The sequence below is a fragment of the Eretmochelys imbricata genome, chromosome 18 (genome assembly GCF_965152235.1).
Source record: "Eretmochelys imbricata isolate rEreImb1 chromosome 18, rEreImb1.hap1, whole genome shotgun sequence".
Classification (NCBI taxonomy): domain Eukaryota; kingdom Metazoa; phylum Chordata; order Testudines; family Cheloniidae; genus Eretmochelys; species Eretmochelys imbricata.
This window is the reverse complement of record NC_135589.1, coordinates 8977253-9118518: the sequence shown is the minus strand read 5'-3', so window position 1 is coordinate 9118518 and position 141266 is coordinate 8977253. Positions and strand designations below refer to the sequence as shown.

At 45.4% G+C, this 141266-nt stretch overlaps 3 protein-coding genes across 4 annotated transcripts; 1 reads left to right on the top strand and 2 right to left on the bottom strand.

Annotated features, from left to right (window-relative positions):
• Positions 1 to 862: 862 nt before the first annotated feature.
• OTUD3 (OTU deubiquitinase 3) lies at positions 863 to 16692 on the bottom strand. The gene is made up of 8 exons (XM_077837260.1): positions 16424 to 16692; positions 14408 to 14556; positions 12964 to 13076; positions 8793 to 8915; positions 7868 to 7993; positions 7020 to 7116; positions 5973 to 6160; positions 863 to 4903 (listed from the first exon to the last, which is right to left on the bottom strand). The coding sequence occupies exons 1-8, from the start codon at positions 16642 to 16644 to the stop codon at positions 4727 to 4729; spliced, it is 1194 nt and encodes a 397-aa protein (XP_077693386.1). The 5' UTR covers positions 16645 to 16692; the 3' UTR covers positions 863 to 4726.
• Positions 16693 to 31706: 15014 nt separating this feature from the next.
• On the top strand, positions 31707 to 115238 carry TMCO4 (transmembrane and coiled-coil domains 4). 2 transcript variants are annotated; one of them, XM_077837255.1, is made up of 14 exons: positions 31707 to 31829; positions 41118 to 41302; positions 43303 to 43477; positions 48802 to 48829; positions 52340 to 52472; positions 63384 to 63481; positions 64541 to 64684; positions 65205 to 65324; positions 69645 to 69809; positions 70952 to 71088; positions 75703 to 75787; positions 81830 to 81947; positions 84713 to 84830; positions 113439 to 115238. In XM_077837255.1, the coding sequence occupies exons 2-14, from the start codon at positions 41124 to 41126 to the stop codon at positions 113898 to 113900; spliced, it is 1962 nt and encodes a 653-aa protein (XP_077693381.1). In that variant the 5' UTR covers positions 31707 to 31829; positions 41118 to 41123; the 3' UTR covers positions 113901 to 115238. The 2 variants fall into 2 exon arrangements, with proteins under 2 accessions (XP_077693381.1, XP_077693382.1); XM_077837256.1 differs by lacking the exon at positions 31707 to 31829 and having other exon boundaries at positions 41126 to 41202.
• Positions 115239 to 119877: 4639 nt separating this feature from the next.
• Positions 119878 to 134641, bottom strand: HTR6 (5-hydroxytryptamine receptor 6). Its single transcript, XM_077837612.1, has 3 exons — positions 133916 to 134641; positions 121218 to 121376; positions 119878 to 120303 (listed from the first exon to the last, which is right to left on the bottom strand). Exons 1-3 carry the CDS (start codon positions 134639 to 134641, stop codon positions 119878 to 119880), a joined length of 1311 nt encoding a protein of 436 aa, XP_077693738.1.
• Between the last annotated feature and the right edge of the window lie 6625 nt (positions 134642 to 141266).

The following is a 141266-nucleotide window of genomic DNA, read 5'->3' as shown; positions in this document are numbered from 1 at the left end:
GCTTTTACCAGCTGGGATTCATCTATAGGGCATAAATCACTTCCCCATACACATCATCTTGGAAATTGGGGATAACTCAGGGTCCATCAATCTCACTACTGCTCAGAGGAGCTGGGTCTTGCCTGGTGCACTTCCCTGCTGCATATGCACCTTCAAAATTATTAACATCAGGGAAGAGTCATTTTGAGCTTCAGCTAGCTGTCTTAAGGCAGGCCTGCCTACAATCACTGGTAATTGGTTAGTGGTGTCTTCACTGAATGAAGTAATGTAACTCATGGATTGGCTTGTAAACCATGATCGTTAGTGGTAGTCTTTGAGCAGGTCTGGTGCGGATGTAGGAAGATCTTGGATGTTTACCACAGATAATTTCCTGGATATACAGTGTAAGAGTAACTTGGTTTAAGGTTAGCACCTAGAAATGCTTAGAATTTTCAAACCACCTAGATTTTAGTGGGTAGTTTAAGCCACAAAGGTGGTAACCCTAGAACTAAGTCACCATGGGAGAGTGTACACAATCAGTGCCCTGCTTTAGCTTTTCTGCTGAAGGGTTGTTAATTTGGCCCTCTTCACAGCACAATATCATTGTGTAAAGGGGTGGCAAAATGGAGCTAACCAGCTCTGAATGGAGTTGATGCTGCACAGTTCATGCTTGCCTCACATTGGGCTGGTCCCTTAGCATGTCTGGGCCGCTGTTCCTCCTCTATAAAATGGAGATTCCATTGCCCTACCACACTGGGTGTTGAGGATAAATACATTGAACACTGAAACACTCCCACACTACAGTAATGGGGACCAGATAAGAACCAGATTGCTTGGGTGTGTTGGCTAGTACATTCTTACTCAACAAAACGAAGTAAGCCAGTTTTTAGTAATCTGAAAATGTTGCCTTTAATCTGTACGAGCAATATACAAAAATCCATTCTCCTAGTTCATGGCACGTCTTTGCAGCTTCTATTGCACCAAGTATTAAATTAAAAGAGACAGACATTTGGTTTGACGGGGCAGGAGCCCCACAGAGCACTCTGAAGTAGGAAGGGAGAGAAGAGAAGATCCCTACTCAGTTTCAACAGAATCCAAGGGAAATTAGGGACATCTGGAGCATTACTATGGATGCAAATGCTACAGGTCATGTGACTCTTCTAATAGTCGGGCACTGCAGATGAGGTAAGACCATTGGTAAGTCAACAGATGAATTGAATGCCCTCCAGGGAGGGTTAAGGTATCACCAGAAAGGAACTAGAATTAGTGCACATTTAAAGATAGGGGAAGCCCTCCCTGCCACTTACTCAGACCCAAGCCTGCTTTTGTTACCATGTGCAACCTCCAGCCAAGTGTTTTAATTACAATGCCATTTAACTGCTATGGGGGTATTTTCTCTTTACGTTTACTGGAGGAAGGTATTGGACTGGTAGCATTAAAGAACAATTGACCACATGCTCAACCTGCATAGTTTGGCAATAATTGCTTGTCTACACTTAGTGCTGTAGTGCATAATGAAGATAGGAGAGTTTCCCCATTGGCATAGGTACTCCACTTCCCCAAGAGGCAGTAGCTATGTTGATGGGAGAAGCCCATAGCATGGTCTACAGTGGGGGTTAGGTCAGTATAACTAGCAACAGTTATACAAACATAGGCTTGGTTTACATTACCAATTTAACTCCATTAAAGTCAGTGGAGTTATGCAAGTTTCCACCTGCTGAGCTAACCCTCTATCCAAACAGGTATATCACAAGGAGCAGCGGCAGTAAAAGCTTCTGACAATGTTTGCTGAACTTCTCTTGAAGGAGCACCTCTCAGACTTCAAAGGAATCAATATTCATTCAGTCTCAGGCCTCAAAGTGCCCATGATGATAGTACCTTTCTAGCAGGACTCAAACGTATTCATTTCACCTAAGCCACTAAACTACCATTGGTAAAGCTGTATCTGCATCCAGAGAGATCTAGAGTTTGAAGTCTCCATATACCACTGCCTATCCTGAGCTATTTAAGTCCCATTCTAGCATTAAGCCCAATGAGTTTTGTACTAAGTAGCCACCTTGATAAAACCAGAGGATTCTCAAGCAGCAGGCTTCTTGGGATGGAGATGGTGTCTGCTACATGGGTGGGAACTGACCCTAATGTAAAATGGCAAGGGAAAAAATTGCTGAGCTCATCACCCCACTGCAAAGACACCCAATGTAGCACAGTTAGCTCCATACCAAAGAGCTCGACAATAAAAGCTGTACGGGAATGAATTGGACTCATTCTCTGCTCATTTTCCTGATGATCTTCTCCCTGTAAAGGCTATTCACAGCCTGCCACCTAGAGGACAACTGCCAAATCTCGTTTAGCCAACCGGCACAAAAGGAAGTTCCTGGAGGAACAAAGTACAGGGAACTCCCTCTGTCAGAGATGTTCTAGATTTTAAAGGGAGGAGAATTTCCATCAGCCAGACCAGAGAGTCTGTATCACAGAGGGCAGGAGAGTTTGGGACCCTCAAATACTGCAGGCTGGATTTCTTGGCACAGCTTGCTGGAGTGAAGTTGAGTGCTTTAACAAGACAATCGGCCCAGTGCAGCTTGTTTAATTCATTTACACTTACAAATGAAAGCATTTTCTATTGCATATTCCGTTTCAGGTACCATAGTTAAGTATCTGAATGTATGATCACTCTTCCCCTCCCACTAAAGATCTGATAGCACTGCATGAAAAAGCCAGCCCAGTGAATCTCTTCAAGAACAAGGTTGGAATTGCAGGGTCAATGATGGAGGAAGCTTCTGTGCTTATGGTAGAAGCTATATTTCTTTCCGAACAACTTCCTCCCTACTCCTCATCCAGAATCGGATGGACAAAACAATCCTCTAATCAGCTCTGACTCAAGAAAAAGCTACATGATTCACAAAGAATATCAAGAATCCAAATCCTAGTTATACAGCTGACGAACCAGCATTGTCACTTCAGCTCAGACATTTGTCTAGTCACTTACAGAAGCAGGCTCTCCTCCCTATATCAAAACATAGTGGGGCTAAGCAAGGAGGCAACCTCTTAGTGACCTGTAGATACAACCTTGCTAAAGCATTTTCCCCACTGCTGTAAATACCTTTTATTTGCTGCTGATTAAGTGACATGCCCTTTGTCAGATTCACTTTTTAGCTCTCCCGGGCCCCCACCTCACTAGCAATCGGAGCAGCAAAGTGCAAAGTTGCTAGGTGTTCGTAATCACTTCTGGAGTCTTGTGGCCTAGTTGGAACAATGACTTCCAAAACTTGGACTGATCTGCCAGTAATGTACCTCCTGACCGGTTAGATGCAGCGTCACATCTCTCTAAGCAGAAGGGCTACTTTTCATTATATTTACTACCACCAAGTGGCTTTTTAAACTCTAAGGTCAGAGTTCACAGTTTTACTCTTCTACTGCAACCTTTAATATTGCTGGCATGCCAAATAGAGCACCATTTCTTCTAGTGCTTCAAATGTTAATATACAGTAAGAGGAAACCAAGAACCACTTAAGAGATTTGGCAATTAAGCTAAAAGGACACGTGTATCTTTCACGTCTATACATGTTCTAGTACCAATGTACGATGATTAAGACATCTAGGATCACTTTTCAAAGCTCATCTCAGTCAAATATTCTGCTTAGACTTTATTCTGAGTAAGGGGCTTCCCCCCCCCACATCCCTCACTTTTTAAACTTAACTCTTGATGCAGGTCCAAACACTTAAGTGATGTCCAATGCTCCAACCCATCAAATTAAGAACTATGGAGTTTGGCCCTATTTTGGACTCTAGTGCTGAATGCTCAGGCGCAAGGTCGAGGATGGTCCAAACACCAGCACATCTTTGTTACTATACAATAGCAATCTTACACCTGCTTATGGTAAAAGATTATCTTCTTAAACCTCACCAGTTTGGGTGAATCCACTCAGCAATGTAGGGAATACATTGGCATCCCCCTGCTATTATTGGAGCAGCATTGTCAGAAGGGGAACTCAGTTGCCAGCAGATCAGAGCATCTCCAGACTTAAGAGTTCACCCTCTCTGTGCAAAAAACACAAGCATAGACCCAACCATCCCCATCTCCCTGCATTTTCCCATCTCCTCTAATAGTTAGCAGCATTTAGCATCTGGCTTAGTGCAAAAAAAGCAAGAGCAGCTCTATCTGGACTATAACTTGCTATCAAGTTACAAGTGGAGAGGGAAAGATATCTAACATGTCTGGTATAGCATTTGGCTGATTTAGCTTTGAAAGGGATTTGGGAATTTTGTCCTAATCTATTTTAATTTAAATAGAGAAAGAAAAGTTCCTGAGTTGGAAGCAGTTAAAATGTTCCTGCACAGTAACTTAAAATAACAGCTCTTCCATGCTTGAGCTTTGTAAAATGTAGTCAGTTAACTTAAGTAATATTGTGAGATCTCCAAGCAAAATTCACACAAGGTGTGTTGGGTGATGGATCAAGGTTGAATAGACTCTGTTTCAGGAATAGTAAAAACAAGTGTCGGCATTTTCACTTTGCTTAACCTTGATTGCCCAGCTCTCACAAGCTTGGCTGATGCTCTTTAGTGTTACTGAAGAGTTGTTCTTCCCACAGCTGGAGAACCAAAGAGAACCCCACGGAAACATTGTTTAAAAATAGAGGGGTGTTGGGGAATCTGCTTTGAAGATGGCTTTGTCTGAAAGCTCAGTGCCCTTCCTATCAGTCTTATTTGCCATTCACATATTCCATCAAAGAACCCACAATACTATCAGTCATATGTTCAGAGCTGCAAGGGTCTTCACCAGGGTGACTTGCGTATCCGAGTCTGTCTCACTCCTGTTGTTGTCTGCATTGTTACTCCTGTTGGCCAGGACTTTCTGCCGGTGCCTTTCTTCCTGCCTCTTCTTCTTCTCTAGCCGCTGCTGCTCCTTCCTTTGTTTATTGGATACCTTAAAAGGGAAGAGTCCAACAATAAATACACTTTCAAACACCCATAGGTAGGGCCCTACCAAATTCATAGTCCATTTTGGTCAATTTCACAGACATAGGATTTTTAAAATCATAAAGGTCATGATTTCAGCTATTTACATCTGAAATGTCACAGTGTTGTAGTTGTAGGGGTCCTGACCCAAAAAGGAGTTGTGGGGAGGTCACAAGGCTATTTTAGAGGGGGTTGTGGTATTACGACCCTGACTTCTGCGCTGCCGCCTGCAGAGCAGGGCCCTGAGCCAGCAGCCGCCGCTCTCCGGCCGCCCAGCTCTGCAGGCAGCAGCGCAGAAGTCAGGGTGGCAACATCAGACCGGGCCACCCTTACTCTGTGCTGCTGCTGGCAATGGCTCTGCCTTCAGAGCCGCGTTCCCGGCCAGCAGCCGCCGCTCTCTGGCTGCCCAGCTCCGAAGGCAGTGCAGAAGGGTGGCAATATTGCACCCCCCCTAAAATAACCTTGTGACACCCCCCACCTGCAACTCCCCTTTGGGTCAGGACCCCCAATTTGAGAAACACTGGTCTCCCCCATGCAATCTGCATAGTATAGGGTAAAAGCACACAAGATCGGATTTCATGGAGGGAGACCAGATTTCATGGTCCATGATGCATTTTTCATGGCTGTGAATTTGGTAGGATCCTACCCATAGGCCCTATTCAAGACAGAGGAATATGCTGTTCTATAGCACAGGGAGGAAAACAGGATGATATTAAAGCACAAGGCTACAAACCAGAGGCCTGAATGTACACACATAGGCACTCTCCCAGGACTTTAGCATCTTCTCATTTGAGAAACAAGAGGCCACATGTTAGTGTAACATTCTTGTTCCCCTTTGTCAGAAGAGCATGGCCTGACACAGATCAGATCCCAGCAGTACAGCTAACAAGTTCAGGGAGTGCATTTCTTGCAGCAATACAGTAAGTTTGTATACATGGGCAAAATGTTTCCAGGATTAAACCTTAATCAAGTTCACCAGAATGTCACAGTTCCACTGAACCTGCAGCTGACCTGCTCCCAGCCCTCCAGATAGATACCTTTGGGAAATGTTTTTTGTTGGTTTGATTCTCTTCATCTGGACTAGCCTGTGTCTCGTTGTTTTTTGTTCCATCCTGATGCAACCCCTGATTTCCAAATATTCTGGTGCCACTTCCATTCTCCTTCCACAAGGCTGAGCTCTGTGACTTCTGACCTTTGGCCTGGGTCTCACATTCCTCTTTAGAATCTATCAAGGGAAGAGATTTCACTCAGACACTAATACAATCCATCTCTTGGTTACAGAATGTCACTGGGTTCCCAGTGGCCTTTCTGCAAGGCTTTAATTTAAGAAAGTGGCATATACTGCTTAAACCACTTAGCTAGTTATGGGGCTGCTCATGGTAACCAATTTATGGAGCCCACACTTTTTTTTTTTTGGGAAACCTCAAATTTCACACCCGTTGCATGGTTCAAAAGAGGACCATATATATATATACACACACACAAGAATGTACTTGATCCTTGTTGCCTTTTAGTAGTATGCTTTTATTAACTTTGTGGTGAAAATTTGCTCAGGACCTAAAAGTCTCAGGTGAAGGGACACCAGAGGCCTGAGTGCAATAGCAGGTTTAGAATAGATTAGAATCAATGAGATCAATTAGTAAACACTGAAAATCCATTTATCTGAGGGACTGAATAGCATCAGTAATCTGAAGTGGAGCCTTGTAACTGTTATGTCATCAGCACAAACCCAGCGCAGGTTGGTTGAGACTAGCTGCTCAGTGTCCTGGATGAAATCAGTTGGTGGGCTCACTCAAGTTTCTAGCATAGTCACTGAAACCAGCTTCATAGATGGCCCCACCCTGGAAGCCTCAGCTGAGTCACCAAGCATTGATCAGAGTAGAAGTTTAATCTTATCCCCTCACAGGTGATCCTTTCAAGCTGGGGCTGAGGCACCCTGGTGGGACATGCGAGGAGAAGCTTGCACTGCTACTGCCAGTGCTACGCATCTCATGTGGATAAGGAGAAAACCTTTGTCTCCAGTGCCCTCCTGCCAGCATTTCTCAGAAACACAAGAGTATTTAAAAAATCCTCCATTTACTTACAGATTCTTTTCACTTCATTCACTTGGAGAATGCCAAATATTGCAGAGTCAATATCGTAGTTCTTCACTTCCAGAATCTGGACGATTAAATCAACATCCTAGCCGCAAATAGAGATATTAATATGTGGGATAGATTTGAACCCCTCAGACCTGTTAAACAATTATCTACACGTTCTAGCTAAAAGCAAATCTTGGTTGGGAAATTCTTATAAATTTACACCGTTCTAGTTTTCAGTAGGGCAGAGTAAGTGACAAATCTGATTTAAACTCAGCGGCCGAATCCAAAAACTCTGATTGCACAGTCAAGCAGACGAGTGCTGATGTGCTAAGGTATAGCCCGCATGATCTAAGCACTTCAGAGTACTGGAGAGTCCCTGTTCTGTCTGTATGTACCCCAGCACTATGGAGCCCAATTCTTGGTCTGCCCCTAGGAGCTACTACAATACAGATAATAATCTACAGGGACAGTACGGCTACTAATTACAGCTATTTAACAACGATGGCCAAAGTGACTAGGGATTTTGGGTGCCCACTTTACAATACCTTAAAGGGCCTGAATTTCAGCGAATGGGTTCTCGGCACTCTCTGAAAATCTGGCACCTTCAAGGGGCCTCAAGCTGAACACCCAAAAAAAAAATCCGGTCATTCCTGAAATACTTCACCTGTAGCTAATATATGGGTAGCATGACGCATGTCTCTTGAAAGTCCTGACCAGCGATTTGCAGCTCTGGTGCTGAAACTGCTCAGCAGCACCAGCCCATGACCCATTTGCAGGTCACCTTTGATGTAATAAGAGGCGCCCTCCATTGAGTGCATCACTCAGAAATGAAGATTAGACAAAATACTGACCGAACACCCAGTTGCATTACAGACTTTTTGTACAGCATCTTCCACTTCATCCTCTAACTCCTCTTCAGATTCGGCCTTCTGTGGCCTGATTTTCTCCCTCTTATTAGATTCATTTTTACACAGCATCTGCAATGACAAGGAAACCATGAAAAGTACCAGCATGGGTCCAATCAGGGTCCCCTAGCATATGAAGATATGGTCATTTCAAGACATGACAAAAGGAAATCTAACGCTAACCATTGAACTTGGCTAGAGAATTAAATACCTTTGCCTGGAATGTCCTTTATTAAAACAAACAAACAAACAAACACACACCCCACAAACTGGATAATTTTCCATTGTCATTTCCACTGTTGCCCGAGCCTTGCATTACACGGTGAAAAGCTTCTGATGCTGTAGGATTATGTATAGCAAGCAGACTTCAAGTACTTACCCTCACCTAGAAGGTGCATGTTGTAAAACTGCATACACAGTGACTCCGGGACAACACACTCTAACCCTCCATAGCTAATGAGGGACAGAGATGGCTCTAGGGTAAGGCTGTTTCACCTTCATCTCCCCCCGGTTTTTTACATTGGAGGTGCACGCACATCACGTGTTTACACGATTCAAGGACATTTGGGCACTCTGCACTGATCAGAGCCAGGACTAGAATTCAGTAGCATCCCAGTCCTGTAAATGTAGACACTTTCTCCAACAGCCTGCTAAGTGGACATCACCAACTGTAACAACTGGGGGACATTTTTTACACCCCAATGCTCAACACCAACACCGTCAATGAGAGGGTGCCGCATGCACGCGCGCACACCATCGAAGACGATCACTTCTGACATAGTCAATCAAATCGAGCAGGCAGATACCGGAGACCCAGACTCTAGTTTGATGCCCACACCAGACCAGAGGAGATTGTTCTGTCATCACCCACCTCTGTTTGAAGATGTGCGGGGGCTTCAGAGTTGTCATTTATTCTCCGCACGCTATCATAGTGCTCGCCATACCGATAGGCGATGTGCAGTTCCCTTGCGTTGCTTTTATCCGTGCCTCGAATCTGAGGAAGATGGAGAGATTCCCAAAGAGGCCTTGAATTTGAATCAACTTTACATTCTGAAGAGCATTTGATTTTTTTTTCCTTTCAATCAAGCAGTGCTCAAGACCAATACAAAACATTGACCTAGGAAACTACCTAGATAGCTAAGACCTTTAACTAAGGAACATTTAGGCAGTAGTCCAGATGTACTTAAAATAATATCTATAATATGCAAGCTCTAGTACTAGGAAGCCATATCAGCTGCTTGATTCTTACGACTTTAGAAATGCAGTGCTGGTCAATTTTTGCTCTTTACTACTACAGCAGGCCTAGAAATTAAAGAAAACTAAAGTTTTCATTTGTGCCAGCCAAAGCTTAGCAATATCTGTAGAAAAGACACCAAGCCTGGGAATTAGCTGCTTCTAGGGATGTAACAGCTGCTAGAATAACTCAAGCTCTAAATATAGGAAGGCACCCTGATATTTTAAGTTACTTAAACTTTTTTACATAAGAGGTTTAAGATCCCAACTCTGAAATGGAATGCAGAGAATTAAATCCATTTTCATAACCAAATATTTATAAGTCAGCTCCTCCTTTACTTACTTGCCAAACCAGATGACCAATACCCAAAGCAGCACGAAGAACGCTCGCTCCTCCATGTTTCTGAAAGCAACTAAGGGTATGTCTACACTACAAAATTATGTCGATTTTAGAGAAGTCGATTTTTAGAAACAGATTATACAGTCAATTGCGTATGTCCACACTAAGCGCATTAAGTCGGCGAAGTGCATCCTCACTACAGTGGCTGGCATCAACTTACAGAGCAGTGCACTGTGGGTAGCTATCCCACAGTTCTCGCAGTCTCCACCACCCATTGGAATTCTGGGTTAAGCTCCCAATGCCTGATGGGGCAAAAACATTATCGCGGGTAGTTTCGGGTACATGTCGTCAGGCCCCCCTCCCATCCTCCCTCTGTGAGGGCAATGGCAGACAATCGTTTCACGCCTTTTTTCCTGGGTTACCCATGCAGACGCCATACCACAGCAAGCATGGAGCCCGCTCAGCTCACTGTACGTCTCCTGGGTGCTGCTGGCAGACACGGTACTGCATTGCTATACAGCAGCAACTCCTTGCCTTCGCAGCAGACAGTGTAGTAGGACCGACAACATTGTACGTCTCCTGGGTGCTCCTGGCAGACCTTGGTGAGGTCGAGCAGGGGCACCTGGACAGACATGGCTATCCTCCTCTTAGAGCACCGAATGGGAGCCAGATACTCCAGGTCATTCTCTTCTTTAAGTTTCATCTCATGGAGACTCAGTCCTGCCTGGAATATCATGTGAGCTGGAGGCTTCTGCCTCAGCCTGCTCTCCCAGCTGGTAGCACCGTGCGGTCACGCCTACCCCTTGCTCCCATGGCTCATGAAGCCTGGACAGTAGTAAGGAGCAGTTCAACTATAGGCTGAGCAAGTGCAGAATCGTGGTAGAATGCGCCTTTGGACATTTAAAAGCTCACTGGCGCTGTTTGCTGAGTAGGTCAGACCTCAGCGCAACCAACATTCCCATTGTTATTGCTGCTTGCTGTGTGCTCCATAATATCTGTGAGAGTAAGGGGGAGACGTTTATGGCGGTTAAGGTGCTAATTTGTACTGGAAATAGACCTTGTTAGGGAGAGCACCTTAAACCAAAGGAGAATGGCAATGGCATCATTAGGCACAAAGCAAACCCTGTAACTCCATGTGTAATATGCATCTCAAAAAGCATTTTTTCCAAATAAATCAAGAGGGCTGATCCAAACCCCAACGGTGTCAATGGAAAGATGTCCAGTGACTTCACTAGGCTTTAGAGCAGACCAAAAATGATTGAGAAATAAGTAGAGTGGGAGGTGTTGAATACTTGCTCTACCAGGATTTTCTCAGGTTGGTTGCTTTGTGCTTAAGATGTCTCTCTTACAAGTCAACCCCCATCTGTTCTATTGCTGAGACCAAGGGCTCAAGAGAAGCATATAAAATAATCTCTCTGAGGCACAATGGCAGTTGTAGGGAGAGATCTACACAGCTGCCCCAATATACTTGTTCTGTGGTAGGGGACTTCCATCACTGGGGCTGTCAACTAGCACCTTTCATCAGCACTACATTCAGTCACACAAGACAAGGAATCTCATCATAACCCCTGTAGTGAGGGCACTGAAAATGGTCACTGAATGAGGGAACACTCAGGCAGTAATTGTTGAGGTGATACATGATGTACTGATAAGAGTGAGCACATCAACTTGCACAACCAGCTCAAAACAATAACCTGAGTAACCTCTCCATGAGCTCCTGCATAGTGGTTGCCTCTACATGCTCTGAGAAGCCAAGTACAATAGAACCTCAGAGTTACAAACATCTCGGGAACAGAGGTTGTTCCTAACTCTGAACAAAACATTATGGTTCTTTCAAAAGTTTACAACTGAATATTGACTTAACACAGCTTTGAGACTTTATTATGCAGAAGAACAATGCTGCTTTTTTTTTTTTTTGGTATTTTACATTTAACACAGCGCTGTACTGTGTTTGTTTTATTTGGTCTCTCCTGCTGCATGATTGTGTACTTCCGGTTACAAATGAGGGGTATGGTTGACTGGTCAGCTCATAACTCTGAGGTTCTACCACAGCTGAGCATTATTCTTGCTGGATTCGTAACTAGCTAATTTAGCATAATAGTAGAATGCTTTTTCTTTAGTATATGTGGGTTAGCTACCTAACTTATATTGGGTCATCGAAACTCTCTAAATGCACCTTTCTACTTCTGAAATCCATCCAACAGTTTACTTTACAGCATGCTGGAGTGCATTTAAAATGCCAATTAGACCTTCCAATTTATAACTTCTCTGACTCTGCAGTAGACCTAATCTATGCATTTTGTTGTACTATTTGTAAAGGAGGGCTACTCCTTTACCTCCACCTCACTAAAGCACAGACATACAGATGAATGATCCAGGACTGAAGATCCACACTCACATGCTGCTCCTCTGAATACAGAGGGGGAAGGTTCAGTATGGATTCATTCACTATGAGAATCCATACAGATAGCTCATTCTTCTGTCATCTCAGACTTTGCCAACCTCCCAAGGGAACTGTTTAACAGATATGCTTGTTGTTGTATTACAGAGGATTGAGGCAAGCTAACAAAGAGCTCTCTCAAACATCTCAGTCCCTGCATAGTCCACGTTCTTATGCTGGTGACATTTACCTGAATGTCATTCAAAATACCACTAGCAAACACACCGTACATGGTAGATCCTAACAATTCACTGATTTCAGTAAAACAGCAATGTAAAGCAGCAGTAGCTTTCAAAGCAGTTCAGTAGTAGTTAAATAGGACACAAATCTTAGGAAATACATAGAGAATTCACACAGGGGATCAACCCAACTGATTTCTGCACATCCCAGAAGTTCTACATCCATGTAGCTAAACCAATACTGCTTTGGCCAGTGCTAATTTGTCCTGCAGAGTTACTGCAAGAAGTTTATGGTTCTATCCACTCCATGTCACCCACAAAAACACTAACTCAGTCTGCACTTACCCAAAACACCAACTAATGGAGCTTCACACACAACAGGCATCAAAGGGCCTTGCCACAACACCAACTCCTACATTAGGTTGACAGCCTTACCACACTTATTTTCTAACTCCTAAAGCATGTCAGCACCAAGAACCTTCCCCAACCTTAACTCAATCTAATATCAAAACACATTCTACACATATGCCTAATCCTCAGGTGATGTAAGTCTCACTCAATGGAGATGTCAGTTTACACAAGACTATCTGGCCTGACATGCTTAAGTTTCAGATGTTCAATCGCTATTTATTGGCCAAAATTAGAGTGTCTTATCCCGCTCCTCCTTGCTTACATTTTGGGAGAAACTTTGCAGGAGGGAGGAGGGAAGCAAAGAGCCACTCAGCATCATTCCAAAACCCAGCCAAGAGTAATTTGAAAAAGAAACATCAGACATCAGCAAATTTAACACCATCTGTATTAGTCAGCATGAAGCCAGGCCAAAGTAGGAAAGTTCAGCGTTGATTCTTACCTGCCACAGAGGGGCATTGAGCTGATGAATAACCACATTCATTTGATTGTTCCTTGCAAATGCCACAATAGCATCATTGCCAGCAAATGTACCAGGCTTCGCCAAATTGGCAACTAAAAAAAAATAATTCAAAATGGATGCAGAAAAGGTTAGAGATTTGAATTTGACACCTACAGAAACACTGGTGGCGAAAGAGAACCACACCTCAGCAACAAGCCTGACAGACAAATGTGATTATTTATGTTGGAATTTGGCCATAACAAAGATCAGGAGGGTCTTTAATCACCATAGAAAATGCTTCTACCACAACAGTCTTCCCTAACACACGTGAGGTTGTCAGCTCAGCAGTAACTCAGAAAGAAGCATGCCATGTAATGAGTCACTAAAAACCGTTTCCTGTATCACCTGTGTGTTAGGGCTTGTCTACACAACTCGCTGGATCAGCGGGCAGCGTTCGATCCAGCAGGGGTCGATTTAGACGTGGTAAATCAACCACTGAGCGCTCTCCCATCAACTCCGGTACTCCACCAGAATGAGATGCACAAGTGCAATCGACAGGAGAGCGTCACCTGTTGACTTACCACAGCGAAGACACCGTGGTACGTAGATCTAAGTACGTCGACTTCAGCTACGCTATTCACATAGCTGAGGTTGTATATCTTAAATCGGCCCCGAGCAGTAGTGTAGGCAAGCCCTTACTTAAGGGTTTCTCCAGGCTCGTATAGCAAAGTCTAAATAAGGCTCTGTTTTTGCTCTTACGTAGAGTTAGCATTATATAATGTTATACAGCAAGGCTTCCACTTAATCTGAAGTCATACTAAAACCAAGCAGTTTAGGGTGAGATTTTCAAAGGAACCCAAAGAGTTGGGCACTCACTCACTGAAATTCAATGGGAGTTGGGTACCTAACTCACTTACAGTGGGTCTACATTGCAGCTGCATGGTGAAATTCCCAACTCGGGTAGACATAGGTGTGCTAGCTCTGATCAAGCAAGCACCTTAAAAATAGCAGTGTGGCGATGAAAGCACAAGCAGCGGCTTGGGCTAGCTGCCTGAGTACAACCCAGTCCAAGATCCTAGGTACATATGTGGGCAGCTAACCTAAGCCACCACCCAGGCCACTGCAGCCACACATACATCTACCCAACCTGGGAATTACACCTCAGTGCTACAGTGTAGATATACCCTTAGGCTTCTTTGCCTCTCCAAACTGCTCCCGTATTTGTCCACATACCAAGACCAATTAGCAGCTCGCCTTCCTGGCTGGCCTCCCACCCTCCCCTAAAGCCTTGTTGGTGGAAAACTCTTGTGTCTACAAATTGCATCTGAAGAATAAATAGCTACTCTAAGGTAGCTTTGGGTTGGGAAAATGGAAGGGCGAGAGGTTTAGCTAAGGGATTATTTACACAATAACTCCTTCTGCCAGGATCCTACAGTTTCCATACCATGTCTCTCAAAGGGAACATCATCCTCCACAAAAGGTTCAAAATCTTCCCTCTGCTTTATCATGTAATCCACTGTTTCCTGGCGGTATTTGAGGTGGTTTCTGGAGTGCCCCTCAAGCTGGTCACCAAGGGCCCGGAACAAACAGTTGCTGTAGAAAGACAACACTTCAGAATAGTCTGTTTGCCATGTATTTAACATTGGTGAAAGGTATCTGATTAATGCTGAAATCTGTGATTTACATATAGGAACAGTGCAGTCATGGCAGCAGGAAAGTAAGCTTCCCTGCACGTCATGCCTGTAGTGAGATGAGCACAACCTCCATGTTCACTCAGCATCTCTACTGAAACTGTAAGTGTTTACCTACTAGCAGCAAGAGTGTACTGCTTTTACTGAATTAGTCACCTATCCGCTAAGAACAAGATAGAAAACCACTGACTCATGGGCCAACAACTGTCCTTGAAATCAGGGGGATTTGGGCACCTAATTCCTTTAAATCGCTTCAAAAATCCCAGCCAAGACAAAGGATGGGATGCTACAAAGAGCAAGTTATTGAATAGCGACACTTTCCACACAGTCAACTATTCTGTTATCCCTTAATGCAGTAGTCACCCCCTACCCAAAGGGTTAACTATAGGTATATTTTAAAGAATTGGGATGTTCTCTAACATGATGATCTCTTCAAGGGGTTGGGTCATTCAACCTGCCCTCCTCAATCAAGTATATATAGTGACATTGTGTCTTTAGCATATATATGTATAAGTTACAAAAACTGGATTATTTATCAGGTGAGAGAGCATTCAACTGCTATTCAAAATACAGGTAACAAGACTGATGGGAACATATCAGAGATTAAAAAGTTAATGAGACACCTAACAGCCACAGGCCAATGTAAAATATGAGGGTCAGTCCACCATTGAGAACCTAATCTCCAGCTGCTGGAACAGAAAATGGGACCGAGATTCCCAACACTGTTATGTCCTGCGACCCTGGTTCAGGGGCCTCCATCTTCCAGATCTGCCTTTAGCCAATAAAAACCTGATAAATTTGAAGGCTGCCCTCCCCAGACAAAGGACTCCTGTAGACGCTAGAAGGAACGCACGCTCTCCCAACCTCTACCCCTGTGCTTCTGATTTTTGAGGTGTCTCCACACTTGTACCTCTGCCTCAGCTTGGATTCTGGGGGGTCTCTCCCCTTTCGATCAACTCCATTCCTTGCCTCTGCTGCAGCTCAAAGCTTTCTAAAAAAAACTCAAAAAACTGTAAAGTGAAACTGATAAGATTCTTGCCAGTTTCACAGTTGCAATACTGTCCTCTCCTCTTGTCATCAAGTGGATAGACTACTACCTCCTAGTTCTACAAGGCAGCCTACAGGTGCCCTCACTTAGTCCTCAGCCCCTATATGTGCTGCATTAACACTTCCTACAAGGCGACAGAATTGAAGCAAGCCCAAGTAATTTTCAGTATTGTTTTTGGAGAGTACATGAACCACTAGGTTCATGTTAAAACAAGGCAGCGTCCTTGTGGCACCTTAGAGACTAACAAATTTATTTGGGCATAAGCTGTCGTGGGCTAAAACCAACTTAATCAGATGCAAACTTATGCCCAAATAAATCTGTTAGTCCCTAAGATGCCACACGGTCTCCTCGTTGTTTTTGCTGATACGGACTAACAGGGCGACCCCTCTGAAACCTAGGTCCGTGCTGAGGCACATGGGCGGCGCGAGTGCTGTGAACCTGGATCAGGGAAGCCAGCGCGTGTGGTGCAGAGGAGCTGGAGGGTGGGGTCAGGCTGCCAGGGATGGGTGAGGGGTGGGGGGGCTGGTACCTGGGTCAAGGGCCGTGTGCCCAGGACAACAGGAGCCGACGGCCTGGGCTGCACCCCAGGGCAGCGTGCCCAGCGCAGGCGGGCACAGCTGGGTGCCCGGGCAGGGGGCGTGGCGCAGCGGAGAGCACGGGGGGGGGCGTAGTGCGCGAGGGGGCCCGGCAGGGGGGCGTGGCCTCGCCTCCGCGCGCTCACCCGTCGCCCGGCACCTCGCGCAGCTTGAGGCCCAGCGCCTGCAGCTGGTTGCCGAAGCTAACGAACTCCTGGGCCGCGCCGCCGCCGCCCTCCGGGGGGGCCCGGTTCCTGCGCTCCTTGGCCAGCGCCCGGCGGGCCGCCCGCTCGTCCCGCTTCCGCTCCATCTCCGCCTTCTTGCCCCCGCCGCCGGGCCGCGCCTTGGCCGCCTGCCTGCGGGACATGACCCGGCTGCTGCCCCAAGCCCCCAACGCTACACCGGCGGCTGTGCGGCCTGCGCCGGAACCCCGCCTCCCTGGCCGGCTTCGTCCCGCCTCTGTCACGTGACGGCCTTTCTACCGCTAGGACCATAGAGCGTGCCCAAGACGGGCCAGAGCGGCTCCTACTCAACCGTGGTCAATGGGGTCCGCCATCTTCAGGAGGCTGACCCGGGAGAGAGGACAGGAGGCTGAGTTTGGGGGAAAGGAAGAGGCTGAGCCTGGTGCAGAGGAGTGGAGGGGGGAAACTAGGGAAAGGGATGCTAAGCCTCAGAGATCAAGGGGGGCCTGAGCCTGAGCCTTGGGGGTAGGAGGTGCAGAAGCTGAGCCTGGGGGAATGTGGGGAGGGAAGTGGGAGAGGAGGGCTGAACTTGGGAAAGGAGGAAGGGAAATGTGAGCCTGGGTCTGGGGAGAAGGGGAGACTGAGCCTGATTGGTGTGACAAGAGTGGAAGGAAGAAATTGTGCAGAGAGGAAGGGGTGGGGGATGCTGAGCCTGATTGGGGTGGGTGGGAAGGGGAATGGAAAGCAAAATAATTTAATATCATTATTCATTAATTCTTTATCTTCTTGAAGGAAAGAATTTCAAATCCACTCACTTCTTTCACTCTTAGACGCTACTGGGCCTCTTTTAACAGGAGTCCATCTGCCTGGCCAGACTGTAGATAAGGGCTCTTGATGCAAGCCTTTGTCCACTGCACCTCCCTTTGCTGCTCTAGATATCCATAGTTGCTACCTGCTTTGATACCTTTTCTCAGGTGGGTGTTGGAGTTCTTCCCTTCCTGATCTCCTTTTGCAGCTATGATCATATAGCATGAATCACTTTGGAGACCTGGCTATCAGCCTCTACTTCATCCCTAAAATATTGCCACAAAGGATAGTTTGATAGAATAACAGATTAATGAAATCCATGTGAGAGAGAGACTTGAATGCAAACTGTCCATGAGATGGCAGCAGAATAACACAGTTTGTGGTGTGATCCCGTGCTACTGGTGCTGGGAACATAGGGCTGTTAAGAGTTAGATCCAGGGTGTGAGATGAGAGTTGTGGATTAGCTGAGTTGGTATGGAGGTAAATACAAAGTCCCACATTAAGAATTTCATTTCTACCAGTAAAATGCTGTTTATCATCATCATGCTCAATGAGCGGCTTGTTTCAATGGGCTGTGAATCAGGCCCTTAATGCATCATCAGCATCAGCTTTACTTAATAACAATGGAACACCGCATTTTAGGACCAGCTTTTTCAGGTAGCTATTTTACACCTGAACAACTCACAAAACATGTGCACAAGTTGGCTAAGTATGAAATTGTACCTTGAAAATCCCTTCTTATATGTTTTACAAATATTAACTAAACTTCACAGTACCTATAGGGCATGAGTATTTATTAAGCACACAGAGTTAGCATCATTTTGGTGGCATTCATTTTGATATACATTGCCCAGTCAACATTAAAAAAATCTAGCTGGAACTCTCATGTGCAATTTAGTTGCAATACCCAGAGTGCATACGAGAGTATGAGGCCATGGACTTGGAAACCTAACAGTCCAATTCAACATTTTCCTGTGTCCATGAGCCAGTTGGTATTAATGATTTTTTTCTAGTTAGTTTTTTTTTTGTTATCTGCACAGCTGAGCCTGGGGAAGCACAGCTATGGCAGGAAAGCATCCTTCTTCCCTTTCCTAGTGAATAAGCAGATACTCACTGTTGTATTAATTTAGATATAATATATGAGCCAAAGGTGTTAAACAAGGTCCAGAGTCTGAGCTACAGAGACCCCCACCTGCTTAATATAGTGGCAAACATAGTATAAAATTCAGACCAAACACTATGAATTTATTGATTGAAACACACAAAAGGAAAACAATCAACACAAGGTAAAGAGCACTGATGCTGAAATTGATTGTGCGAAACAAACTTAATCAAAACCTATCCAAGTCCTTTTTGGAAATAGTGGATATTGGTTAAAGTCTCTTATTCTATCAAACAGTCCTTCTTGGTGCAGGAGGAAGGATTAATTCTGTTGTTCAATTCTGAATTGAAAATAAGTCACTTTTGTGCTTTAGACAAAAAAGACAGACACAAAAGGGAGAGAAGCGATAGGATAGTAAAGATGGGGAAAATATTGCTTTTGTGATGTTCTCAGGATACAAAGCAGCTGATCAGTCTTGGATGGATGCTTTGGGCTGGCAGTTGGCATGACAGCTCTTAATTTGGACTCCGACTCACCTCCCTGGTCAGGGACATCATCTTGTTGGTCTGGTCAGGTCCCTCTCATTCGCTGATCCTTCTCAGGCTGGGCAGACCTGGATGGCCCATCTCATCTCACAATGCTCGTGCCATGCATTACAGTTGATTTCAAGATCAGGTGAAAACTTGAGAGAAAGAGAGAGACAGGACAGTAGGAAAATGGAGGGCAGAAAGGAGCACTTGAGGGAGGGCAAGAGAGAGAAGGATCTCACAGGTATCACGTGGGGGTCGTCACTGATGCAGTGATGAAGATCAAGTGTCCCCATCCAAGGTCTGGTGTCACGGCAACAATCTTTCCACCACAGCCATGCTGATGGTAAGAGTTCTTGTTGTGTTCTCCCCCAGAGTCTCTTTTAAAGGGCCAAACAGGTGATGGGTGGAATAATCCATTCTCACTTTATTTTTTCCAGCAAGTAGACCTATTTTCCAACACACCAGTTTGGTTCCTTGATTTCCAATCCTCCTCTGTGCCTCTTGTTTACCAGTCATCATCTTAACACAGTCCTTGAGTGGTATAATTTGACCCTTTCTGTTTAAATTAATTCAGTCTTTCTGCTTCCACCTTTTCTTAAACAGTTTTCTATAACAAATCATTGTGACAATTCATGACCCTTTACCCATTTTTCACTAGTTGAGCTTACAGTTAGGATAAATGTGTAGGCCCAGTTATCAGAATATCAACAAAGTGCAGCCTCCTGTCCTACTAATGAGGCCTCCCCCTAAGAGTTTTTTGTTTTGTTATCAATTTCCACCCCACGCATACACTTTGGAGGGCCCTGCTCTGAGCCAATGTCCTCCCAGCAAACAAACCTGCATTCTTGTGATCCCACCAACCTTTAGCTTCCATAGATCTGCTCCCCATACTAGCGGCTGACACCATAGACCTCTAGTGACAAGCACCCTATTATTCTGCCCATTTGTGAAGCCTTGCTGCTCCCCAATGTGCTATGTGGGTCGCTGTTGTCTGCCTGGACCCTTAGATGTCTTATTCCTCACAGATCCACAGAAACCTATGCAAGTGTTCCCCCTTCAGGGAGGCTCAAGAGGGGAGGTTCAGCAGCAAAAGTCCTTTGAGTGAAAGATGGGAGGCTGGATTTTATTAACTCATGGTCATTGTCCATTATGATCCTTGCCTGAGAGATCATTCTTATAAGCCTTACCCATGCTCTAAAACTTCCTCCCAAAATTAGCCAGAAATATGAGAACAATGATTGTGTCTCTTGCCAGAATCCCGAAGGTCACAGAGGGTGGATTTCTCTGTTTCCCTAGAAAGCTATAACTACAAGAAGCTTCCTCAGCTAGAAAACTAGCTGTCTATTCTGGAAGAGGGTTTGATAAAGAAAGCCTTCTGTAGTTTGACATCTAACTCTCCATGGATCATCTTGAACTGCACCACAAAATTCAAACAGAGTACAGTATATGAAAGCAGAGGCTTTTTATGCATCTCTAGAGCTTTTACAATCCCTGTTAGGAACTGTGGGCAACAAAGGCATGATTTTTGATAGACAATTTCCCTTATCATGCTGTAACATTCTCAGTGGAGTTCCCCAGGCAGTATTGATGGCTGCTGTGCAGCCTTGAATGCTGTAGAAAAGGTCAAGGAGATGATAAAAACACAAGGACAAAAGGAGGAGGCCAAGCCACAGCTCAATCCCGAAGATTCTCCTGCTTAGGAGGCCAGAGAGAAACTTCTTACTCTTTTATTCTATTTAGTTCCTGATGAATATTCATTTACATCAAGCTCTCCAGCTCCTCTCTTCTCTTTCTTGCTTCCTTTCCTTTCTTTGTCTAATTCCCTCTCCTTCTCTTTCCACTCCTCTCCTTTGTTTCTGTCCCTTTAACCATGCTTCCACCCCTCAGATAATGCTCCACTTTGCCAGTCTCCGGGGGCCTGATCTGGAGCTCGCTGAAGTCAAGAGGACTCCCATTGCCTTCACTGGGCTTTGGATCAGGCCCACAAAGCCCTCCTTCATTCTCCTCTCCCAACTCTCTTCTAGAAGTGGGCAAAATTTTTCAGACAAAACTTTTGCAGAAAAACGCAGATTCCGGTCAACCAAAACATTTCACAAATTTGTGTTGAAATGAGAAAAAAAATCAGAAATGTCAAAAGAACCATGTCAACATTATCAAATTAAACATTTTTTTGAGCTAGATTCACAAGGGAATTTGGCATCAATCACAAAAACACAGGAGATGGAGATGCTCCTGGTAACCTCTAGCCTAGGGAATACGGTACTCGCCAGGGACATGGGAAACCTTAGAAGGACCCCACCACCTTGTTTTCCTTTTTCTCTGGTTGTTGTGAATGTGGTTTCTCATTTCCTTTGCTTTTATTAAAAATGCCCAAACCAAAATTTTTCTGACTGATCTGATTCAGTGAAAATTACATACACACCCCCACCAAAGAATGGGTTGGGTTTGAACTGAACAATAGTATTTATTTTTCAGAATTGGCTGTGAACCAAACAATCATTTATTCACACAGCTCTGTCCCCTTCTCCCGCTTCTCTCCATTCCTTTCTCAACCCCTTTTTGCTCACTCTATCTCAGAGATAAATGGCCGCCAGGTTTGGGGAGCTTGATTTCTTTATGCTTGGTTGAAAAAATATTGCCTCCATTCTCATCCAATCGACAGAACTTCTGACCCTGTACTCTAGCTCCCTACAGCCCTGGGTACTGACCCAGCTCAGCAAGCATTACTTTACAGGAAAGTATGATGGCATTCTGCAGAAATAGCCCCAATACAATTTACATGATATCCGTGATATTGCAAGGTCTAGGGCTATTATTGTACAATAGTGTGATGTAAGTGGTGAGTTCAACTCCTGGTATGGTACTTGAAAGCATGATCTTTTGGCCACAGGTAAGACAAAATAATGGGCTGGGTGATGTGAAGTATGAAAGGCAGGAGGGACCCCTCATCTGTTATCTGTTTACCATCGTGAAATAGAGTGATCAGGATGTCTTTCACTCTGCTAAGAGCAAACAGCACTCCCACTGCACTCCGACCATAAAATATGCTTCCCACCTTGTCTGTGACAGCTGGTTCAAAGAACATCTGGCCATACACTACTAATGCAATCATGTGCTGTCCCTACATCAATAACTCATGTTCAATTTATTTATCACCCCTGGACTCTGCACTTTATTTATTGCCCTGTTTTCTTATTAGAACTATGATGACCTTAGCAGGATTTGCCTGATATTTTCAGGACTGCTGCATTCCAGATGAATTGACAGCTGATTAATTTCTAGTTCCCTTTGTCTACGAAGTTGATTGAAGTGACATTGTGTGATGGACCCCCAGGAAACGCTCAGAATGGTAAAAAAAGACATTGAGGCAGAAAAAGTGAGTCAATTCCCTTGGAATGAGCATTACAAATGTGCTGCATAAGCTCAGCCATGTATTCCTGCCCCAGAGCAGGACTGACGGGACAAGCTAAGGTTGCCACTAGTAACTGTGTGTCACAGGGTAACTGGTCCCTGTGAGTAAAACTGGGCCTAGCTCCCCTATGTCAGAGAAAATGAGCCAAATCCAGCCAGTTAAAGGGGCCTGGGCTACACCTGTGCCTATAAAGGACTGCCAGAGGGCAGGAAATACTAGAAGTGGGAAGCTGCCAGGAACAAGGGCACCAGAAACCCCTGCGAGGGGTGACCTTGAAGCCTGAGTGAAAAGGAATGAGTTAAAAAACTGGTTTCTGTTACTTTATTTGCCTGTGTTAAGAGACTAAACCTTTTTAAAGAAGACAGGGCATGATAGCGAGTGTTTGGAAACTAGGGAGAAGCCCTGCAACACTGTGTCTATGTGGATTTTCAGGCCTTGTCTAGCAAGTTGAATGAGTCTGATAGAGTGTGGTTTTATTTCTATGCTGATCTCCATCATCAGTACCCTCTTTTTCTTTGTCAGTGTAACAGATTCCTTGGCTTTTAAGGGTAGCCTAAAGGTCCAGCCATAACAACAAACAAGACCTGGGACTGTCTGGGATCCAATACATGGGGTGTCTCACCATAGCCTCAGTAATGCATGGCCTAGTTTCACCACTCCCAGCTCTCCACCAATAGGATCAAAGGGGTCTGTCCCATGCTTCTGGAGGCTTTGTGAGATTATTATTGTTTGGGATCCCACAAATCATGATGGTATCTCCAGTAGCCTAGGAGAAAGAAGAAAAGAATTGTGCTGTACTTTCTTCTCACTTACTCTGCTGAAAATCAGGAGTAACTCCATCGAAGTCAGTAGAGTTACACCAGTGTAAAATTGGTGTATGGGAAAAGAGAATCAGTTCTAATGTCTCTGTCTATAAAGATCTTTCTTTCCTCTTTTTTCCTGTGTTCTACATTGTATGTTGCATTAAAAGTCTGAAGGTGACTTTATATTCACTGAAGCTTGCTGCTTTATTCATAATTACTTTGGGTGACAGGCAACACGTCAAGGCTCTCTGCATTTGAACTGACTTTACAAACTGACTTTTGATCAGCATTTCCGGGGTGGCAGATGGAAGGTGCTTACGTGCTCCTGGTAGCCATTTTACACTAAGGCTGCTGCCTAAGGCAGAAAATAAATGGTGGGGCATATTGAGGAATCAACACCACTGCTATTTACTCTCTTCACTCGAAAAAAAATCTTTTTTCAGAACATATGTTTCCAAGATCTGGGGAACATGTTAGGCCTGAGGAAAGGTGTGATCATTCCCCTATCCCAATGTTAGAACATCTGAAATGTATCCTGAACAGTAGAAGCAGCTCAGGGGACTATGAATAGGGCCCTACCAAATTCACAGTCCATTTTGGTCAGTTTCATGGTCATAGGATTTTAAAAATTGTAAATTTCATGATTTCAGATATTTAAATTTGAAATGTCATGGTGTTGTAACTGTAGGGGTCCTGACCCAAAAATGGGGTGGGAGGGTGTCACAAGGTTATTGTAGGGGGGTCGCGGTATTGCCACCTTTATTTCTGTGCTGCTACCTTCGGAGCTGGGCCCTTGACCTGAAGCCTTCACTCTCCGACCGCCCAGTTCTGAAGGCAGCAGTGCAGACGTAAGGGTGACATGGTATGGTATTGCCACCCTTACTTCTGTGCTTCTGCTGGCGGGGTGCTGCCTTCAGAGCTGGGTGCCTGGCAAGCAGCTGCTGCTCTCCAGCCACGCAGCGCAGAAGTAAGGGTGGCAATACTGTGACCCCTTTTGATTTAGATTGATTATTGAGCCTCACTGCTGTTGGTTTTTTCCTATCTCATTCTTTGTATTGTGTCATAGGGATACCCAGGGCTTTACACTAGATGAGCAGTGCCAAAGAAAGAGTAGGTCCCTGCCAGAGAGCTCACAACGGGTTAGGATACAATCAAATGTCATGCAAATTCAGTGTTTAGATGAGGACAGAAGGGGGCTTGGCAAACATTCATCTTTCCATGTATTCGCTTTCTATAAATATACTCAAGGTGATAACATATTCCGAATAGTCATGCTTTTCATTTCTATAGTACCTTTCATCTGAGGATCTAGACAAAGAGTTTCTGGGAGGCATGTCTAGTACATGTTCTTTATCCCAGTTTTATACATGGAGAAACTCAGACATAGAGAACTGAAGCAACTAACCAAGACCAACCAGCAAGTCAGTATAAGATGTGGAAGTAGAACCTACTTCTCCTGACTTCCAGGCCCATGGACTATCCACAAGACTGCACTACATAATATCACTAATAATGCCATCAAGCTAATAACACAATTCGATCAACTCTGTCTCAGTCCAACAAAGTGGCATTTGAGAACTCATTGAAATTGCTTTTAAAAAAAACAAGTACTGCTTTTATGATTATAGTTGTTCTATTGCCATAGTCTGACCACCATAGCAGGACTGGTTTGTCATTTCAATTTTACTAATGCCACAAGGTCTGCTTCTTGGAGACGAATTGCTTAGTGATGTTATCAGGCATTATAAAATATCTTAGCCGTTAAGTTACTGATTAACACAGGTTCCTGCCTTATAAAAACGTCATTGTCAGAGAGTCACTATTCAAACACACGTAACAGGAATAAAACACTGTATAAAGAGAGCCACAGAATCAGCAAACACTTTAACTGAGCAAAGCAAAACTGCACCAAGATCTCGCTCCATGGAGGGATCAATTGACAAGCTACACATTGAAAATGAATCAAGTTCTCCTGGACCATCAGCTGCAGACACAGACAGACTGGGGTCCAATAAGGAAGAAGCTGCAGACAAGGATTGTCCAGGCTCCTCTTCACCATCAGCCACAGAACTGAACAATCCAGATGCCTCTAAACGAACAGCTTCAGAAATGAACTGTCCAAACTCAATTAAGCCTCCAGAAACAGTAATGGACTCTCCAGACTCCTGTAAAGTATTAGTTTCAGAAATGGACCACCAACGTTCATCCAAAGCATTAATTGCAGATATGGACTGCCTAATCTGCTTCAACAGGTACAACATCTACAGGAGTCCTAAGCTCCTGGCTTGCCAACATGCCTTCTGTGAAGTCTGCCTCAAGCTCATCCTTCAGAACGAGGACAATACCTGGATGATCACCTGCCCTCTGTGCAGAAAACCCACTGTTGTGTTTGGAGGGCTTATCCGCACCCTTCTTGATAAAGAAGATATCATAGGCTGTTTGGAAAGCCCTTGTCCAAATGCTGAGATACACGTCTCTCCTGAACAGCTACATGACACCGGTGGTACTCAATCCAGCTGTGCCACTATCTTTGAAAACCAGGACATTCCCAGTATCAATCAAACAGCTGTCCAAAGACTTGTGTTGCTCTTGCTGCTCATGGTGATCCTAATCATCCTCGTCCTCCCATTTGTGTACACTGGACTGATTAAATGGGTCCTCTGTCTTGTGCTTATGTTGGGGTTGATCATGTCTTTGGTGCTTTGCTGCAACCCTAATTTCAATTGCAGCCCTCAATCCACAAGAAAGAGAGCGATGTCATAGCCATTGCCTGAAAAGACTGGTGGGTATTATAGAGACAGCAGACTGTAGTTCTTTGTAAGTTGCCAAATGGGAAACCATGGCTGGTCATTACAATGTAGATCTTTAGCAACCACTGTTCTTAGAATAAATTCAAAACACATCCTTAAAGTATCCCAGTAAGGAGTAGCCACAACACACAATATTGCTTAATTTTATTATCTGACCTAGTGAAACATTTGTATTTAATATTTTTGATATGGGAGATACAATTAATAAGGATTTTCCTTGTTTGGGTTTTGTTTGTTCTGGCATATTGCATTTTGACTTGTACTGCAGAATGTTTATTATATGAAATGCTTATCAGGTGGCTTCCTGGGAAGACCAGTATAACATCTGCCAGTGTGTTTGTAGATACTCTTCTTAGCTTGTGTATATTTGTTCTTGGTAAAAAGTCCTGGGATAAAGTTAAAAACAACCATAAAGACAATGCTCTCGGTGGGCACATTGAGTCTGTTTTTTAAGTAGGGTTTCTGGTATGTAGAATTTCTCAATAGCCTTAATGGAGACTCTCCTGTGTTCTTTACCAAGCAAATGGTTCCACTTACTTGAACAAAGAACACTAACCTGAATATGAATTTCTCACTGTTCAGTCTCATACCTGCCCCACCTCTGCTCTTGTCCTCTTCACATAAAGCCTAGAGCACTGGTTCTCAAAGCCGGTACGCTGCTTGTTCAGGGAAAGCCCCTGGGGGGCCGGACCAGTTTGTTTACCTCCCGTGTCCACAGGTTCGGCCAATCGTGGCTCCCACTGGCCGCGGTTCGCCGCTCCAGGCCAATGGGGGCTGCGGAAAGGGCGGCCAGCATGTCCCTTGGCCCACGCCGCTTCCCACAGCCCCCATTGGCCTGGAGCGGCGAACCATGGCCAGTGGGAGCTGCAATCGGCCGAACCTGCGGACGTGGCAAGTAAACAAACCAGTCTGGCCTGCCAGGGGCTTTCCCTAAACAAGCGGCGGACCAGCTTTGAGAACCACTGGCCTAGAGTATGACATCATACTCTGAGATGTGTGGTTCCTTATGCCGGGATCAAAGAGAAGGAACTTGTTAATCACTAAAACACACCTTGTGGTATTTCTGTATGCAATGTGTCCATTAAAGTTTAATAACATTAATTGCTCTTTGACTTCTGTGTCTCAAGAGGTTTCACACATAAATTCGCTGTCAGAACACTTCAGAGCTCTCTTCCTGAAGAGAACTAGAGCTGATAAAGCACCTAAGAAATGTAGTGAAATAAGAATCAGCAATTAAAGATGAGAGATTATGGGCTACCTCTATTGGTGCGGTGCAAACAGTAATTGAGTTGATATGAAGAAAAGACCGTATAACCTAACTAAAATCAATGGTCAGTATTAAACTGGGGGAACTAAAGTTTTCACTAACCAGTTATATTTTTGGGAAGACTTCCACTGATGTCAGTGGGCTTTGGATCAGGCCTCTGGTAACTATTAATATTTGTTCAGGTCAAAACACTATGAAGGGAAACTGCAGTACTCTCGCTGCGAATGTCTGACTGATGGACAGACAGATTAGAGAGACAAACTGACTAAAATAGATGATGCCCTTCTAAAGGCATCACCCTTGGCAGTACTAGTCTTCTCTGGGATAAGACAGAAATCTTTCTTCTGGCTTAAACTCTTTGATGAGCATAAGATCTCTGGGTCTTCCGCTATATTTGGGCACTACTGTAATATTAATAATCCCAAAAAGAATGGTGGTGTCCACTGAGACTAAAAAACACAGCTGCAGATTTGTGTCCCGAGTGTTAACTATTTCCATAGATGCTAAAAATCCATTTAGTGGGAATAGAAATAGAAACCTTTCTTATGCTTTGAAGGTTAGAAAGAGGGTTGGATAGTAAGAGACTGACAACCCTGGAGAATGTTGTTCTTTATGGATCCACAGAACATAATCACAGGCAGAGGCAGTATAGGTTTCCCTCCCACTGCCTTGTGTCAGTATACTTCAAGCCTGACTTCAAGGGCCTAGAGATCTATGGGATAAGGGGTAGTTCAGCTTAGATGTCTCTTCAGTCCTTGAGAAGACTGCTGACATGGAGAAGAAAGTGCAAATAATTGAACACTGAAAAAAGTGTGGTAAAAGCAGAATGATTAGTAGTGGTGTCCAGCCTCTGAAAAGGAAGGGAAAGGTGATAGATACCAGGAGGCATGGGCATTTATGTAGCACTTTTCATATTCAGTGCTTACAAACCCTGAGTAATCCTTACAACGTACGCATGAGATAGACAAATAAATATGATCATCCCTGACTTTACCGGCAGGAAATTGAGGAAGTGAAGTTAAAATTGCCTTCCATAAACCACAAAATGAGTCAGTGTCACAGAAAGAAGTAGGTCAAGAGAATACCCAGATTCTAGTACTGAACTCTGTCAATAGGCAGTTATACCTTTGGGATGCATCACACGTACCTTTGGCATATGGCCAAGTAGGGCAATAGTGACCAACCAGGACCAGTCAAGACCACTTGGTTGGGTGGGTTCATTGAACAACATGAGTTTTAATAAAGCCAAATGCAAGATCTTGCATCTAGGAACAAAGATGATGGGGAACTGTACCCTGGAATGCAGTGACACTGAAAAAGACTTGGGGATTATGGTAGATAACCAGCTGAACATGTGCTCCCACTATGATGCCAAGTAGGAGTGGGGAGGAGGGATAATCTCTGAATATTGCATTAGTAAGACTACTACTGGAATACTGAGTCCAGTTCTCGTGTCCACACACCAAAAAGAAGGTTGAAAAAAAACAAGAGCTACAAGAATGTTTTGTGGTCTGGAAAAAATGCCCTGCAATGAAAGACTTAAGAAGCTGTAACTATTTAATTTATCCAAATGAAGATTAAGGAATGACTTGATCATGATCAAGTACCGCTGATCAGAAATTTTCCAGCAAAACTACCAATTCACTGAGGCACACTAATTCATCGACTCTATTACAGATTCAACAAAACTTTTCTTGAAACAGGGTACGCAGTCTACAGCAGAGAGAGCCACTCAGGGCTGGGAGCTCCAGCTGAATAGCAGTGGTGGAAATGTCAATTTTACATATTTCCTTTTGGGAACACATTTCCCTCATTCTGAAATGAAATTTTAGGGGGGAATTTCCAGTTTGCTGAGAAATTTCAATACATTTACTTTCATTCTGAGTAAGAACAAACAGAGATTGCAAAAATGTCAAAACGTCTTGCGAACCAAAGCCCCTGAGTTGGCCCGTTCTATCTACAAGAGTCTACAGGGGAAAGAGATTTCTGAAAGTAGCTGGCTCTTTAATCTAGCAGAAAAATGCACCATGAGATATAATGGTTGAAAGCTGAAACTAGAAATATTCAGACTCAAAATTGTGTGCATATTTTTAAGTGAAGGCAATTACTCATTAGAACAACTTACCTAGGGATGTAGTAGATTCTCCATCACTTGAAATCTTTAAATCAAGACTGAATATCTTTTTAAAAGAGATGCTCTAGCTCAATGAAGCTACGGTTTTGATGCAAAAATTACTCGGTTACTAGAAATTACTAGGTTTCAGAGTAACAGCCGTGTTAGTCTGTATTCGCAAAAAGAAAAGGAGTACTTGTGGCACCTCAGAGACTAACCAATTTATTTGAGCATGAGCTTTCGTGAGCTACAGCTCACTTCATCGGATGCATACCGTGGAAACTGCAGAAGACATTATATACACACAGAGACCATGAAACAATACCTCCTCCCACCCCACTATCCTGCTTGTAATAGCTTATCTAAAGTGATCAAGTTGGGCCATTTCCAGCACAAATCCAGGTTTTCTCACCCTCCGCCCCCCCACAAACAACCGATAATCAAGGTGGGCCATTTCCTGCATAAATCCAGGTTCTCTCACTCCCTCACCCCCCTCCAAAAAACACACACACAAACTCACTCTCCTGCTGGTAATAGCTTATCCAAAGTGACCACTCTCCCTACAATGTGCATGATAATCAAGGTGGGCCATTTCCAGCACAAATCCAGGTTTTCTCACCTCCCCACCCCCATACACACACAAACTCACTCTCCTGCTGGTTATAGAATTATAACATTCATAAACCAGTCGGAGAACAATCTCTTTGGTCACGCAATCACAGACATGAAGGTCGCTATCTTACAACAAAAAAACTTCAAATCCAGACTCCAGCGAGAAACTGCTGAATTGGAATTCATTTGCAAATTGGATACTATTAATTTAGGCTTAAATAGAGACTGGGAGTGGCTAAGTCATTATGCAAGGTAGCCTATTTCCCCTTGTTTTTTCCTACCCGTCCCCCCACAGACATTCTGGTTAAACTTGGATTTAAACTTGGAGAGTGGTCAGTTTGGATGAGCTATTGCCAGCAGGAGAGTGAGTTTGTGTGTGTGTGTGTGTTCACCGGGGGTGGAAAAAGCGTGGATTTGTGCTGGACATGGCCCACCTTGATTACTATGCACATTGTGGGGAGAGTGGTCACTTTGGATGAGCTATTACCAGCAGGAGAGTGAGTTTGTGTGTGTATGGGGGTGGGGGGGTGAGAAAACCTGGATTTGTGCTGGAAATGGCCCACCTTGATTATCATACACATTGTGGTCTCTTTGGATGGGCTATTACCAGCAGGAGAGTGAGTTTGGGGGGGGGGGGCGGAGGGTGAGAAAACCTGGATTTGTGCTGGAAATGGCCCAACTTGATGATCACTTTAGATAAGCTATTACCAGCAGGATAGTGGGGTGGGAGGAGGTATTGTTTCATGGTCTCTGTGTGTATATAATGTCTTCTGCAGTTTCCACGGTATGCATCTGATGAAGTGAGCTGTAGCTCACGAAAGCTCATGCTCAAATAAATTGGTTAGTCTCTAAGGTGCCACAAGTACTCCTTTTCTTTTTTAGAAATTACTACTGACCTGTGTTATGCAGGATCACTACTGTCCCTTCTGGTCTTGAAATCTATTCATCTAAAATTAGAAAGTGTATGCCCCTTGTAGCCTCAAAATCTCTCTCACAGTAAACTGTTATTAAATTTACTGTTCATAATATTTTGCTGCCCTAGGAATGTATCTGTTCTATTTACATGCCAGAGCAGATTTCATTTCACTGCTTCCTCCAGGCGATCTCTCTGCCGCTGCCCCCCACTCTCGCAAAACAACCCTGGCCTTTCCCGTAGCCCTGGTGCAATGGCTCTGGTAGGGCAGCCAAAAGGCAAAGTTGCGGCAGGCCAGTACCCTTCTCTGGGGGACTCATTGTCAGTGGTTCTGCTCCATAGCTCCTGAAAGTGATTTAGGATCCTTCTACTGTGCTTGCGCGATCAGCCTTTGAAACGCAAGTCTACAGAGGACCCGTAGGGCAGGTGACACCTGAAGCTGCGTGAAATGTGCTTAGCAAAGGCCAGGTTTGGCCTCCTTCCGGAGAGCAGCTCAGGCTGGCCGGGAGGATCCTGGCCCAGCTACGTTACCGCTGGGGGGGCACTGAGGTTTCCGGCTCCACATGTACCTGAAACGGAGGGTCCGGCTAGGAGCCCCCTGTTCTAGGCTCTGCAGCGATGGAGCGTTGTGTTGTGATCTCAGACTACTACGACGGTGTTTAATGGGCCCGGCCCGGCCTGGAGCGAGCGCCCCCGACGGCGGCCCGGCCACACGGCCGAGGGGAGCTCAGAGTCCAGCCGGCGCTCCCCTCTCCCGTCACGCACTTTGCGTAGCCCTTCCGCTCCCCCGCGCTGGCTACGTGAGGCAGCCGCCGCATTCGCCGTTTGGCCATAGCTCCCCCTACGCGAGCTGCGTAACTCGGGCCTTCTCGGCGTCCCTGAGCCTCGGGGTGGGATTGAGCACCGGGCCCGCCTGAGGAGACGGGAGAGCAGGGAGGCGACGGCATCTTAGCACGGTGCCGCCCCCTTCCTCCCTGACGGTTTGCGGGCGGAGACGCACGGTAGGACAAGGGACGGATTGTTTCTGCCTGGACATGTGTTGAGGGGTCCCCCCAGACCGGGGCCCAGGGGGAGCCCCCCGCACTGGGGTCCCAGCCTGGGGGCTCCCCTCCCGAGGGAAGCGGATCAGGGCGGGGAGTTGCCCTCTCCCGCCCCACCCCCACCCGCGGGGCTCAGGTTCGGTCAGGGTTTCGCTGCAGCCGCGGCCCCGACTCACCCCCTTGGAGGAGTGGGGATGCTGGAGCCCGCCCCCGCGTCTGAGCCCTTTGGGGAACCGTGCACTCTGCTGCCCCCCGATAGTCACCCCAGGGGGCGACAGGGGAGCTGCTGCTGTCGGGAGCAGAGCTGCAGGAGCCTGGGCGGGGAGTGTAAAACGTTTTTGGAAAGCGGGGGGAGAGGGCCGGGGGGGCAGCGAAACCCTGTCCGAACCTGAGCCCCGCGGGTGGGGGTGGGGCGGGAGAGGGCAACTCTCACCCCCAGCCTTGCACCCGTTCAGGGGGTGAGAATAGGTCACACTATATCATAGAATCATAGAATATCAGGGTTGGAAGGGACCCCTGAAGGTCATCTAGTCCAACCCCCTGCTCGAAGCAGGACCAATTCCCAGTTAAATCATCCCAGCCAGGGCTTTGTCAAGCCTGACCTTAAAAACCTCTAAGGAAGGAGATTCTACCACCTCCCTAGGTAACGCATTCCAGTGCTTCACCACCCTCTTAGTGAAAAAGTTTTTCCTAATATCCAATCTAAACCTCCCCCACTGCAACTTGAGACCATTACTCCTCGTTCTGTCATCGGCTACCATTGAGAACAGTCTAGAGCCATCCTCTTTGGAACCCCCTTTCAGGTAGTTGAAAGCAGCTATCAAATCCCCCCTCATTCTTCTCTTCTGCAGGCTAAACAATCCCAGCTCCCTCAGCCTCTCCTCATAAGTCATGTGTTCTAGACCCCTAATCATTTTTGTTGCCCTTCGCTGGACTCTCTCCAATTTATCCACATCATTCTTGTCCCACGGTACGGCTCGACATTTAACCATCTTCATGGTTTACGAAGAAGTGCTTTCTCCCCTAGAGTCTGCTGAAACACTGCCGCTGCCCGTCACTCTGTCTGGCTCCCTTTGCTACCTTCCCGTTGACACCTCAGAGCAGAACTGTGCAGAGCTTGGTCTCTGCTCCCATCTGATCCTACTCTCCGTTCCTTCTGCCCATGCCTCATACTTAAGCTCTCCCTTTCTATTCATCTGTTAGTGCTTCCCTCCCTGGCCTCCTGTGGCAGGCATCTACTCCTTTTTACCTCCCTCCGCAAAGTAGGTTTCCTTCATGTCAATTTCCTCCCAAGGGAAATGCTGTGTGTTTTGTTTTGTTTTTGAATATTTTTCTTTATTTTCTAACATCTTATGGAAAACAATAGTTCCACTTATTTTACTCAAATAAAAAGCTCTCACAGAACTACACAGGAAACACTATCACATATTCATGGATTAATTTATATCCAATTTAGGATCGCATATGGGTCCCCTATCCTCTTAAATGTCTCTGGTTGATCCCTGAAAGTGAAATTCACTCCTGCGCAGAGGAGCAGCACAAAGCTGAAGATAGATAAATTCAGACTTGGAATAAGGCATACATCTTTAACAGAGAGGGTAATTAATTATTGGAACAATTTACCATGGGATGCGTTACCTAGGGAGGTGGTGGAATCTCCTTCCTTAGAAGTTTTTAAGGTCAGGCTTGACAAAGCCCTGGCTGGGATGATTTAATTGGGGATCGGTCCTGCTTTGAGCAGGGGGTTGGACTAGATGACCTCCTGAGGTCCCTTCCATCCCTGATGTTCTATGATTCTGTATAGTAGATTTTCCATCATTGAAATTTTTAAATCAAGATTAGCCATCTTTCTAAAAACTTGATCTAGCTTGAATAGTCAGTTATAGGCTTGAAACAGAGTTCAGTGGGTGAAGTACTCTGGTCTGAGCTATGCATGAGGTCAGACTAGATGATCATAATGGTCCTTTCTGACCTTAAAATCTATGTAAGGTCTATGCACCATGTAAATTCCACTTGATGCCTATTCTGAGGGTTTAAATTAGATGTAAGTGTTCATTGGCCTTTTGCTGGCCCTTTGTGCACTCCGAATGCAAAAAAAGGCCTGATCTAGAGATCAGTGAGCTTTGGATTAGGTCCCAATAAAATAATGCCAATACTGTCAACCCCAAGTGGTAAGATTTTGTGAGTCAGGCTGCAAAAATCATGAGTTTGTCTTTAAAATTATGAGTTTTTTAATAAAATATACTTTGGATTGTTTTTATTTGCCTCTTGGTTTTTCGAACCTTTAAGGCTTCTTAGGTGTGGGCAGAGTGAAGGGGGAGTACAATGAGATGCGAACGGAGACAACAGGAGCTGAGTTGTACAGAGCCTTGAAGGTGGCTTGTTGGGGAAGGCAGTGGAGGGGCGTAATCACTGTCAGGTCTTTAGGTTGCTTTGTGTTTTTAAGCTTTTCTCCGCAACCATGAGTGCTAGCAAAAACTTTTTTTTTTTTTAAAGAAAGCTGAGATTTTCCAGGTACTGTCCTGATTCCAGTACTGTGTGGTTTACATTAAGTATACAGCTCTGCAGTGGAATTCTACATTATATTTGTATGTTTTGTGTCAATGTATAATCCATTCTGAAAAGTAAATATGTTCGTTGTGTGATTGTGCGTAGGTGGACCTAGATTCTGCAGGCACATAAACGATGTGTGACTTTACTTATACGAGTAATCCAGTGGAAGTTAATGAGAGAACTCGTGCATAAAGCTGATTATGTTCATAAATGTTTTCAAGATTATGGCCTTAACTGGCTTTTAGAGAGGAAGGATGGTCTAGTGGTTAAGGCACTGACTTGCAAGATCCAGGTTCAATTCCCTGTTCTGCCACAGGCTTCCTGTGAGACCTTGGGCAAATCACTTAGCCTCTCTCTACCTCAGTTTACAGATGAAGATCATGACACTTCCCTACCATGTAGGGGTGTTGTGAGGATAACAAATACATTAAAAAGGTTGTGAGGAACTTTGAGATCTACTGATGAAATATAAGAGTTAGGTGGTGGTATAGCAAATGACAATCTTCCTCTGGATAAGGTGTTTTTAATGTTGCATTGCATTTTTCTGTCAGCATCTGAAATAACTCTTGTGATTGCTATTTTAAAAGCTGTATAAATTAGAGTTTCCAAAATACCCATTTGAAGTTCCTTTAATTAATTTGCCCAAACGGCATTTACAGGAATAATAAGGCATTTGTGTGAATTATAAAAACATCCACAGTTACATTAGATAGGATTAAAAAATATAAGGGATACAACCTGCATGCTTGAAAGGATAAAGCAATCACTAACTGCCTGAGGTTACAAAGACATTTCCCTTAATGGCAGTTTATTCTATAATTGCCCATTTCTGAGGTTTTTTCACTTTCCTCTGAAGCATCCAGGACTGCTGGAAAGAGGATAGAGGACTAAAAGGTCTGTTGGTCTTATACAGTGTGTCAGTCTTTGCATTTCCACATATCCGGATAATAGCTGAGCGATAGAAATCGACAGTAGTGCTTTTGTTTTATCATTGGAAAAGGCATAATTATTCTCTGATCAAAAACATCCATTAACCTTATAGTGCCTTTCTTCCTAAAGACTAGATCAGGGAAACCTAAATAAAATCTCCCTCATTCTATTGACATCAGCAGAGCTCTCTTATGGCCACGTTTCAGGACAGCATCCCAATTTAAGAAAGTGCTCAATCCCATTGAAGTTTACACCATTTTAAAGCTACAAATGTACTTAAATAGTTTCCTAAATAGAAAGAGGCTTTCACGCATGCTAAAGTGCTTTTCTGGATTGGGGCCCATGTGATTAAAGATAACTTACATGAATAAGGTTTTGCAGAATCAAGCCCAATGCTAGGCAATCTGGAAGTATTATTTAATGGTCATGAAGAAGAATATATTATCGGGTTGTAATTTTGTATGTTAAATAATCTGCTCTCCTGCTTTGCACTGAATCCATCATATGGTCACATTTCGCTCTGTGTGTCTAATATTGTTTAGTGTATGTCTATTATATCCTAATCTTGCAATTGGATCCATATGGGCAGATCTTTCCTGCCACATAGACCACACTGATTTCAGTGAGTCTCCACGTGGTCAGAAAGTCTGCCCAGGCCAACCCAGTTGCAGGCCTTGAGCCTTATATGCAAACTGGTTGGAATTTCCTCCGTGATCTATACAGCTCTGAACGTGCTGTCAGCTCTTAACAAATAACTCTGTGAGAGATAATACAGAGCCCCTCAGTGCTACTCAGGTATTGTTGTGTGATGCAAGACAGTCTATCCCTCCAGCACCTGAAGTCCTGCAGCTTACCTTCTAATCATTCCTGCTCTTTTTGTCCTTGGGGAATGAGACTCAGAAACTAAAAATTAATTTGTGTCTTCCTTTGCACCAATGCAACCCCACTGTGTCAATGAGATGACTCAGGTGCATTTGAGGGTTCCAAGGATTTAACCCATTCTGCTGGTTGGCAGTTCCAAGTATCTATATTTTATCATAGGCGCAAATGTGAAGCTAGTATGCCTATGTTTGCTTTTCCACCAGTAGGGAACACTCAAGTATTTTACAGCTGTGGATCTTTAATGTAGGATTATTATTTTACTTTTTAAATAAGATTGCTGAAGTCATTATATAAAATACAGCACCGTTCAAGACAACAAAGGGCACTTTATGTGAAAAGCTGGTGATAAAAATTTCTTTCAAGTGACAGCTCAGATTATGGAAATGCTTTGGACTGCTGGATTACCTTGCTTGAAACAGGGACACCTACTTCAGTGAAACAAGCTGAATATAATCCTCAGGATCTGAGCCTGGCTATGGGACCAATTTACTCTTGTTGGAGTCAGTGGCATAATACCCAGGCCAAAATTTTCAAACTTAGCACCAAACTAAGTGGCCTGATTTTCAGAGGTGTTGCGCTCCTGCAGTTCCCATTGATAGAGCCCTGCGTGGATACAAAATTTGTATCCACATCCGATCTGTGATCTGCAAACATGGTCTACGGATATCTACAGATTTGCAGGGCTCTACCCATTGATTTCAATAGCAGCAGGATGTGACTGTTTATCAGGTAGGACAATATGTTGAATTTGACTAAACCAGATGTTGTTATTCCTGACACTGCACTTCAGAAAATCCAGCTGTTTCTAGGTACCTGTACATACTTAGATACCTAACTGTAGGGACCCAAGTTCGAAAGTTATTGCCCATAATATCACCTCAAAGCTCTGATTTGTGGATGGGAGAACACAAAGAATAGGGCTTCTTAGAACCTTAATAACTTTTTCGGAAACTCCCAACTTTTTTTTTAAGGATCTGTTTGTTGAGTTTTATGGAATAAGGTTACAGACAAAGAAGCTATTGTTGTGTCATTTCTACAGTTGGTTGTATTGGTTACACTAGCAGAAAATAAAGATTAGATTGTGCAGGTGACTGTACTACATGCTAGAGTCAAGAATGAGGTAGGTCATAAAAAGATTGAAAACAATGTGCAGAAACTTCCTGGACTAACAGGGGCTCCCCATGTGAAGGAGGGGAGAATGACTTCTAGTAATTGAGGGAGTACACGGAACTTTGTTCAGAATGGGAGCATTCATGTCCCTGGAATGTATATTCAGTCAAAAAATTAGCAGACACAGTATATCTGGAATTAAATGTAAAGGTGAAAACACCTACTGGGCAATCCCAGTTTCTGAAGATGGCATTTCTCCCAGGATACTGTCTCTAGGCCAGGGGCGGGCCTGAGGCCCACATCGGGATTCCGAAATTATATGGAGGGCTGGTTAGAGGAGGCTGTGCCTCCACAAACAGCCAGGCGTGGCTCGGCCCCCGCCCCCTAGCCGACCCCCACTGCTTCTCTCCCCCTGACGGCAGTGAGCTGAGGCTGTGGGGGAGAGGGGACAGCAAGGGAGGGGCTGGGAGCTAGCCTCCCGGGCCAGGAGCTCAGGGTCTGGGCAGGAGGGTCCCGCGGGCCGGATGTGGCCCATGGGCCATAGTTTGCCCATCTCTGCTCTAGACCCTGCTCAGCTGTTCCATTTTTGGTGTCAGCTTATGAATGGTAGGTACCCTATAAATGTTACTCCCCACACCCTTCTAGTGGCTGGCAGAGAGAAGGAGCGTTTTGTCTCTTCAGAGACACCTGGATGCTATCTCCTCCCCCTGGAATCTGTCATTCTTAGGGTTTCCTGCAATACCAAGCATCATAGTATCCTAAGAGCCGCTCAGGACAGTTAGATCTGTTTTAAATTCTCCAGAAGTTGCTAGTTTGGGTCCTTTTGCTGGCCAAGGAAATCTTCTCTCTCGCTGGGAGCAAGTGGATTTTTTCAGTCATGTGTCTGTTATAATAATATGCTCACATCTGCAAGTCTGTAGGGCTGATAACAGAAGTGCCAAGCTATGGTTTGCAAGAACTGCTGGCACTTGAAATACGAGATTTCATGGCAACAATTTATTCAATAAGTTGGAGTCAGGATAACACTTTAGGGGGATCAGACTCTAGCTAATGCTGTAAAATAAATTTCTTTACCCAAAAGTAGAGCTTTGTGATTAGCCACAAGATACGAAGTGTGCAGCTTTTGCTAAGCCTTGCACTAAATGGCGTGAGTGCAGTGGAGATCTGCAGGTCACATGTCCACATTTGAAAGACATGGCCAAACACATGGCCTGTCGTACAGATGACAAGCTGTCTGAACTGATACATCAGCAGCATACGAGGAAAAGGACGTGAGTCAGTGAGACAAATAGGGACTCTTTTGTCATTTGAGATGTCATAGAAAACTGTTAGCGAGCAGGGAAGGTCTAGCTCCCTTCTTTAGAGTTACAGCTTAACCTAGCAAGTGCTGACTCGTTGCCAACCCAAACGTCACATGTCCAAGATGGAACTTCACCCAAGGCCAGCAATGGAGCTGAGGAGTCCGCTCAATCCCTTGGGAAGCATGTTTCAGCACCTGCCCTTCTCAGTCCATACAGCGAATTAGGGCAGTTTTATTATTTTGTTCTTTCATGGACTTTGGGTTCCCGAGTTGTGTTGTTTTCATGGGAACACACTGAGATACCTCAGACCTGCATGGTCAAGTCACAGAACCGGGAGATGCATATGTGAGGGGCCTCTGTTCCCAGAAAGACGGGTGCATGAGTCATGCCGATTACCAGCTCTTGAAGAGAGCGATGGATTTTCATGGAATTTAAACAGTAGCAATTGCATAGGATAGAACTTGAACTTGCATATTTCTAAAATAACTTCAAGGCAATTCTGAATCAGGAGGAGCCCTCTTCCCCCTTTGCAGACAAACCCAGGCTGCCTTGGGATACTGATTGATGAATGATTATTTTTAAACAGAGAGTTTAAGGTCCGAAGGGACCATCAGATCATCTAGTCAGACCAGTCTATCACAGGCCTCTAATACTACCCAGCCACCCACACTCTAAACCCAACATCTGGAATAAGACCAAAGTACTACAGCCCTCAAGAGACTAAGCTGTGGTGTGCCACAGGCAGAGAATAGGATGAACCGAGGTGCACCATTACCTGAGGCCCCTGCAGTGGCAGAGAATCAATTAGGTGAGATGTACCGATATGGTCCTAGCAAATGACCCCCACAGTCCCTGCCCTGGGGGAAAATTTCTTCCCAACCCCACCCGTTGTGATCGGTCCCGTTCTGCACTCCTTTATGAGAAATTGTCATATGGATGCTGTCTGTGCACATCTGCCCCCTCTGAAATTCCTGGTCTGATTAATGCCAGCCACAGCAGCCTGCCTTAAAGCTTGCTCTGGCCCACTTAGATCCTCACCTAATGCCTGATAAAGTCAATGGGAGTCTCTCGTTGACTCCAGTGAACTTCGAATCAGGCCTTTCATGCCTTGCCCAGCACACACAATGTGATGCACACCTAGAGGTAACATTTTTCACACCTTGATTGGCACACCTAGCCGCAGGTAGCACCCGGCTAGCAATTTAAGCGCATGCCTAACTTTAACCATGTGAGCGGTCCCAGGCAGGAATACAACTTTCTTGCCAAATCAGGGCCCTAATGCCTTGTTTGGTGGTTTAAAAGCCTATTTGCCTATATGAACCCACCCTTTTACCATTGTGAAATGCCCTAAATGTTTGAAAATCTACACCACTCTGATTTCCTTTGTTCTGGTTACTACCAAAATTATTAGCCTCTTTTCTCTAGCAGCATAGATGTGCCTAAAGCATTACGGTAGCAAAGTTGCATATATCAAAACAGAACAAAAGTTCCTGCTACCACAAATCTTACAAACGCTGATCCTAAAATCACTGCTGATGAAATTGGTAGCAGAACCCCGATCAACTTAATTGGGTGCAGGATTGGATCTTAAAAGCAAAAATAGATATGTTATGATTAACATATATAGCACACAATGGGGTTGTATAATCAACAAACATAGGCATTGTGGAACAGGTGGGTGGGAGAATTGGGGGTAATAGATGGGGGATTTGAAAGAGGAGCAAGGAGAATATAGGAGGAAATTTATCCCTGTGCAGAGGGCCAGCGCAAGACTGTGCAGCACTTAGGTCCTATTTTGAGGAAACGTACTGGGAAGTTGAACCAAGCAGACTTGAGTTGGCCGTGGACAAAGGATGCAAAGTGAGCAGTGGAGAGGGAGCCTTGAGCATAGTATAGGAAGCAGGATGGGATGTAGAAAATCCAGTAATCGCAACAGGAAAGTCCGTTAGAAAGCAAAAGTTTTCCCTTTAATCAGGCTGCTTCTGAGCTGAACTTTCTTCCCTGAATAAAATGCTTCCAGCATAATGAACAGAGGGGTGATTTGGTTTTGGGGTGGCGTGGGTGTATAAATTCCCAGACTGCAATAAATTAGTCATTGTGATAAGTGGCAGTGCTTTTATACTAATGTTAATTTAGTGGTTTGCATGTGTGAGGCATATGCTTCATTAGTATTCAGTGAGCCCAAATCCTTTGCAGCTTGAAGTGGATTTCTGATCTGTTGTGTAAGTGTAAATAATTAACTGTATTGTGGAAACACTTGATAATTGTTGAAGGTGAAGACAAGGTGAAGCCTGAAGCCACCAGGAGTGTATTTTGTACAGTATCACACCATTGGGTAAACACACAAGGCTGTCCTTGGCAAACTCAATGAAAGACAGAGCCAGGAAGTGCAATCACTGGAAAGGAAAATCTATCAGTCACTTTCCTCACTGCTTTCAAATACCGTTGTTTTTTCGTTATTTTGAAATGGCAGGTGAGAATGGCTGAGGAACAGAAGTGGAGCAGGTGGGCTTGGAGACGACTCAGGATGGCTGAAGAGACGGATGCAAAGGAGCCATGTGAGCTTGTGGGCAAACAGCTGGGTGAACCAGGAAGGTTTGCATACGCAGCTCTCTGTGGGATATCTCTGGCTTGCTTGTTTCCTGAAAAGGAGCAAAGGTAGGATGGTGCACAAAGCAGATTTTGTGCAGTAGCTGAGGCAGATTCTGATAACAAGCCAATCAAGTGCGTGGGATAGATTAGATTATATAGAAAAAGAGCCCCAAACTGGCACTAGTGGCTGCATGAGGCTGTCCTTCCAGAGGTCAAGGAAGAGGACTCTGAAGCATGCCATAGGGGCAGGCTGGTTTAATCAGAGGGTTTAGACCAGATCCTTTGAGGTGCTGAAGTTTATGGGAATTGAGGTTCCACTCAGGATCAGATCCTTTGTTTCTGAAGGTACATCCCTGATTTAGGAAGGGCCTGAGCTTACAGAAAAAAGCTTTCACTTGGGAAAGCTCACAAGAAAGCGTGCAGAAGTTTGTCATGTCCAAGATAACAGGGGCCTGTATTTTTTCTGATCAAAGAGGTTGCATTTACCTGGACCCTGCAAAAGGCCTATAGATCTTCTCAAAAGGAAGAAAATGTGCATCAGCTGGGCATCCATGAAAGAGATTTTGGGTAGAATTTTTGGAAGTGCCCAAGTGACTTGGGCTCTTAAATCTCAAGGCTTGTCTGCACTAGAAAATGTACTGTCGTAACTATGCTACTATGGTTATACTGCTATAATTATAGGTGTAACACGTAGTGTGGACACTCTTATTATAAGCATGTGCGCATGGGGCGGTATACCTGTAGAACTACAGCACTATAGTTATGCCTGTACGTTTCCCCACATAGACAAGCCCTAAGGCATTTAATGAGACTTAGGCTCCTAAATCTCTTTTGAAAATGGGACAATGGCACAAGTCACGTTGGCACTTTTGAGAATTTAACCTTTTCTCCTTACAGTGTCAAATACACCATACAACTGTGAATAAAACATGGAAACAAATTTTCCCTTAATCTCCTGGACTATCAGGCTGCCTCAGTTGTGTCGTCAGATCCTGGGTCAGGACAGTGGGCATTGCATTCTGGTGGTACAGAGACAGAGGTTAACTATTCTTTCTTCCCTGCAAGCATATATATATATATCACCCTTATCTCCCAGAACGTCAGTATAGAGCTTACACAAGTCAGAAGCATTTCTCTACATTTGATGCCTAGACAATGTTCATTTCTGGCAGGGAAGAAAATTAGGGGCTTGATTTATGTTTTCAGCTGTTTTAAACTCATTTTCTCTGTAATTCCTACAGTCAGAGCCTCTGAAATGTAACAGTATTATTCATATAAGTTTGTGCTTCCATAGCGCATTGGAACAGTAAGGAGAGATATATGGCCTAAGACTGATATTAGAGGTGTTCTTGGTTATTTTCTCGACCATATTTACTTTCCTTTACATCTAAAATTTCCTTGTGTTTCACTGCAGAGTGAGTCTCTTAACACTGCTCATGCCAAGCCCCAGGCCTACAAAGGGTAATGGTACTGTCCACTCCAGACTGCCTCCTTGCCTACACAACAGGCTGATCATGTTCAGATATTCTGCTGACTTTTCATTGGTGGTTTGATTTTTGTGTGAACAACTAGAGATCTTTAGAAGTTGAAAGTAAGGCCTGGTGAAAGGCCAAGAAAAACCAGTCAAGATCTCTAAAGTGCTTTACACGCATTACATTATATCTTGCACCACCTTTGTGAAGAATCCAAGTGTTATGATCCCCTGAAACAGAGAGGGGCACAGACAGGTTAAGTGACTTGTCCTAGGTGACAAAAGAGCCAGGATTACAATGCTAGTGTAACTTGTAGTCCTGCACTGTAATATACAGACCACACTGTCACCTCTAAATAGCAACGTAAAACACTCGCTTGACAGCTCAGGACGTTTTTTATACCCCTAAAAATTTTTTTTCTTTGTTTTCACCATCTTTCTTTAATAAACTGAAGCGGAGAAGCTGAAGGCTGAGGCTGTTCCTTGAATGCCTTTTAATCAGTGTTTGAACTCCTACCTAGCATCTAAAATGAAGGTGACTGAGGAAAGAGGAAATGATGAACGTTTGACTCGTATTGCTTGTGTTGTCATGCAGCTCTTTTAGGATGGAGTTCATTGAAGGCTTGGTGAAATGGCTGGAGCTGTCAGACGCCGTCTTGCCTGCCATGACTGCGTTCACCAGTGGTTTGGGTGGCGAGGGCGCAGAAACCTTTGCTCAGATTTTGCTGAAGGATCCTGTCTTGTCAAATAATCCAGTCATCATTACACAAGTAAGTTCATCCCTTCCCCTCTTCCATTTGGCTTGTAGATAAAGGCCTTGTCAGAGCTGCCTGTCTGTTGTTGAAATTCTCTTTCTGTAGTATTGGGCATAGTAAATCCTAATTCTATATGTATTTAAAACATCAGGTTACCTTCTGTTTAAAAAAAAGGGACGGGGAGATAGAGTGACTGACTTTCCACTCTTCTATTCATTCATCCATCCATCCATCCATTCCTATAGTGTGTGAGTCCTAGACATCTGACCTGGCTAGATTCCACTGAATAAGTGATGCCTAGAGTCTTTGATGTACACCACCCAGTGCATAAAGCCCTTCCTTCTAATGGGAGAACTATTAACCCTTTCACTGCTCCCATTCTACTGCTGCTCTGTTTTCCTCCTCCCCATTTGCATTTGACTGAAATCAGTGGAACGCTTAAGGCAGATCTATGCTTAAAAAGCTGCAGCTGTGCTTGCAAGTTAGTGAAGATGCAACTTTGCCGCCAGGAGAGCTTCTCCCATTGGCATAGTTAATCCGCCTCTGCAACATAGTTATACCGATGCAAGTTTGTAGTGTAGACCTGGCCTGAGACATGATGGGCCTGATTCTCATTTACAGTGAGTCCACTTTACTCAGCTCAGGCAGTGTAAAGGGTCTTAAAGTAAACGTACATACCTACTTTAAGGCTATGTCCACACTACAGCCTGTGTCAGCGTAACTTATGTCGCTCGGGGGTGTACAACAGAGACTGTTCTTGAATGTCCAGGGACTTTGTGTCTTTGGTTTGAAGAGAACAGTAGAATATAGGAGTCTTAGCAACTGATTCTCTCGGTGATTCTGAGACGAGGTTTAGAGTAGTTGTATTTCTCACTGGAAGAACAGCTGAACTTCTTGAAATAGCTCACATGAGGAATTATATAGGGAAAAGGTCACTATATGCCGATGCCCCCAAGACTTTTTCTGACGTAACTGGCAAAACACTTTGGTGGGTGGGAACCGCCACATATTCAAACTGAGATCAGCGTTTTCTTGTGACTCGAAGGTAAACAACCTAAGAGACAGACCTTTGACTGCTTTTATCCAGCCATTCTGTGCTTTCCTGTTGTCTCTGTATCCTGCATGTACTCACTTCACTTTTCAGAGTAGCAGCCGTGTTAGTCTGTATCCACAAAAAGAAAAGGAGTACTTGTGGCACCTTAGTCTCTAAGGTGCTACAAGTACTCCTTTTCTTTTCACTTTACTTTTGTGATTTATTTGATTGAGTTCTGATAACCATAGACTTCTGGAATTCAGTGACAAGTTCCTGTTAGTGCTATGGAGTGTGCTTTTTTAGGATTGTTGCTTGATAATTGTTGTGCAATGATGCCAAAGGGATGATGCATGAAGGCAGGTGGCTGAGTAGTCTATGGGGATGTACAGAAGTACTTCTTTTTACCTTCTGTTGCACATTGGGCACAGTCTGCCCAGGGCTGAGATTTTCTTTTCTTTGTTGTGAAGTGGCAGGGAGGACTGAACATAAGTCATATCTTGATGTTTGTAAAGACACATTCTTGTGGATATTACAGATTAAAGGCCATCTTCCGCTGTCTGTTCTGAATGCTGTATTTTTCTCCCCGTTGTAATTTTCTTACACTTCTGCTCTTAAATTCCCAACCCTCTGATGTCTGTCCCCATTCCTTGAATCTGTGAGGAGAGAGGCCAATTTTTATCAATGTCGTTAGCATTCTTCCCCATCTTCACAGCGTATTTTAAACAGAATCTGTCGATTGAGTGAAATCTTGAGGATTATGGGTATTATTTATGTTCATTTTGGGTGACTGATACAGTTGAGTGTTGGTATGCTGAATCTTTTAAGGACAGTTAGCTCTGGCAAGAAAGACAGTAGCGATACTATGAATGGAGATTACTTTGCACACATAAAGCAGCTCAGTAAAAATAAACCTTCAATGAAAACTAGTAAACTCTCTCTTGGAATGTGTTCAAATAATCTTTTTGTTGTAAGGAACTTAAAGTTGCTAGTAAACTTTTTAGAGAGAGAGTTATTAAAAGTGACCTGAAGAAAGGGCAAAATTGAGCTTGTGCCCTTTTTTATTTCTTTTTGGTATGTAAAGAAGAGCTGAAAGCTTGTTACTCCTGCTTGACTTGACTTAGAAATATCTAAAATATCTGGTTTACACTGTTTTTCTTCAAGGGACCTCCCTTGGGTGACCCTGAAATGTGGATTAGAAGCTCTCTGTTGTTGGGGAAAGAGTGTTGACTCTTGAACAAAACAACTTCTCTTCCTGCTGTTTGTTGGGTTTTTGAGTTAAATAAGTATTAACAAAAATATACAAAATCCAAAGAGTCTGAATAAAAATCACTTCCCTTTCTCCATTGGGTTTTTCACAAGTTTGGATTCTGTGGTGTCACAAAACTACTAGTTCTCTAGTTCAGTGGCTCTCAAACAGGGGTACATGTACCCCGGGGGGTATGCAGAGATCTTCCAAGGGGGTACATCAACTCATCTAGATATTTGCCTAGTTTTACAACAAGCTACATAAAAAGCACTAGCGAAGTCTGTATAAACTAAGATTTCATACAGCCAATGACTTGCTTATACTGCTCTATATACTGTACACTGAAATGTAAGTACAATATTTATATTCCAATTGATCTATTTAATAATTATATGGTAAAAATAAGAAAGTAAGGAATTTTTCAATAATAGTGTGCTATGACACTTTTGTACTTTTATGTCTGATATTGTAAGCAAGTAGTTTTTAAGTGAGATGAAATTTGCGGGCACGCAAGACAAATCAGACTCCTGCAATGGGTACAGTAGTCTAGAAAGGTTGAGAACCACTGCTTTAGTGGTCCATAGAGTTTTACAGGAGAAGCAGGATGTGAATTTCAAATGTAAAAAACAAGCAGTTGGAAGACTGTTTAAAAGAGCCCCTTATGCCAACTTCATACATGATAAAGAAGCAAACAAGGGCACAAAGCCAATTTCATTTTCTTTTGTAGATCATCGTAACACAACTTCTGCTGAGAAGGGAAGAGAAAGAACAGACTATTATTTTTGAGCTAAACTAATCAATACTTGTTTTGTTCCAGTTGACAGCACACACAAGTGTAGTTCAAAGTCTGAGACAAATAGAAACAGGTGGGCACATCTATAGCATCTGATATAAGCATTAGCCTCAGTTTGTCACTCAGTCAGTCGGAATATCTGCACCCACCTTTCAGCTTTTGAGACCTGCTTCAATCCACTAAACTGACAGGCCGACCATTTCAAAAATGAGTGCCGGGAGTTAAGCTCTATATTTAGCCACCTAAATAAGTGGCCTTAGTTTAAAAAACGCTGAGCCTCCTACAACTCCCATTGAAGCCACTTTTGCCAATTGAATGTGCTTCCCATCTAGGTCAAACCTATCAAGAATTGTTCTCTCGCAACAATCACCCCAAGGGTTTGCTGCCCAAGTCCTTCTCTTTTCTGGGTCAGCAGGTAACATCCACTTAGAAGTGATGGCTGGGAACAATGTCCATCATTCACTTAAATTACGTGTAAAGATTTTAAAGTAAATTGACACTTGTTTGCCTGTTCTTCTGTGAAAGACTTTCCCCCAGTCTGTTTATTCCTGCAGGGGTGGCAGAACAGAGAAACACTGGGGTGGCTCCACTCCTGCATAAACTCATGCGTGTCTGGGGTAGGGGGGAGGTGAGAGCATGACCCAGAGGGGTTAGAGTGGCCACTTTGGGGTCCAGGATTAGGCTGGGGAGCAGGGAGCAGGACCTTGTGGGTCTGGTACATCTCAAAAACAGGTATGAACACTGGGGATCGTCCTTCCCAGCCTAGAGCCAGCTGCCCTTCCCCTCCACCAAATCTCAGAATCTCCCGTCACTCCCTTCTTATCCCTCAGCCCTCCCTATTTGCAAGAAGCTCCTTCCCCCATCTGTATTCATGTAACTGATTTGCACATCTGAATTATACAGCAGAACCTTCTCCAACTGGGAATAATATTAGAGTCCAGGGAGTTACATTGGGTTTGGGAGTATCTATATTTTCCTCCTCTTGCATTAGCAATTGGCTAAGAGCAGCTTACTCACCATTTCAGATTTCCTATACTCGGGGGTGGAAAGAGGGTTGGAAGAGTTTCTAGAACGCAAATTATGCTTAGGCACAGTGGGACTAATAATCAAAAACTCCCTGGCAGCATCCTGGTTCTGCAGCATCCTGCTTCTTCAGCTGTGCTCCTCATTTCCAAAGAGATTCCAGGATTTTCCCTATAAAAATGCACGTCTGGCTTTTCTTCACAACGTCTTCCTGGTAGGCGAGAGAGAGGCATGTCAACTGAATCAGTACTGTATGCTGTGTGCACACAACCTTAAACATTGTGAGTGATGAAACAAAAGAAGAACACAGTAATAACAACAGCACTTTGTCCTTCGTTAGCACCCTCCATCTAAGCTCATAATTAATCCTCACAGCCTATATGTGAAAGGCCTCTATTACTCTGTCCATTTTCCAGATGGGAAAACTGAGGCCCAGATCAATTAAATTCAAACATCTTTAAAAGTGACCATTAATTCTGGTACTCAGCCTGAGGGTATGTCTACACTGCAATTAAACAGCCGCCACTGGACCGTGTCAACTGACTCAGGATCACAGGGCTCAGGCTAAGGGACTGTTTGATTGTGTTGTAGATGTTCGGGCTCAGGCTGGAGTCCGAGTTCTGGAGCCCAAGCCCAAAAGTCTACACCACAATTAAACAGCCATGTGTTTTTAACTGCTGTGTAAACCTACCCTGAGAGACCTGGTTTTTCAGAGAAGCTGAGCACCCTTAGCTACCATTGACTTCAGCTAGACCTATGGAAGCTCAGGACTTCTGAAAACCAGGCCTAATGTGCTCCAATTTAGGCACCCAAAACTTGGAGACCTCTGTTGAAAATCTGGTCCTAAGTAAGTTGACCAAAGTCACACAACATGTCTGTGGCAGAGACGGAACCCACATCTCCAGATTCACAAGCCCTGTATAATTGGTTGGTGCAATCTGATGGTGATATGATCATCTGTGATAAATTTACACACTGTTCCTTTATACATAAGTGAATTGTTCTACCATTTACGGGTGACTGTTTCTGCCCAATTACATATAGCAGGGTATGCATACCTTTGTGTTTAAAGCATCTGGCTTTGATATATATTGTTTTACTGAAATGATCCACCATGGCTTCTCATATTCATATACGGATATGCTGCAATCACTCAGTTATAGTGTATGTCTAATTCATTATTTTATTTAAGATTTTTGGGTAAAATGCCATCAAAATTTAACTTGTTTCATATTTTGTTTTAGGATCTTGTGTCCTTCTCTCTTAAGGATGGTGAGTGTTCTAATTTGTTTTTAACGAGCTTTTATAATATAGACTTATTGACATCACGTACTGTATAACAAAATCTTATTCCAAAGGTGACTATATCATCTCAACTATTATAATGTTGTTTCCGTTCTTTTAATGTCAGCAGCACGCTGTTTCCTTGCTTTAACTTCAAGAAAACCAATTTTTGTTCTGTAATATAAATGTTTAATAGTAACCTACAGTTAATGAATCTGTCCTGCTTGGTGATCTCCTTATCTCACTCTAACCTACAAGCCTCTTTCCATCATGTTTTAACATGCAAATGTGTCCTGTGTCAGAAAAGTTCTGATGCTAAATAATTTAAATGATTTATTTTTCAAAGAGGCTTGTGAAATTTAGGTACCCAACTCCCACTGAAAGTCAATCAGGCCATTTTGAAAATCTCCAGCTAAACTATTTGTTCTGCAAGTTACTTCAAGTACTGGTGACCTTTTCAGGGAATAAATTCTTGATCTCCTGTGAAGCCTATTTTGAACAAATGATAATATTTTTGTTTTCTTTCACAAGTGAATGTTTTGTTTTAATCCAGGAGGTGGATTAAATTACTGGAAAGATATAAAGAATGCCTAACTGTAGCAAAGTCTTCATTTCAGATCAATGGCTGCACTTTGCAACTGTGTTTTCAATTCACCTTTGCACAGGACTGAAGTTAATTTATTGTTGTTAAACCTCATCCACCTCAGGAGAAAGTGGCTTTTTTTCTTTGGCTTTCTCAGTTTATTTTTAATGGAAAACTGGAACGTTAGGCAGCTATTACAATAAAGGTTTCTACATCCCTCTGAAATAATACAAAGTAGTATTTTCATGGCTTTGCCTCGCAAGTTTATTTATCCCTGTGCTGGAAAAGCAGAAACCAAGCTGTGAGTTAGCAGAGAGGCAGGATGGCGCCATGACCTAGGGATGACAGTGGACGAGAAGCTGGATATGAGTCAGCAGTGTGCCCTTGTTGCCAAGAAGGCCAATGGCATTTTGGGATGTATACGTAGGGGCATAGCGAGCAGATCGAGGGACGTGATCGTCCCCCTCTATTCGACATTGGTGAGGCCTCATCTGGAGTACTGTGTCCAGTTTTGGGTCCCACACTACAAGAAGGATGTGGATAAATTGGAGAGAGTCCAGCGAAGGGCAACAAAAATGATTAGGGGTCTAGAACACATGACTTATGAGGAGAGGCTGAGGGAGCTGGGATTGTTTAGCCTGCAGAAGAGAAGAATGAGGGGGGATTTGATAGCTGCTTTCAACTACCTGAAAGGGGGTTCCAAAGAGGATGGCTCTAGACTGTTCTCAATGGTAGCAGATGACAGAACGAGGAGTAATGGCCTCAAGTTGCAGTGGGGGAGGTTTAGATTGGATATTAGGAAAAACTTTTTCACTAAGAGGGTGGTGAAACACTGGAATGCGTTGCCTAGGGAGGTGGTGGAATCTCCTTCCTTAGAAGTTTTTAAGGTCAGGCTTGACAAAGCCCTGGCTGGGATGATTTAACTGGGAATTGGTCCTGCTTCGAGCAGGGGGTTGGACTAGATGACCTTCAGGGGTCCCTTCCAACCCTGATATTCTATGATTCTATGGTTCTGGCAGTAGCCTGAGACTTGGGTTCAATTCTCTGCTCTGCTACAGACTTCTTGTGTAACCTCAGCAAGTCACTTAGGCCCAGATCCTCAAAAATGTTAGGTATCTCATCCCAGTGAATCCCGGGTCAGGCAGCTGAGCCAGTGTAACTACAGACGCGGTCATTGCTCATAACTCGGGCACTACCAAATTCACAGCCATGAAAAATGCTTCACGGACTGTGAAATCTGATGTCCCCACACGAAATCTGGTCTTTTGTGTGCTTTTACCCTATACTATACCAGTTTCACGGGGGAGACCAAAGTTTCTCAAATTGAGGGTCCTGACCAAAAGGGAGTTGCAGGGGGTCACAGGGTTATTGTAGGGGGGATTGTGGTATTGCTACTTTTACTTCTGCGCTGCCTTCAGAGCTGGGCGGCTGGAGAGTGGCGGCTGTTGGCCAGGCGCCCAGCTCTGAAGGCAGCACCCTGCAAGCAGCAGTGCAGAAGTAATGGTAGCAGTACCACAACCCCCCTAAAATAACCTTGTGACCCCCCACCCTAACTCCTTTTTGGGTCAGGACCCCTACAATTACAGCGCTGTGAAATTTCAGATTTAAATAGCTGAAATCATGAAATTTACTATTTTTAAAATCTTATGACCATGAAATTGACCAGAAGGGACTGTGAATTTAGTAGGGCCCTATTCATAACATTATCCAGCCTTTAGTCTTTCTGTGTCTCGGGTTCCCATCTGTGAAATGGGGCTACTAATTCTTCCTTGCCTTACAAGGATATTGTGAGAATAAATACATTAAAGACTGTGACATTCTCAGATCCTATAGTGATTGGGGTTAGATAAATACCTAATCTAAACAGATAGCACTTCACAGATAGTGGTTAACCTATCTCCATATCCGGTCTCTCACAGACTTGCTAGATGTTTCAAGCTGGTATCTTCACACGCACATCCTTAAAATGCAATGCCATCTTTCATGCCAAGTGCACCCAGAATACGTTATGAAAACAAGAGAACAATGCTGTGGAGATGTGCACAGGACAAGGAGTAGATCTGGCACAAAATGTTTAAAATCTAATCTGCTTAAAATATCTTTTTCTTTAGGGCTCCTGCTTCCTAGCCCCAGAGTAACTCTTTTTACCACTGAATGCTGTCAGATTGCATTGTCCATTCCTTCAGCTCATGCAGTGAAGAATAAGTGCAAACAGCTGTCAGCAATGTACATATACCAAAGCTAGCTTGTAGCTGGATCTGTTTTTATTATTAAACTCCAGTCTCCCTGTTATAACAAATGAGAAGCACCGAATTTAAAGCTTATATCTGGAGGGACATTTAGACAAGGTAATAAATCTTGCGTTGTCACTTAGATGTTGGGAGCTGCCTCATTTTCCCCACAAGTCTATTTCATATTGTTTTTGGCACTGGTCTTGCAGCAGCCTCTCCCTCCTGGGAATGAAGTTATGACCCACCTCTCCACAATTGCCAGTGCTCCCTTACTGTGAGAGGGTGACGAGAGGTCCTAAACAACTCCTGCTGTGATAGAGATTCTTTATCACGTAGGCTGTTATAGTGAATCTCTGCTGACAGTGAGGAGTTTTGTGGGCAAGGAATGCTTCACGATAACATGACTTAGGTGGGCACGTAGGTCCTGATCCTCAGCTCTTGTAAATCAGCCCAGGTCCATTGACTTCAATGGAGCTAATGAATTCACAGTCCTGTGCTTTACCATGTTCTAATTGGTGAAACCTCATTTCTCCCAAATCCGTGGATATGCTGGCATGAACTGAAAGGATAGACAATGCTATCTCAGTACTGTATAAACAGTCACCACCCAGAGCAGAGTGCAACATTTGCTATTTGATCTGATCTGATTAAAATTGATCGATTCCCTGTTTCCATCTATTTAAGGCTATTACGATGCCCGAGCGAGGGTGCTGATCTGCCATGTCACTTGGCTGCTGAGAATCCCTTTAGAGGAACTGGAAGTCTTGGAGGAGTCCCTACTTGAGAGCCTGAAGGAGCAGAAGGAGGAAGCGTCAGAGTAAGAGTGTTTGTAATAGAGCTTTGCGTCAGCTATGGGTTTACAACAGGCTCTTCTCCCAGCATGTAAGCTCACCGTGAATTGCCTGCATTTTAGTTCCTTCTCTGACACTCCCTCCTGTGACCCTAAGCTAGTCAATTATGGATTGATTTTTTTCAGAGGTGTTCACAGGTCCAGTTGACATGAGTTGGAGCTGTGAATGCTCAGCGCTCTGAAAATATGGGCACTGAGGACAAACCCTGCAAGATGCTGAAGGCCACCCAGCGCCTCCCTGGATTGGGTCCTTACCTCTCTGCCATCCTTACTTAAAGTGTGTAGCGCCCTGGTCAACAGACAGTTTTGGTTATTTCAACTGGAATACTCACTAGTAAGGTCCTAATGAGTATAAGTAAAGGTGGAAGAATGAGGCCCCAAAGTAAGTGCTATGTATTATTATCATTGTTCAATCCCAGTCTAATCCCCATCTCTACAGTAATGCCTCTGCCACTATGATATTACTACAGACTTTTAGCTTAAGTTCCTCAGCTGGTGACTTCAGTGGAGCCACTCTGGTTTACACCAGCTAAGGATCTGGGACTGGGTTTAGAAAGGTGTTTAGGTGCCTACAAATGCAAATAGGTGCCTGGTGAGATTTGACTTCAATGGGAGTTAGGCGCTAATCAATTTAGGCACTTCTGTAAATCTTGCTAGACACCTATCTGCATCTTTAGGTGCCCAAATACCTTTGTAAATCTGGTCCTTTGGTCTTAATATTTAAGATAATTCATTTCACCCTCATAATAAGAATCTTCATTATGAAACTGCCAAAGCAATAACGCCCTTGGATTGTGCTGGCTTGGGGATAGAGTGGACAGTACTTTAGTTGTTGTGCAGAGGGAGCCGGTGGAGGCTCAGCAGTGTGGTGAATGGTGTGTTTTAATTCACTTGCAGGAGATCTGCGTAAACACAACAAGTTTATTAGCTTAATCTAATCAAGTGCTAATAAACGCATTAATCAGTCTCAGTGACCCCGTGTTGTTCAGATGTCACCGTGGGTTTTCTGAACAGCTTGTCTCACAAACTTCTCGTTAATGACTTTATTGTAAAAATGCGTAGTCCAAATAATCTCAAAGGTTGTGAATGGCTGAGCAGGATGGGGTTTTACTGGAATCCAGGAGCAAGGGTCACTGTTGATGGATTTTTTTTGTACTGCGGCTGGTAGAAATGGACTCAGTCTCAGGCAGGAGTGTGTGAGAATGCACGTAGTGAGGGTGACATTTTTTGATTAGTTTGCAAAGTTCTTTACCCTTCGAGATGGTATTACAACAATGGGTCATTATATTTTGTTCAGACTGGAGCTCAGTTCCTGGGGTCTTAGAGGAACCACAACCTAACCCAATGGATGTTGCACGTGTGCATGACTTCTTAGGCCAGCGTTGTGTGCAGAATTTCATTATATACGTTAGAAGCTTTGCTTTGAAAACTTTCCTTTAGGTACTAACAACCAGATCATAAGGAAGAGGAGCCTTAAGCATTATTTGTGGGGGAGCGGATGGCTTAAGAGATTGGAAATTGGGATATGGAGTCTCTCGAGTTCACCTCTTAGTCATTGGTTCAAATTCAGCTATGGTCAGTCAGAATCAGACGTTGTTACTATTGGAAGCTTTTTGGCTAGCAGTCTATGTGAAACAATCTGGTGTCCAGATAACAAAAACTATTACTACCATTGGTCCCCTCGTTGGCAGTCTCAACAGAGAGGCCCCAGAGACTAAATAAACGAATGTGGAAACTGAGCACAACATTCATTCCTAAAGATGGTCCCTCCAGGTCTGGGCTGAGGAATATTGGCAAGGGACAGGGTGAGGAAAATGGCATTTAGAGTGTCCTACCTGGACTTTCGATAAATAGAAAATATATTTGCTAACACTCAGGAAGAGGAGTACATCGCTTTGCTATGCATCGAAATGAGAAGCTGTTCAGTACATCTCTTCATTTGGATATATTCCAAAGGATCCTTTTCGGTCAACCTCAGCTCAGATACCACCGGTCTTTCAAGGATTCCTTCTAGCCTGAGTTAGCAGGAGGGCACGCCTTGGCTGCAGTGGGCCTTACAATATGGAACTTACTTCTGACTGGCGTCAGTCTTAGCCCATTCCTCATGCTTTTCAACAGCCAAAGTCATCTTCTCCCCAAAGTGTGCTTTGGTATCTCCACAGTCAGCCCCATATTTATAGTCTTTCCTTCACCCCTGTCTTTTTTTTCCCCATGACAGGTTTCCTCCTCTCTGTCCTGGTGCAGTCGCTTTGGCCTTTGACCCACTATCTGCCTAGTTGTTTTGATGGTATTTTAAGTACTCTGCCCTGGTCTTGTGATGATGATAATGATGGTTATTTCTGTTGTGCTCTTACGCTGCCATTCACTGATCCTGTCATCGAGTCAGATTGCCCCCAGAGATCCAAACATGGGTGTCTCTTCCCGCCCACTCCCTGTACATGAGTTCAGCTACCACTACGTCAGTGCCCACAGAGGGCTCTTCGCAACATTGGAACTTAGCAGGGAGAAGGTGGCCCTATGTTGGTGGTGAGTAGGGCTAGGTGAGGGGTGGAAAATACAAAATCATACCCCACTCTAGCCTCACAGAGTTTCCTAGGAAAAGGAGTCCAGCATGAGGTTGCACTGCTTCTGCCTTTTAAAGGGGTTCCCTAGGACAGCCCTTGCCAGCCAAGACATTGGCAGCCTCTCCATATGCATTTTTACCCTGTACTTGTAACACAAAAGATTTGCTCCTGTATCTTCTGATGCAGAAACTTTTGCATGTGGCCCAGTGCATGCACAATTAGATTTTCAATATATGGGCATCTGTGACATACCCAGGGCACAGTTTAGAGTAACGAGTAGCTGTGTCACCGCGCCCTCTTACCTGGGGTGCGCTTTACACTGCTTTGCTGCTGTAGCCTCCGGTCTGGACTGTTCACCAACAGCCTTCAGCAGGTCACTCCCAGCTATGTCTGTGTGCGTGCTGCAGCCAGCCACACCTTGGCTCTTACCAGCCTAGGTTAAACTGCAGGGTGACCCCAGAACACTCCCAGTCTTAGATTTCCCCCCAGATATGTATGTCCTATACTGCCCAGCCTTCTCCTGGACAATACAAGTACGTTAAGTCCAGTGTTTCTTGAAGGTGATAATATGACAGCTTATTAATTCAAGTAGTTCTTCAGACACTTCAGTTTAAACACACTGGATTAGATAAAACAGAAAAACAAGTTTATTAACTACAAAGAGAGGTTTTAAGTGAATACAAGTAATGAGGCATAAAAGTCAGAAATGGCTACAAGAAAAATAAAGATAAAACTGAGCTAATGCCTAACTTAACAAACTATGTTAAATCAAAGCAGAGTTTTTCTCACCAGTCTTACTGGCCAAACTTCTTAGGCAAGGACCTCTTCTCCTGTTTAATGTTCCTTTGTCCCTTCTCATGCCATGAAATGATGGACAGAAAGAGAGGAGCGGATGCCTTGGGACATTTATTCCTCCTTTTTATGGTGTCAGTACCCCTCTTGGAAAACATTTCTAGCTGAGATTCAGGAGACAGAGTATCTATAGGTAAGTCTGTTCCTTGCTGGTTTTCCTACCTGTTTGAACTCCCATTGTCTCCCTTCCTGCTTGATGACTCTGTTTACTGCTTAAATGCACATTAAGCAGAGCACACGTTCTTTTGACAGACCTGCTTGTCAACCTCAGTTTGGAGCATATGTTAATAACAGCATACAGGGAAATCTTATAACTTCACATACAATGTTGCCATACACATTTTATCAGGACAGTATTGACTAGCAAATTGAGTCTTCAAATGACACCTTACAAGACATATCTTGAACAAACATTATTTCAGTAATGTGTAGGGAATGGATAAAGGGGTAGATTCTGTCACAGCATCTACATAGCAGTGTTCCAAATATTTAAATCACTGTTATTGGTATCTGACATGACAGATGTGAACTTCTGTGTTGTTGCATAGAGCACTAAATATTGTCTTACAAGAAACTGAAAAGTGTGACAAGTTATATATCAGTTGCATAATAAAATCTACTTACATCCTTTCATCATCAAGGTCAGGCTTGACAAAGCCCTGGCTGGGATGATTTAGTCAGGGATCGGTCCTGCTTTGAGCAGGGGGTTGGACTAGATGACCTCCTGAGGTCCCTTCCAACCCTGATATTCTATGATTCTATGATCACTGGAGAATGAGCTATAATTCTACTTATAAAATCTGGCTGAAACAGTTTATGGTACAGGAGAAGTAGTTGCAAATCTGAAGTCACTGAGGGCATAGAATAACCAAACATAGGCAGGTAATTACCCGTGTGGAAACAACAGCCTTATAACCCAACTATGAACCATAAAGTACAAGCCACTGTAAAGGCAGTGTGAAATACCAGTAATGTAGGAGCTTTCAAAGGCAGTGGGTGCCTGCTATAACCAGGCTGCAATGAAGGTTAAAGTTCTGCTGATGATAGTTTTATGATATTGTATTTATAGACAGGATTTAGCCGCCAACTATCCCTGAACCCAGATACCTTCCACCCCTCATTACCAGGCATGAGAGCTGGCCAGCTGTGTTCCTGTTCTCTTGATGTCTTTCAATTTCTGGTTAGGGAAACAAGAGGGAGATGTGCCTCTCTGCTTTGTAGAAGATCTGCTGGTACCACCAACAATTCTACTCTTTTCCATCCTCTGATGATAAAGCGTGGCATGGATAATTTCAGACAACGACAAAAGCCTTGCAAGCAGAAGATCATACAGACACCTGTGATGATGGACCATTTAAGGCCCTGCATTGAAAAGGGCAGCTATAACTCTTGAGCAGCTTCCCAATCTGTCCCCAGTAGAATCTTAGCATGTTCATTCATCCACACGGGAGCAAATACCATCTAGAACCACTAAGACTGAAGGAGTTCCATTAGGCAGTGAAGGTTCCAGTCCTGTAGGAGAAGGTACACTACCGCAGGAGAATATAAGCAAATGTTACCTTGGAATAGGGCACAGGAATATTCTCAGGAAATGTCGATGCTAGTTAGCAAAAATAATGGTATATTAAATGTCTTGTGTTCAGGGCCGTGACCTGGCGGGGGGAGATCTGCGCTCCTCTCCTGACTCTGACTACTGCGTGCCCTTACACAAGTCACTTCCCCATCTATAAAATGGGGGTAAAATCTACTTGCCTTTGTAAAGTGCAAAGAGATCCTCAGGTGACTAACACTGTCAAAGTGCAAAGGAGTAGTCTTATCATTCCGTGATAATGCTAGCCTCTTAACACACTTCTGTAACTTGTAAACTCTTTGGGGCAAGGACTGTCTTTTTATTCTGGGTTTTTTACAGTGCCTAGTACAGTGGCTCCTGGCCCATGCCTGGGGCTCATAGGCACTACTACAACATTAACCATTGTGGGTTTGTCTACACTGCAATTAAAAACCCGCAGCTGGCCTATGCCAGCTGAGTTGGACTCATGGGGTTCAGGCTAAGGGGCTGTTTAATTGCTGTGTAGACATTCAGGCTCGGGCTGGAGCCCGAGCTCTAGGGCCCTGCAAGTGGGGAGGGTTAACTGGATAATTAAATAACTGCACATGTAATAGACAAAGTGTCAAAAGATCCATTTGCCTATGGAATCATGCCACATGCACTTTTTCACGCAGACATTGGGAAATCGTAAGTTGTTAAAGATGTAGCCCTTAGTGGCAGCACAGATGTTCTCAGCTTCTAGAGGTTTTCTGTTGCATAATATGCAAAATGAGGTAAAAATAAGTAATGTTTTAAAAAGGATATATATATTTACTGAGGAAACCTTCACCCCTTTGATGTTGAAGAGAGTTTTGCCATTGACTTCAATGGTGCCAGGATTTCACCCACTGTTTCATTCTCTGCCTGTTGTGTTTAGCAAAACTGCACAGTACAAAAGTTTGGGACTTGCTCTAAAGTTTTCTTTATCAAACATAGAGAGTGCTTAGCAGGATTCCAAAAGGATTAGACAATTGTATGGATAATGAAAGTATCCACAGTTATGTTAGCTGGGATTTTTAAAAAATTCCAAGTTTGGAAGGGATATAAATTCTCATGTTTCAGGGCTTAAGCCAAACAATGAGAGGGTTAGGAAGAAACGTCCTCATCTTCAGGCCATTCCATAATTGTCCTCTGTACATATAACTTCATCCTAAGAAGCTGGTATTGGCCACTGTCAGAAATAGGTCAGTGGAGCCAGGGCTTTGGATCTGTGCTCCAGCTCCAGGCAAAACCCTGCAGCTCCACTGCTCCGGAGCTGCTCCACGCTCCAGCTCTCGGCTCCGCTCCAAAGTTCTGAGCGGACTAGTTTGGCACTTCCTATGATCCTATTTAACATTCAGTATTTCTTCAAAGACTGACAAACAAGGGCTGTGGTGTGAACCGATTGGCACTGACTAACAAAACTGATATTGATTCCTTATGTTTCATGACTGGTTTACGGTCTTACTATATTGCAGCTTAAATGCCTACAATAAAGGGCAATAATGACTGTATTTTCATAATAACATATGTCACAGTTCAAGGCAACTGCACCTGTATTTCCCTCTTGTGGTCCACCAAGGGCACCTACTCCAGTCTCCTGACTCCTCAGCTGTCACCTCCCTTGGGCGGAGACCTGAATCTCCCTCCTTCCTGACAGGGATTTTTCCTGGCTGCACAGTTCCTTGCCTACACTGTATTATTCCAAGCAAGCCAGAGTGCCTAACCTGGCCAGCGTCTATGCTTTGCATACTCTACGAAGGCTACGAACAGCATAATAAGTTACCACACAGCTCTTTCTAAGCAATGTGGCAAAGTTCCAAGCCTGTATTGGTGGGTCCCGTGCTTTCTGGCGGATTTGCTCGCTTCAGAGGTTTACGGCAGTCCTCAGTTTGGCTCCTTTTGTTAGTGGCACAAACCTGCCATTTACTCGGCTAACCTCATCACTGGCCAGCATGGGGAAAAGGAGGAGAACAGTCCCCACAGCCTCTGCTGGCTCACCTAATGGGTCGGGGGAAAGGCCAGAGACCTCCCCCTCTGGTGGGACCCACAGTCCAGGTCAACTTCTCTTATATCAAAGAGGGAGTTGGGGGAATGGGGGTAACCCGGGCCAACCCTCTACTCCGGCTTCCAGCCCAGGGCCCTGTGGATTGCAGCTCTCTATAATGTCTCCTTTAACAGCTGCGTGACAGCTACAACTCCCTGGACTACTTCCCCATGGCCTCTTCCCAACATCTTCTTTGTCCTCACCACTGGACCTTCCTCCTGATGTCTGATAACGCTTGTACTTCTCAGTCATCCAGCAGTACGCCTACTCACTCTCAGCTTCTTGCACACCTCTTGCTCCCAGCTCCTCGCACACACCTCACTAACTGAAGTGAGGTCCTTTTAAAAACCAGGTGCCCTGATTAGCCTGCCTGTCCTAATTGATTCTGGTAGCTTCTTAATTAGCTCCAGGTGTCCTAATTAGCCACCTTAATTGGTTCCAGCAACTTCCTGATTGTTCTGGAACAGGCCATTATCTTACTCAGGGAAAAGGGATCTGCTTAATCTGGGGTTCATATATCTACCTTATATCACTCTCCTGTAGCCATCTGGCCTGACCCTGTCACAGCAAGCACATTTATTCTTAAGGTGAAAAGATTACAGAGAAAACATCTTTAAAACAATGCTAATAAGCTTACCAGAAATCACCCCCCCCCCCCATAGCCAACTCCAGCGGAGCTCTGGCAGGAGTCAGTCCTTCAAACCCCACCAAGGGGTTTTTCTCTGGTTATAAGTTCATAATAGATCAGCTCAGAACTGCGTACGTCACCCTGTTTCTTGGGCCTTAGATCAGCAACCTTTGGGAACAGGTAATCATCAGACAATCACAGAATACCACAATCTTTATTGAGCTATTTGTTCCGGTAATATCGCATAGCCATGAATTGCTACTCTATGAGCTTTCCACAAGGCAATGGCAAGAGCGGCGTATGCATTTACCAGTAGAATCACAAAGCAATTCTTCATTCTCTAGCAGGAGTCTCCATTTTGCAGTCTGGCTACATGTACCTTAAGCTATCTAGCACATGTTCACATCTCAGTTTACATGGATGCAAATGTCAGTGGATTTGCTCTGAGATAGTTGAGGTCAGAACTGATCCTGAGCATTTTGCTAAAAAGCCCAGTTTAAATAAAAGCTAATTTGATGGATTTGAGCACCTAAGTGTTTTGCTTCAGGATCAGATGGCAGGGCTCCAGCTGGAAGGAGAGAGTTGTTTGTGAAGCCACACGGGCAATTAGGGCATGTTGTGGACTAAGGCATGAGAAGGAGGATCCTCTGCAGCTTGAGTTTGATCAACAAGTTTGATCAGCAATTCGTGAATAAACAGAGCAAATACCTTTCCTCCGGCCATAAAATCTGAGACCTACTGCTGGTGTCCGAAGTTATTTGGAAGGGGCGGTGTCTAGGACGGTGCTGTAGCACTAAAAGAAAAGAAGTTTATATACACACAGAACATGAAAAAATGGGTGTTATCAAACATATCATACATGATAACACCCATTTTTTCATGTTCTGTGTGTATATAAATCTCCTCACTGTATTTTCCACTGAATCCACCCGACGAAGCGAGCTGTAGATCATGAAAGGTTATGCTCAGATAAATTGGTTAGTCTCTAAGGGGCCACAAGTCCTCCTTTTCTTTTTGCGAATACAGACTAACACGGCTGCTACTCTGAAATGCTGTAGCACTGTGATTCCCAAACACTGATCCCAGTACAAGCACTTTAGTTTCCTCCTTCCTTTGTTAAAGCTGAGCCTCTGAGCTGGGCACCCACGTGCTGCCACTGCCTGCCTTCTTACTGATCTTCTCTAACACCAGATCCTCAGCAGGTTTAAATCGGTGTAGCTCCATTAAAACCAAGGACCTACATTGATTTACACCAGCTAGGAAACTGCATGCCATCTAACCTGTAACTGGCAAGACCAGACTTCAGAGCAGCCTGTGATCCATTGCTGGTTAGAGTGGGCCCAATTAAACAGGAGCCAGTGGGCACTGGCTGACTCAGCCTAGGTCTTACTTAGCTATGCTGGTACGGTTGCCTGAAACACTTTGGAACCGCTCTCTCCAGTAAGGTATGGTGAGGTCACTCTCTGCCTGAATTTTGATTGTTTAACAGATCTAAGAATAGAAAGCTAAGTCCTCTACTAACAACTTTTCCGCAGCACAGAGAAAGGAAATGATTTGTTTTCCACAATCATTGGTTCTTCAATATCATTTTCTATCCCTCATATTACAATCGGCCCCAGTGGGCACCTGGCACCTCAGTATCCGTTAGCCAGTGGGGAGTCTCCAGCCGCCACAAAACAGCATCAGGAAGGCAACGCTCCAGCTTACTTCCCGCAGCGACTCTAGTTTTCTACTTTGATTTGATTTGTTGCTCGAAGGGCCTAGCAGGCAAGTAGCACTTTTTTCTTTTAAGTGTAGCTTTCATAAAAACAGCTATTAAATAGGATTGACTTGTAGCCAGTATCTAGAAAGAGAGGTAAATGAGATTACAAATGTGGAGCCTGCTTGGTTTTTTTTATTTGGGGGAGGGGTGTTAAGTCCAATTCCAGCCTCACCACCAGACATAGCCTTTAAAACTTTATTCACTGAGCCACAACATTTGCTGGAATCCTAATTCTTTTCTGCTCGGCATCTAACAGGCCTGGTCCAAAAGTAATAGTCTGAATCAGTATCATTAACATTAAGGGGAGATTTACTATTGACTGAAGTGGGATCAGCATCAGGCCCATACTGTACACTTAAGGCAAACCCAGCCCCATGTCAGTGAATCACACAGCTGGGGTTTACAGGCTTGGGCTTGCAGGGCTCGTATGGTAGTACTAAAAACAGTGGTGTAGACATTTGGGCTCAGGCTGGGGCTTGGGCTGTGAAACGCTCCCCGCTTCCTGGGCTTCAGAGCCTGAGCTCCAGACTGAGCCTGACCATCTATACCACTGTTTTTCGGACCTTAGCACAAGCCCACATCTGTAGATCTGGGATCTGAGACTCACTGACATGGGGTTTGTTTGATTTTTTTACCATGTAGACATACCCTTAGGAGTGCAATGAGTGCTTCTGAATAGTGAAGGATTCTCAGCCCTCGAGACTGTTTATGCACAGAATGTGCATCCCCCCAACTTGGAAATGTCCTTCAAGTCTTGAACTGGAGAGGTCCTCTCTAGGGATGAGAACAGTTCAGTCCTTGGTGTCTCTGCAGAGACCGCCAAAGGGTGCCAAGTAGTACAATCTCCATTGTGGGCACTTGTCTACTGAGAACTGGAGCTGCACCACCCTACTTATTTCATAGAGGCTGCTCAACAGCTGACAAATGATAATCGATCCAAACTGGGCTGGATTCAAACCTGAGACCTAGAAGTGAAAGGCTCTCTAGCCCATAATAGCAATCCCTAAGCCATCCACCCTCATGTTTCATCTGTAGGGCCCCATCCTGCTCAGTGCGACATTTTTGAATGGCGTGATCTGCACAGTACTATAAAAAAAGGGTTGCGTGTTCTGCAAACTTCAAGAGATCTTGTTTGATCACTGTTACGTGTATATAAGCAATATGTGGATGTTAAAATGCTTGCTTTTTTCATTGTACAAGCTGCGGTCCTGTGTTAGGATGGATTTTCCCGGTGAGTCACCTGTGTTGGGGTTTGTCATTAGTTACCTTGTTTCAGTTTAAATCTGTGGCTTTATTTTTGTGGTCATATGTCTAAGTGTGTTGCCGTAATGCACACCTGCATGACCGTGTTTACTGTTCCCAATAGTGAAATTCTGTGCTGTGAATCAGGAGAGCCCAAACGGATCTGGGTGTTGTGGTGTTATCTGTCAGACTCTCACGATTTTTATTCCCACCCAGAACTGCAGAAGCATCAAGAAGAAAGAAAGAAAGGAAGAGAAAATTGAGGAGATACTTGATGATTGGCTTGGCAACAATAGGGGGCGGAACAGTGATAGGTGAGGCTGCCCTGCAGTTTCTGGGACCTGACTGGGTTACACAGATGGTGGCAAGCGCGGAGTGGGAGTTCTGAAATGATTCATTGAGCAACAGCAGCTGTGCTTCCATCTTTGTACTAGTTCTAATTTTAACACGTTCATCGCTTGCAGTGTTGTCACGTTCCAGGTAGTAGGAGTAGTTCAAATCAGAAACAAGGGAAACTCCAAAAGCCAGGAAGATTCTTATGGGCTTTGCAAAAACAAAGCCTATGGGGCTAGGGGCAGTCAACCCTCATTTTTCTTCTCAGGCCAGCAGTAAGGTAATGTGACTCCAGTGACTTCTGGGGAGTTACTGTGGATTTACATGATGCAGAAGATGGGAGTAAATGTACTTTTCAGCCTTCCGAAGGTGATTTTCCAGACAAACTTGAGCTCAATCTCTCAGCTGGTCTATTAGGCAGAATTGTTTGGTGATTCAGATGTATACAAACATATGGCCAGTTCCTCAGCTCATGTAAATCAATGTAGCTCCCTTGGGTTTGATGGAGCTACACAGATTCATACCAGCTGAGGATCTGGCTCTTTAAACTTATTTCTCCTCGTTTACCCTGGTGTTAGAGAGAGTCAGATGCAACATCTTCTCTAGACTCTCCAAAATTAGAATAATGTGGGATTGGCCCAGGATTTTCTAATAAGAGATGGCTGGAATTTACTTTCACTTACACCAATGTTTCTCCTTTGACTTCCGTGGAGTTAATCCTCTTTTATACTGGTGATAGTGAGAAAACAATCCAGGCTGGAGACTCAGCGAGTGGGGAGGGTCTCTGAAAATCAGGGTTGGGTTAGTTGATGGAGCAGTGTGGGGAAGACTATACTGGATTTCTGAGAGGAGGGTGATCCCTTCCAGCGTCTGGTTCAGGTCCTTCCATGGGATGTGGTGGGTTAGCTCACTTCCTGGTGCGTGTTAGCTATTCTCACAATAGGAAGTTATCCCTTCTGCTGACACAGCACAAAGATATGAAAATCTGTTTGTCTTCCACCATCATCGTGCACTGAAATTCTCACTTGCCACACTTTTAGGTTTGACGGGAGGTCTTGCTGCCCCTCTCGTTGCTGCTGGAGCTGCAACTATCATTGGGAGTGCTGGGGCAGCAGCTTTAGGGTCAACGGCAGGAATTGCTGTCTTGGCATCACTCTTTGGAGCAGCGGGAGCTGGCCTTACCGGTAAGATAACAGATTTAGATTCTGAACCACCAAGCCACAGAATAATGTATGCAAAGTCAGGTACTAATGGCTGAGCTCTAGAGTGTGAGGTCTGCAAAGGGAATTGTGGACTAAACAATCTACTTGTACACCAGCAGAACTCAACCTCTGGTTCTTCAGTGGCTGCTGATCTTCATAGCCCTGGGCTGGCCCTCTTCTCAAGCCTGAGTTAGATGTTGTGCCGCACCCTGATGACAATGCAGTAGATTTCCCTGGGTTAATGGCAACTGGGTTAGACAATGCAGACAGACACTCTCATGCAGACAAGTTGCCTTTGGGATTGTAGCTAACCACAGTAAATGGAAACCACCTCAGTTTTAGCATTAAGAACTATGGTGTAATAGAGGACAGTTATTAATTATAGCAGATAATGCCTCCTGCTGCCATCCCATCTGATCACCCAAGCAAAGCGCTAAGAATTTGTTATTAATTTCTGCTGTTGGCGGCCCCTACCATTACTCTGTGATTTCTATACATGCAGGCTACAAGATGAAGAAACGAGTGGGAGCCATCGAAGAGTTCGAATTCCTCTCTTTAACTGAAGGGAAACAACTTCATATCACCATAGCCATCACTGGCTGGTTGTGTACCGGCAAATATGGTAAAAGCAAGACAAGAAATCCTAGACACAATTTTGGAAAGCCACATTTGTATTGTCAAAGATGGGAAGCAGTGTTTATATATGAATCGTGAAATATAGCAGGACCAAGCTGATTTGTTGGAACTTTAAATCCCTATCTGCTTAGGCTAGCGTGAATAGGTTCAAAATGTAAAAAGGAACGTTGGATGGCACTGGAGGTTTGGAGTAGAATTTGTGGAGTCTCACCTCTGGTCATCACGTCAAGTCCATCCAATGTTGGTAGCAACCGAAAGTTGTAATGGGTCTTGGGTACCTGATGTAAGTTATGTGTTCGGCACAATGTGCAGTGACTGTGAAGGCCTCAGTCCAGTTTCTCTGGAGCTGTGTTGACATCACAAAAACTACCATAGCAGCTGACGTTCTTTGGAACCTGAAACAGGACAGAATGACAGAAGAGAAGAATTTGCTAGAGATTTAAGGTTAAATACAAGTCTCCCTCTCTGGGTAGGCCTTTATTGCAAGTGTTCTGGTTTAACCCAAATTGGTGCCTTCTGTGAATGATAGTGCACACCAGCTATGAACTATCAGGTAAAGCTTCCCCAGCTCTCCTTCCCTCAACTGCAGTAGAACAGAGTTTAGTTACCAGTTAAAAGGTTTTCTTCATCAAGTGTTGACTATTCTGAAAGGGGAGCAGTGTTTAATGTAGGGGAGGGTCGTTACCTCAGCTCTTTTCCTAGGACCATCAGCCTTAGAGTTGTAAACCACAGTGCATGTAGTTTATCTGGGCTACGGTGTCTTTCCAGCTGTTCTCATGTGCCCTTACTGGCAGAGGTGAGATTTAAGCAGTCTGAGGGTTCCCGACCCCCTTTAAAATGCAGATTGTAGCCTCATCCAGAAAAAAGAGAGGGTAAAGCACAGCAAACTGCTAGCAGAGATAGTTATAGAAAAAGGGGAAGTGTTTCTATTAATAGATCCTGCTTGTGTGTTTGCTAGAGATGATCTGACTTGCGGGGATGTTGCCTGGTACCTGGCACAAAGTGCTTTAGCCAATTATTGGAGCTTTTTTTGTGCCTCACATTTATCCACCGGCAATTAATAGAATGCAGTTTCTTTTTCTCTCCCGGTCTCTGCCAGCTAAAGAGGTTTATTGGCAAGAAGGCTCAGTCAAGTAAACCATGTTGCATACAGTGCCAAAGGGGTGAGCTAATAGCCTGCAACCTCTGAAAACTTGTCATGTTATATCGTCATTTTCAAATACAGTCACAGTTGTAACTTGTCATATAAAATATGTCAGCCATCTGCTGTTAATATGTTCAGAAACCCTATTGAACGGTTGCCAGTGCATTCCATTGAGGAATATAATAATAAATATTCTATATCATTAATACAATCAGGACATTTTCTGTTGGCCATTGCTTGTTAAATCCATTATCCCATCAGAATCTGGGGTTTTAAAACCTCTGCTTTCCCGTCATGTTGTTCTCTTGTTGATACCACACAAGGTTTCAGAATTTTCTGGGATTGGAGCGTTATCAGGGGGCTGTTACGAAGTCACTGTGTGTCTTTCGGTAGATTATTTAATCATTCTCGGTCTCACTTTGCCCTTAAAATGAGAGTTACAGAGGATCTGAATTGGGGAGGGAGTTTCCATACCTGGAAACACGATACACTGTTTAAAACAGCAGAAATAAAACAACCCTTCAGTTGTCTCCTGTAATGGTTTTATCTGTCTGTCTTAGGTATTTATATGATCCCCATCACCGTAGTATCTGAGGCCCTCTCTACACTACAGACACGACAGCTGCATGGCTACAGAGCCAAAGTGTAGACTCAGACTACAGCAATGAAGGGTTTTTTTCCGTTTCTCCACCTCCCCGAGCGATTCACCAACCTAGCCACATCTACACTGCAGGGGTTGGTCAGCATAGCTACAGCGCTGAGGGGTATGGATTTTTCATACCCTGGAGTGCTTTATAGCTATGTCAATGTAAGTTTTAAGTGTAGACCAAGCCTGAGAACCTCACAGTCTTTTAATATATTTATCCTCACAACCCCCCGTGAGGTAGAGAAGTGCTTTTGTCCCCACTGTAGGGTTGGGCAACTGAGGCACAGAGAGACTAAGGGCCAGATTTTTAAAGATGTTTAGATGCCTAAACATGCAGAGAGGTGCTTAGTGTGATTTTCAAAAGCACATAGGCACCTAACTACATCTTTGGGCATCCAAATACTTTCAAATACTGACCCTAAGAGACTCGTCCGAGCTCACGCAGGAAGTCTGTGACAGAGCACAGTAGTGAGCCGTGGTCTCCTGAATCTCCCTAACCATTGACCCATCCTCAGTCCAGCTTTCTGTCCCCCTCCTCATGTACAAGAAGCCAGACTCCATTGTTTCCAATTATGTGATAGTAAAGCAGCCTCCCAGTCAAGCTCAGTAAAATCATATACTATAGGAGTGTAGCAGAGCCAGCTGGCACATATTGTACCGGCTTTCAGTCACGGTTAGTCACAGCAGCAAGGAGTTAGTTTGGTTTATGGTATAAAAAGTACCTCATCATACACTTTATATGGTGATTGGATTTAAACTACTCAGTCTCCCGCAGTCTGAGCTTTTGGGTGGTCTCTTTCCAAGTCACTGTCGTCCACATGACAGAACAATTTCAGTTTACACTATTTGCCCTTTGATGGCTGTTTCAGCAGAGAAGCCAAGGAGTGAATGGGCCATTAAGACTGAATCTCAGAGTTACGAACACCTCAGAAATGGAGGTTGTTCGTAATTCTGAAATGTTCGTAACTCTGAACAAAACATTATGGTGGTTCGTTCAAAGGTTTGCAGCTGAACATTGACTTAATACAGCTGTGAAATGTTACTATGCAGAAGAAAAATGCTGCTTTTAACCATCTTAATTTAAATGAAACAAGCACAGAAACAGTTTCCTCACCTTGTCAAAAAAATGTTTAAAAACTTTCCCTTTGTTTTTTTAGTAGTTTACATATAACACAGCACTGTACTATATTTGCCTTTTTTTTTTCTTTTTCGTCTCTGCTGCTTCCTGATTGCGTACTTCCAGGTGCAAATGAGGTGTGTGGTTGACTGGTCAGTTCGTAACTCTGGTGTTCGTAACTCTGAGGTTCTACTGTACCTCTGTCACATCTAGGTGTGGTCCCTTCTAGTCAAGATTGAGGCACGTTGGTAGGATATTGTGCTGGAAGTTTGCATGGCTTCTGCTAATGCTGTACTTATTCTGTGGCTGCCTCAGTATGCTATGTATTGTTCAGTAATGGAACAAGGAGTAGGTGACCTTAGTATTTTAGGAGGCTAAATTATACTATTCCTCTTTACAATTTAGCTGGCTTATATTAGAGTTGCTGGTGTCCCCTTCTGACCACTTAGCCCACACTTTCCCCCTCAGCTGGCAGCAAAATATTGTGCTGACAGGAATTGCTACTGTTCTTGATTTGCGTCTAAGAAAAACTTAGCCAAAGAAAAAGGGGTAGTAAACACACAGTTTGGGTCTCTAAATGGTCTTCATTCTCACTTTCAGACAGATCCATTATTTCAGTCTAAGCCTGCAAAACCCAAGTACCAGGAGGACAATTTACCGTAGCGTAGCATTTAGGACATTCACCGCAAAGTGGCGGAAAAGGAAAAGAGCCCCAAAATTGCAACAAAATTTATTAAGAGCATAGGAAGGGATCTGAGAAGATCCTTAGCCCTGCTGCAAGATAGTGAGCACCCTCTGTTCTCATCGGAATCTCAGGGAAACTGTCTCCACTCATCACCTTCTCATCAGAAATGACTAACAAATGCATTTGAAAATACTATGAACAAAATCCTGCCATGTTCCTTCAACTACCTTGGGCTGCCCGCCCTTTGAGGTCAATCCAAATTTGGCCTAAATGAGGACACGGTGTGAACTATAGGATTTAGTCTTATCTTTGGTGATGGGAGGAAGGTCCTTAACTCCCATCATAATTAGCACTAATTGATCCCTTTTTGGCAGATTCCGCAGCAATCAAGGTGTGAATGGGCCACGGAAACTGAACCTGGAGGTGGTCCCTCCATATTGGAGGTAGCTGATCTGTTCTTTTGATAAACAAAAGCTCTCAGTCTCCAGTTTTGTCAATCCATCCTTTAACAACAAGAAATCCAGTTGAAATGAAGGACTTATGAAGATGTGTCCATCATTAATCGCATTTCAAAATATGATCCCTGAATAATTAAGCGGATTAAAGTATTCTGCAGGTTGATATTATCATTCGCTCCTTGTGACTCCTGTGGCCAGTCAACAGTTGCTTTTCCTCCTGGGAAACTGAATCCTTTGTGTTCCCATCCTTTCTTAGGCAGTTTCACAGCTCCATGGAGCAGCATGTTGCAGTCTAGTGAGCAGTACTGTCTAGCCTGGGAATCCAAGTACCTGATGGAGTTGGGCAACGCTCTGGATTCACTGCTCAATGGGTTTGTGAACATGATGGCTCAGGAAGCCCTGAAGTTCACTGTATTGTCAGGTAAGACTCTGAGTTATACCGAGGCTGATTGGGTGTTGAATCTCCTGGTTTCAGCATTTGTGTTTGTTCAAAGAGGCCTTCCCCCAAATAGATGAATCTTTCGTATTCATTTGTCGATTATCCAAGAAGCAGTGTCACTTGCAAACCTTACGTGTGTTGACCTTAGTCCTGCAGAGATTTATGCACCTGCTTCATTTTATGCTCTGGAGTTGTCCTGTTGACTTCAAAGGAAATACTCCCCGTGGGCAAAGTGAAGCCCATCCATAAACAGGATTGGAGGCATAGTATTCCAGAGCAACCCTCATTTCTTTCAAACAATCTCACCATCGTTAGTGTGAGAGCCTGCTCTTTTAGAAGCTCCTATCATGTGGAACAGACTTCCTGGATCATTCCACATCATCAGTTTGTCATGGCATTTCAAATCTCAGCTGAAAAAGTCTTTCCTCCCTTACCCGTATGCCTCAGCGTTTCTTTCCCTCTGCTATTTATTATTGTAACTCTTATCTACGCGATTTTACTCTGTAAGGAGTTTTGGGATACAATTGGCACAAAAGACTATCCATATTGCATTGCATTGCATGCTTCATCCACAGCTTCCACGTGTGCAAACTGCATCCATACGGGATGCCTGCCTGCTTCCGTTACGTCTGTCCCTACATTACAAAGCATTAAGTGCACATTCTCTGCTTGTGCACATTGTATCTTTTCATTATACTTGAATGCACTGTATTCCCTGTGTTCTGCATGTCCACGCACCATCCATGCACTATACCTGGACACATCATATCCAACATTCCTATGCAGATGACATCAATGCTTTATAACCTCATGCACTGTATTCCCCATGTTGTACATGGCCAATTTACAGCTGAGTGCATTAGGTTTCTCCTGTTCTGCTTGAGCACAGTACACCCATGCATTACACCTGAATGCAGTGTATCTTCCTGTGCACGTGACATTTAACAGATTCTGTCGTCTTTTTAATTTTGCAAAACCCACCTTAAATCAGTCTTAGGAAAGACAAGGTGACAGTGGCAAAGATGCAGTGTTTTTTACTCCACCAAACCGTCTGACTTTTGAAATTGTCCCAGACCTGTCCAGATGTGTAACTTTGATTTTCCTGTTTGCTTTGTACCTCTCAGGCATAGTGACAGCCCTGACATGGCCAACTTCACTTCTTACTGTTGCCAATGTCATTGACAACCCTTGGGGAGTGTGCCTGAATCGATCAGCTGAAGTGGGCAAACATCTGGCACAGATATTGCTCAGTCGACAGCAGGTAATTGGCTGAGGGTGCAAAAAATGGCTCCAGTTATTACAGCTGGAAGGGACTGATATCTTGGGAAAGCTCCAGGGGTCTGATGTTTTACAGCATGCTAGTGGAACAACAGGTGGTATTTGTCCATGGGGAAGAAAATGAATTACAAGCTGAAGAATGGAAAATTGAGGCACGAGGGAGACCAGCATGCAGGGAATGGAGGAGAACATGGGTTGATGAGAGGCTGCCTGCAAATGTTGGTTTAATTTAACCCAAACCTTTGCTAAATGCAGAAGAGGTCAGGCAGCAATCAGTCTAATAGAGAGCCCTGATAGCAAAAGAGATTGGAGCAGTCATTTGAAATGCTTCTACACCATTCCTTGTGTAACGCCGATAGACTCCGGTCGTGGGCGGGTGGGATCGAACCGGGGACCTCTGGAGCTTAGTGCGCGACCCTCTACCGCATGAGCTAAAAGCCAACTGCTGGTTCGCTAAGGCTGTAGAGCAGGCTCATTAATTGCTTTCTTAAGTGGTATCAGTGCCAGCAGATGGGACAGAGCACCACGCTTAGGAGGTGTGTGGGTTACACTTGCAAACAGGTCTTACAGGCAGAGTCCAGTACTGAAGGGCAACAGACAAAATCATTGCTGGGGAAGTTTAACATGAGAGATACTATGGCACCTATATTTTGTCAAGCACCCATTTAGTGACACGCTAGGGTAATAACAAATCTACTTTTCACTGCCAGAGACCTGGATTCAGGTCTAACCCAAGTCAGAAGTGCAAATTGGTATGATTTGTCCACTGCACAAAATTACCATACCACTTGGCCCAATCTTGACAATGGGGGAGTGAAAGCAGAGGATGAGGAGGGGGAGAAAGAAAGAGAAAAGGCAGACAGCTGAAATACCCATCAAGAAGTAGGAGGCATCAGCGGAGTGGGGCGAGGGAAGAGTGCATAGCCCTTACCTGCACTAAGGACCAAATTCTGCTCTGAGCTATGTTAATATAAATCTGGAGTCATTCCAGTGAAGGCGCTGAGTCTTACTTCCTTACTAATCCCAAACTGTCACAAGCCTGGAAATTCACCAGGCTTCATTCTAAAATAATTATTTGTAAAACCAACCGTGGAGGGGAGAGGGGAAGTAAAGAACTGTCTTATTCTAGAGACAGCCACCTTCTGCCAAGAGGAATTAAATTGGGCACAAATCCCATTAGCCTGAATTCTCCTCCACTAGCCCCCATTTCTATTAGGCACCCAAGCAAAAAGTTCTCGCACAATGATCCCTGCTTCCTCATGGCACTGAGGCAGTGGCATAGAACTGGCTGGGGGTGGCAGGGTATTAGTCAGATTCAGAAGGATGTTGTCTCCTCTAGGAAAGTACTTTGAAGGGGCCAAGGCACAATTATGTTGAGTGATTGTCTGCTCCTGCTGGGCCCCGCTGGAATAAAAGTCAAGGGAAAAGAGGGGAATAAAATGGGGGGCAGAGAGGGAAAGAAACAGAAATGCCTAAGACCAGAATAAACAAGAAGGAAAGGAAAAAGGAGCCAAACAGACACATGGGATGGATTGGCACTGAAAGAAACAGCTCAATATAACCAGCCTTCCTGCCAAGTCGTCTTCTTCATCCCCAGCTAACAAACTTGAAATTAAACTTCTGCCCAGGTCCTACCATTATTTGCTATGAGTGCAGGCTGATCTCTGTGTTTTTCTTACAGCTACACTAGTCCAGTATCTATTGTAGATGAGCTATTCAGGGCCGAGAGGTAATGGGAGACATAGCCAGACACCGGAATGTCATAAATAACTCTGTGAAACAGGAGTGTGAGCCAACAAAGTTGATTTCTAATAAAAGCACAGTGCCCAAAAGGTAATAATAAAGGCCTGGTCTGAAGTAAAGATTTGCCCAAGGGCATGTGACATTGTCTTTTAGCTTTAGTTATGGTTAAAGCACAAAATCGTGCTGTGCTGGAGAACCTAAAACTAGTTAACAGGATGTTTCTGAACCCTATTATACCTGGTGTGCATTTAGCCCAAGGAGAAGGCACTTCTGACTGTTAAAATCCCTCTCTGCTTGATTTAATAGAAAATCCTATTAAATGTATTTAAGATAAAATCTTGCTCATTGAAGTAGGATGCCCACGTCACATTTTCATGATGACCCCAAGAGTAGCAGCCATCCGCCCTTCCAGCTAATGCTGCTTGAAATAATATTTGACAAAAAAAATTTCTGCCAAAAAATATGGCTTCATCAATTATTTTGCAGGAAGATGTTGCTTTTGACACAATTTTCCAATGGGAAATTTCAGAGCAAACCAAAATGAAAAATTTTCGTTCAGTTTCCATTTGAAATTTTTATTTCATTTTGTGACTTTCAAAAACAGTTTGGTTTTTAAAATTTAAATTAGGGTTGTTAAACAATTAGAAAATTAATTGCAATTAATCACGAGATTAAAAAAATAGTTTAATTGCAGTTTTAATTACACTGTTAAACAATAATAGAATAGTGATTTAAATTTATTATAAATATTTTGGGATGTTTTTCTGTATTTTCAAATGTATTGTTTTCAATTACAACACAGAATGCAAAGTGTTCAGTGCTCACTTTATAGTAATATTTTATTACAAATATTTGCACTGTAAAAAAGATAAAAGAAATAGTGTTTGTCAATTCACCTCATACAAGTACTGTAGTGCAATCTCTGTATCATGAAAAATGTAGAATTTTTTTACATAACTTCACTCAAAAACAAAACAGTGTAAAACTTCAGCACCTACAAGTCTACTCAGTCCTACTTCTTGTTCAACCAATCACTAAGACAAACAAGTTTGTTTACATTTACGGGAAATAATGCTGCCTGCTTCTTATTTACAATGTCACCTGAAAGTGAAAACAGGCTCCCAGATGTTATCTCTCTTGGTAGAGACCCTGCTTTCTGACCAGGTTTTTCCACACTGCATAGTTGCCTGCCTGTACACAGTTGCCTGCAAGCCAGAGTGCCTAAACAAGCCAGCTTCTGCACTTGGTTCTCTCTCCAGAAGCTATAAATAGCATAATGGCTCACAGTTATAAGTTACCACACAGTTCTTTATAAGCAACCACATTTATTCTTAAGGTGAAAGCATTGCAGAGAAAACATATGAAAACAGTATATGCATACATGCATGTTAAAAAGCTTACCAAAGTTCATCCCATCTCCAACCTCGGTTCTGGTTCGTGTCAGTCCTTCAAAACCCAGAAATGGGTTTTTTCCATGACTACAAGTTCATAGCGATCTCAGATTCAGAACCAGAACCACCAGTTCAGTCTTTCCTTTATGCATCTTGGGCCTTTGATCTTGGCCTCATGTATCGCATGAACAGCAGACAGTGACTCATTCCCCAAGGCATAGCTTCAAAAGGCTGGGGTTTTGCATAACCGGAGGTGGGGAATTTGCATTCAGTTCTCCCGAGATAGATATTCCCCAGGAAAACCCCCATAACATTTTCTGTTCCAAAAGACCATTCTTGCCTGGCACATTGTTCACAATAGTCCTTTGAACCCCCAGGACTCACATCTGTCACATCTCCCACCTCAAGAGGTTACATAGAATCCTGGCGCACAATTATACACCATTCATTTCATACAATGGACCCCCAGAGACACTTAAATTTAATTAAATAAGGTCTCCCAATGATATTGCAGGAAATTGCCATATCTGACACACAGACCACCACAAATCCCCAAGACCAAAGTTGGGAACCTCATTAACAAATGTCCAACACATGCTCAGTAGGAGTTGAATCCTCTAAACAGTTCCCCATCAAACCAGCATTAGCTCTGGTTTATCTGGATTAAGTTTAAACCAACTTGCTCGCATCCATATCTCCTCTTGGCTAGTGCTGGTAAAACATCTGTTAATGGTGGCTATATATGCATACACCCCACTGTTTACCTTTTCATGGAAATTGACTGGCTGGCAGTGTTACAAGCCATGGGAGCCTATTGCATCTGCCAGGTCTGTTAACCCCGCAGGCATCAGAAAGGCATGGCACTGCATTTTCATCTTCATCTCTGCCAAAGATGTCATTACATTTCATTTCTTGGTGGTTGGGAGCCCCGAAAGAATGCTTTTGTAAGGTGGAAACAAGTTTCTCTCCTTGCTAGGAACAAGGCAGCAGTTGCTCTAATGGTATTTTACAGCCCTGAAATTAATTGCTTGGGGTTGGACTTGATTTCCTGCCTTGAAAATGTTACTCATTTCCATGTTGTTATATGGGGTTTTGCCTTCTTTAAAATTAAAATAGTGGGGGTAAGGTGCAATGAATAGCAAATGGGCCATTCAATGAAAAGGAGCTTCCTTAGACAATGTGTGAGAAACTTGATATTAATAAAGCACGAAGAGTGCATTTGGACCCTTATCCAGCAAAGGACTTCATTTAAGTTAAATGTAACTGTGTTTAACTTTAAGAACATCAGTAATATCATTGAAGTCAATGGGACAGTTCACGTACTTAAAATTCAGCACATGCTTATATGATTTGCTGCATCAGAGCCTAGGCACCTCCACTGGCCAGCCCTTTCTTTCCAGGTCTAGCAGAATGTTTGACAGCTGTACCATCCTCATTTGTGCCTGTGCCTCTTTGTTCCCTAGGGCAAACGACCTGTCACTTTGATTGGCTTCAGTCTGGGCGCAAGGGTCATTTACTTCTGCCTGAAGGAGATGGCTCAAGAAAAAGGTAGAGTTCAAACATTTAACTCTCTTATTTATTTTTTCCATCACCTTTTTTTACGAATTTAGTGCTGGTAGAAATTATCGTGCCAACAGCTCTGGAGATCAAAGTCCTCTAGAATAGCCACAGAAGGACAGCACAGCCACGTGGCACTGCCTTCGTGCTTCACAGCCTGACCCTGATGGACAACCTCTAGGACAACCTCACAATACAGACTACTCTGGTCCGTAGCAGAAATAACCTGTGAGGGGGCTGTGGACCCATGGAAGGATGTAGACATGCTGAAATGTATGAACCACACCTCCAGGCCTTACATCCTGCCCTGGGATACTCCTCCCCAGCTCTGGCTGCAGAGAGCCTGTGGAGCAGCATCTCTGTGGCTTTGGAGGGAAGCCTGAGTCAGCATGGATAGTTTCTACCCCATTGATCCCCACCTGGCCACAGCACTTGGATTATGTGCATTCCAAGCCAGTATGTGGCTGAGGGTATTTACTTCCTGAGGTGCAGCCTAAATAGAAACCTACAAAACAGTTCTGAAATATGTTCAGAATTGAATTCTGCTGTCTCCGGTGTAAACCTGGAGTAACTCCACTGACTTAAGTAGTTACTTCATATTTACACCAGTGTAACTGAGAGCAGAATTTGGGCCTCCATCTGCAAACAACACTCTTAACGTTCTGTGACATTTGTCTGGTGGATCAGTCTGTGAGCGGCCCACGCTTCGCTGTGAACTTGGCAGAAGATGCTTCACCTTTATTGGAAGCTCTCTGTAGCTACTGTATCTGATCCCATGAGTCGTCCCTCCCATTTAAGTCATTGAAATGCCACTGTCGTCAGCTATTTTCATGGTAATTTTTCCCTAAAGTCAAGCATAAAACCATCTGTCAATTTGTTACCAGTTGTGGTTTTGTTTATTAATAGATTCTATTCTTAATTTAGAAAAGGAATCAAGTCATTCTGATCAGTTGATGTAAATTGCATGTTGGAGTTGAGTCAGTAGTGTGTGCGCTGCTTATCCCTCCCCCTACCTAGCCAATTTTATTAATTAACATTTGCCCTCACAGAATGTAGCTAATAAGTAAGGAGCTTTACACTGGCAAACATTCATTAGTAGGTGTTGGCAGGTGGAGCAGATTAAACCAGCATGAGAGGCGGAGGTCAGCTTCCTTTCCGTTTACAGCTGCGTGCCAGGACTGTGTTTCTGGTTTAGGGTGCACAGCCACATAGAGTGAGGTACCCCTGAAATACAAGAGGCCAAATTCTAGTCTTTGTAGCACCAGACTGTATCCTAGTGACTTGATTAGAATCAGTCTGAATTTACCCTGGTAGAACTGAGTTCTGAATCTGGCCCCAGATTTACTCTTTTCTCCTCAGTGCCTGAAAATGTCGGGGCTGTAATGTTCTGAGGCTTTCATTAGCCATTAATAGCCCTGCAGTCTCTCTCAATGAGACTGCACAGCACTATAGCTAAGTAACAGGAGAAAAGGAATCGTTAGGGGCTGTCTGGTTATTTGCCATTCTAAAGAAATCTGAGCATCATAAATACATCTTGTAGCAGCCCCCCCATGGCACATTGATTTTCAGTCCTTTAATTGAATTATGAAAGCTGAGCTGTTTGTGGGATTAAAAGCAACGTGTTTAGTGCAGATTGCAAATGCATCCTTCCAGTTCACATTCCAGAAGCAAGCCACAGAAGGAATGGAGCAGCCACCTGGGACATCTGGGTCTGGACTCTGAAGACGCATACGTAATAAGTACAAGGCCCAATCTTGCGGGCCTTTTTTTATACAGTCTTAGTGGCAGTTTCATGACAATATAAGAATAGAATGTGTGTGAAGGGTTGTAAAGAGCTTCAGAGGACAGTGATGAAAATTCATAGACAAAAAAGACATCCATATCAGGAGACATTAAAAAGATTGTGACAACCATACAATGGGGGTAAATGAGATGCGGCATGGTGGAAGTATATTAAAATGGCATAGAGAGAAGGTCAGTCCAGAGATCCTAATAACCCTTTCTCTTAAAACAAGATCAAGGGCTATCCAATGAAACAAAAAGACAAACCATTAAAAACTGATAAAGGAAATACTTAGCAGCAGAATGCTTAATTAATTTGTGGAACTGCCCAGGTTGATATTTGAAGTCAGAAGCTTCATGGGAGTAAAAGAAGGATTATGCACATACATCTGGTACTGGCCACTATCAGTGACAGGATACTGGACTAAAAAGACCACGGGTCTGATCTTGTATGGCGGTTCCTATGTTCCTAGATGATTAATAAGTATATCCATAGTTAAACTAGGGAGGGTAAAAATTGATGATGTATCTCAGCCCTAGTACTTCAGAACATAAGCCAAGATGGCTTGGGTTTAGGAGGAAGTTCATTCATTGGGCAGGTTATTGCATAATTGTCCATCATGGGGCTTTTGTGCCTTTCTCTGAAAGCTCTGATGCTAGCTGCTATCAGAGATGGGGTAAGCTAACTGTGTGAGCTGCTGGTCTCATAGAATATCAGGGTTGGAAGGGACCTCAGGAGGTCATCTAGTCCAACCCCCTGCTCAAAGCAGGACCAATCCCCAATTTTTACCCCATATCCCGAAATGGCCCCCTGGAGGATTGAACTCACAACCCTGGGTTTAGCAGGCCAATGCTCAAACCACCGAGCTATCCCTCCCCCCCGTCTGGTCCGGTATGGCAAGCCTGTGGTGCTCCGGGATGGAAAATGGTACCTGTGCATTCTCTGGGGACTCAAGTTAAAATAAATGATATTTTTGAGTGGCCGTTTCAAACGTTTTGTTTCAGCTTACTAATTACATTACTTTGCTAGGCAGGTTTGTCAGCTTGCATTAAATGAGTAGTTTTTAAAATAGTAGTAATACTTGTAAATAATTCCTCACATGTATATCATCCTGAGGAGCCCAATGAGCTTCACAAACTCTAAGTTACAGCAACACTGCAGTGCAGCCAACCAGCATTCCCAACAGTGTGAGGAGGGGAAATACTGCCCAGAGATACCTGGACAAACCCCTGTCAAGGCAAAACCTTTAAGTGCATGGGATTGTTAAGGCACCAGAGAGCAGACACGACCTTGGCTTCTAAGATGTCATCAGAAAGCAAATCACCTGTCAGACATCCAGTGCTGACACTGTTTGGCTCATCTAGACCTCAGTGCAGGACAGCACTTATTTATGTTCTTGACTTAAATCCCACTGGAGAGCTTAAATCCCACCTAAGTCAATGGGTACGTCTACACAGCCCACAGGGGTGAGCCTCCTGGCCCCAGTCAAGAGACTCAGGCTCGCGGGGCTCATGGCAGTGCTCTAAAAATAGCTGTGTAGCCAGCGCGTTGAAGTTGTGGTTCAGGCTGGAGCTCAAGCTCTGAAGCCTAGGGAGGGGGTGGGCTTCAGAGCCTGAGCTCCTGTCCACTGTTTTGAAGTTTTAAGCATCACCTAAGTGATGCGTATGTCTTGTACTTTCCCCTCTACAGAGGGGTGGATTTCACCAGAACGGCACACTAGTTCCCTGTGTGTTTAACACTTCCAGACCGGGGAACGTGGCAATATCTCTCCCGGCTCCCAGAGACTGGTCCGAGCCCCAGGCTCAGAGTGCATCGCATGGGCCTTTTCCAAGATGATTTGCCTGTCAGTTGGCAGTTATTGCCTCACGACAAGCAAATACAGCTGCTTTCATTGCAAAAACCCTTTTTAGTAGCTAAAGGCAATGGAAATTGCCAATCCTTGCCCCATTACTCTCCTATCGCATCCCAATACAGAGTTGTGTCTTATCTACTAAGAAGTTGGCCAAGTGGAATAAAAGCCTTTTTTTCTTTTTACACATCCTGCCAGAATTAATGATGTTCATGAGTCAGAGGCAGAAGGAGGCTGTGAAATGTATTATTCCCAAGGGGGGTTGACTGAGGTAGAATCTTTTCTTTTCTCCTATTATCTAGAATCGTTAATTTTTCTTTTCCCTGTGCACATGGGCTTTATTATTCCTTATCAGTATAAACAATTTGTAGCCCACGGGATAGGTATAATTCACTGGCATTGTAGTAACTATGCAGATCAGTGATCTATATTCTTAAGCGTCCCTCTTCCTCCACAATCATTCAAAAGAAATGCATACACAGCCAAGATTGAGCATCTTCATTTCAAACAGAAACTGAATAGTGCAAGGGAGGGAAAGAAACCAAACCTTCCAATGGTTAGCTCCGGTCTTCAGGAACCTGATATATGAGCTGCTTATTCTTGCTCTTTCAATTGACCTTACGCTAGAGACATGGACTTTATTATCCTGGCTAGAATTATTGCCCTGTCCACATGGCTCTGTTTTTTTCATTACCCGTTTACTGTGAAAGCAGTAGTCTCATTGCCTATCAAGTTAAGCTGACAAAATCGAATCACTGTTCTTTTATTATTATTATTTGTGTGAAATTTGCTTCATAATTAAGAAATAAAACCAACAAAACGCATTTCAGATTGTCATCGGGGGTTGGAATTTACATCATAGTAAAACGGTGTACAATAATGCTTCGCTGCAGGGAGCACCGGGTTATTACTGCTGTTAGAGAAAGGAAATCAATGGCATTGATTAAAAATCTATCCAGGCAGCATCTCCTTGGCCATGATTTCACGTGGTTTGTAATTGCTTTCACATTTATTACCTCATAATCCCAATCCCCTATTCTACAAACCAGGTACACTCTCCTGAAAATGACCAAAACCCACGTATGCTGAGCTGTGCTTTCCAAAGGTCAAGATTCTGGTTTTGGCAGAATAAGCTCTTCAGAGCAGGGACTGTCTTTTTGTTCTGTGTTTGTACAGCACCTAGCACCGTAGGGTCCTGGTCCATGAGGGGGGCTCCTAAATGCTACCACAATACAAATTAATAATAATAATAATATATATGGGACTCCAGTTGAAAGATGGAATTCCCAGTCATATCAACAATTACTATATTGGAAGGCACTTTACTGTCCCTTTTTCACAACTCTACATAAACAGAGAGTCAATTGTTAAAATTGCACCTTCTTTTTTGATACATACTATGTAATCAAACATTTATATCTATTGTTTCCGTAGACCTAATATGTGCTTATGCACACACGTTCGGATTTTAGTTTGCTTATTAGGAATTGATTTCAACTTTCTCTAACCTGGGGGGCTCTGGAAAGTGAACTAAAAACCAGAATCTTTGTGTCCCATCCCCAGACTGAGACTGCCTTGTGGAGCTCTGTCCTGGTAATAGTGAATGTATCATAGCAGGTATTTTTTTAAAAACATTTTTATTGAAAAGCACAGAAGTGCTGCCCAATCTTTCTCATTCCATCGCTTGCTTCTACTGGAATTCCTTAGGTGCAGTTTGTCCACTAAGAATAAAAGAGGAGCGTTAATTTTGATCAGACTCCACACACCTTTTGAGCAGATTGTACCCAGAGAGTAATAAGAGCTAAACTGCTTCAGAGCTGTTGATTGGGAATTACCACTAGGAATTCTGTTGTCCTGGTGTTGAGTCTGTTGTTGTGCATTCAATGGACGAATGCATTAGCAACTTTCAGGTTTATTGAACTTAATTATACATTTGTTTCAGTGGTCTCACTTGGCCCCTCATTCCATATATTGTGAAACAATACCAATCTCATACTGACTCTATTGATTGGCAGTGTGAGAGGAATCTTCCACACTGCTGCTTGTACGATACCTGCTCTGTGACAAGAGAACTTCACTCCCCATTGCTGTCAGCCTGACACCTTTCACAATTGCCAGGACCCTGATTTTGATAGATGCTGGGCTCCCATTGGCTTCAGTTGGAACTGTGGATTCTCCATGCCTCTGCAGATCAGACCCGAGATCTTTTTACTTTATCTTGACAAATGAATCAACAGAAATAAAGTATTTCTCCAGCGTAAGTGAACTACACTAAATACACTCTCATCCCTCGGAGGGCAATTCTCACTTGTCTGTATCGTACATAGATGCATTTTCTGAGCTGCCTTCCAAATCCAAGTAACACCCTTTGTCTTGTGGGGGGCTGTTCCCATCTTTATAGATTGTGAGGGGATCATCGAGGATGTGGTCCTGCTGGGAGCTCCAGTGGAAGGAGAAGCCAAGTACTGGAAGGCTTTCACAAAGGTGGTGTCGGGCAGGATCATAAATGGCTATTGCAGGTCTGTACATACACAACCCCAACGTCTCATTATGGCTGGGTCGCTGTTAGTGGATCTTTTATTTATTGCTTTTGAACATTTTGACAGACCCAAAGATTGAAGTATTAAGGAGCTCTCAGTAGAGAACCATTTTCTTTAGAAGTCATTGCGTCCATTATTTGGATTTGAAAGTCTTCAGGAGGCAACATAAGGCTGTTCTGTCTTGGGCTTTGATTAGCTATTTACTATTTATGGTGAATCTTAGACTGGAAGCCTATGCATATTAAGGACTTAGTATTTGGGGACTGTATTTCATTTATATTTCAGTCTGCTTTACGACACTCTGGCAGTGTAGAGGGGCCTCAGACAAGGTGTAAATGTAACTTACATCCACCCTAAGGCCCCTAAGGTCAGAGTGGTGCCAAGGTGTAAATGAGAATCCAGCTCTTAAATTCACAGGGGGTATGTCTACACTACAGCAGCACTGCAGTGTAGATGCTTCCTATGTCAACAAGGGGTTTTTCCATCGATTGTACGTAATCCACCCTCTCGAGAGGCAGTAGCTAGGTCAACAGAAGAATTTGTCCATCAGCCTAGCTGCATCTACAGTGGTGGTTGGATCAACGGCCTTGAGCAATATAGCTTAGGTCGATCTAATGTTTAGGTGTCAACCAGGCCTGAGAGTTAATTCATGGAATTACTTGTTTTTAACATATGTTAAAGCACCTAATTGTCAAAACCTTAACGATGATGCAAATGTATCTACAAATAAGTATACGCAGAGAGAGAGGTGTGTGTTAATATCAAATATATTCTATTATTTTACATACCGTAAAACAATCAGAAGAGAGAAATTAAAATCACAGGCACTTGAGATTAAAACAAGAAATCTTCATTACTCCCATCCGTATGGCTGAGCTGAGAGATGCTACTTTTGTTAATTTTGTATTGCTGAGGTTTCAGAGATGCAGGCTGTTTATGCAAATTACTGCATTTCTTCCTGTAACATAGTAAAAAAGCAACTGCTGTCTCCTGTAGAGTAGTTTCTGGGGGATGTTTCTGTTTTCCTCCAGGAAACCATTAATGATTAGCAATTTACGTGTATAACTGAATTTGCTATACTGACTATAGATCATCCCAGAACTGCAAGACAACCTCTACTTATTTCAGTGCAGAAAACATAGTATATTCATTTCCTGTAATGTAAGAGAGAGAATCTTGTTATCGTTTCAGAGCTTGACTGAGCTACTGAAATAAAACGGGCTACATGTGTATAATTCAAGTTAGTCTCTTTACTTTGGCAGCCCATATTTCGACTGTTCAGCAAACAGAGGGTTAATAAATTACAGCTCAGTGACACACAAACAGGAGTGAGCAGGCGATGAGATTCCAGATAAATATCCTAGTACATTTAATCTCTAAAATCCCATGGGATGCTGTAGGTGAGGAACACAAGGTCCACATGAAGGGTGATGTGAGATGCTAATTGGAGAGCTATAGGGAGGATTTTGGTGAGAGAATCTGAAACATGAATCAGGAAAATACGTTATTTCCTGATAAAACATTCACATGGGTCTGGAGATGTGGTGGTTCCCTGCCTTGGTGTTTGCATAAATATTGAGCCAGAGGGTGGTGGATCGGGAGTAACTTCACGGAAGTTTGTGAACTTACATTGGTGTAAAACGGGTATGAGATCAGAATCAGGCCCATTTACTTGAGTTTCAGTTCATAGACGTTCGCACCTCTCAACATTGACGTTTGAATGAACCCAACATCTCGAAGTGAAAGCCAGTTGAAATTGCTACATTGGATTTCATATCATCCGAACTACCAATGTCCTGCGATCTCCCTGTAATACCATAAATCAAGCCATGTTTGCATGGCTAGACCTTTCAGACAATCTGATCTGAGTAATGAGTTAGCAACAAATACAAAACCAAGTGAATTTCATGTGGCCTCGGGAGTGTTGCACACATTTCACATAGCTCCATGTGGGCTTTATTCACATCTGATAGTCAAGGACAGTGGTGAGTGAACAGGAACAGCTGGAAGTGGTAGCTCTTAGAGTAAAATTCACCTGTGCAGAAGGCCAGCACAAGGTTTTGTACACCACTGCAGTCCCACTTAAGCCTTCATCATCGAGCTCAGCTGGATATAAGTGATGTACAGGCTTTGTGCCAGTTCTCTGCACTGGGGAGAATTTCACCTTTCCCAAGTGCCATAGGGTACAGCGTGTAGTCATTTTATGTAATCTTTAGACTAACCATGCCATCTCTACCCCACCACCCAATAATGGAAGCACGATCTTGCTACTTCTGCTATTAAAACCTTATATTTTTACAGCACCTTTAATCCAGAAAGATCCTAAATTACTTTATAAGTTGCATATATGTCAGCAGCCACAGTGCCTGTGCTGTACACGTTTACAGCTGCTACAGGTGGCAAACTTCTACGTGTTAACGTATTGCAAGGAGATTGTCCAATAGCTGAGTGCAACACTGTCTCCCTGTGAATCTGAAATAATTTTAAAGGACTTGATCCGGAAGCCTCTACTCATGGGAGTAGTCCTGGTGAACTCAGTGAGGCTACTTATGTGAGTCAGGATTACTCCTAAAATTTTTACAGTTATACCCCAATTATTTTATCCAGCATGATATTCCAGTCTGGTCTGGGTATCTGCCTGGTCCTGTCATCTCTGTCTTTTCCTATGTTCCCCGAATGTCTTCATGCATTTTATCAGTCTTCCAGCAAGGCTTATTAATACTTCTGTTTCATTTTCCTCGTAGGGGAGACTGGCTGCTGAGTTTTGTCTACCGGACCTCCTCTGCTCAGCTCAAGGTTGCAGGCCTTCAGCCAGTCATCCTGGATGATAGAAGGATGGTTAATATGGATCTTTCATCTGTAGTGAGTAGCCCTCTTCATTTCCTTAGTATTTCACTCCGTCCTTACCGGTCATAGCCTTGTGCTCATCTTCTGTCCACCTAGCCGCGTCTACACCAGGGACACTTAAAGCACAATATTTTTCACAACCCTGCGTGACGTAGCTAGGTCAATATTATTTTTAAGTATAGATCAGGCCTAAGAAGAGTGAATGACTTTGTGTAGTCTCTATTCTTCCCTCTATATGTGCACAAACCTCGCAGCCCCATGACTTTACCATAAACTCCATGTCAGATAAGCCTTAAGTCTGGACCGACACCTAATGGAAGCTAGAACCTGAATGTTATTTAATGTTGTAGGGACTATTTTGTTTCTATTGTTGCTTTTTTAAAAAATTCTGTAACATCCTGCATGGGAGAAAATAGTGTTTTTATCCCATCAGATCCTACAGGAGTGGCATCACTTTCAGAAAGACAGTGTGGCCTGGTGTGCTATCTACACTTGCCCTAAACTCAAACACTGAGGCCCAGTGGTGCTGAAACTAGAGGTGCCGGGAGTGCTGCCGCAACCCCTGGCTTGAAGTCATAATAACAAACACCAAATACACGGTTTCCATCATCAGCACCCCCACTATAAAAGTTGTTCCAGCACCCCTGCTGAAACTTGATCTACGCTTAAAAACTGAGTGCCATAGTTACGTTGATGTAACCCCAAACGTAGACATGGCTACGTCAATGGAAGAAGTCTTCCCTCAACCTATCTACCACCTCTCAGAGAGCCCGATTAACGATATCAATGGAAAAACCCCTTCCGTCAATGTAGGAAGTGGCTACGGTATGGTGCGTCAGAGGCACAGCTCCCCAGCACTGTAGTGTAGACATGGCCTGAGCCTGCTCCCCAACAGAATACCACACTTGTAAAATTGAACAACCACTTCATATTCTCATACAGCCCCTTTGCACTTGCGCACAGGTTACCACCAAAATATCTGCTTTCCCCTACCCACCATTAAACCCATAACTGCTTTCATATCCCACCTCACTACTAACAGTCCCCATGGCATGAAGACGCCAGTACCCCGTTACTTACACAACCTGCACCATTCTGTAATGAAATGATGCAGACTCAGCATACATAAGCACCTCTTTGCTTTGATGACACACACGGGAGTTTCAGATCCTGATCTCCTAATATCACAATCACAGCTCTATGAGGCTCCTCAAACGGATCCCCAGATCTCTTCATCTCATAATCACAGCTCTTCCAAGCTGCTCCAGCTTATTCGTCCACTATTCAGCACAGCTACACTAACACAGTGAACACAGTTGGAGTGCCTGCAGATAATTCCCAGGAGCTATTGCCAACAGCAGGTTATCTTAACTTGGTATTTCCTGGTTCACAGAAGTTTGAGTTTTGCTGAACCTGACATTCTGGAAGGATGCGAACTATCACCTGGCGTCCTTAACTCTGCATTAACTAAGTTTTTGCTATTTAGTTTCCAATATGGTCAGAGACTGCTTGCAAACTACTAGTACTCTTGGGGACCATGCACAGCAGCCTAGCCCAAGAAGGGAACATCTGCAAAGTTGCAGGGCCCCCCTACTTTGTGTCCCGTAATTCGAGCACCGCTATGAATAGGGGCCAGGAAGAACCTGCGGTCTCATCTAGCTGAAGCTTTTCATGGTCTTGAGCAAGTCATTTGGCCTTGTGCCTCGGTTCATCCAGCTGGCTTGTCAGGTTCACGGTTGCAGTGCTATAGCTGGGGTTAGTACGGCCAGATCTGAGCTTGGAGTTACAGAGCTCAGCGATATTTGTGGCTGGTTTGATGGCCTTGAATTTCTAGGGCTAGGTCACAGTTGTGGCTTAGTAGTTGGATGCTGAGTTTCCAGGGAACAGAGCAGGTTTCTGAGTTCTGTCCTGTAGATCAGGCATAAATTAGATTCCCCAGAGCTGTTTAGTGTTGGTAATGCTAAGCTGCTGTTAGGGGTGTAATATCTTCAACACTATTCAGCTCGGTTGCTCGAAGCAATCTAATGACATAGATGCCTTCCCTTCCCTCCGGGTGACCTCCTCTGTGGATTCATAGATTATAAGGTCAGAAAGGATCACAGCGATCATCTAGTCTGACCTCCTGTATAACACAGGCCATAGGACTTCCCTAAATTAATTCCTGTTAAACAAGAGCAGATCTTTTAGAAAAACATGCAGTCTTGACTTAAAAAATAGCCAGTGATGGAGTGTCCACCACCACCCTGGGTAAATTGTTCCAATGGTTAATTACCCTTACTGTTAGAAATGTACACCTTATTTCCAGTCTGAATTTGTCTAGCTTCAATTTCCAGCCACTGGATTTTGTTACACTTTTTTCTGCTAGATTTACGAGCCCATTATCCAATGTGTATTCCCCACAGTAGGTACGTATAGACTGTGATCAAGTCACCCCTTAACCTTCCCTTTGTTAAGCTAAATAGATTTAGGCTCCTTGAGTCTATCACTGTAAGACATGTTTTCAACCCTTTAATCATTCTCATGGCTCTTCTTTGACCCTTCTCCAACCTGCTTCAGATAATCAGGAAGAACACAGCTTCTTCACACACATTCACAGTAATCTTGGGATCACAGTCTACTATGACTGAGCTGTTTTTCTCCCCTGGCCTTTTGGGATGCTTGGCAGATCTGTGAAAACAAATCTAATAACAGACACTGTGTAATCCAGACTGCTTCCTCTGTCACTTCTCAAACTGTGACCTCTTCTGAGCACAACCTGCAAACTGGCACAGATTACTCTCATAGCATTGCTCTGGAACCCCAGAAAATGTCTTAAGCACGTGATCAGTTTCACATTTTATGATGCGCAAACACATCAAGCCTGCAACTATTTGGCTGTTACCCACTCATTTAATTCATACTGACTGAACATTGCTGATCCCATTGCTGGAAAAATGCAGGACTGGTGAGGTGTAGATAAAGTAGAGACGTCCCAGAGCAAAGTGTGGACAGCCTAGAAGGGACTGGGTTAACAGAGGCTCTTAGAAGCATATAAACCCCTGTGTGACATAGTTAAGGTGATATAAGCCCTGGTGTAGACCCCGCAAGGTCGGCAAAAGAAATTTTCCATTGCCTTAGTGACCCCCCTCTCAGAGAGGCGGATTTACTGCAATGATGGAAGCACCCCTTCTGTCGCTGTAGTAAGTGTCCACGCTACAGCACCACAATGCTGCAGCTGTGCCATTGTACCGTTTCTAGAGTAGCCATACCCTTAATCCCTTGCTGTCTCTTGCTTTTCCCTGAAGAGCCCTTATCTGTTCGTTTTATACTTACTAAACTTCCAAAGCGGCAGACACCGCTGGGACTGACTCCCAGTGGCCTGCCTGCTTTCGCTGAAGAAGCCGTATGCACATTTAGGCTAAATGGGTGGCCCAAGCGCCGGGTCATCACCCTTCCACCGTTAGGCACCTGTGTACACACTGCGTGTATCCAGTAGAGAATCCCAACACTGCTGTCATCTCCGAGAGGCCTGCCACTTCCATGATAGACCAGCCTTGCCTAACCTTACTGGAAAGCATGGAAAAGAGGAGCAGTCTTGAAAAAAAACAGAGTCTAGGAGACAGGAAAACAGTGAGTTATATGGGGCCTGCAAAGAAAAGCTTCAGAAACCAATGCTTTAACAAATGGCATGAAAGCAAAGGTTGTTTGCACTGCAAATGCAATGGAATAGGGTATATATAAAGGTATATAGGGGTGTTCTCAACAGAATACTAGAAGTGTAGTGCTAACAAGGCACTTTACTACTTTCTTTTTACTTAATCGGGTGCAATAAATCCAGCTCTTTCTTATAAGATACAAAATCAAAACAGCCTTTCTGCAGGTGTGGATGTTTGAACAAGTATTAAAGAGCCTCATTAGTACTAGAATCTACTCATTAGTAGTAGAATCTATGATTCTACTAGTGAACTAGTATCTTGGACTAGCTGGATTCCTTGAAGATTTCCTGACTCGGATCCATGAAAAAAGTTCAGTGCCACTGTCAGTTAGACGGTTGCTTTGTTTGAAACGTGGCTGACTGGTATCTCCACATCTCATTCTCATAAAGGTCCATGGGTATGGAAATAGCAGCAGGTCACATCATGGGGGGAGGGATAGCTCAGTGGTTTGAGCATTGGCCTGCTAAACCCAGGGTTGTGAGTTCAATCCCTGAGGGGGCCATTTAGGGATCTGGGGCACAAATTGGGACTTGGTCCTGCTTTGAGCAGGGGGTTGGACTAGATGACCTCCTGAGGTCCCTTCTAACCCTGATATTCTATGATCCCAGTACAATGCAAGTGATCTAATGCTGGACATTCAGTCTACCCTAGCAGAAAACACTGAGCCACAATTTCAATTCCTTTTATGCAGACAACGCAGCTTAAAACCAAGGTGTTAGATGTTTCTTAAAACGACGTGGGTGCCTGTTTCAGTGGAACAGGTTGCTTATTGCAACTTGCTGTAGCATTATCTCCCCACAGTTGCCCTGGTAGTCAATTTTAGCTCTAGGTAATTGAAAATAAATAGACCAGTTTGAGAGAAACCATGAAATAATAAAACACCTACGTTAATGCAGCACAGCAAATCAGAGTGTTTGCCTGTGTTTGCAGGGACTTGGCCCACTGAGGTGATTGCAGAGCCCACTGTGATGGGTCCTGAGAGCATAAGAAAGTACAGTTGATCCTCATCATGATCATATATTAAGCATCAAAGAAGCTGGTTGTGCTTTTATATTAAGCTCTCGCTGCTTTAGAGTAGAATAACGATGGGCTCCCTTGTTGCCTGCTTTCTAGCACGTCGAGCAGGCTCTGAACCGAGCCCTTCAGGCCGTTGGTCATTTCACATTTCTGTCCTGCCCTCTTGCAAAGCATCTCAGTTTCTCTACAGGATCCTATGCGAAAATATAAATGACAGAATTCTGGAGGAGGCTGGGAGTGCTTTGCAGTGGCAAGCTCTCCATCTGGTGAGGGCAGGAGTCCCCTGTGTCGTGCCAGCAGCAACTTCTGCAGGTTCCAGCATTGGATGGGTTCAGAACAGATTTCTAGTTATGGTGACACAAGGCCATGGGACAGGGAAGGAGGGGAGGTTATCAAGCAGCAAAGTATGGACTTCAGGAAGGTGCTTCTTGCAAAATTCGTTCTAGCACCCTTCACGTTCAAGCCATCTCACAGTTTATCCATGGTGAGGGCCTGTGGGTCCTTTCAAACTTCAGAACTGTGCACAATGGTTAGAGTTTTCCTTTCAGTCTGGTGGGGGAGTGGGATGCTGGAGTCCAAGGGGCCTGATTCTTGCAGCTGTGACAATGTAAAGGAGTCTCAAAGTGTGTGGGATATAAGGGATATATAAAGGGCCTTCATGTAAATGAGAATCAGGGCCCAAGGTATTTAGCCTGTGTCTGTTTTGATTAGTATGGTCTGCTTTACAGTTTCCATTTGTCATGCCAGGGCCCTCTCCTTTCATTCTCCTCCAAACTTTTAAGGCCTCATTTCTCTAAATCTGTCAGTGAGGAAACTAACAAAATGTCCTCCCACTCAGCAAATGAAGTTATAAAGCTTCCCGAGCGCTTACAATGAAACTGATTGGTTCAGCGGATTTATTTGACAGTAACTGAAACTGAGGAAGTAATTGAGTTGTAACATATTAGGCTGATTGCTGTTTGTTCAAGTGGGATGTTGGAGATTACATTTTACATTAGCATCTGAATATCGAAGAAATGTTGTTAAGAGTCTGAATGTAGGCAAAATGCTTTTCGTGTGGGCTTGGAAGTTACAGGCATTCGCTTAGGTTTCTTTAGGCAATTTTAATGTAACCAAAATCTGAGATGAATTTACAGACATGAAAGTAGATCTGAAGGTCTGTGTCTGTAGGTCTAGTGATGAACTTCATGAAAGATGCAGGAAGTTAGTACTGCCATATTGTCAAAAGTGGGAGAAGGGCTATGCATATCTCTCTCCATATACTACCCCAATAAAAGAATCACAGATTATCCAGGGCTACAGAGTTTAATTTCTGCTTTACATACCCATATAAGCAAACCCCAATTTCCACTTTGGGCCGGTTGTAAAATATCTGTTATATAAAGTTTAAAGACCTTTAGCCACAATTAGGACTTGCATTGACCTTGAAATTCCCTGCTTTCCCATGCATTCAAATGGCAGCTGAATTCTCCTAGTCCTACTCTTTATCATTCAGATGTCACCTTCCTAGATGATATTGATGATTATTATTAATTTCTCTTAAGGTAGCACATAAAATGCCCAATTGAGATCAGGACCCCATTGTGCTAACCACTGTACATACACAGGAAAAGAGACGGTCTCTACCCTGAAGAGTTTTAAAGGGTTGATAGACAAGACAAAACTAAGGGTGTGAGGAGAAACTGAGGCAAGGAGCGGTGATGTGACTTGCCTATGGTTATATAGCAGGTCAGTGGCAGAACCAGTAATAAAACCCAAGTCTCCTGAGTCCCAGTCCAGTGTGCTACCCAGTGGACTCCACTGCTGTTTGTTAAATATCATTATGGATATAATTTTGTCACAGTAAAATTAGGCAAAATTCACAGAACAGTCATGGTAAAAATGTACAAAATCAGGGTATGGTCTTGGCAATATATTGTGTATCGCAGAGGCGTTGACGCTGACCCACAGGCTGGGTGACCCACTGAGGTGAGTCGGGGAATAGAGATGGCACTCTGTCTCCGAGCCCTGCCGCCCAGAGCTGACGCCAAAGCCCGAGCCCCACCACCCGGGGCTGAAGCCAAAACTCGAGCCCACTGCCCGGGGCTGAAAGGGGAGCTCACAGATATCTCTTAAAATCATGAAATCTATGTTCTCCATGACGGAATCGTAGCCTTAATTACCATTGTAATAACAAAATAGAAAGAGGTGTTGTCTGAGCACCACACTGGGAGCCAGCTACTCCCGAGTTCTAATCACAGTACTGGGACTAATTCCCACTGCAGCCTTGAGCAAGTCACTTCCCCTTTGTGTGCCTCAGTTTCCCCATCTGTAAAATGGATATAATAATACTGCCATCAAAGGAAGGTCATAAAGATTCATCAATGATTAATGTGCTTTGAAGACTGAAAGCATGTCAGACCAGCTAATTATTATTACTCTGTCATTTAAGACCATTTTAAAAGCACTGATGTACCCTTCTTTGCAATAAGATGTAGTGATGAGATTTTGTGACCTGTTTTACACTCCGATGTTCCTCTAAAATTGGAGAAGTAAGAAAAGGCTGAATAAAAGAGCTCTGTTTGGAATATGCTGCACCAGACATCACCATAGCTGTGGCTTTTCCCCTTGAGATAGTTACAAACCTTTTTTAACTTGCTCTTTTCTCTGCTGCTGAAACTGAGCAGTGAAATGCCAGATCTGTGACCGTGATGATTAAAATGGAATTCCTGCTCTTGCCCTCCAAAACCTTTCTTAGAAGTGATGCCTTGTTACTGGGTCTCGAGTGGTTCCAGGGCAGCCTGGTTCACCACCTGTGTGGGCTCTTTGGATGCAGCAAACAGACAAAAAAGGCAGTGTTCTAACAATCTATTGATTTGGCACTTGTGTGATTCAGGCTTTTCCTCAAAGATGCATTAAACGGTGTTCTTGTCGTGGGCCCAAAACTTGCAGCAAAGAATGAATTCTAATGCTGAAATTCAGGTTTATTAAGGACCCTGGGGACTGAGCATGGAAGTGGGTTGCCTGGGTCTCGTTGCTCCCAGGTGGAATGACTTGTTTCAGATGAGCCATGCTGCCTTAGGCAGGTGTGACAGGAATGAATACAATCCAAAGAAGAAAAGCAAGAAAGGGAACTTGATTCAATCAGAAGCTAAACATTTCCCTGGATAGGAACTTGTAGAGATTCTATCACACTGCAGTAAGGAAAAGAAGCTAAAACCACCACTTCTTTGGTGTTGTTGTGGGAGGGGGAGGGACCAGGGCAAAAAACATCACCAGGAAAATTTCATTAAGTCCCTGTAATGTCAACTTTGAGTCCAGCTTCAGTTCTGTTTCAGGGAAGTGCCAGCTCTCACAGGTTCTCAAAAGAGAATAGACTTGTGGTTACATTTCACAGGAATAGGTCTAAACAGCCCTATCTCCCCTCCCCCCCCAGTCACTCACTCTCAGGGCTGCACGGAGTTTTTTGGGCATCTGGAGCACAATCTGAAACTGAGCAGTCCCCCTTCCAAAAAGGAAGGGGGAGGCCCCTGGTAGAGGAGTTGGAGAGCAAGCCCACCCTCAGTCACCCGGCAGTAACTCCTGTCCCGTGGGGCTCTGCCTGGCTCCCTGCTCTTGGCGTTGCAACCTGGCATGCAGGGTTTCAGCGTAGCTCAGGTTTGGCCCATAGAGGGTCATCTGAGCTCAACCTGAGTGGTGCTGACACCCTGCATGTCAGGTCACAATGCCACTCTTTTTCGGGGTCCTCTCAAACCGGGGCTCAGGGCAAACTGCCTCTTTTGCCTTCTCCTCCCCCAGGTGGCCCTTTCCTCCCACACAGTTACCAATTTTCCACCCTGAAATTCCTCATTGTGAGCTGTGCTTGCTAGATGGTCAAAATCTGGAGCTTCTATGGACAGACAAGCAGAGACACAGGCTCTCACATACCAACTGCAGATGTGCCCTCTTCGGACTATTTTATATAGAAAACCACCCTCTCTCGTCACTCTTCCCTGTTCCATCCCACCACTTGGAACTGACTGCTTCAGGGCAGGCCCCAGAGTTACCAGGGCAGAGGCCAGCTGCTGAAGCCAACAGATAACCAGGCCTGAAGGAGCAAAATGAGCCAGCCTCTCAACTAACTTGTAAACAAAGGTTGTTAGCATCACAGCTTCGATTCAAGCCTGCCGGGAGTTCGCCTGTCTGAGCTTTTTTATCTGTTGAACAACTCACTCTAGCTAATTTTCCACCTGATTAAGCTCTTGGAAATGACAGCGCTTCTTTACCATCAGTCGTCACACCACTTATTCTTTCATCCCTTTGACAATCTGCAGAATAGAGAAATACTGTACAGCCACATTTCCTTAGAGGCTTTTTAGTACAACAGCAGTCAAGCTAATAACTAGGAGCCCTGAACCTACAGGATCCTCAAGCACTTCACCTGCCACTAGCCTGCAGCCACCTCTGGATGAGAGGTAGAAGCTGTTTAACAAGCATTTCACAGCAGTGTAGGACAGAAAGTGAAAGATACTACTGCATCCATTTGAAAATGCCAGGACAATTTAGGGAGGTGTAAAGTAAATACTGGACTCGGTATTTGGTAGGACACTGGTATTAACGCCCTTGCTCTTGTAGAAAGTGCTGTGGCATGTTAATTATCAGTATCTTGCTGCCAATACTGTAATGCACTAAGCCTGCGTTATCCGAGTTACAGGGGCCTTATTAGATAATTGTTGGTTCATTTGTAGACTTCCAAGCATCTTCTGAGTCTGTCCAACGCCATCTGGAAAGGGGAGCAGTTTTTCATCAGAACTTGTTAGACTAGAGAGAGATCCACAGCCACATGTCAAAGGAGAATCCAACAGCTTAAGCATCCTTGTTCCCTTCCATAGATTTGTTAAGAAATTAGAATAACTAATAGACATACAGAGCCCAAATTGTGCACTGACAACAGACTAGCCTTAACTACAGCTGTTCAGTGAACTATGTGAGTGAATTGGTTTGTCCTGCTCCTCAAGGATAAGATTTTGTGTAGCAAAAAACTCCATCAAATTTGCTGGCATCCTCAGTGGATATGCCAAAGGTTTAATGAGAATGTGGACTTAATTACCCTTTTTCCCCTTAGAGGTGATCCATGCAGGTCATGAACCAGGCACATTGGTTAGGGGCAGGGCGTGGCTTGGAATTTAAGGGAAGCTTACGCTGCTGTTTCCCACGGTCTGTCCCAGGGCGGTCAGCTTAGCACCAGCCACAAAACGCTGCGGAAATTATTTTGAAAGAGAGAAAGCAGGGGCGGGGCAGTGTCATATTTTAAATAACCAACACAATCCAAAGTATGCAGTTTCCCATCTGAGGTTCTCGGTTAAGTAACCAGGAACAGTATTGATATGCTACAGGACCACGGGTTCTCTTCCCTACAGCACAACAGTTTGCATCGTCTTTGTTACCCATTGGAGATGTTTTAAATGTTAGAGAACATTGCATTTGAGACAAACCCTCCTAGTAGATCCCAAAGGCTCAGACTCCGTCCCTGACTGGGCTCGCAGTATATAGGAATCACTAAGATTGTCACACAGTTATTAATGTTACAAACAATTGTCCAGATCATGAAGTCTGTGATCATGATGGTCCCTTCTGACCAGAAAGTCTATGAGTCCATTTGGGCAAAACTCCCAGCGAAATCAATGGGAGTCTTCCCTGAATAAGGACAGCAGCATCAGGCCCCATCAGAGTCACAGCAAGGTGCTTTTAAGGACAGAGCACGTTGTATGTTGCCTGGATATTTTTGTCTTGTGTTTACATTAACTGTATTGCAACAAAGTATTTCTGTTTGGGTTTCATTTCCTTTCTACTGTGTTTTCTTACGCCAACATCTGAGAAGAAAATTCAGATTTTAAAGCCAATTAAAAGTGTTAATGAAGTAGAAAACACGCCGTGTTTGCAAGGTATTTCACCCATCACATAGTTTCCAGCCATGTTTGAGATTTTACAGTTGTACCGTAACGTGTTATTGACGCTCATAATGTAGATAAAGGAAAAATCGTGGAAAAGTTAGCACTTCCTGTTAGCCTCTGAATTCCTGTTACCTCAAATGGTAATCTCATCAGCGTTTACAAGCCAAGCAGAATCAAGCCCAGTCAGGATAAAAGCTGAGGGAAATCCCTGTGCAGTCAGTAATGGCATTGATGACTAACAGCAGCGGTACTCCCCTCTCTGAGTCACTGTTGCTGTCCCCAGAGTAATCCTATGGGTGCTGGGTTGCCGGAAGGTGCCATCTTTCAAGTGAGATGTAAAACTGAGGGGCTGATGCTTACGGTCTCCTGGTCAAATTCCATCTTGGATAATTATATTCTGTCCGCTTACAATTCCCCCAGGAATTTCAACTCTGTATGGAATTCCTCAGTTCTTCTCCTAAACCATTGTGTAGAGTTGTTGTATTTATAGTTTATATTGTGGTAGGGCTTAGAGGACTCCACTGTATTGAGCCTTATCATGCTAGCCATTGTACAGACCTCTAGTAAGTGACCGTCTCTACCCCTAAGAGCTTACCATCTAAAACAGGGGGATGAATAGAGTCCTGGAAATCCGCAGGTATCCATCCACTTTATATCCACAGATAGCCAAATCCATGGCTACGGATATCCGCAGACCTTTTTTGCGGTGTGAATGCAGATACAAATTTTGTATCTGCACAGGGCTCTATGGATGAAGAAAACAAGGAGGTAGAAGGACTGATCTGTAGACACATGAACAAATGGATATAAACTGGCCATGGATAAATTCAGGCTGGAAATTAGAAGACTGTTTCTAACCATGGGCGGGGTGAGATTTTGGAACAGCTTCCTTGTGGGAGTTGTGGGGACAAACAACTTAATTAGTTTCAAGAGGGAGCTGGACAAATTTATGAGTGGGATTGTATGACAGGGTTGTTTATGATGGTAGAGGGCAGGGTTCAGCCGCCTTGGGGCTCAGTTCCGGTTTCTGTCTTATGTTCCTGAAAACTCAGGCTTCAGCGTTTCAGCCAGCCACCAGCTGGGATCAGGAAGGGATTCACTACCCCACTACCACCACCCACCATGTATTCTGATTTCTTTCTTTTATGGCCTTCCTCTGAAGAGTCAGGGGTGGCCATGGCTAGCAACGGGACATCGGGTGGGGTGGCCAAGGGCTCTGAGGTGGCACCAAGCAATTCTCTCATTCAGGTCCGTGGCTGGCTGATCCTGCTCTCATGGTCAGGGTCTAACTGATCGCCGCATGTGGGGTAGGGAAGGAATTTTCCCCCAGGTCAGATTGGCAGTGACACTCAGGCAGGTTTCATCTTCGTCCACAGCATGTGGGTACAGGTTACTTGCCAGGATTATCTGGGTTCATCTTAATTCTGTCCCTGCCATTGTGAGGACTCCCGCACTAGTGCATGTTAATCCTTTCTGTTCTCTCTCCTGTGGCACATAACAGTCTAGTCACCGGTGGGCTCTAATACTTTGGTCTAATTTTGATTGTTGGGTTTAGTGTGCGGGTGCTGGGCAGTGCTGGTGGCCTGTGATATCCAGGAGGTCAGAGTCGATGATCTAGTGATCCCTTCCAGCCTTAAACTCTATGATTCCATGTAGCTGTAATCACAAGTGGTGTGTGCAGATTTAGCTATGCTGCCTGTCACCCCAGAGGTGGCTGCATATCAGTGGAGGGCAACGTGTACGCACAGTACGAAATTTGTAACACATGAAGGGATTCATTTGGATGACAGGCACTAGAGAAAGGCAAGCTCATTATCTAATAATTACAGCAGCACAGTTACCAGCCTTAGCAAAAAGCAGCAATTCACACAAAGGACGAAATACCAACATTTCAGAAGTGAAATGAAGCTGTTTTTAATGCATGGTGATTTTTTTTTAAACCGCTAGCTATTCATTCTTTGACTGTTCAAGATCTTGACTGTTTGAGCTATTTATAGAAAAACTATGTGGAATCCAGGCTGACCATCTGCTTTCCAAATTTTAGCGTGGTGCAAGTTTAAAGCAGCTGAGTTAGAAACCCCTGTAAATGGAGAGGGTCATAGAAACAGCAAGTACACTATAAATCTGGTGTCATGAACGTTCTGCTGAAATAACACTGCTTCCTCCTGGAAGTGCTCCTTACTGTAAAGAGGGGAGTGGAAATGGGGCAGTTTGGATTCTGAATGTGTGATGGTTCTGAAGGGGGTTTTTATATGTGACCCTGCCAGGGGAAGGTATATCTTCTGGAACTCCAGTAACTTTTTCTAAGAGCCACTGGCAGACTGGCAACCACCATCTGCTTTCCTCTTATCACCATCTGCAATCATTTCTGTCTTATAATTTTCCTTGACACATGGGGAGTCAAGGGAAATGCAATCTAGAGCCCATGAAAAGGTGTTCAGATGTGACAGTAGAATTGATGACTCTCGATCGGAATTTCGGATGCTGGTGGAGTGGCAGTGGTTGTGAAGCTGGTTATTGTGGTCCAGCTGCAGATGAAGAGATTGAAGGAGGCTGCTTCAAATAGACCCATCTGAAGTTACCAATTTCCTCCTCTTTCCTGGCATCTTTGAGTTTGAGTCATGATTTGATTATGGAAAGTTAGCAGGATCTCAGAGTCAACAGAGCATTAACTGGTGCCTGTGCTAGAGACAGACATTTCTAGGAGATTGTGGGGGAAGGATGGGTTGACATCACAATCTGAGAAAGCTCACGTATTCTCTCCACCATGGGGCCAGATCCTCAGCTGTTGTAAATTGGCATGGCTTCAGTGGAAGTCAGTAGGACAATTCTGACTTATACCAGCAGAAGGTCTGACTCGGAGAGCCCTAAGCCAATGATATTCAGATGCCAAATCCTGTACACTCCTGAATAAGCAACAGAATGAAAGAAGGAGCATATGTGTTCCTTGATCAAGAATGGGATGAGAGGGGTGATCAGTCCCCTCCATGGTGACCAAGAAGGAGGCTTTCTCTGAGGTATCTCCTTTCAGGTGACAGAGTTGCTGAGTAGGATTGTTGCCACTGATCTGTTGTTAAATGTGTTGGAGTTGCTCCTCGGGGAATTCTGTGGTACTGCGCATGCGCAGAATTTATGTCCCCCACATTATGTCTTTGCTTCCCTGCAGAAAAATGACTTTCTGATGGGGGAAGCAAAGGGAAGACACAAGAGTAGTCATGCAACCCTCCCCAGCAGTATGTTTCAGGTGTCCAGGGCAGCCGGCGGAGAGGTAAATCATTGTGGGGCAGGAGGCAAAACTGGAGAAGACCCGGCTGGTGGCTCCTTCCCTGCGTCAGGCTCAGCTGCTAGTCCTGGTTGGACTGGGGAGGATGGAACTTCCTCTTTCCCTGCATGGCATCTGGGGCTGAGTCAGACCCATCCCCAGATTTCTCCCCCAGCTGTAGGATGCTCCACAAGCTCACATACACACACTTCCTGCACCCATCACTCCTCAGCTGCAGGGGGAGGGATCACTGTACAGGAAGCTGCTCCCCCATCTGCCCAACCCCCATGTATTCAGACCCTCCCACCAAGCCTCACCGCCCCACACCCAGAACCCTTACACTGACGAGTCTCACTCCCCCTGCACCTGGACTACCCCAAAGAGCCACCAGCACCTGGATCCCCAGCCCACTGAGCCCTATTTCTCCAGCATCTGGACCTCCACACTGAGCCTCTCACACCCAGACCCCCTTCCGAGCACTATCCCCCCCAGACACACGCACACACACACCCCACTGAGCCCCAAACACCTTCACCTGGACCCCCCTTCAGAGTCCCGTTACCATTGCACCCAGAACCCTCCAGCAAGCCCCTGTGCATCCACCCCCTGACACCCAGATCCCGCACTGAGCCACCCACACCCAGATTGCCCCACACAGAACCCTCTCAACACACATCTGGATCTTCCCACACTAAGCCACACTTGGATCCTGCCTTGCTGAGCCTGCCTGCACACACCTGGTGCACCTGGCAAAGAGGGGCAGGGCCCTGGGATTTTTCTGGGGCAGGCCCAGTCTTTGCGCGGTGTCAGGGTTAGGTGCAGCCTCACTGCTGAGTCCATGTCCCGGGTGGGAGCTGTGCAGTGATCTCCCACCTCTGTGCAGCCGGTGGCCTGTGCTCCCCTCTACCATGCTGGAGCCTCCACATTTCTTTGACAAATAAAATTTGCAGATTTTTGCAGAATTTAAAAATATTGTGTGCAGAATTTTTAATTTTTTGTGCAGAATTTTTAATTCAATGGCGCAGGATGCCGTCGGGAGTACACCGTGATGCTCAAGGGTTACAGAAGGCTCCCAGAAAGTGTGCTGCAGAGAAATCCTGCCTTACAATCACATGGGACAGGCTTTCAAAAGAACTCTGGGACAAATGTTCAAGAGCTCAGCACACACAGTCAGGGCTAGGTTTTCAGAAGAGTTCAGTTCCCATCCAGCCACCTAAATAAGAGCCAGATTTGCAAAAGATTGTGTGCTGAGCTCTTTTGCAAAGTTGACCTCGAAGTCTCTATCTCTGTCTCAGTGGGAATTGGTGGGTGCTGCGCAGTTTGAAAATCTGGGTTTAACTCTTTTTCAGTCTGTCTCTTTTGAAAAGAGGGAATCCAGTTAGAAGCTTTGTCACAGACCCAAGTCAACCCAATAAAAGGGTTTAGCAAAGACCTGATGTTTTGGGTCACTTGTGGGTCACTGTCATCTTTGATGCCAGTAAGTTCTGCTCTCCCAAATTATTTCCCAGAGAACTCTGGCCAGATACTCCAATCCGACCCTCCAAGCTCACACTTGGGGTTCTTTCTCCATCAGCACCCCCGTGGGGCATGCTCCAGTATCATGTATTCTCCTTTGCTGAGTCTTTTAAACACTCTTTGCGCCATCTAATTTAAAGAACACAGATTTGGGTTGGCATTCAGAGTCAAGTATTTGATTATAGCAATCTTAGAAATAAATGGCACCTAATGTGACCTGGGTATAGCTGGAAAAACTTGGAGTGCTATGATACCAGCTTAAAGGCTAAAAAAAAAAAAGCCTGATTCAGCTCCTGGTACCAGCTAAGAGTCTCAGCAAAAAAAGCCAACAACAGCTCTGCATATACTTGAAAAATTTGTACAAGCAGCTCTTGACTTCAGCCTGATTGCCTGGTACATAGAGTGCACGCACTGCAAGAAGGGCATCAGGGAAAACATCTTCCCCCTCAGAAGACTCTCTGGAGCCCTCTGATTAATTTTTATGCGTGGCGTTCCCTCCTTTTTTCTTTGTCCCTCCCTATAGCTTTCAGAATGTCTCAGTAGGCTTGAAAGGTTTAGATTTTTGACGGTAAAGGTGGATAAAAGTCGATTTCACTACACGCACAAACCAAAAAAGTATTTTATCAATAGTCATCAGAATGTGCAGGTAGGCAAAGTAAGAAAAATGCTGACTGAGAACTTCTTAGAATTTGATTTAAGGATGTATTTTAAGGGTGATAAAGCTTTAACTTTTTGAATATCAACATCCGCTGCTATTCAGTAATTATTGTCTGACCCCCTCCTCCCCCCGCCCCCATTGACTGAGAGAATGTCTTTTAATGGACCAACTTCTGTTGATGGGAGAGACAAGCTTTCGAGCTAAACAAAGCTCTGCTTAGACCTGAAGAAGAGCTCTGTCTCTCTTGAAAGCTTCTCTCCCTCATCAACAGAAGTTGGTCGAATAAAATTACCACCTCACTCACCTTGTCTCTCTAATATACTGGAACTGACACGGACAGCTACAACAGCAGCCCATTGGCTGGCAGCCCTCCATAATTTTCCACAGCTGTGAAAATGTAAATCAGTGAAAATTTTAAGAAATTAAAACATTGATGTTATCTGTTGAAATTGTATAAAAAAATCCAATTCTGCCATTCCTGTGTAGGACCTCTACCCCAGTCACCTCCGTAGTTTATCAATGCATCTTCTCTTCTCTGTCATCTTTCTTCCCACCCTTAATCCCTCTAATTTTTTTCTTTGTCATATTCTGTCTCCAGTCTTTTTTCATCTCTTCTCCTCTCCATTGTACTGCCACTTTAGATTCAGTATATGTAAGATGAGAAGTAGAGCGCAAAATTTTTCAACAGAACAATTTGCCATCAAAAAAATGCAGTTTTGTTGAAATCAGAATGTTGATTTTGACACTTTTGATGGAAAAAAGTTGAAACATTTCATTTCAACATCATCATTTTGATTCATTTAGTTTCAACTTTTACAGTCTATTAAAATATGAGTGTTGATATATTTATATTTAATACTATATATACAATATGTTCTATTTGATATTTGAAATGACATGTATCTAGACAACGCTGTCAGTTACATTTTTTTGAATATTCATTTATGAGAAATGTCTGGCTTTGTCTTTCAATTCAGAAGTCATATGTTGTTTTCTCCGCCTCCCCCCCCCCACCCCCGCCGAAATGTCAGAATTTCCCAAAGAATGGAAGTTCCAGATTCCAACCAAGTCTAGTAAGAAGGTCCCTTTTGAGATGTCTCAGATGCTCTGGTTGGAGTGGCTGATAACTGACACATTCAGATCCATGTCTGGCATTTGGCAGTCCTATGCTGTCAAAGTGATGTGGCGTTTCCGAACAGCCAGGGTGGCAAGTCATCTGAGCGAATCATTGTAGCGTTTGATTAACACTCAACTTGCCTTTAAGATTTGACTCCTCCTTGAATGAGAGTGAATTTGATCTGGTGTTGGAAAAAATTTAATCAAAGCAAACTAAGGAGTTCTATGCTGTTAATTTTTAGGTCTGAAAATTGCATTCAGAGAACCTATTGCTGAGCCAAGCTTAGATGTGATGTAAGCAGGTATGATGCTCTTGATTTCAGGGGAATTACACCCATTTACACTGGGGTTAAATTTAGCCTGCTGTATGGATGCATACGTTTAGATAGTCCGTGTTTCTTGTACTAGCCCTTTGGCACGACACCTGCTGTGAGAAAACTCTATATGACAGAAAAATTCTTCCCTAGCTCTCATTTCATAGCCAAGACTGTTCTCTCAAGTTAGGGTCTGGGAAGATCCCAGAATGAAGGGCAGCGTGTATATCACTCTTTTGCTCTTTCTTGAGCACAAACATTCAGCCACAAGTGTTACCCAACTCCTTCCTTGGGCATTCCCACTCAAACAGTTTAAAGTGAGATCTCCGTGTGGTTTCCACTGTTCCATGTCAGGTGGGTGGCTAGAATTAAAGCTAGCAATCTCTGGGTTGGATCAGCCTCTCACTTACACTAACTGAAATCCATTAAGTCAACTGAGTTACAACCATATACAACTGGTGCAAGTGAAAGAAACTGAGGCCCACAGCTTGCATGAAAGAATTTGCAGAAAGCTGGGACAAATAATTTCACTGTGTATGAATATTGTTTTTGGCAACAGCAGCCGTATTTTTAAATGTCCAGTCTGTCTTCTGCGGGGGCAATGTGGGCCACAGAATGAACTGCAGGTGCAAATCTGTATAGTCGCACCCACCATTAATTTCGCAGGCATCAAATTGCAGGTGCAAACAACACTTGCTAAAAAGCATGGGCTGGCCTCAGCCCGTCTGCAAAATCAACCCCTAATTAGCAGCCAGAGAGGACACTAAAATGAGAAGTACAAACCTCTGAGGCATGGGGGCGGGGTTGCCCGTTGCCCTTTCTATCTGTTTCTATGGAGAAGTGCTTCAGATTCCATCCATGTGAAATTGACCTGAGCTGCATCTGGGTACAATATCCATCAGTTAGCGTCTCTTACGTAAGAATGACTTTCTCAGTAAGGCTTGGGTCAGAAAGATGATTGCACATAATGATTATGTGCCCCTCCATCTCCACCTACTCCAGAAATGTCAAGGTAATTAAAGGGCCACTTTTACCTTCATTTCAACCTGCTTTGAAATGGAGAAAAAAAACAGGGATTGAGTGGTTTATTTAATGCATAAGAAATATATCCCTGGGAGAGCACAATTCAGAAAAGAAGATAGACCCGCTGGGCACAAGTTATCTTTGATGTAGCTCCTTTGACTTCAGATGAGTCACACTACAGATTAATTTGACCCCCTGTTTTTCACTCCATCAGCTTTTGTGTCAGGGAGAGAAACAATGGCAAGGGATAATGTTAATAACTTCAACTTTAACCCTATAACTTTCCTGTACATGAGCTTTTGAATAAATTCTCTTCTCCTGAACGTTTGAACTGTTAAAACTAGTCATTTTTAAGTGAGAGGGCTCTGGAAAAATGTAGATACCAGATCTACATTTTTTTAAATGCTCATCGAAGATTCACTCCAGCTGCTGAACTGAAGAGATTCACTTGCAACTTTTCCAGAAAGTCACTTCATGCCCTAACATACACTTCAGTCCTGACAGACCCACTCCCCCTTTCCATTTAGTGGCCTGTTCCTCTGGTCTAAAGCCACAAGTCCTGGTAACTTTTCCATTGGGTCCCTCTGCTGCTTCTTTACAGTTGAAAAGTCACTTCATATCCCTCCTTACTGCCATTTCTGTGAGAAGCACTAATCAATCTACCTTTCTCTCTCTCACCATGGGGGGAGGGTTAGCTCAGTGGTTTGAGATTGGCCTGCTAAACCCAGAGTTGTGAGTTCAATCCTTGAGGGGGCCATTTAGGGATCTGGGGCAAAAATTGGGACTTGGTCCTGCTTTGAGCAGGGGGTCAGACTAGATGACCTCCTGACGTCCCTTCCAGACTTGATATTCTATGATTCTATGATCTCAGGGCTAGATCCACAGGCCACTGAAGTCACTGGAAAGATTTCCATTGAATTCAGTAGGTATTGCATCATGGCCTAAGAGTGCTGAATCAGTTTCTCTCCCAAATTGGTTGGGTGCTGGTTCTTCCCAAGGGGTGACCCAGAATCAAGACCGGGTCCAGCCCAATCTAGGAATGCAGGTTGCTAGAATGACTGAGAATTCCATTTCTTCAGATTCTTTCTGCTTGTAATACTCACAGGAGGCCACCCAAGTTCTCATGGGTTTGAGATTTGCCCATCAGTATTTCTACCAAGCCACGGAGGGACCCAGCCTCTGTGTCCACACATTGTGATAGATGTGTGTGTCTTTAGGGAGGGGGTTAAAGAAGCTACAGTGGCATAATTTCACACTTAGAGCTGGCCAGAAAGAAAGGGGATCTCCCCCGCCCCCCCCACCAGCATAGACCAGGCCTTAGTACGCTCTCTGGAAGTAACACGCTCAGAGAGAAATTAACGCTTTGAAAATGAAAGGAACACTTTCAATATTTAATATGGCTAAATAGAAATTTTGAGGGGGAAAATTGTTCTTTACAAAACCCCACTTTCTGACAAAAAACCCCGCTTTCTGTACATGACGTTAAGAATGAGAAAATGGATAAAAATCTTGGGTCTCATTCTGATTTTATACCAGTGTGACTCAGAAGTAATTCTGCTGAAGTCACTGGGAAGGCACCAGTGTAAAGTAGGTGTATTGGGATCAGAATAAACCTCTAAAATCCAGAGCTGCACTTTCCAGGTTATATCTGTCTGGCCCTCAGACCATGTATTTCACCAGGCCCTGCCGATGTGAAGACATCTAACTTGTCTAAATAATTTTTAACTTGTTCTTTCCCTATTTTAGCTTCAAATCCTACCTCCTTTTTTCTGGCGTTCACTGTGTTAGACGTCCAATCACTACTAGCTTTTTTGGTGAAAACTGAAACAAAAAAGTCATTTAGCCCATCTGCCATTTCCACATTTTCTTTTGTCTTTCCCTCCTCATTGAGTAACGGGCCTACCCTGTTCTTGGTCTTCCTCTTGCTTCTAATAGATTTGTAGAAAGTTTTCTTGTATAGACAGATGCATGTGTCCTGGGCTCACCCACCATGGTATAATACAGGTCATTGTGCATAGAGCAGGTCAGCTTCAGTTTGATTAACAATGTCAAAGGTGTCAACGATCAACACAGTGAAAGGTCTTTTTACCTGGAGGCTGTGCACCAGAGAGGAGATTTGCTGCATTATATGGTGATAAGAAATCGTTGCCCTTTCCTTTCAAATAATAATGCCGCTTGTATAGCACTTTTCATGCCTAGATCTAAAAGGCGCTTACAGAGGTGTGTTGGCAGCATTATCCCTGTTGGGCAGATGGAGAAGCTGAGGTCCAGTGGGATCAAAGGGCACAAGTTCCCCCTAGGGGTTGGTTCTGGTGCCCTTGTTCGCATTTAATAGCACCTTACTTCATGAGAAATCACAGTGATAGCAGAGGGATTTCTTGGTGAGTAAGGTCTCGTAAATACAGCACAGGAATGGAACTCGGGAGCCATGGGTTGTGTTGTGATAATTTACCCTAGCTGTGAGCTCGACTGTAAAAAATGAGTGAACGTTTATAAAATGTCACAATAACCTAGAATATCAAATGTCAATGGGAAAAGGTACAAAAGAGAGACAGACTGGATTAGTCCAAACAAAAAGGCTTCCTGATGTAACTCAAGAACTGTGTTAAGATCAGGCTGGGTAAACAAGAGAGGCGTGGGGTGAGAAATCAGTGAATTGTATGTCAGAAATTAGACCTAATTGGTGAACAAAATAATGAGGGGATGGGCTATGCCGCCCTTCACTGCCTTTGGGGTTCTCAAAAAGACAAGGCTTGGGGGGATTAACAGAAGAAGCTGTCTGACAACAACTGCTCACTGGGAGGTGGGAGAACAGGAAGAAGCCACTCCCACCATGTCCTGGGGATCCACTTTGACACCGCTGGGCCTTTGTCATCCTAATCGTGAGTGCTGTTCTGATCAGACTGGCCCAAAGAAAGGGAGCCCAGATGGCCTCACCACTTCCACCAGCTATAGCTAACCCCCAAATGCCAGCACTACTGTAAGCCTGTGACCATGGAGGCAGTGGAAAGCAATGCCCTGAATAGCCCAATGCTGGTATGCATTAGCCAAGTCTTGGAGTGGCTAAGAAGACCAAGTGCCATGCTTGTGTTTCTCCAGCGGTGAGGTTGCAAATGAGAGTCGGCACCAGAGACAGAAGTTGCATGTTCAATCTTTTTTGTTCTTTTCTTTCCCTTCTTCTGTGTTTGGTTTTGTCTTTTAGGAAACAAGGTTGGACTTCAAAATCTCCAGCCCATCACAACTAACGTTTCTCATTTCTCCAAAAAGAACAGTTATTACCATCTAAAAGATGGTCAGATGGTGGGGGCCTGGGGATTCCTTCTAAAAACTCTCTCCAGCTGAAGGGAAAGGGAACAAAAAATGTTGTTAAATGAAAATCGTACTTGATACTTTACATTTTAAAGGCTTTCACTGTTTTTCCTTCTTTTTCTGTATCTTTACAGAAAGGTTAAAAGGACGTTGAATGGCGTATTGCCATGGTACTAAGCGTGTTGAGGTCTCTAGGTACGAAACCCCAACCTTTGTTTAAAAGAGTTCAATGATGAACAGCGATTGGGTTATGTTAACACTTTTGAGTTTCTGGGCCCATCTCTTCCATCTGAATTAATACAACAGTTGGGTTCCTGGCTCTGACACTGGTCTGCTGAGTGATTCACTTCCCATCTCCGGTTCCTCTCTCATCTTCTGTCTTGTCTGTTTGGACTGCAAACTCTTCCAGACACTGACTTTCTCTTGCTTTGTGTTACAGTGTACAGCGACTAGCACAGCAGGGACGCAGGCAGGGTCTCTAGCTGCTACTACTAATGAATGAGATGCAGCCTGACTAAGGGTATTGAAATCTGGTTCATACCCATAGTGAGTCAATGGCAAAGCCAAAATTAGAGCTGAGGTCGCCTGCCTCCTAGGTCACTCCCTGTCCACCGCGCCATACACCCTCTCAAGTGTTGCCTCCAGGTTGTACGCAGTTGAAGGTCACGTTTTGCAGTCATATAGCCAAAAGTGCTTAAAATTGTAATTATCCCTTCCCTGTTCTCAGAGGCTGATCCTTGGACAAGGATCCTCCCTTATACATGTGCTGTTGCTTTATCTGTTCCTTCTCAGAGCTTCTCAAACAGCCCAGTCAATTGAGCAGAGCTGTAGGACCAGCAACAGCTTATGACTAACAGAAGGCCATGTGATAACTACAAATTGATTCCATTGTCATCACTTTTCAGACACTGTTGTGTATCCCCCTCTCCTCTCCACTTGGAATTGCTGTCATTAATCCAGTCAACAGCATCCAGGGCAGAAGGCCCATCACTTGTCTCCAGGCAGAGACCTTCAGTGGTTTGGTTTCAAGCATAGGACAACGTTTTGTTTTATTTTAAAAGCTCCTGCAAATTGAACTGCGTCTTTATGACACCATAACACCAGGCACGTGTTACACAGAGCAGAAATAATTCAGCCTGAATTTATTAGGCACAGCTGAGAATGTACAAGGACATTTCTGGCACTTTTGGACGGGTCTGAATTTTAAAACATTTCCAAAATGTTTGTGATGGTGACTCCTTTAAATTGTACTGTACTTCAGAGGAGAAGTCGGTAGCTACACCTGCATCTTTCTGCACCCTTGTTCTGTGCTACTAGGGCAGAAGTAGTGGTCCAGTCCAGCAGCGCTGTGCCACTCTGGTGATGCAAGCGACTGTAAAACCCGCTGTAACGGGGTAAGGCCACCAGTGCGTACCGGCGAATCTGGCCCATGATTTTTATTTTCCTGCCACACGCTATAAAGTAATAACTTTGGCTAGAAAAGCACTTCTTTAATTGCATTTCTTTTTACAGTTCTTACTGCAGCTGGCCACGGAGAATAATCAAATAGGTGTTTTCATTTTACACTCTCTAGTCTTCCATTAAAGCCTTATAACACTTTTTGAAAAGCTCCCTTTAGATTCCCCCTCCTTCCCTGTTTTTAAGGCTCTCCTTGTGCAACGGCTGAGGTCCAGCCGCCGAGATTTCAGAATGAGGGATTGCATTTCAAAAGCAGGCTGTCAAGGACGTAGAACAGCTGCACTTTCTAGTCCTGATGGCAGAGGAATTTCCCTGAAACCCTGGTTTCTTCCATTTTGCTAACAGTTTTTGCTGGTGATTCTTTGCTCAGCTCTACTGTATGTAGTGCACTTTTTGGGAAGAGTCCTGCCTACCATTAAGCTCTGTACATCACTTGTATTTATCTGGCTTTGCAGACTCCTGGTCAATCATCTCCAGTTCCATACTGTGGCGTAGCCAGGTGGAGAAAACACGGGGAGCGGAGATTTAAAAAAGGCGCCACCCTCTTGTACTCACCCAGCGGCACTCCAGGTCTTCGGCGTCAGGTCCTTCACTCGCTCCGGTCTTCGGAGGCATGGAATGACCCCCCCGCCACCAAAATGCCGCCGAAGACCAGAGCGAGTGAAGGACCCGACACCAAAGTGCTGCCGAAGACCCGGAGCAAGTGAAGGACCAGACATATAAGACTTCATGGGGGCATGTGTCCCTTGGGACTACCTCTTTTCCTTAAGGCCCCAATCCACATCCCATTGAAGTCAATGTAAGTCCATTCATTGACTTCACTGGGCTGTTGAACAGGCCCTTGTTCCCTGTGTCATGGACTCTCGTACTATATCGGGTTTATCCTTGCACACTTTTTCTTTCAATCCATGTTTCTCATGTAGCGCCTAATCCACAAGACTTTACCCAGGGCCAGATTGTGTCTCTGCATCAGGCATGGCTGAGGACAGATACAGTCTCTGCACCCTCCCCTGCTAACGAAGCAGGGTGCAGGCAGAGCTTGTTGGCCACAGTGTGTTGGTCTCCTCACAGTGGCATAGGAAGCTGTAGGAGGTTCATTAATGGCACGATCTGGCTGTCCGTGATCATTCGCTGCTTCTCCTCAAGCTTTACTGAAGTCAGTGGGAGTCTGAATGAGCCAAGACCTCATGAGTTGAATGTTAGTCCAAGAACTAACGTTATGGTCCCATCTCTGTCGCTCTAGACGAGAAATGCAAAGTCAGCACTCCACCGTCAAAATAGAACAGGTTAATTTCAGCAGCCCTCCAAAAGTGTACCTGCACAGGTTTAACAGGGCTATTTCATCTCCTGGTGATGGTGGCAGGGAATTGGACACTACTAAAATAAAGTGTTAGCAGTGAAATTCTGTCTTGCCCAGAAATGAGTGTGCACAAGACATAATTCATTTTAGCCTGTTGGCTTTTCTTGTATTATTGATGTTGGCATCACAAAAAGATACTGGGGTAAATTAATACCTGAAGTAAACATTATTTAGCTTCAGTGGAGTTATACCAGGAATGAATTTAGTCCCTTATTTCGAAAGCAAAATAATTTGTAATAGCCTGCTGATTTGAAGAGATAAGAGAGAAAAATGCTTTTGTATCCAATACATTTTGGAAGCACATCAGTTGTTGATAGAATTACTTTTTATGGACTTTACTTGGCAAGATCATTTCTCATCCATTCCCCTGCACTGGGGATTGAACTCTGATATCATCAGTGTTATCAAGGCAGGAAATGTGATAAAAAACTGGAAATGCCTCCAGTTTCCTTCTGATTATCTCTTTCGTCTCGCAATCAAACCCCATCAAACTCTTCCTGTCTTGGGACTAGAGACACCTGCATTAGTCACTCATTTTTAGCAAGGACCTAGACATTTTCAGCAAGCATGGCCAATAGACCCATTTTGATAATGTCTCCTCACAGGGAAATGGGCAGTTCCCCAAGAGACCTGTTTGGTGTGTCTCCTCAATGATTTTGGGGGTTCTTCTCAATATGGTTTAGAGGTTTATCCTTGGAATTATCAAAAGACCATCTCAATTTGTGTGCTCATGTGGTTTGATGATGACATCGCAGAGTGGTCTTTAGAATATTTGGGGGGCATCTCAATGCAGTGGTTTAAGGTTTTTGATCAGTTTGTGTGTCTTTAGTATCTCACCGAGCCTGGTCTCTGAATGGCATGGGAAAGGAGATAGAGCAAACTAGGTCTCTGCACAGACACTTGCGGTGTCATCTAAGATAGGTGTTCAGGGTGTGCTTTCAGTGTGTTCTCCCACAGAGCTTTCTAGGACATCCCTTGGAATAGATTCAGGTGTATCTTCAAAGGACTTTGAAATCTCTCTTGTGATTCATTTTGAGGTTGTCTAGAGTGTCCTTTTAAGTTAGCCTAGGGTTTTCTCATTGGATTGGGGAGGAGGGAGTTGGATGCTTGGGACTATTGATTGTGATGGTACTTGGGAGATCTACATTAGATTGTTTTTTTTTGTTTAGGCACCTGAATGAAGGAGCTAAATGTTCAAAAGTGTTCAGTGCCCAGCTTCTCCCATTGTTCTCAATAGTGGGGGAAGAGGAATTCTCCCTTGTTCTCAATGGGAGCTGCTGTGTGCTGAGGACATCTGAAAATCTGGACCTTAAGCTCTCTTCAGAGAACAAATTCTCTCTAACTAACTAGTGATTGGCTAACACAGTGAGAGGCACCAAAGAAATACCATAGCTGGACAGATCAGCACAGGTAGATCAGGTGGAGTGGGTTTCAATGTCTCCATAGAAGGTTTTGGGGTGGTTACTATGAATGGATGGGTAACATTTCTTTGGCGTTCTTTTAGGATCTTCTCACAGTGATTTGGATCTCTTTTGTGCCTCTAGAAGGGAGACAATAATCTTCCCTTACATCACACAGTGTTGTGAAGGTAGATACATTCATGGACGTTTGTGAGGCAGTCACGTGCTACAGTGATTACAGGAAACTGTATTACTGTCTAGCTAGGTGTCCCATCAGAGTGGCTTTTGAAGATCTCTCTGCATTGCTTTAAGGGATGAGTTCCTGGAATAATGTCCATGCAATCCCCTCACCGTGTAGGGGTTTTCAGGAAATGCTTTTGAGGCTGTGTTTCTGGAGTGGTTTGAGTGAGTCCCCTCATCACCACGTTATCTGAGCCAATAGCGTTTACCTGTATCTCCCCTATGAATGTCTCTGTGGGGCAATTCTCAAAGTGGATTTGGGAAGTTCTGTAGGTGGGGAACAGTAAGAATTCATGTGCTCCTGGACTCTGGGCTCTGTACCATATGGAATCAGCCCTGTAGTAAGAATGGTTTCAAGAGTTGTCTCACTGAGCACTGTTGCCCAACTAGAGGAAATGTAACAGCTGTCTTTAAAGGGAGCACATCTCGGGGTGGAGATGGAGCCAAACAGCAGACTTTAACTATTTTATTTTGCAGTAAATCCAGTACCTGTTCCTCTCCACTTAATCCACCTCTCCACTAACGTCCTTTATTTCACTACCTCCTAAACCCCATGCTGATGAATAAAGGATTCCTACTTCTTCTGAGAACAGTGTGCACATCTGAACAGTCAATCCATTAGGCCTTCAGTGGTTATTTTAATGAAAGTACTAATCTGTTCAAAATATAACAAGCCTGTTGAGCCATCTGGGCTGATTAAAGTTGCATAGTGAATTATTAATGTGCTGATTAAATCCTTCAATTCGCTCCAAGTTCTAAGTGCATCCAAATGTTACCACTCAAAAGCTGCTTTATACAAATGGCTAGGTCTGAGTTTGACTTCACATGAAATAATTCTGGACTGGTTTAGTATCCAGAGACTATTCACTTTGCCAATAAGTGGACCAGATCTTTGATTCTAACGAACTCTCCTTAGCAGCACTTAAAAGTATACTAAGGGTGCAGCTGGGGATCTCCCCATCCTAAGGAAATTCCCCAATGGCTTTATGCCACGCCCTGCAGCTCTGTATAGACTTAGGTGATCAGACATTATTCTAGTGGGGTAAATATCTTAGAAAAATGAAAATCAAGTGTTAGACATATTTATTCAAATAACAAGGCTGTTAGTGTTCATGCTTCAGGGTGTTGCTGATTACCAGCTGGGGTAAGGAAGGAACTTCTGTCACAATGCATTATGAGCCAGCTATTGGAGAGAGGATTGCTGTAGACACCAAGGACCCCTAGGATTCAAAATCACACACCTTTAGTCTCTGCTAAAATCTCTAGTGCCAGCGGAACTGTGGGCCATGAACGCAGTCATGACTCAGGCTAATGGCGTTTTCATCTCAATGGAGAAACCCACTAGTAATTCCAGTCGGTTTCTCTTCTGCTGGCAGATGAATCCGCACATTTGGCTGAGTAGAATAGAAAAGGATATTTAAAGACAAGTCTTTTCTATTGAGGATCTTAGCTGCACTGCTTCAAAGCCTCACCCAGCAGATGCTGCACCTTGGACTGAAAAGGCAGCTGGCTGCCATCAGACTGGCGGGTTAGGATCCTTAATGTTCCCTTGTTCCTTTTAAACTGATTATACTTAAACATAATTATTATAATTAAACAGAGGGAAATTTGACTATTCTCTCTCTTGCTTGCACTGATTTAGGGAGGAATCTAATATGCCTCTCAGAAGGTAGTTATCTTGTAATTCCATATGATCGCAATGTAAGAGAGCCCTGCCTGATTTATACTCCAGACACAGGCTTCGCCCAGAACATTCTTAAGGCCAGAACAGTGTTTCAGTAACGTGTTATCGCAGGTTCCATCCAACAACCTTAAAACTCTTAATACTTCTTAATTCTCACTACACACCTGTGATGTAGAAACAATTATCTGCATTTTACAGGTGGAGAAGCTAAGGCACAGAGAGGTGGGGACTTGCCCACAGCAAATCAGTTGCAGAGCCAGAAACTGAACCCAAACCTCCTGACTCCCAGCCTTGAACTCTAACCACTACAGAACACGCCCCTCTTAGCCTGACAACATGCAAGACTTTTTCTTAAAATCTAGAGGTGTCCAAGCCTTTAAACATGCACTATAAATATTGCTCATGGAGCAAAGGTGATGAAGAGGGTGGAGTGATGCAGGAGTGGAGCAGCCAGTGGGAATCTGCATGTGGCTGGGGCAATGGTTAATCACCAATAGTCTTGGGGAACTGAATTTTTCAGACATAGTTCTCCCAGTCTTTCAAGGCCGAGGCTGAATCTCCTTGCAGCTGCTGGCCCCAATGTGCAGCGCTCTGCTGCTCTGGCATAGTTGGGCATTAATGGGACTTTTCATACTCACCGGACTATGTTGTCCTTTGCAGGTGAATGGCCACCTGGACTACATGAAGCAAATGGACACTATCCTGAAGGCTGTGGGCATTAAAACCAAGGAGTGTCGTCTGGAAGAGAAGGGGAATCCCAGCCCTTTCTCCAGTCAGGGTGAGAGAAGGGAGCCGACTGCAGACGGTGAGAGTCAGGAAGAGGAAAGCACCTTGGGAGATGATGATTCCATCAGCCATGATCACTGGTCCTGGCAGCCTGTACCCAGAGAAGGACTGCACTCTAGTGACAGGAACTCGGATCTTGCACACCCTGAGGATTCTGAATTTCCAGGCTCTTTGGATGCCAGCAGAGACGAGAACCCAGCCGGGCTGGAAAAACCTTTACCAACCAACCCTCTGCCCTGCCCTGATTCTGCTGCTCACGTCCTGGGAGGAACCTTCCTTCCCTGCCCAGACACTAATGACCTCAAAAACCAGGCAGCACACCAAGGTCTGGACTGAGTCCCTGCCTCAGGATGAATTACTGGCTCTTCCATTGGTCGCTGCATCATGGCCACAGCACACGCTCTGTCTAGCACTCGAGTGCAGAAAGGCATCTACCAAGCCCCTCCCCTCAAAACAGCCCTGGTGCCATTGGCCAGTTGTAGGGGCAGTTACTACAGAACATTCATCCCAGGGGAATCCCAGGACTTGTGGGGCTATAGGAAACTCCAGAAAATGGATGTGACAAACCGGTTGTTAGCAAAGGTAATAACATCCATAGCTGCTGTGTTATTGGATTAGAGAGGCACTAGACCCATCAGATAACCCAGAGTTGTCTGTCTTGATGGGGAACAAATCAGGGATCCTTTTGAGTGTGTTATGGTGGGAGGATGTTCTGCTAGGATTAAAGCCTCTCTCACATGACTGTACAACCCGATGAGCTTCTCAGCGGACGGGGGTGGGATGCCATGGTCACTGCTTCCTCCTGCTTTCCCATCACTTCATGCTACATAATGGGAAACACCAGCAGCTAGTGCTTAGAGCTGGTATGGAAAGGCACATGGTCAGCCAGGCTGCTTTGCTCTAACCGGGGAGCAGCAATCTGCTTTCCAGAGGGGAATATTGATTGCTGTGACAGGCGGGGCTGAAATCTCACAGCCATTCCTGCAGCCTCTCGGGTTGGTTCTGTTTCCTCCCCTGCTACCCATGAAAAATGCATGACTCCGTGGGAGTTTGACACAAGACATTGGGCTCTCTCCCTTCTCCCTCTAGCTTCTGCTGCTGCCCTAGGAGTGGCTCATGGCTGGCTGGTGGGACTGTGGTGTCAGTGGTGAGCTCCCCACTCCTTCTTTCCCCTCAGCGCTTTTGTGCACAAACTAACACAGAGACTGACATACCAATGTACTGACCATGTCATTGATGCTGCGTAGAGATGCTTTAACAAGGTGCTGTCACCCTACACTGGAGCCCTGCACGTGGAACAGAACACCAAAGAGAACACTTCTCCTGCTGCTTTCAGGACCACATGGAAACAGGCATACAGCATAGGAGCGTTATTGGATCAAAGCCTTCAGAGCTACTGCCGATTGGTTCTCCCATGTGTGGAGGAAAGGACCCCGGGACAGATGCTCAGCTGCTGTAAATCAGCATAGCGCCCCTCAGTTCAGTGATTGATACACACCAGCTGAGGCACTGGCCTTTATTCTTTGGGGAACAACTGTCACCTTCATAGGGAAATGCTGCTGTACCTTATGAGTCTTAGGGAACCACGTGACTTGATGGGCATTGAAAGAGTATCTTGGGAACTCCCTGTTTGGTATTCTCACTAGGAAATTAAAAGGTTTAATTTGTTTTGCATTGTTGGGGGGTTTTGTTTTATTTTAAATGTGGCCGGGTATGTTTGGAGTTTTACATGTACAGTTGGGCTTGATTCACCTGTGTCTGTACATCTCAGATCTGTTAACCAGCTTTTCATTCAGAGGCACTAGAGGGCGGAAACCGGGGTTCATTCATCATGACTCTGCTACTGGCTGGTTGTCAGATGTTGCACAAGACATTGTGCAAATTCCTTGCCTCAGTTTCCCCATATGTAAAAGGGGAGGAATGATCCTGAGCATATCCCCGGTGGGGATTGAGACAGTTTGCCACATGTTTTGCGCTCCATGGGTGAAAGGTGCTAGAGAAGAACAAAGTTTGATTCTCGTGATTTTACCGTTGAGTTGCGTCACCAGCTTGAACTGTGCAGTTTCTGCCTAAGCTCTGAAGGGCAGTAACCATAGTACGCTTTCATTGCGTGGCCCTCCTGCAGCTCCTTTCCACGTAAACAAGGGCATCTGTATTGGCAGTTTCCAAAACGCCACACACTCCTGTACCTGCTCAAGGGGACCATTTGTGGACTTTCACGCCACTCCCCAAAATCAGAGGTGAGGGGGAACCATGCACCACAGGCTGCACCATGCACAGGCATCGAAAGCTGCCTGGAACGGAGAGGTCTGTGTTCCCTAGAGAAAGCAGGTCACTGCCTAGCTTATGAAGGACAAGCCTGCTCCCTGAAAAGCCCCAAGCACTGGATTTTCTTGAGGTCATGTTGGACATTCATTATGATCTCAGCTTTGAGATCATCAAGGAGCTCAGCCTGTCCTGACTCTTAAGTTCTCGGCCTTCATGCCCTCTTTGGCCACAGGGGCAGGGCTTCATCCCCTTGGCTGCAGGTCAGAGGTCGGAGGAAGGATTCCGGCGAGTTTGCTGTCCCTGTGCAGGAGCTCCAAAGGGGCCATGCTCCAGCATGATCCCTGGTCTGATTATTCTGGCTCTCAGCTAGAATTCCTCGTTGGGGCTTCCAGAAGATGCATGCTGCTGCAGCTCAACCATGCCTTTGCAGGCTGTGGTACACTTGCCCCTCCACGGCTGGCTGGTGCAGCAGGATTCAGTCCTGCGGGCTTTCGAAGACTTACACCCCATTCTAATTACAGCTTCAAGTTTTATGTTTAAAACAATATACATTGGTAAAATCTTGCTCCAAATGCAGGCTTAGTAGGAAACTAAGCCTGTTTGGGGGGTGGGAAGTGGGGGGCATAGGCTGGTGCGGCTGTTGTTGACACATAGACAGTCTTCCCTTACTCCCCTCCATGGACAGGCCATCACAGCAGTACTAATATAAGAGCATATCTTTTATTCCAACGCTTTTTACAAACCTTATGCACCAATCACTTCTCCCACCGTTGGAGCACCGCAACCATTTCACAGGGCACAGCTATAGTAGCACGAGGGTTTTGTACACAGAATAAAACTAAACCTTGTCTCCAAAGGGCCGGGGCCGTTGTAGGTAGGAAAGTTGCAATTGCCCACCTTAAAGTGCAGCCAGGACACCACCTCTACTGCGACCCCTAGAGTATTTTGTGCTGCACCGTGACTTGGGGCTAACGTCACAAAGAGCAGCAACAGCAGTGCCAAAATGCAGAGCCGATGTGACTTTTTCCCCTTTCAAAGAGTTTTCCCCTAACACAAATGCCACTTATAATGAATCCCTTCCCTCCAACAGCATCCAGCGTGACGACAGCTTCCCCGGCACCGTCACTTAGCCACATTTAATCTGAGGCTCTCAAAACACTGTACAAGAGTGGGGGGAGCATTTTTATCCCCCACCTTGCAAGTGGGGAAACTGAGGCAGAGAGCAGTTAATGGTCTGATTTTCAGGGGTGCAAGGCACTGGAAATGCCTATGGCCTTCACTGGCAGTTATGGGTGCTTGCAGCATCTCTTAACATGCCTGCAGCTCCACCCCATGGGCATGCTGGCAGCTGGGCATGGCTGGAACAGAGTGGCACTCTACCCCCACCCACCCTCCCTGACATGAACCCCATCCTGGTTTCAAATAGGAAGATGCAAGAGAAGCAGCCAGGGGAGAGCTGGCTGTTTGCACCTGTATTAAAGGGACAGGGTTGTTGCACCATCTTTTAAAAGCTATTGTAATTAAATGGGGCAGGGAGCAGGACATAAGCATAGTACTTCCACTTGGAAGGGGGGAGGGGATCCCCCCTTAGTCAGACTGAATGAATCAAGCCCTTGAGTACCAATCAGCAAGTTCTGCACAGCCGAGGGGGCGAGGGAGCTGGGATTCCTGATCACAGCAGCACCATCAGACTTTCCCGGCATTAGCTAACCCTGCTGCTCTCTGACCCGGGGCGGGAGTTCTTGCCTCATTAACAGAGCTTCTAAAAACACAGGGGCCAGTGTCGTTCCCGTCCCATCAGCCTCTGCGGCAGGATCGCAAGAGCAAAAGAACCCCATTATTTCCGAAGCCAGTTACCAGTGACCCTTTTCCTCTTTGTGGCCCGATATGCACCATATAATGCGTCTTTCAGCGTCCTGGTGTACTGCTCAGACACCCACCCCACTGATGATTTCTCAAGGAAACAGTAGCATGAAAAGACTAGAGGGAATCCTCACGCCATCCATGCTGGTAGAGAGAGAGAGCGTGTGTGTGTGTGTGTTGGAGGGGCAGCGTGGGGCTGTTCAGAACCTGCCTAGGAGCAGCAAACACTGGCTGATCATCATGCAGCTATCAGGGAGTGGCCCTTCAAACTGAAAAGCATCACACCAGCCCTGCGAGAGGGAGATGCCGGAACAGGCCTTACTTCCAGCGCGGCTCATGCAACAGCCCCAGTCTGTAGGACTGAGACCTTGGTTGTAATAGCCCATTGCCCACAAGCTCCCAGGCAACTGCCCGTGTTCTAACCCACACTAGTGCCTGGCTTTGTGTGAGCATGAGACTTGGAGCGGCTCGTGATCCGGCTCAGGAACGCGAATGCGCAACAAAGGAGTCAGGCGCTGGGGAAGAGAAGAGAGTGGCAAGGGTGAGCATAGTGCCTTGATTCCAGCACTGTCATGCAGCCCGGTGTCTGAGCAGCACAGCCTTAGCTGACTGTACAGCTGCTCTTCATGGTGGTCGAAGGCAACAAAAATGATTAAGGGTATGGAACGCCTGCCATATGAGGAGAGATTAATAGGACTGGGACTTTTCAGTTTGGAAAAGAGACGACTAAGGGGGGGATCTGACTCATAGACGTTAAGATCAAAAGGGACCATTATGATCATCTATTCTGGCCTCCTGCACAGCGCGGGCCACAGAATCTCACCCACTCCTGCAATAAACCTCTCACCTATGTCTGAGCTATTGAAGTCCTCAAAGCATGGTTTCAAGACTTCAAGGTGCAGAGAATCCTCCAGCAAGTGACCCGTGCCCCATGCTACAGAGGAAAGCGAGATCTATAAAAATCATGACTGGTGTGGAGAACGTAAATAAGGAAGTGTTATTTACTCCTTCTCTTAACAGACAAACTAGGGGTCACCAAATGAAATTAATAGGCAGCAGGTTTAAAACAAAAAAAAGAAAGTATTTTTTCACACAACACACAGTCCACCTGTGGAACTCCTTGCCAGAGGATGTTGTGAAGGCCAAGACTATAACCGGGTTCAAAAAAGAGCTAGATAAGTTCATGGAGGATAGGTCCATCTATCACTATTAGCCAGCATGGACAGGGATGGTACCCTAGCCTCTGTTTGCCAGAAGCTGGGAGTAGGCAACAGGGGATGGATCACTTGATGATGACCTGTTCTGTTCAATCCCTCTGGGGCACCTGGCATTGGCTACTGTTAGAAGACAGGATACTGGGCTAGATGGACCTTTGGTCTGACCCAGTCTGGCAGCTCTTATGTCTTACCAACTTCTCTCATCAGATAATGCTATGCCCGCATCACTGTAGCATCTGAGCACTTGTTCTCCTGCTAACAAAGCGCTTGGGGTCCAGTGGTGATGGCCATCAGTGGCTGCCTTTGGCTGTTCTGGACCCCTTGGCCTTCCGTGCCTGCTAAGTTTTGTTTCTCTCTCTCTCTGGCTGTAATTTTACTATGTGCTGCTTTTTAATCCAATTTTAAAATATAAGCGAGCGGAGGAGAAAGTGTTGCCGCTGTTTTCTTAGCTCAGGGACCATAAACCACTGAAAACCTGGGCAGATCACACAGGGGGCAGAACGTAAAAGTGCCCTGTGCTGCTCTCCACATTACAAAGCGGGAGGGGGATGTGGGACAGTGACAAACCAAGTAGAGAATAAGGAAAGCAACACCAGGCAGGTAAACTTGGCAATAAAGTCTGGGTTCATCATATTTAAACAATCCCAACCTGTAACCACTGAAAAATTATCAGTGATTTCCATACAAAGAAGAGACATGTTTTCCCTCCTCCCCACAATTAAGGAGACAGCGAATGTTGGGCTCAGTTTCTATGTATAGGGGGAGTATATTGTGTCTTAACAATGTTTCACTTTGGCTCAGAAGGCTTGTACATGTACACATCACGCCGTCCTTGGCTTCCCCATCAAGGGTGTTACTATATTCCAGCAGGAACTGCTAAGGTGTCTGTGCATAGCCTAAGTTTGCGGGGGGAACCAAGAGCAGGCCCCTCCTAATCTCCCGCCACCCCCGTTGGGGCAGCGTGGTCAATCCATGGGCGTGTTCAGCTGGTTGATCTGCAGCTCCTGGTCCATGTGTTCTAAGTCGAAGAGGTTGACTGAGTCGGCACCCGTGGCTGGGATGGACTCCAGGTGGGGGTCTTTGCAGGCAGGCAGCAAGAGATGCTCATTCACCTGGATGACCGAATCAACTGAGTCCGTCTCGCCCTGCAGCGTGAGCACATTCTTGAGGGACATCCCCAGCCGGGGCCCGCTGTTGGAGTTCCGCATGGAGAGGGAGATGGCGCTAGGCCGGCCTTCCCAAGAGCGCCGGCAGCAGGGCAGGTATTTAGCCATGGCTCTTTTGAAGTCCCTCATGAAGAGGGGGTAGATGATGGGGTTCATGGTGCTGTTGCAGTACCCAAGCCAGGTGAGCACGTCAAAGAAGCCGGCAGGGACGCAGTCACACACTGCCTGGCGGGAGACAGAGCACAGATTAGAACAGGCCGCACCTCCTGCCCTCTCCCAGCATCATCTGCAATGACTCGCTTCCCACCCAGCTCTGCACAACGTAGGTCAGAGGCCAAATCCGGCCTTTCCCCTGTTCTCCAAGGAGGCAGGTCCCCATGGGGGTTAAGAGAAAAGGACCTGCATGCAATAAACACTGCAGGGTCCTGGGGCAGGTCCCGTCCAGCTCAAGGGTTGGGGCAGGCAACTAAAGAAACTGCTCAGAGAATGAATACAGGGCCATTGTGGGAAGGGAAGGGAGACAAGGGGTCCAAACTCCATTTCCAGAGGGAGTTGGGTTTGGCTGCAGATGCAAGGGTGATGCTGTCTGCGCCCCAGACAGGTCATATTTCAGCAGTTGGCTGCCCCTAGTACACCCTCTCCTGGTTGATGTATGAGGCAGCACAGGTTAGCAAGGAGCTCTGATCTTGCAGCAAGGTGTTGGCATAGTGGCAGATGAACGGCTGGGAGGTGGTGGTCAGGAAAGCAATTTCCGAGGAGGGTTGGCCTGGCACCAATCAGGGGCTGGGCATGGTAAACATGGTAACGGGCCATGAATAAAATCTCCAAATTCCTTGCTTCCTAAATCTTGGCTGTAACTCGTCATTGAGACGGGGCTGAGTGTTTTACAAACATTAAAAACCACAGTCCTTGCCCCAGAGAGATTACAGTCTAAAAGTCCATCTTGGCAGTGCGGGGAAGGGCCAGCTCCCTACCATTAAATGCGGAAGATGCCCTGGCTAAGTCAACCACAGACTTTGAGCTAATCGCTATCACAGGCGCCAGTACCCAACTCTCCTTCTCAGGGGCCTTCTCGGGGCTGTGAGTGGGTTTGACGTACAAGGGCAGGGCATCTCTGGCCTCTTCTGCCCAGGACTTACTTGTGTCATATTAGCAACAAAGAAGGGGAGCCAGGCCACGAAGAACATTCCCAGCAGGATGCCCAGAGTCAGGCTGGCCTTCAGCGCCTTTTTGCTGTGCTTACTGGCAAATTTCCTGTTCTCTCCCATGGCCACAGCTTGGCTCTGAGCTCCGGGGACCTGAAAAGGACAAGAAACCATGTGAGAAAAGGGGGCTGGCGAAAGAACACAGGCCGAAGGGGAGGCGCCGCTGCCTTACATATCGAGGACCTGCCGATCCAGCAGCGGTTGGTCTTACTATTCATTTGTACTGCGGGCACGCCTCGAGACCCCCGGTCAGCCACTGGGGCCCCATTGTGCTAGGCGCTGTACAGACCTAGAACAAAGCGAGGGCCCCTCCCCAAAGCGCGCGTTTTCCTTGCCAGCTACGTAAAAGGCACCCATGCCTGTGCCCCTGGGCACTGGTACAAAGCTAAGGAACGTGACCGTAAACTCCAGCGCCGGGTAAAGAGCCAAGCAGCATGTCAGCGTTCCCCAAGCTGCGGCAGCCAGGCTCTGCCGGAGCAGTTGAGGAAGCGTAGCGGGGGAAGCTGCGAGCACGTCTCAGGTCCTGCAGTGAGCGGCACGGTACGAGACCCGGTAGAGCACAGACTGCTGGGCACCAGCCAGCAGGCCAGCCCCTGGGGAGCCATTACCAGCTGGCACCCCTAAGAGCAGCCCTGGGGCAGTTGGCATTTACACTGGGGATGGCTCAGGGAGAGGCTGTGCACAAAGGGGACTTAAAGCTCCCTTTGTGCTGCAGAGCTCGTGTGCGGTTCTCCAGCATTGGCCTAACTTAACAACCCTGGGGTCAGCCTCCTCTGAGCAGGGGGGAGTGACCGCACAGGGTGGTGTGGAGCGTGCTAGATCTCCATCGCTCAGCCCCAGCGGCGTTTGTTACCTGCCCGTTAGCGTCTTCCCGTAAACCAGCGCCGATGACCCGTGTTAATTCCTCCCCTCGCTCTCTCGTCCACTGCCTTCAACGCACATGCACCCCCTGAGACAAGCATCAAACTTGCTCCCTTGGGCCCAAGCCGCCGGTCCCTGCACCTAGCGGAGCCAATTCTTCCCGGCCCGATGTGGTAGCATTTTACACCTGCTACGCCCAGCTGTAGATGGGGCCATAAGGAGGGATGAGATGGGGAAATCAGGCTCTAAATGCTTTTCTGGCTCCAGGAGTGCTCCAGGCCTCAAGCACCCACCCCCAAAAATAGGGACTGCTCAGCACCCACAAGCCACAGTCATAGGCAGCGCATGAGCCTGCATTTGGGGCGGCTGGGCAGGAGCACGGGAAGTAAAAAAGCACAGCTGCCCAATGGGCACCTGTACTCCTGTGATCCTTGACGGCTGGAGAGGCCCTTTGCAGCTGGCATCATTTAGAACAGCCAGGAGGTTCCACTGCACTGCGCCATGGACAAATGTGGAATCTCCCCCCAGCTTTGGGGGTGGGGTGGGGGGGAGGCACAAACAGATTCTTTATACTCACCCTCCCACATCAGCCCCAGCAGTGGACAGGGCTCACTGGGCTCAGCTGAGGCCCCCAGAGAGGAAGGGAAACGGCTATAAGTTGTCGATCTGTTACAAAGTGATGCTCAGAAGCAAAGCAGCCTCCTGGAGTGGATTGTAAACGTCAGCGTTAATAGCCCGCCAAGAATAATATGCCTGGGTGAAGAAAACAAGCAGCAACAGCTCCGTTTTTATACAGATTCTCTTGCTGGGCTTTCAAGCTCTTTCAACGTTATACAAGTGCAAACGCTGGGCAGGAAATCCACTAAACGGGAAGCCTTTCAGGCCTTCACCCTTTAAACACCAGCATGGCTGGATACACCAATAGGTGACAAGGGCTAGAAAGAAAACGAACCTTGACAAAGACATAAGTCACTTTAGCTTGCCATCAGTGGGTTGCCTGTGCCCAGATACACGTGGTCCTTGAGCCATAGATTAGTTAGTCGTGGGAAGCCAAGGAAATCCTCAGTAACTTTCCCAGCCAGAGGATGGATGTCCCAACACTACACTCCCTGGGCCAGAGTCTCCGGTGATGTAAATCAGCACAGTAGCTATACTTCTAAGTAGCTCTACTGATTTATCCCAGCTGGGGATGTGGCCCTCCATATTTTTTGCATTATCGCTTGCAAAAATTATGACAACCTGCCATCAGCCACTGTTTGCAGCATGGAGCCGTTTGTCCCACAAACACAGCACGGCTTGTGCTTGCAAGTCTGCTGCCTTTCCCAACAGCTCACTTGTTCCACAGCTGCCCCCCCTACAGTGCCAGCGAGAAGGAGCCGATCCCCTTTTATGGGCCGGCAGCACATCCCGCGGTGTGGTGTGCCACACAAATGATGGCACCATAAGGAAAGTGTTGTCCTGGCCCTTGACTGGGCAATGTGTGATGAGGGCGCAGCGAGCTGTGGGACAAATCCAATGGCACCCTTCTGTGGCCCTGATCCTGCAAGATGCTGAGGTGCTAATTGATCTCCACAGCTATTGGAAGTTGAGGGTCTCAGCACAGATGGTCCCAGACACAGTGGAATCAGCAGCAGTATTATAATGTGTAAATAGCACATCACATACTAAGCAGAGCACCCATGGGAGGTAGGTGGGTGTTATGACCCCCATTTTACCTCTGGGGAAACTGAGACACAAAGGCCTAGAGCCTCAGAGATATTTAGCCACCTAACGCCCATTGAAATGAACGTGAGTTAGGTCCCTAAATATCTTTGAGGCTCTGGGTCAAAGAGCTTAAGTGAATTACCCAAGCTCACACAGGTGCAGGCCAGGCTTAGCGCAGGCTCAGCTCAAACTGTGACTGAAAGTACTGACGAGCTGCATAGTGCAGGGGGCACCCAAGCTACATGAACTGAGTTGTATTGCATTGAATTTCTCGGGGATTTATGGTGCAATCAACCTTTGGGTGCCAAGTGTGAAAGGAACCACCATGATCCTTCACTGACAGCCCAGCCCTGCCCTGCAGGGGGTGCTGTGGTTAAAAAAAAGCCAATGGGGAAAGAAAAATTACTACTCACTGAACCAGAATGGCTATATTATTTGGGGATTTTTTATTATTGCAGAAACCCAAATGCCTCAAACTACTGAAGATCGAGTGATGATAAAGCCTAGGCTCAGGGTGCATATCTAGCTATTGATTAGAACAGTAGCTTAATTACATTTTTCAAAGAAAGGGCTCAATCTACACCCCTCAGAGCCAGCTCTGTCTTCTATGCAGTCCTGCAATCTCAAATTAAATTATCCTGTCATAATTAAGTAAATTGCATCTTGCTGATCTGCCCACCCTTCGAAGAACAGGAGAGATTAACACCCTGATGGCTCTCTGCTTTGCATGTTATTTTTACCTATCATCCCAGTTAAATTCATTCAGTGGTGGAGACAAATGACAGCTGTACTATTAGAGATGTAACAAGAGTCTTTTTCTTACATACCAGCTGCTACCATTCCTTGTACAGCATGATCAAGAAAGCTTAATTTTCATTCCATTGGCTTAACTGGGAGCAGGATGTTTACATTGTAAGCCCCTGATTCAACAACACAGGTGAGCACATGCTGACCTTGAGCACTCGTTTAGGTCCCATTGACTTCAAAGATTTAAGCATGTGCTTTAAAAGTGCTTGGCTGCAATGAGGCCTAATACAGCTTGTATAAGGAAAAGGAGTACTTGTGGCATCTTAGAGACCAATTTATTTGAGCATAAGCTTGTATAGTCCCTGCTGTCCAGGGTGCTGAAAGCCCTTCCTTTTTATCAATGAAGGACACGGTTTCACAGACCGAAGTCCATCAGTGTGAATACGGATGTTAGTTAAAGAAACATTCTGGGTCAGATCCTCAGCAATGGATCTGACCTAGAATGTTGAAATACATTTTGTGGCAAAGTCTGATCTCTCAGAAAAGGCCTTTCAAAATTGCTCCTGTATTTTGTCTATTTATTCTCTGCTTCTCCTTCCACCTGTTAAAACACTTTATGACTTATCCACAAGTGAGTTGGCTGGGTCAGAGACTCCCAGCTCCTTACGTGAAAGAAAAAGAACAGCAAGCTAAATCAAGGTATTTAAAAGCAATTAAGTTTGTCTGCTCGCTGTAGGATACTAGGTCAATAGAGACCATTACTCGGGAATTAAATCTGTTACATTTAGTAACAAATAATTTTCTCCTGCAGAAATATATATTATATGCAAAATCAGACATCTTTCATGTGTAAAAACACATCTAGCAGCTCAACCAGTGATTCCTGAAAAAGGAGTCTATACTGTCTTGCTTAATATTGGACCCTATATAGTAAAATCAGAAGACAGGTATTCAGAATAATGCAGTGTTGTAGAATTTCAAATTCTCTACCAGTTAGAATGAATTTCTTCCCATATGTATGCAGCATCTGATGCACATCTACATATATAAACCCCCACACCTCATGAGGAAGATTTGTGATGAGAAAAAGAGATAAACGAGCTTGGATATTACATGTGCGATGGCTAAGGCTAAGATTTTGTCATGGATATTATTAGTAAAAGTCACGGACAGGTCACGGGCAAAAAAGAAAAATTAACGGAAGCCATGACCTGTCTGTGACTTTTAGTAAAAATATCTGAGACAAAATGGGGATCTGCGGGTCGTCGTCCCCCCCCCCCCCGCCTGAAGAGGGGCAGCAGCACAGGGGCAAAGGGGCTGCCTGCAGCAGCTGGGGGCCACAGGGTACCCCTGCCACCTGCAGCTCCAAGGGTTTCAGCAGCCAGGAGCCTGGGGATTCCCCCACTGCCCACGGCATCTGGGAGCTGTGGCATGCTCCTGCCACCCACCACAGAGGGGAGCTGTGGGGTACTGCTGCCACCAGCAGCTCCAGGGACCCCATCACCCATGGCAGCTGGGAGCTCAGGGGGTTCTCCTGCCACCCCAGCTCTGGGGGCCCATGATGGCTAGTAGCACAGGGGTTCCCCCACTGTGGCCAGTATTTGCAGCGTTCCCCACTGCCCATGGCATCCAGGAGCTTTGGGGTTCCCCGCTGCCTGTGGCAGTTGGAACTTGCAGGGTTCCCTGCCACCTGTGGCAGCTTGGAGCTCTGGGGGCCACCAGAGGAAGCGGGGTAATCTGCAGCTCCCTGCCCCCCGTGGGTGGCAGAAGACCCTGCAGCCCCCGACCACCGCAGGTCACAGAGGTCGCTGGAAGTCATGGACTAAATTGTAGCCTTAGTGATGGCAATAGCCATATGACAAACTGTGGAACCATGTCATAAATTGCATTTATTTCCTACTTCTGACAATTTGCACCTGCTCATTATCCATCTATATTTCTAGTCAGACTGCTTTTAACTTCCCACATCCCAAATAGCTTAAAAGAGCTACCCTTTTGGAGGAGGTGAGGAGAGCCTGATGATATGTACAACTATATAGATATTCCTTCTTTCCCCACAAATATTGCTGTGGGCTGAGTTGATAGATGGACAATATTCAGCATTGGCTCAGAGATGGATTTAAAGTCCAATGTTTCATGACACATCAGGGCTAGGGATCAGTGATTTATAGCACTGGAGAAGAATTGGAAATCCTCCATTACTGGGCCATGTTTTCCTCTCACACCAGTGTAAATTACAAGTAATTCCATTGGCTTTGGTGGAATTTCATTTGTATAAATCAAGACTGACTCAGAGGAGAATCTTGGCCCAACATATAGGAAGTAAGGCCCATATTTTAAAGGCATTTAGGTGTTGCTCATTGCAACACCTAACTGATTTAGGAGTGTAGGTCTCATTTTCAAAAGTGAGATAGACACTTAGACTCCTAAGTCCCATTACTGAAACTTCAGTTCCCAAATATCTAAGTCATTTTGAAAAGGAGACCCAGGCTCCTAAATTGCTTAGGCTTTGCAACACTGAGCAAAACCACACTTCAATACCTTTAAAAATCTGCACCCAGGTCCTTGTGCGCTCATACGGTCAGTAATTCATTCTCACTGTGAGTTCTGCTTTCATCTCGCTACACCCCCTGAATCAATACAGTTGTACGTATTAGTTCATTGATTAAATGCTCTCTTTTTAAAACCAGTTGGCAGATTAAAATACACTTGCCTGGAACATTAGTAACTGTCATGACAGCTGAAAGTGACAGAGCGGGGAGATTTCTCTGGCATTGTTTTTTAAGTGCAGCGGGTGAGACTGTATTAGTCATCTCAGCCTTCAGTTTGCCAATCCGGTGAATGTATGGCTGCCCAATTCCTAGTTACAACTATTGTTGAACTCAGCTCTAAGGTTAATTAGATTTCCTGATGGAGACAAATAGAAGCTGTTCTGCGGAAAAGGACCTAGGGGTGACAGTGGACGAGAAGCTGGATATGAGTCAGCAGTGTGCCCTTGTTGCCAAGAAGGCCAATGGCATTTTGGGATGTATAAGTAGGGGCATAGCGAGCAGATCGAGGGACGTGATCGTTCCCCTCTATTCGACATTGGTGAGGCCTCATCTGGAGTACTGTGTCCAGTTTTGGGCCCCACACTACAAGAAGGATGTGGATAAATTGGAGAGAGTCCAGCGAAGGGCAACAAAAATGATTAGGGGTCTAGAACACATGACTTATGAGGAGAGGCTGAGGGAGCTGGGATTGTTTAGTCTGCAGAAGAGAAGAATGAGGGGGGATTTGATAGCTGCTTTCAACTACCTGAAAGGGGGTTCCAAAGAGGATGGCTCTAGACTGTTCTCAATGGTAGCAGATGACAGAACGAGGAGTAATGGTCTCAAGTTGCAGTGAGGGAGGTTTAGATTGGATATTAGGAAAAACTTTTTCACTAAGAGGGTGGTGAAACACTGGAATGATTTACCTAGGGAGGTGGTAGAATCTCCTTCCTTAGAGGTTTTCAAGGTCAGGCTTGACAAAGCCCTGGCTGGGATGATTTAACTGGGAATTGGTCCTGCTTCGAGCAGGGGGTTGGACTAGATGACCTTCAGGGATCCCTTCCAACCCTGATATTCTATGATTCTATGATTCTATGATTCTAAGCTCAGTGGGCTGCACTAAAGGCTAGCTGCAGAAATCTGAAGTTTGGGGATGTAATTTTCTCCCCTCTTCTCTAACCCTACCACTCATCCAGCTATCACAGGGCAGAACTGACCCTTGTCTACATGGCCAGTGCATGGGCTCAGCTGAGACTTAAGTGATGCATAGGCCTCATACTGCCCCTCTGCGCAGGAGAGACAAGGTAGGTGAGGGAAATGTCTTTATTGGACAAACTTCTGTTCATGGCAGGGACAAGCTTTCGGGCTGCACTGGGGTCAGTGAAATTCTACAGCGGAAGCCCTTGCAAAGGAAGTTTATTTCTCGCTAATCCCCACCCCGCCACTGTCCTGCAAAGCTCAGCACACAGCCATGGGAACATGCGCTTCGTAAAAGAAACCAAAAAATTGGTGTCAAATGCTTTGAAGCTGCTGTCAGTCCAGATGCTTTGCCCCACCCACCCTTCCCCAACCATAATTATCACTGCCACACCCCCCACACCTAGAAATTTGAGGGGAAAGGGAAATTATTCCTTTCCTGAGAGTAACATCAAGCTCCGCAATTCTTAATAATGGGCATGACAGCTTCTCCTCCTCCGTACAGTTATTTCAGTGACTGCTGTTACCTTCTCCATAAGTGACTGAGCGAGAAGGAGGGAGAGCGAGAGAGCGAGCCTTTTTTTCTCCAGCAAAACTCCTGGGCTCCCCAGCGTTCATAAAGGCCAAACTGTGAAACCCCATCATGATCTAGATCACCAGACACCTGTGAGAACCAAAGTACCACGTGCCGAGCAGGGGACTGGAAGAGGGAGGGGGTCAGGACCACTGCAGGAGAGAAATAACTTCTGCTGATTTTAAGGAGATGGCACCTAGATTCTATTCCCAGCATGCGTCTCTGAGCAAGTCACTGAACTGCTCCGGGCTTCAGTTTCCCCCATGGGGGTAAATAATATTTAACACACACCCTGGGGATGCGGGGAGTCATAATTAATCGAGTGCTGTGAAATTCTAGAAGGAAGGGTGCTCTAGGTATGCAAAATGTTGTCCCAAGTGCCTAGAGAGAGAATGGAGAGAGATTTGGGGGGGGAACTGGCAGGAGCTAGACACTTTACATTAAACTACCCTCTTAAGTTTTCTCCTCCTTGTAAGAAACCTTGTCATTTCTGGGAGTCACTGGACAGACATCTTTCACCCATCATGTACTCTGACCCCCCTTGAAGGCAACAGATTAAAGAACACACTCATCTGAGAGAACCAGAACATACTGCCAAGAGAGTTAAACCAAGAAAGGCCTAAAATCATCAACACTTGAATGCTGAACTCATCCAATATGTGGCGTTATTTATGTCAAGAAGAACCATCTATTTTCAAACCCTCCTGGTCATTTTTTCCCTCCTTTTCTAGCATCTCAATTGTTTAGAAATTAATCTTGGTGTTCTTCAGATCTCTAGACATAACGATCCTACGATTGCATCTAAGAGCTTGAACCTGTGGGAATGGGCTTTCCCCCACATACGCTTCACTTAGAAAAGGATTTTTTCCATAGACACAAAAGCAATCAGGACACAAAGGAGTTCTCCACTTACACCAGTGCAAACCCAGAGTAACACCAGCGGAGTTCCCCAGTATAAAACTGATGTGAGAGGGAAATCAGGCCCCTTGCTCTGTTCCCTGGGGAGAAAAACTTTTAAACTAACAAAAAATAAAATCCACTTTTGCCAGTGGCCTGGCATCAGCGCAATCGCCAGCAGGGCTTCCCGGATATACCACGGACCAACAAAGAATTTAAACAAATGGTCTGAGCTGTGAGACTGTGGATGCAGCTAAATACTAGCTCTCCTCAGAGTTCACAGGGTATTGTGGGGAAATAACCAAGAAATACAAACACCCGCAGATCCTGGGTCTCCTCACCCCTGCTTTGGAGTAAATCAGGTGTAACTGTGCTGTAAAACCAGGACAGTCAGGCCCATGGACTCTGGCTCTGAGTTCCATCACCTGATTTACTCCTGCTTTGCACTGTTGCCATAAGGGCAGAATCAGGCCCAGAGGGCCCAACCTGGCCAATTGCCAACTGGCTCCTGTGAGGAGGCAGGCCCCCTACAGAGTGCACTCAGCCTCTCACAGGATCAGGCCCAGATAATGTAACTCCATTGCTGTCTCCAACTCAGCGCTGCTAAGAGTTTACCAAACAGACTAGGCCCCAGCTGTGAGGTTTTGCCCCATGGGATAGCCTTATTTACATTGTGCAAGTCAGGAAATTTTCCTTCAATAAGCGGATGCGTGTGGCAGACCATTCTCAGGATGGATTTTCTGTTTTGGAGGGGTTTAGTAGCTGAGGTATAAATAAAAGTCTCTGAGTCAAATCCTCAGCTGGTGTCAACAGACCATTGACGTCAGTACAGCTGGGCCTGTTTAGTCTAGCTGAGGGTCTGTCCTGCATGCCAAGAGTGACACACACACTTACTTACTTACTTTCTGGGCCTCAGCTGCCCCTCTGTAAAATGCAGGTGGTAAATATTCCTTTGTGTTTCTTGTCTGTTTAGATCTTGAGCTCTTTGAGGCAGGGTCTGTCTCTCACTATGGGTATGTACAGCGCCTAGCACAATGGGGCCTCCAGCTCAGCTGCGGTCTCTAAAGGCCCAGCTCCACAAGGGGGCTTGGACATCGCAATGCTGAGCATTGTGGCCTCTAACTTTTAGGTGCCTAGGCCTTCACAGGAAAGCCTGAGTGAGGTGCCTAGGTTCCCCATGCAATGCATAGCCGCAAAAGCCAGCACCCTAGGCTGTGTGCTTCAAGGCTATGGGGAGAGGTTGGGGGATGGAGGGCTGAGGGAAGAGGTGGGGGATGGAGAGGTGGGAAGGGACAGGGACTCTCACCTCAGCCCTGGGCTGGGAAAAAAATCCTGAGATTTGAGCGTTCTACCACAAAATCACGAGGGAGGTGTCATTTCCCTTAGAAATCACATCTCTGGTGATAAATTCACACAAGTTGGCATGTCTGTCCTAGCTCAGCAGCCCCTTCTGCCCACCCCGCTCCCCCATGCACCCTGAGGGAGCTGGAGCTTGGGTTTCTTTCCTTCAGGAGTGCACGGGCAGAGAGACTCACAAGACACAGCCCCCGGGACACTTGGCCCACCCCCAGCTTCCCCTCACGCTCTCATAAGCCACCTCAGCCACCTGTTTGGAGCCAGGCCTCTCCCCTGTTGTTCGCGGTGGCTTTGGGCATCTCTCCTTTGCCTCTTGTGACCCTTTCCTCTACCCCACCCCACCCCAGCTTTACGGTGCCGCTCCATCCCCTCCTCTGGGCCATTAGCCTCGCCCCATGCTGTGCCAGCACCCTTCTGACATTAGGGCCAACTTCTCACAGCTCCTCCGCCCCCTCCCATTGACGCCCGACTCTCCCCTCCCGCCTCGCTCCACCTGCTCTAATTCGCAGAAGTGCCATCCTGTTTGGAGGCTTCCCTTTCCGACACGCCTTCGCCCCCTGAGCCGCAGACGCCGATCGAGCCTGTGAGCCAGGTGTCTCACTGCGCAGAGCCCGTCCCTGAGCCTTGGCAACATGTTGACCCTTTGCCCCTCGTCAGGTATGGTGGAGGAGGTCGCACCTGCCAGCTCCAATGCTCAGAGTGTTGTGACGATGTTCATGCGGGTGCACGGGACAAGCCCACACTTAGTACCACAGTCTGGGACCAATCCTGCAAGGTGCCTAGCTGTTTCTGCCCAGGGTTATGCCCCATCAGTGCCCACTGTAGACAGGGGGAATGGAAGGCGCTCAGCACCTTGCTGGAGCAGGCTCTGTTCAGCACATTTCTAGCTTAAATGCTTATTCTAAGCTCCATCCGGGAGTACTTCTGAGTTTGCCCGTCTGGAGCGAGAAACACTGGAGAAGATGAGTCACTTGGCCTTCCAGCTTGCTGTTCTGCGGGGCCCTTTGCTGCAAGGGCTATTGATGCAATAACAAGTGGGGGCTCTTGGGTGAAGCCCAGGAGCATGCAGGAGAAGGCAATGCAAGAGGTATTGAAAAGATAATAGTGAGCGATCCTTAAGAATGAGCATGCACAGTATAACCCCCTCTGGTTGAGGATCAGAATCGTGTAATCACAGCCCCTGGGGGTTTGCCTACCCTGGAATCAAAAACCCATGGCTGGCCTGTGCCAGCTGACTCGGGCTCAGGGGCTGTGTAGATGTTCGGGCTCAAGCTGCAGCCCAGGCTCTAGGACCCTGCAAGTTGAGAGAGAGGGTCCCACCCTCCACCCTTAGCCTGAGCCCAGGAGCTCAGCTGGCACGGGTATCTCATGGCAGTGTAGACGTACGGTGAGAGGCAGGTAAGTGTCATCACCCTCCTTCTACCGCTAGGGAAATTGGAGATGCCGAAAGGGGAAGTGATTTGCCCCCAGGACACGCAGTGGCAGAGCAAGGAACAGAACCCAGGTCTCCCGAATCTGCCCCATAGAAATCCATAACGACTGGCAGTTCAGCCCTCCCATGGCTCTAGTGCAGCAGAGGCCCCCACACGTTCCCGGTGCAGCCAGGTTTGTCTAGCTGAGTAAGATGGTCCAGGCCAAGCTGGGTTCAGTTAACCTCACCCACCGTTCCTAATCCAGACAAAGCCTAACACGCTGTAGAAGATTGACCAAAAGGAGAGCCCCCCGAGCCTGTGGGAGCACCTTTCCCCCCTCACACTCACTGCTTCCTCCCTTGGCATCATGTTGCAAGGCTCCCTGAGGCCAGCCCGGACAGTCCCTTCCCTCTCTCTCCCCATTTACTGCCCAGGCCTCGTTAATCGGTGGCATTCCTCGCTGTGGGGAAGCGGCTTCCCAAAGGCCTGGAGGCTGCTGACCCAGGTCAATGGCACTTTGCTGCAACCTAGGCCCCCAATCCAGCTGCCACTGAAGTCAGCAGGGGACTTTCCCACTGCTGGATCAAGCTCCTATTTAACAAGCGATCATAGAAACCACCGGAGAGGAAAGGATGGGGGCAGAGATCTCTTGGGAGGATACTGAATATTAAGCCCCACTGAAGAGCTGTGGGGAAGGGGGGCAGGAATTTTAGTCAGCTTCTCCTCTCCCCAATTAAACCCCTTCTCAAAATGGCTTTAACTTGTCTCCATTCCCCGAACCACCTCTTTTCATTCCTCTTGTAAATTATCATCACGTCAGCTTTAACTTTCCAAGCTACAAACAAAGGAACTTTTCCAAGGTGGGGGAATGGGAGAGAGGGAAGAATCCAGCTGATCTTGCCTGTAACTGTTTTGTATGATCCTTTCTAATCCTTCCACCTTGCGAGGGCAGGGGGCTGTTGGGGAGGGATTGGAAAGCACCAGGAAGGGACCGGGTAGGGGGAGGGAGGGCAATCCTCAGACTCCTCTGCTGCATAAATTGCTTGACTCTCACCCCCATTCGTCCCCCGGCCCTTTTGCACCTCAACCCAAGGCTACAGCATCCCCAATGACTTTCTCTGCCTGAAAAATTCCACCCCTTTAATGGGTTTAAAAGCCACAGAGCTCAAGCTCCGGTGGTCACCACCACAGCTGGTTTCATAGGCGGGGTATGATTTTTTTCCCTCGCCTTCCAAGGAGAGGGCAGGGAGGGTGAAACCCACCGGCCTGGCTGTGGGATCAGCAGGCATGAAGCAGCCAGCCCCTCCTGCATGCACCCAGGGCAAAGCCCCACCAGCCGTCAAACCTGGTTACCTGTTGCAGGGGTTCATCGGAGGTGCTGGCCATCTGGGTGGTGAGCGATGCCACCTGCACGGCTTGCTTCCTGGCAGCCAGGAGGATCCGGCAGTAGGTGAAGGAGATAGCCATGGATGGGAGGAAGAAGGTCAGGCCGGAGGCTATCAGGGCATAGGGCAGACTGACCAGGAGCCTGCACTGGTCCTCGTCCACGTGGGAGGTGCTGTTGAGGGGCCTGATCTCAAACTCCAGCTTGTGCCACCCCATTTTGATGGGCAGAAAGGAGGCCAGGGCGGCCAAGGTCCAGGTGGCGAAGATAAGCCACACGGCCCTGCAGGAGGTCATCCTGAGCTTGTACTTGAGCGGGGAAATGATGAGCAGGTACCTGTCCAGGCTGATGACGCAGAGGTTGAGGATGGAAGCGCTGCAACACATGACGTCGAAGGAGTACCAGATGGAGCAGAATTCGCCCTCCAGCACCCACCGGCCATGGAGCTGGTTCAGCATGGCTGGTGGCATGACCACCAGGCCCACCATCAGGTCGGACGTGAAGAGGGACACCAGGAAGTAGTTGGAGGTGTTGCGCAGGGAGTGCTGCGTGAAGATCAGCAGGATGAGCAGGAAGTTCCCCAGGGTGGTCAGCAGGATGATGAAGCAGAGGAAGGCGGCCACCCAGCTGCTCCCCCCAGCCAGGGACCTCTCCCCAATCACACTGGCATTAGGGCTCCCAAAATCTTCTGCCATTGAGGAGCTGGAGGGGAGGAGGGGCTGGAGGTGGAGGTGCGGAGGAGGGCAGCTAGCAATTCCCCTGGACAGCTCGGCACAGAGCAGAGACCAGGACTAGGTGATCATTGCCATGGGCCAGCTTTTAAAGGGAAGACGTGTGATCCAGATCTCTCTTCCTCCAGCCCTCTCTCTCCCCCTCTTCTCCTCCTCTCTCTTCACTGGCAACCAGGGCAGAATGACATGATCAGGAGCCGATCAGCAGAAGAAAAGGTCCCCCCACCCCATCCCACGGCTCATACCGAGGCATTTCCTAGTGACTGCAAATGCCACTTAGACGCCTGCTTGGCCACTTCTGGGTAGAGATTGGTGCGGGGAGCAGATGCCCCTGAGTTCCTAGCTCGGCTTCACTTTCTCCCTCCTCCTTGCCTTACCTGTAGGGCTCTTTCTTCTGGGGGCCGCAAGCCTTTTCTTTTCAGCTGCTGTGTGTCCGATCACGGCTGCTGCTGCAGGCAGAGCAGGCAAGAGGCAGAATAAACCCTGATGCAAGGGAAGCGAGAGGCTCCTACAGAGTCTCGCTTGTGGGAGAAAGCTGCAATGGGCAGGTGTGTGCAAAGGTAGCACAGAGGTGTTGCCCCTTGGCCAGAGGTGGGTGTGTGCGTGAGCATCCTCCTTCCCCTTGAGCATCCTCCTTCCCTCTTATTCTTGCTAAAGGAAACAGGGATCTAGTCTAAATCCTATAGAGTAGCAATTGGAGAGCTTTCTTTTCTGCCCTTAAAGAGACAGCAAACACTATCTTCCCCAAACTCAGCTGCTTGGATTAAAGAGAAAGATCCAGCACGCTGTGTGGATCAGCAAGGATTTAATCACAGTCACTGAGCCCGATGGATGGTTTAATCCGGCAGTATGCAACACAAAAACACACTATGATCTCAGCAAAACAGTCAGCAAGGGGTCAGGCTGTTCCCGCAGGGGGACTTTCTGGGATCCCCCTCACTGCCTAGGCATTAAAGGCATGATCCAAAACCCACTGCCATCAATGAGCATCTTCGGTGGCTCGGGCCCAGATACTATGTCCCTCACCGTGGCATCGGAGCACGAGAAATATTAGCTATCGGGAAAACCGTCATAGGCAGGAGGTCCGTTCGGAGCAGCAACCCAAGGGAAATGGAAGAAGCTGGGCTGCTTGGGTCACTTGAAAACTAGACACCACGCTGGGTGACCTGTCTGCATGGGAAGGGACATGGGCGATGGGGCCAACTGTTCTCACTTACAAACCAAGGCGACAAGGGAGAGAAAAGCTCTTTGGGGCCTTTTGGAAATGTCAGCTTTGTTTTGTCTTTTAACCATTTCTTTCTTATTTTCCTCCCCCTCTAAGTCCTCTGCTATTGGACTGGTGCACGGGCCAAGGCCTCTGCTAGTGTAAATCAGGTATAGCACCACTGAAGCCAGTTGACACCCGCTGAGGAGCTAGCCCTGGGTGATGACGGGAGCCTGCATTTACAGGTGGGTGCAACACAAAAATTAGTCTCCAAAGGACAGCTAGGTGGCCTGGCGGAGTCACCCGAATCTCTGTTTCCTTTGCCTCGTCACAACCCCGCTACCAACTGCATGTGTCAGCCATGTCTCCAGCTCCTGTTCCCCACTCCCCTACCTCCTGCCCAGTACCACACTCACCTAGTGTGCCTTGGTTTTAATCCAGCCCCAAACCTACAACGGATAGTTCCTAGCCAAGGCCTCTGCTGCGTGCCCGGGGAGCCCCAGGGACATCAACAGGACCCATTGTGGGTGCAGTGACATGCCAGATCATTATCAATTGCAGGGTCAGAGCCTGAGTTTTTCGACTCTTTGGGGCTGGGGCTGTCTTAGGACTATTTTCATACATCATTCCCATGATCCCAGAGGGTTTGCAAACAGAGCTAAGGAGCCACAAAGCTATCTTGTTAGCCACCTTCAAATCCCTCCACCAAATTCCCCTTTGCTGTCATGCCTACTAAATCCTGACTACAGGCTGCTGGTGTACTGAGACCACAGCCTAGCACGCTGACCAGTATTCACACAGTCATAGAACTGTAGGGCAGGAAGAGACCTCAAGAGGTCATCTAGGCCAATGGTTCTCAATCGGGGGTAGGTGTAGCCCGGGGGGTACTCAGAGGTCTTCCAGGGGGCACATCAGCTCATCTAGATCAGTGTTTCTCAACATGATTGCAGCCCCCAGGAGGGTTACAGGACAGGTTTGGGGGTGGGGGTCACAAGTGCAGGGCCGGCATTAGGGGGTGGCAAGCAGGGCAATTGCCCGGGGTTGCACCCCACAGGGGGCCCCGCAAAGCTAAGTTACGTGCTTCAGCCCCACTGCCTGCAGCTCGGGCGAAACACCAGGCTCACAAGTGACAAACAGGCTCAAGTGTCACGCTGACAGGTAGGTACAATCTTTGATTTCAAGTGCATTTATTGTATACGTATATGGTAAAAATGAGAAAGTCAGCAAAATAATAGGTTTCAGAGTAGCAGCCCGTGTTAGTCTTGCGACGCTTTTGTATTTTGATCTCTGACTTTGTAAGCAAGTCGTTTTTAAGTGAGGTGAACCGTGGGGGTACGCAAGACAAAGCAGACTCCTGGAGGGGTACAGCGGTCTTGAAAGGTTGAGAACCACTGATCTAGTACAGCCTCCCCTACCCCCATGCTAAGGCAGGACAAAGTACACCTAGATCATCACTGACAGGGCATTTCCAACACATCCTTAAAAACTTCCAATGGTGGGGATTCCTCAACCTCCCTAGATAACTTCACTAGATGCTTCACGATACTTAGAATCAGCGAGTCTTTCCTAATATCCAGCCTAAATCACCATTGGTGCAGATTAAGCCAATTGCTTCTTGTCCTGTCTTCAGAGGACATGGAGAATAACTGATCTCATTGTTTCCTTATATCCGCCCAGGCCTGTTGTCTCTTGTCTTATACTTGGATTTGAAAGCTCTTTGGGGCAGGGACTGTCTTTTTCTGTGTTTGTACAGCGCCTAGCACAAAAAAAGAATAAGAAGACTATTTTGTCCTCCTCCCTAAACCCTAGAGTCTTTTCAGCGCTTCATATTTTTATTTAGTTAAAAAAAAACATTCAAATATTTAACTGTTATTAAATGCCTAAAATCGAGAGCGGCTCCAAAAAATGTGGAGGGTGGGGGGAACTACACAGCTTTGTGTTTTGAACAGTCCACCTCCGGGTGCTTCTAAGATGTTTAATTTGCTGCTGTTGTTTAATTATCCAGCCACTGGACTGTTTCATGCTTCAAAAGAACGTCTTCCTGGGATTCACATTTGCAGAGGTGGGGCCGGATTCCGCGCTGTTTCGCTGGCAATGACTAGAGTAATGCATTTGGCTTCAGCAGGGTTACTTTGGGTTGGAACCACTAGAGTAGAGAGCAGAATTTGGCCTATTTGGCCCGCAACTCTGATGGATCAGCGAAGCTTTAAATATTTAACATTTCCCGAGTAAGATGTTTGTCTCCCTTTTCCAGATGGGCGGGTGAATGCCAGCCAGCGTTTATTGTGCTCCTGAGACTCCAACCCAGCTTCTGCCTCAGGGCGGAGGGAAAGAGGTGAGCAGCCCGCACTGACAGTTCACAATGGAGGCTGGAGAAAGAGACAAGCAAACCCTCCAGATTTCCCCGAACGGCTTCAAGTGGCCTCTGGATGAATTATTGCTGCAGGACGAGGCTGGTCCCTGATCACTGACGGGCTGCTGGCGGAACTAATGGGAAACAGGGAAATGAACGAAAAGGAGTGATCCAAATGAATGGCTTTTCTCGGAGACGCTTTTTACCACCTCTTCAAAAACTCTGGCCAGTGCTCTCTCAATCCCTCACTCCCCAGCCTTATAGCTCAGCCCTGATCCCTGAACATTCGCGCTGCATGCTGTTTTGCAGAGCGTTACAAAAAATATCAAGTGATGCACAGAGGACCTGCTGTAAGGCCCGGAGAAAATGTTCTTGTTAAGCATGACACTGCTGTGACTGCAGGAGGAAACTCACACGGCTCTCTCCACACTGTCCACTTGCTACAGAAGAAGAGAGCGCAGGGGCTGGGATCCAGGCAGCAGGGGATACATGAGACCCTCCCCAAGACCAGTCAGGAAACATTAAGAACAATAGCAGCAGAAGAGGCTGAACCTCTGGTCGGTCCTGAATCTGCAGGGATTTACCCCTGGCAACGAGGACATAACCGTACTTTGCCCGTATATGGTGCCTTTCCGCCAGAAATCCTAAAGCACCTTAGGCTTGAGGGCCAATATCATTAGGCTCAGTTCACCGATGGGGAGACCGGAGCACAGTCCAGGTTAGGCCAAGATGTTTCACAAGTAGGAGCCTGAACTTCTAGGGCCATATTTAAGCTCCCAAATAAGTGACCTGATTTTGCCAAAGTGCTGAGTTCCCATTGACACCTGTATAACACCTGCGCAAGTGGGATCAGAATCAGGCCCATAGTCTGGATGCCTTCAGCAATCCCAACACAGATGTCCAGACTGGTCACGAAGGGCCAGGGAGAATTCCCCATTACCACCCCCAAAATGAGACCCCTGGGAGCTGCTGGGTGCTGAGCCCTTTGGAAAAATCTGGCCACAGTCATTCAACACCAGGCGGTAAATGAGACCAAGGGGCTGTTTCGAGGGAGGCTGCTTGGAACCCCCCCCCGCCCCGCTTTAAATCCCGAGTTCTCTCCCACTAAGGCACGCAGATTTCAAGTACAACCTGGCCCATTCCGGGGCCGCTGTTGGCCGTATTTATCCTGAGAGCACTTGAATCCTGACACCAAGCCCATCAGCTGCAAGAGCAATAGGACGGGTTCAGCCATCACGGATCAATAATGTAGGACCGTCCCTCTGGCCTGCTGGCAAGGGGAGTCACAGTAAAGCAGCAGCCCTGGAGCTGACCAGGAGTATTCCCTCAGTATTCTTGCCAGCAAGTTAAAGAAGTATGGGCTGGATGAATGGACTATAAGGTGGATAGAAAGCTGGCTAGATTATCGGGCTCAACAGGTAGTGATCAATGGCTCCATGTCTAGTTAGCAGCCGGTATCAAGTGGAGTGCCCCAGGGGTCGGTCCTGGGGCCGGTTTTGTTCAATATCTTCATAAATGATCTGGAGGATGGTGTGGATTGCACCCTCAGCAAGTTTGCAGATGACACTAAACTGGGAGGAGTGGTAGGTATGCTGGAGGGTAGGGATAGGATACAGAGGGACCTAGACAAATTGGAGGATTGGGCCAAAAGAAATCTGATGAGGTTCAACAAGGACAAGTGCAGAGTCCTGCACTTAGGACGGAAGAATCAAATGCACCGCTACAGACTAAGGACTGAATGGCTCGGCAGCAGTTCTGCAGAAAAGGACCTAGGGGTTACAGTGGACAAGAAGTTGGATATGAGTCAACAGTGTGCCCTTGTTGCCAAGAAGGCCAATGGCATTTTGGGATGTATATGTAGAGGCATTGCCAGCAGATCGAGGGATGTGATCGTTCCCCTCTATTCGACATTGGTGAGGACTCATCTGGAGTACTGTGTCCAGTTTTGGGCCCCACACTACAAGAAGGATGTGGAAAAATTGGAAAAAGTCCAGTGGAGGGCAACAAAAATGATTAGGGGACTGGAACACATGACATATGAGGAGAGGCTGAGGGAACTGGGAGTGTTTAGTCTGCGGAAGAGAAGAATGAGGGGGGATTTGATAGCTGCTTTCACTACCTGAAAGGGGGTTCCAAAGAGGATGGTTCTAGACTATTCTCAGTGGTAGAAGATGACAGAACAAGGAGTAATGGTCTCAAGTTGCAGTGGGGGAGGTTTAGGTTGGATATTAGGAAAACCTTTTTCACTAGGAGGGTGGTGAAACACTGGAATGCGTTACCTTGGGAGGTGGTGGAATCTCCCTCCCTAGAAGTTTTTAAGGTCAGGCTTGACAAAACCCTGGCTGGGATGATTTAGTCGGGGATTGGTCCTGCTTTGAGCAGGGGGTTGGACTAGATGATTCCTGAGGTCCCTTCCAACCTTGATATTCTATGATTCTATGATTATGCTGGGGTGGCTTGTGGTGACGGAGGGACGTCAGCCTAGCCGGAGAAGCCATTCCCGTGCTGCACACAGCGGCTTTTGGTGAAACGCAGAGAGGGCTTCAGCTCCAGCGTTTGCATTTACCTGCTTTTGAGGTGACCCATGAGAACAAATGCGCTTTATGGTTCTCGGCAGTGTCGCTGAAGCTGTGTGGGTCCCAGGATAGGAGCCAGACAAGGTGGGTGAGCTAATGCCTTGTTTATACTGGACTCTGGTTACCCTCCCCAGCCCTGGGGAAGAGCACTGTGCCACTCCGCAGCTTGTCCCGGCCACCAACAGACGTTGGTCCAATAAAAGCTATTCCCTCACCCGCGTCGTCCCTCTCGCTCTGGTTCGCATCAGACCGTTCCTGGCTGAGCTTGACAAAGCCAGCGGAGAGACTGGGGTGTCTGGCTCCCACTTTGAATTCATGGGGGTTGGGCATTCCAAATGCCCCCCCGCCAGGGACCTTGATCCTGCCCCATATAAGTGCAAACACCTGGCGTTGAGCAGGGCAGGGCATGCAGGAAGGGAGCCAAACCTGTCGCTCATGGGAGCATGTTTGGGCAGC

Bases quoted from the DNA above. Each gene is read 5' to 3' on its own strand.
- OTUD3 (XM_077837260.1), bottom strand. From the start codon at position 16,644: ATGTCCCGCAGGCAGGCGGCCAAGGCGCGGCCCGGCGGCGGGGGCAAG. The intron at 13,077-14,407 runs GTATGGAAACTG...ATTTTTTTTTAG, and splicing joins TGTTCCCTTTGAGAGACATG to TTGCCAATTTGGCGAAGCCT. The intron at 8,916-12,963 runs GTAAGAATCAAC...CATCTTCCTCAG, and splicing joins TCAATGCCCCTCTGTGGCAG to ATTCGAGGCACGGATAAAAG.
- TMCO4 (XM_077837255.1), top strand. From the start codon at position 41,124: ATGGCTGAGGAACAGAAGTGGAGCAGGTGGGCTTGGAGACGACTCAGG. The intron at 43,478-48,801 runs GTAAGTTCATCC...ATTTTGTTTTAG, and splicing joins ATCCAGTCATCATTACACAA to GATCTTGTGTCCTTCTCTCT. The intron at 52,473-63,383 runs GTAAGAGTGTTT...ATTCCCACCCAG, and splicing joins CAGAAGGAGGAAGCGTCAGA to AACTGCAGAAGCATCAAGAA.
- HTR6 (XM_077837612.1), bottom strand. From the start codon at position 134,641: ATGGCAGAAGATTTTGGGAGCCCTAATGCCAGTGTGATTGGGGAGAGG. The intron at 121,377-133,915 runs GTAACCAGGTTT...TGTCCTTTTCAG, and splicing joins CCGATGAACCCCTGCAACAG to GTCCCCGGAGCTCAGAGCCA. The intron at 120,304-121,217 runs GTAAGTCCTGGG...GTCTCCCGCCAG, and splicing joins TTGTTGCTAATATGACACAA to GCAGTGTGTGACTGCGTCCC.